Source organism: Haemorhous mexicanus, chromosome 24 (genome assembly GCF_027477595.1).
Source record: "Haemorhous mexicanus isolate bHaeMex1 chromosome 24, bHaeMex1.pri, whole genome shotgun sequence".
NCBI lineage: Eukaryota > Metazoa > Chordata > Aves > Passeriformes > Fringillidae > Haemorhous > Haemorhous mexicanus.
Window position 1 is genome coordinate 5442722 of NC_082364.1, and position 132462 is coordinate 5575183.

Genomic DNA, 132462 nt, shown 5'->3' on the forward strand with positions numbered 1-132462 from the left:
AGTTCTGCCACTTGAACATGGGAGCACGGGGAGGGGAGGAAGCACTGCCCCTTCCTCATCCTCACCTGTCCTGTGTCCCTGCCCCCGTGCCAGGCTGCCCAGTGACCCTGGGTGGCTCGGGAGGGACAGAGGCACAGTTTCTGTCCCCAGGGCAGGGAGTGCTGCCTGCACAGCTCTCTTGCTGGACCAGGGCCTGCAGGGATGCTTGGCTTGGGGTTGCCAAAGCCAGTGGATTTCACAGGATTTCACAGGAGGCTCTGCTAACACCTGGCTGCCCTTTTCCCCTCTCCCTGCTCTGCTGCCCTTTCTGCTGCTTCCCCCTGCACTCCCTGACCTCACCAGGGAGCTGAGCTTGGGCTTTAGGGACTTGGGTGTCACCCACATGTTCTGTGAAAAATCCTTTCCTTAGGATTTTCCCTCCTGAGAAGCTGAGAGGCCTCAGGAACAAACTGCAAACAATTCTTATCTGCTGCTGTGGGGTGCAACAGGGGGAATCTGTGACTGGTCTCATCTGGTTGTTTTTAATTAAGGGCCAATCCCAGATCACCTCTGCAGACTGTCTTGGTCAGAGACAAACTTTTGTTATTCATTCCTTTTCTATTCTTAGCTTAGCCTTCTGATGAAATCCCTTCTTCTGTTCTTTTAGTATAGTTTTAATATATTATCTATCATAAAATAATAAATCAAGCTTTCTGAAACATGGAGTCACCTTTCTCATCTCTTCCCTCATCCTGGGACCCTTGTGGACAATACTTGGGGAGCAGCAGAGGCACACAGGCAGCCAGGAAGGGAAGGCAGAGCCTTCACAGGATCACAGAATGACCAGGATGGGAGAGACCTTTGAGACCATCGAGTCCAGCCCAGTCCCAACAGCTCAACCCAACCCTGGTCCCCAGTGCCACCTCCAGGCTTTGTCAAACCCCCCCAGGGATGGGGACTCCACTGCTCAGAGCACCTGTGGTGGACCCAAAGGTTCCTTCACCTCTGGGAAAAGCCCCTGGTGGGATCTGAGTGCTGAGCAGGCTCAGGGGGGTGGGAGGCAGGGCTGAGCCATCCCAGCAGAGAAAATCCTGCTGCCCTGGCCCTGCCCTGCCCAGAAACCCCCAGCAGTGGCTTTGGCCCTGCTCTGGAGCCAGCTCAGCCCCTGGGGGGCTTTGGGTGGGCTTTGGGTGCCTGGGAATGAGGAGAAGGAGGGGAAAACGCTGAGGAGCAAGGCCAGCAGCAAAGGAGAGTGAGCTCAGGCCTGGAGTGTGGCTGTGCAGAGGAATTCTGGCTCTGCAGAGCCCCTGGGAAGGGAACTGGGAAAACGAGTTGGAACAAGGACACTTATTCACCCTGTGACTGAGCAGTGTCCCAGCTGAGCCCGGCTTTGGAGCTGGTTTTAGTGCTGAGCAGACCCTGAGGGGAGCTGGGGATGTTGGATGCTGGCAGAACTGTGGATTTTGGGCTCAGGGATGTTGGATGCTGGCAAGGTGTGGATTTTGGGCTCAGGGATGTTGGATGCTGGCAGAACTGTGGATTTTGGGCTCAGCTCTGGGCTTTTGGCCACTGCCTTCCTGCTCAGAGCACCTGTGGTGTCCCCAAAGGTTCCTTCACCTCTGGGAAAAGCCCCTGGTGGGATCTAAATGCTGAGCAGGCTCAGGGGGGTGGGGGCAGGGCTGAGCTGGATTTGGGGTTTCAGTGCTGAGCACACACCTGAGAGGAGCAGGCAGCTCCACCCAGCCTCCCCCTCTGCACCAGGCCCAGCTCCAGTGAGAACCAGGTGGGAAAGAAAACAAAAACTCAAAACCAGTGACACAGCAACCAAATTAATCATCAAAGTGTGGGGGGATCCTTCCTGGCCTCAGCAGGCAGCCAGCAGAAGCCTTGAAATGCAGCTTTAATTAATTAATTATAAACAAGGTGAGCGTGGTGCAACAAGCCCTGTGAGCAGTGGAAGGCATGCAGGATCCCTGCACAGTTATGCAACTAAAAAAAAAAAATATTGTAAAGTTGTTAAAAAAAAAATCTCTATTCTCAAAACCCTTCAGCGCCAAAAAATAAATTTAAAAAAACCTAGTGAAATTAAAAAAAAACTAGTGTCCCAAAAATAAAAAAGTATTTTTTAAAACTAAACAAAAATCCTTAAAGAAAACCCTAAAAGGAGCTCTAATCCATGCACAATAATAAAAACACTATACATAAAAAATAAATCACAATAACAAATGTTCTCCAAGCAGTGCCGTGTGAGACAGAAAACCACAAAAAGTTTCAACTATATTTCCTAAAAAAGCCTATAACACAAAAAACCCCAGCTCTTTCCTTAATAAACCAAAAATTAATTATCTAAAAAATAATAACTTAATTGAAAATCCAAAGTTTTATCTCACTATACTAAATTAAAAATATATAAAATCTAGATATAAAAGGTGGGAAGAAGAAGAATGTTTTAGAGGAAAATCTAGATTTTTAATGAGTAAAATCTGGATTTTGAATGAGTACTATCTAGATTTTGAATGAGTAAAATCTAGATTTTTTTATGAGCAAAATCTAGATTTTTAATGAGTACGATCTAGATTTTGAATGAATAAAATCTAGATTTTTAACGAGTAAAATCTGGATTTTGAATGAGTACGATCTAGATTTTTAATGAGTAAAATCTGGATTTTGAATGAGTAAAATCTAGATTTTTAACGAGTAAAATCTGGATTTTGAATGAGTACGATCTAGATTTTTAATGAGTAAAATCTAGATTTTTGAATGAGTAAAATCTGCATTTTGAATGCATAAAATCTAGATTTTAACGAGTAAAATCTGGTTTTTGAATGAGTACTATCTAGATTTTGAATGAGTAAAATCTAGATTTTTAACGAGTAAAATCTAGATTTTTAATGAGTAAAATCTAGATTTTTGAATGAGTAAAATCTGCATTTTGAATGCATAAAATCTAGATTTTAACGAGTAAAATCTAGATTTTTGAATGAGTAAAATCTGGATTTTGAATGAGTAAAATCTAGATTTTTAACGAGTAAAATCTGGATTTTGAATGAGTACGATCTAGATTTTTAATGAGTAAAATCTGGATTTTGAATGAGTAAAATCTAGATTTTTAACGAGTAAAATCTGGATTTTGAATGAGTACGATCTAGATTTTTAATGAGTAAAATCTAGATTTTTGAATGAGTAAAATCTGCATTTTGAATGCATAAAATCTAGATTTTAACGAGTAAAATCTGGTTTTTGAATGAGTACTATCTAGATTTTGAATGAGTAAAATCTAGATTTTTAACGAGTAAAATCTGTATTTTGAATGAGTAAAATCTAGATTTTTAATGAATAAAATCTAGATTTTTAACGAGTAAAATCTGGATTTTGAATGAGTAAAATCTAGATTTTTAACTAGTAAAATCTGGATTTTGAATGAGTACGATCTAGATTTTGAATGAGTAAAATCTGGATTTTGAATGAGTAAAATCTAGATCTTTAACGAGTAAAATCTGGATTTTGAATGAGTAAAATCTAGATTTTTAACGAGTAAAATCTGGATTTTGAATGAGTCCAATCTAGATTTTGAATGAGTAAATTCCCCATTTTTGGTCTGGCATTGCCCTTGAACTCAGCCCCCTCTGTCTGTCCCCTGATCCCGTGCTGAGCTGTGGTTTTGCCCTTTTCCAGGCTCAGCAGAGCCCTGGGAAGGGCTTGTCCCCCGGGCTGCACAAATGCTCTGTGCTGTCACAGCCGGGCACGGCTGCCCTGCCTCGCCCAGTATCGCTCTTGCACAACAGGGCACTCGTGTCCTGCTGCCACTTCTGCCAATAATTAACAACTAACACTCCCCATGGTCCTGCTCATAGCCTGCAGGCCTGGTTTCAACCCTGCCAGGGTGTTTGGCCTCTGTGGCACCCTGGAGGAGCTCCTTGGGTGCTCACAGCACCCTAAAAGTCCAAATCTTGGTGCTGGACACCAAATCCTGAGCAGGACTTGACCAGAACTGAACCAAATTCATGCCCCAAATTACTGAATCCTGTTGGTTCAGCTTTCCTTCCCTTCATCCCCCAATGCAAGACACAGAGCTGGTGGGCAAATCATCACAAACATCTGAGCTGCACTTTATGCCCTAGAAATTGAGTCTGTCTCCTCTAAATTGAGTCTGTCTCCTCTAAATTGAGTCCATCTAAGATAAGTTGAGTCCATCTCCTCTGAGTCCATCTCCTCTGAGTCCATCTCCTCTGAGTCCATCTCAGATAAGTTGAGTCCATCTCAGGTGAGTTGAGTCCAACTTGAGTAAGTTGAGTCCATCTCCTCTAAATTGAGTCCATCTCATCTAAGTTGAGTCCATCTTGTCTAAGTTGAGTCCATCTCAGGTAGGTTGAGTTCATCTTGACTAAGTTGAGTCCATCTTGACTCTAAATTGAGTCCATCTCATCTAAGTTAAGTCTATCCATCTAAGCAGAGTCCATCCTGACTAAGCTGAGTCCATCTTGACTAATTTGAGTCCATCTCCTCTAAGCTGAGTCCATCTCCCACAAACTCTGCTGGAAGGCTCCAGGGACACCTCCCAGTGGCTTTCCAGTGTTCAGGGGGTTTATAAAAAGTGCAGGGAGGGACTTTTCAGATGGGTAGATAACAACAGGACAGTGTTTTACACAAATAAAGGAGGGCAGGGCTGGAACAGATGTCTGGAAGAAATTCTCTGCTCAGAGGGAGGGGAGGCACTCAGCTGTGGCTGCCCCATCTCTGGAAGTGTCCAAGGCCAGGTTGGAGCAGCCTGGGATAGTGGAAGGTGTCCTGAACATGGCAGGGGTGGAATGAGCTGGGATTTAAGGTCCCTTCCACCCCAAGGCACGAAATCCCAGCCCAGAGTGTGTGCAGAGCTGCCCTCTGTGCCAGGAGAGCCCCAGTGACCCCGCTGGATGTGACCAGCAGGGAGCCCTGGGCTCGTTCTGCCAGCTCTGCTGTCACCCTGGGCGCTGCTGTCCTGCCCTGCCATTGCCCAGTGCTCCCCAGCTGGAGCTGGGCTGATCTCTGAGCTCCACAGCTGGAGCTGGGCTGATCTCTGAGCTGGGCTGATCTCTGAGCTGGGCTGATCTCGGAGCTCCACAGCTGGGAGCTGGGCTGATCTCTGAGCTCCACAGCTGGAGCTGGGCTGATCTCTGAGCTGGGCTGATCTCGGAGCTCCACAGCTGGGAGCTGGGCTGATCTCTGAGCTCCACAGGGGCAGCTGGGCTGATCTCTGAGCTGGGCTGATCTCTGAGCTCCACAGCTGGGAGCTGCACTGATCTCTGAGCTCCACAGCTGGAGCTGGGCTGATCTCTGAGCTGGGCTGATCTCGGAGCTGGGCTGATCTCTGAGCTGGGCTGATCTCGGAGCTGGGCTGATCTCTGAGCTGGGCTGCTCTCTGAGCTCCCCAGCTGCAGGAACACCCTGGCTGCTCTCTGAGCTCCCCAGCTGCAGGAACACCCTGGCTGCTCTCTGAGCTCCCCAGCTGCAGGAACACCCTGGCTGCTCTCTGAGCTCCCCAGCTGCAGGAACACCCTGGCTGCTCTCTGAGCTCCCCAGCTGCAGGAACACCCTGGCTGCTCCCCGGCGTCGCATTTTCTGGGCTGGGGATTTATTCCGTGTAAAGGTGGAAGAGATGAGAAAGGGCTGGAAATATGCAGGATGTGCAAGGCTCTGTGGATTAGTGGGCAGAGCACGGAGCAGGCAATTACCAGGCAGGTTCCCTGCTCCTGCCTGGCTCAGAGGTGTTGTGAGAAGCAGGGCCAGTGAATCATGGGCTGGTTGAGCTCATTCTGCCTGACTCCCCATGACTTCATCACTCGCTGCTGTTTGAAAACCTGCTCTGGAGCCTGTCTAAAGGAGTGCCCCGGGGTTGGCTTAACTGTTTCTGTTCTATTTAGTTTGAAGTGGACCCAGTTTCTTTCACTTTTTCATCCTGGGGAGATTGGTTTTCTGTCACTACAGGACACGAAACAGCACGATGTGAACTCGCTGCTGCTTTCTAGGTAAAAAAAGGGACTTTTAATTTCTGACTCCAGCATTTATAGATTTCCAAAAGTGTCAGTGGATTGGAGGGTGACAGTGCCACCTCTCCAATGACACTGGACAAACCAACAGACCGTCAGATTTCTCCTCCTCCAGAAAAGAATGCCAAACAATCAGTTATTTCCATAAAGTGTGGGAGACAGTTCATTACAACAAGGCTTAGAAAAACTTTAAAAATCAGGTTTTCCAACACCAACCATGTGCAGCGATGTTGCAGAGTGGAAATGTTTTAATAAAACACCCAAACTTTCTGGTAAAGTGACAACAAAATGAAATTCCAACCAACAGCATCATCAGGAGGTATTCATAAAAGAGAGCAAGGATTTAAAAAATAAGAGGATGTAAAAGAAAAAAAACAAGAGAAAGCCAAAAGGCTGCACAGCAATTTCAGGGATAAAAAAAACTTTCATTTTGCTGAAAAATTTGCCAGCTCCCCAGTGCATGCCTCAGTTTCCCTAATTGCTACGTGGGGTTCCCAGCCCAGACCTATTTTGCAAAGGTGTTGTCAGGTTTAATTTGCGAACCTTTGAAAAGCTCTGCCGAGTCCTGGAGATGAAAGGCCCTGCAGATGCCACCCGTGGGTGTGTGCTCTGAGTCACAGGCACAGCCAGGGCCCCGTGTGCTGGGACAGCACCCGCCAGGGGACACTTGTCCTGAGCAAAACTCCCGAGGGATGCTCCTGCAAAAATGAACTCATGCTGGAGGCAGCAGGAGCCACCTCTGGGAGGGGCAGAGATAAGGAGATGTCCAGGCTGGGCTGGGTTTTGGCTCCTAAATTGCCTGGAAAATGTGTGTGTGCACAAATTGGCACCTGGAATATGAGGGCCCCAACACAAGGAGGACGTGGAAGTGTCGGAGCAGGCCCAGAGCGAAGAATTTCTTCCAGACATCTGTTCCATCCCTGCCCTCCTTTATTTAGTGTAAAACACTGTCCTGTTGTGATCTACCCATCTGAAAAGTCCCTCTCTGCACTTTTTATAAACCCCCTCAACGCTGGAAAGGCACGGGGAGGTGTCCTTGGAGCCTTCCAGCAGAGTTTGTGTGAGATGTTGGTAAAGGACGCAGCCTGAGAGGTGGGAATGCTCAGGCTGGAGGAGAGAAGGTTGTGTGGAGACCTCAGAGCCCCTGGAATATGAGGTCCCCAACACAAGGAGGACGTGGAAGTGTTGGAGCAGGTCCAGAAGAGGCCATGAGGTTGATGAAAGGACTGAGAGGTGGGAATGCTCAGGCTGGAGAAGAGAAGGCTGTGTGGAGACCTCAGGATCTGCAGGGGAAGCAGGAGAGGGACTCTGGATCAGGAACTGGAAAAGGGGAAATGGATTCAAACTGCAAGAGGGGAAATTTGGGTTGGATGTCGGGCAGGAATTGTTCCCTGTGAGGGTGGGCAGGCCCTGGCACAGGATGCCCAGAGCAGCTGGGGCTGCCCCTGGATCCCTGGCAGTGCCCAAGGCCAGGCTGGAGCACCTGGGACAGTCGAGGTGTCCCTGCCCATGGCACTGGATGGCCTTCAAGGTCCCTTCCAACCCATCCCCTGATTCTGGGGTTTATCTGCATTTACATCAGTAAAACCAAGACCTAAAAACTCAATCCTTAACCTTTTATCTGCCTTACCCACCCCAAAATCTTATCAAAGCATCAGGAAAACAAACCAAGGGCACCTTTGCCCAAGCCAGACCTCTTCCTTGGGATGTTTTTTGCTCCTCAAGGATTAAACTTGGCTGGAACAGCTCTGCTGAGTCTCCTCAGTACACGTGAGAACAGGAGCCTCCACCCTGCAGTATTTTTAATTACTTGGAGACTTAGAGGACTGTTGATGTTCTAAAGAACAGCTCAGCCCAGCAAGCCAGGGGGAAAGAAATGCATTGATGTCAGTCAAATTCTTCCTTTATGAAATCGGGTCTGAAAAAACGGCATTGCCCTTTCCTGTGCTGGGGAATGGATTCTGACTCATGAGAGGCTGTGGGCCTATTAATAAAAAATTATTAATGAAAGAAATGGCCTTTCCCAACAACTACTGCCCAAAAAAATGCAGAATGCCGAGGCATTTTTCATAAAGAGAGAGTTGTGAAGACATGCAGGCAGTGAGAGGGGCTGGATCTATGAGCCAGGAGCCCAGAAAAAGAATTTCACTTCCTTTTTCTCTCATTTTGCACAGACAAGACCTTGAAAAATTACATTTGTAAGACAGGTTCTTTCCTTCTCCTATCAGATCCAGAATTTATGCTGTTCCTGCTTTGCTTCTGTTTCCTCCACACCTCAAATAAAGCTGGAAAATGCAGAGCTGGATTTCTACTCAATTCCCTTCCATCAGGGGGTTCCTGGTGGATGTTTGAGATTTTTTTTTTTTACAGGTAAAAATCACCTTCTCCAGCAGCGCCACTGGGGCGTTCTGAGAAAACTCAATTAAGCACAAACCTCTGGCGTGGTTAATTTGCACCCTGGGTATTCATCTCAGAGAAATCTCACTGAAATTCCGAGTATAATCTGAAGGGGTGTGAAAGGAAGATCAGCCTCATCCTTTAGAAGTCACTGGACTCCACCAGTGCTCATAAAGATCTTTTTTTTCTCCTGAAATCGTCCGTGATTCCAACAAGTGAACATTTCCCAGGAATTCAGCTGCTGGAGACAGATTGATTTTAAAACTTTTTCTTTTCTTTTCTCTGGCAAGAGAGATTTTGACCATCTAAGCTGCACAATGGTTCCTCTTCCAGGTGTGTTCCAGGTGTGCTCCAGTTCTGAGGGCATTTATGGGAAGAGCTATGTAGGATACACCTGAACCTTTACCTCAGAGCACAGAGAGGGGGATTTATTCCACCACTCATCTTCTGGAGATTGCCTGCCCTGTGGGAAAAGCAGGGCCAGCCAGTTTTCACCTGTTCTCATCCGTGGCTGGGTTATTTCCAGGTCTAGATGGACAGACCTTGCACAAACCCAAAATAAAATCAAAATAAAGATAATAGGGCCATTTAAACCCAGTATTAACCATGAATTTCTCCTCCCTCCTGAACGCAGCAAGCCCCGGGGGGAGCCTGCTTGAGGAATGCTTTATTCTAGGCGTTCATTTTAATTACAGCCCTAATTATTTTGGTGCAGGGCTATGACCCACTTAACAAACCCACCTTGGGCATCTCGTGGTCTCCCCGACCCTGCCCATCTCTGCAAGGAGGGAACCTCAGCTGCTGGCCAAATTATTTTTGAAACAAGCCGTGGAACTGGTTGCTACATCTTAATGAAAACTATTTTTTTTCTCTTCTTTTCTTTTTTTTTTTTTTTTTTTTTTTTTTAAGGAGACATTTCTATGTATATAAACAGCCCTTCCTCCCCAACCTGGTTAGACAAGAATGTTCCTGGGTGTGGACTGCCTTGTATAATTAACTGCACAGCTGGAGCTTCTGATCCCTCCACGTCTGCTCCTTCCTTTCCTCCTTTCTTCCCCCCTGCATCCACCTGGGCGCGATCCGGGCGCGCTGCTCCTCCTCGGGAGCTGGGGCTGTGTCACTGGGGCAGGAAGGTTCCCCGCGCTCGGCATTCCGGAGCCGTTCCCGGCTGAGAGCAGCACCAGGCAGAGCCTGCCTGCCTTGGAGGGGGCTGAGAGCAGAGAGCCAGCAGAGAAAGCCCTGACCCTGTGTAGGCCATGGAAACGGGGAGCGCGGCCAGGACGAACGGCACGGCCAGCAAGCCCGAGGACGTGAAGAGCCCAAGTGCCCCCAAAAAAGAAGAGGAAGCCAAGAAGGCCACGAGCCCTGGCGGAGGCGAGAAAGAAGCTATAAAAGGCACGGGCGGTGCTGCGTTGGAGACAGGGCAGATCAAGAGCTCCCTCTTCTCTGGGAGTGACTGGAAGAGGCCCATCATTCAGTTTGTGGAGTCATCCGACGAGAAGAGGTCAACCTACTTCAGCATGGACTCGGCTGACTCCAAGAAGATGCAGTTCGCCAGCGGCCAGATCGGAGACATGAGGAGACCGGCCCTGAACTTCCCGGAGAAGGGCGACCTCAGGAAGTCCCTCTTCTCCCTGGATTCCAAAAAGAGCTTCCTGCCCGCTGATGGGGAAGGGAGGAAGTCCCTGTTCTCTGCGGGGCAGATGGGGGACCTGAAGAAATCCTCCCTGCCTCTGGTGGAGACGGGGGACCTGAGAAGACCCTTCAACAAGGCCGACCGAGCCGCGGGCCCGCGGCCCCGCGTGAAGCTGGAGGACGTTCTCTGCGACTCCTGCATCGACAACAAGCAGAAGGCTGTGAAGTCCTGCCTGGTGTGCCAGGCCTCCTTCTGCGAGCTGCACCTGAAGCCCCACCTGGAGGGAGCAGCGTTCCGGGACCACCAGCTGCTGGACCCCATCAGGGACTTCGAAGCCAGAAAATGCCCCGTGCATGGCAAGACCATGGAGCTGTTCTGCCAGACAGACCAGATGTGCATCTGCTACCTCTGCATGTTCCAGGAGCACAAGAACCACAGCACGGTGACAGTGGAGATTGAGAAGGCTGGCAAAGAGGTAATTTTATTCTCCTTTCAGTCCTGATGTCCCCAGCAGCCTGCAGTGCCCAGCTCACAGCACAGCCTTTGCTCCCCTGCTCAGGTCATTTTTGGGGTGGAATCCTGGATGCAGTGGTGCTGGTGGGAAGTGCTTAGTGGAGAGCTGATATTTCCTGGCTGCTGTTTCCATGGGATTGGTGTCCTGATCCTGGCTGCAGCAGCAGAGTGCTGGAGTTGGGCTGCAGGCTGCATTTAGGGGTGGGGAACCTGGCTGCCAGCACACCTGACTTCCAGCAGAGGCTGAATCAAAGCCCTAAATGGCAAGTTTTTAAAAATATTCTGGAGTTTTGACAGTGTTTGTGTGGTGTTGCCCACAGAAAGGTGGGCACTGCTCAGGGTCAGCACCTCCAGAATACAAATTGTCAAATCAGTGGCTGCTAAAGTTTCTCATGGAAAATTGCTATCTCAGCTCCTGAGAGTGAGATTAGGTTTTGGTTTTTCTCTTTTCTGTTGAGCCACACCTATGGAAAAACTCTTTTGAAGTTTAGATGGAAAAAACCCCCAAACCCTGGTGCAAGCACAAAACCTGATCATTTCCCCTGAGGTGTTACTACAGCAGGGTCAGAGGATGGACACCCAGGGAGATTTCACTTTTGTTTGCTCAAAGCTTCTTGTTGTTTGCTTTCTGGGTGGATGAGGAGGATTTCACTTGTTCTAGCAAAAAATCAGGGTCTCACCACGTTTGTTGCTGCACATCCCTGTGGTAAAAGGAAGAAACTTTCTAAGCAGACAGGACATGAGAGATGCCAATAAAGAGAGCTGTAAAATAATAATTATATAAAACAAGGTGCCTGGAGTCACACAGTCAGACCTGGAAGGGCACTAAGATCTCCTAAACCCCAAACCAGTGCTGTGCTGTGGTGACCAGTAGTCACAGGTACCTTCTGTGAGAAATCCTTGAGTTCCCTTCATGGGAAGAACAATTTTACTCTTTCCAAGGAGCTGGGCAGATTTACCTCATCAGGCTGAAAGAGCATCTTGTGTAGAGCTTATCTCTGGCTTCTCTGGTCTTTTCTTGCCATGTCATCTCCAGCTGGCAGCCCTGCTGAAACCAGACAAAGCCTTTTCCATGTCTCAGACAGCCTTTCCCAAATTCCTGCAGGGCTTGCCAGCCTGCTGTTTGTTCCATAATTGCCTGTCCTGGTGGTTTTGATGTCAGCCCTGAGCGCTGCAGAGCTCTGACATAAAGCTGTGCCTGGTGTCCCAAGGTGTCCAATTCCTGCCTGGAACGAGGTGAGCAGCTGCTTCCTGAGGAAGCAAAGCTGCTCAGATCCTTCCTCCTGTGACTGGAGACACCTCCAGCACCTTGGTTTTAAAGGCACAGCCTTGGATGAGCAGAGAATGGGATTTAAATGCTGTTTGATTCCTGTCTCTGAGTCCTTGTGCCACCTTTGGCTCTGCTGCTGCTCAGCCTAAAGGATTTATTATTTATCAACATGAATCATGCCCATGTGTGAGTTTCTCCTGACAGAGTTTGTTCATGTTGTAACTCGAGCGAGCATTCACTCAGACAAAAACAATTAGCAGCAAAGCTGTTGCCTACAAATGTTTGTTCCCAGCCCTGATTTATTCACCAGAGGTGGAGCCTCAGCAGGAGCCACAAAGAGCAATGAATATTTCCAAGCCCCTGGTGTGTAAAACCTCTCCTTATCAAATCAGCCCAGCTGGAATTTGTGACCACAGATTGGGAGGGTGGCTGGTGCTGCTGCCCTTTTGGAAGGGATAAGTCACAACCTCACACCAGGTCACCCTCTCCCTGCCCTGTTCTCCCAGCCTGGCACCCCAGCAGCTCCAGAGGAGCTTTAAAACTTCCAGATCCATGCTGCCTCTGGAATAAAGCTGTGTCCTGACAGAGCCTTTCACACCTGGCTGGGTGTCCAGGATTTATCTCCAAGGGTTTCCTCATCCCTGGCTCCAGAACTGGAGAGGGTTCCAGAGCTGGGGTGTGTTCTGCTGCCCTGCCAGCCTGGGAGCTCAGTGACTTGGTGGCCCAGAAGTGTCACAGAATAAGATTGGTTTAGGTGCATCTGCCCTTCAGGTCTGGGGAATTAATGCAGATTTCAGCCTGGCTTTGCTGTGGGCCTGTAGGGAGGAGAGGGGCTGTCCTTTAGAGCTGGGAAAGGAATTAGGAAGCCCTGCTTGTCTCACGGAGCAGACAGAGAAGAGGAATGCAAACAAGCCAGAACAGACACCTATAGTTAGGGCAGTGCAAAGCCTGATATCTCTGTCCCAGACAGAGAGCACAGCAGCATCTTCCACTTCTCAGGAGCCTGGGGTGAGAGTCACTCAGCCCCTGTTCCTGCTGAGCAGACACAGTGAAAGGCACAGGGACTCAGACAGAGACATTTGTCCTGGCTTCCCACCCAGTGCTATTTGCCTATTTTACCCAGCAAACCTTTCATGCTCTCCCCAGATCCACTTTGCATTCATTTCCTGCTGCAGGTTTAAAGGAAAAGTAACAGTTTGCACCAGAACCAGCACAAAAACCAGCCAGGAAAAAGTCTGTGAGGCTGGGGAATAACAACTCACCCTTGAAAAGTGAGAATGTTCCACAGCTGCTTGTAGAGTGCAATAAAACCCTGATTTATCAGCAGAGCCCCCCTTGGAGCCAGCATCCTTCATTCTGACAGGGGATCCTTCATCCCAAACCTGTTTTACAGGGCTGCTCTCCAAAGGAGACAGCTTCACCTCTGGAAATAACCTGGCACTGCCTCCCAGCACCAGCCTTGGTGCTCAGCGTGCCAGGTCAGCTCTGCTGAAAACCACTTTGATCTGGTTGTTTTTTGCTGCAATTCTTTATCTTTTAAAGCAAAGTTCTCTGTGGGTACAGGAAGGGGAGCTGGGTGTTCCTCCTTCCCACAGAGCTGCTGTGAAAAGGGGGGGTTTTACAAAGGCTGAGCCAGGCTTTGAAGAAAACCATCCACAGAGATGGATCCAGAGGGGTTCCCATCCCTGCATCACTTTCACTGAGCACAGAGCAAACAAAATTAAACCTTGGAAGGGCTTGGGGGCCTTGCTCAGTGCTGCAGAGTGGCTCTGAGGTTTTACCTACAGCAGCTGTGGCTTCTCTGTGGCCACAGCTCAAAATAGATGTTCTGTCCCCAGAGTTTCCTGCAGGAAGGACAATCTTCCCAGCTGGAAATTGGAGTAGATTTGTCTGAGGACAGACCCAGGGGAAATCCATTTGTTTGCAAGCAAGGAATTCTCTCCAAGGACAAAGCTTCTCCAGTGGCATTTTAGGGGATGCTGGCAGAGTTTTCAGGGGTTTCAGCCCTCTCTGCTTAGCAGAAACTGGGATGGGAAAATGCAGCAGGAATCGTGTCCCAAACACCTCCCTGAGTTTCCAGCCATGGCCTCCTGGCCCTGCACTGGGACAACGAGCTGGAACAGCACTTCTGCAGCTTTGCCTCGGTTAATTAGCAGAGCTCTCCCAGGCTGGGGACACAGGGCTGTTCCCAGAGCACTCAGGGCATGATGCTGCTTGTGCTGCTGCTGCCTCCTTGCACAAAGCCCTTGCATCATCGTGCAGGGCTGGTAATCTCCCATCTGCAGCTCCTCCACGGCACCAGGGCTGGGTTCAGCTCTTTGGATGTACACTCTGAACTTTCACTGAAGCCTCTGAACTGCCCTAATTAGCTGAGGCTCTAATGGGGGATCCAGTCTTAGCTTGAAGGTTCTCAGTGACTTCATTTCTCAGCCTGCTGTGCTCAGAAAATTGTCTAAATCTGGATTTCCTGGCTTTCCCCCCACTGTTCCTCTGAGGGACCCCCACCATGGGGGTGTTGCTGTTTTGTCTCTCATTAGGATCTTCTGAACCCCAGATCCTCCAATGGATTTGTTCCAGAGGGTCCCTCGAGGATTTCTGACCCTGGAAAATCCCAGAAATGTGAAGACAGATAGGAGTTTTCTCTTGGGGAGTGAAGCTGAGGCCCTGCCTGTCCCTGACCCCTGTGGCCCCCATACTGTGCCTGTTTATCTCTCATACACAGGGGCAGCCAAAGCCACCTTCCAGACAAAAAAAAAAGGAGTTTAAACCATCAGGAAATCACCTCCTGACCCCTTGGTGTTGTACTCCACCTCCAGAGAACCCTTCCTGAACCCTTCTGCCCGTGCCACCAGTTTTTCCACAATTTCAGACTCTCCCTGCACCTCTCTAACATTTTTTCCTATGTTTAGGGTGGGTTTTTTTTGAAGTATTTATTTAATTTCATGCACTACCCCACAATGACAGCTCCCTTCACCCCCCCTGCCCCTGTGCTGGTGTTTCCCCTTTGCCAAATCCGAGTGTGGGATTTGCATCCTGGCCATTGGGACCATCTCTGTAATTGCCATTTGCAAGTCAGAAACCTGCTCCAAATTGTTGTGTGCCTCTGCTCCTAAGTGGCTGTTCCATCCCACACCACCTTTCTGGGGGGTGTTTGAGCTGCTGGAGTCAGGAGCACTTTTACAAATAATGGTTCTCAAAATTCCTTGGAGACCCATCCTAATTAAAAAGGAACCATAAAAGCAGAATATTGTTATCACCACCTTCCAGCCATCACCTGATTTTTTTTTCCTGTCATTTTCTCTGCAAATCCCTTGAGTTTGGGAGTGGCTACGTGGCTGTGAAGGTTCTGCTCTTCCCCAAAAATTCCTTCCAGTCCTTCTCTGTAGGATTTCACTCCCATTCCTAAAAGGATGTCCTGATTTTGGGGGATGAGGAGGGAAATAATTGCTCTGGAGATGAGCTTTTTACTTCCCAAGCAATCAATGCCACCTGGATGCAGCTCTGTGGCTCAACCAAACAACTGGAATTCGGGTGTAATTTCTCACATTGGTTAATGCAGTGGATAAATGGATCTAAACCATTTTCATCTCATTGCATTTCCCTGCTGTGCAGAGTCTCCAGGCACAGGACATCTCCCTCTGCACGTGGCAATGGAAACCAGCAGGGATTCCTCCCAGCCACTGCCTTGGAAATGTGACAATTATGGGATCAAACTCCTGTCTTTGTTCTTTTGATCAGCAGCAGGGCAGATTTCCTCATCTGGGAGCCAGTGTGGGTTCCCCGGTGAAGCTGTGCCACAAAATCCTTCCCTGTGTGCCCTGAACCCCTGCAGAGGGTGAGAATCAGCTCATGGCAGTTTCAGGCCACTGCTGAGGGTGTGTGGGTAATATTTAGAAAGCCAGTGCTCTGCTAATTCCTAAAACCAATGTGAGGATGCACTGAGACACCTCTGAGCACGCTTCCCTTTCTTCTGCCCGCTTTTCTGTGTCTTATAAGGCAACAAAACCACCATCCAGTCACTGTCCCTCCTTAAACAGAGCTTTTCTGAGTTGGAGCAGCTGGGGCTGTTGGCTCTCAGAGCAGCTGTGCTGGATTCCAGCTCCAGAGGCTGTTCAGACACTTGGCTGGCATGGGGACGAGAGCTCCTGTCTGGGCTGGTTCCCAGCTTCTTCCCTGCTCCTCATTTCCAGTGGAGAGCTGGAAACCCTCAAACTCTGATCAATAAAGACCCAGATTTTCATATTCCACTACGACAGCTGCAGTGTGAGAGTGGATTTATCCATCCATGCCTCTAATTGTTGGCCTGGATTTCAGTGGTTTGGGTTAATCCAACGATTCTGCAGAAGATCCCACACGACCAGCAGGTTCTCAGGACTCTCCTGACATGACAGAACACGGAATTTCTGCCAACTCTGAAATTCCTCAACAGCTCTGGGCTGGGTGTCCCACAACCAGATTGCCTCCAGCCGTGGCTGAGACCAACCTGCACAAACATGAAATGCAGAAATGTCCCAGCAAAGGCTGGGGCAGCGATGGAGAAGGGGAACGAGCCAGGGAGGGATTGCTGGAGTTAACGGGGCAAGGCTTTGCTAACATCAAGGTCCAGGGCTGATCCAGGGCAAAAATGACCCAGGGAAACAGTGCGTGGTCTGCACTGCCACAAATTCCTGTGCAGGTCTCAGCTCTGAGCCTCTCTGGGAAGGCAGAGCTGCACAACGAAATGCAAATGAATCCCAGCGAAGTTGCTGATCTCAGCCCAGCAGGTTGGCTACACCTCTTCCCTCCTCCTTTGGTGGCTTTTTTTTTTTTTTTTCCCTTTTAATTTTTTTTTTTTTTCCAAGCATTCCCCAGCTCCATCGCTACATGAAAGCTCTCAATTCAGAGCAAATTAATCCACAATCCTGTCTAAACAGAATTCCTGCCGGAGGCATCATCCTCTTGTTGCAACACTCGTCAAACGTCATTCCGTAATTACATGAAAACTGTTATTGCTGCACGGGCACACCCTGGGCTGGGCCCTGCTCTGCACACACAGCTGAATTTTGAAACAGCTCCCTTCCCCTGCAGCTCATGACTCCCATGTGATTAAAGGCAGCCTGGGAGGTGGGTGCTGCTGCTTTGCTGAGGGAGCTGAATCTGCTGGGCTGGTGCCCGCTGGCAGCACGTGATGCCCGCTGCAGCTGGACCTCCCCGCTGCCCTGCTCAGCACAGCAGTGTGCATGTGTCCTGGTTTAGGGCAAATCTGGGAGAAAACCTCCAAAAGGGTCCTCCTCTCCAGAAAGCAAACCCTCGCCAACCGGTTCGGGAAGGATTCCCCAGAGAGAAGTGGAAAGAACCTGTTTATTTAACAGGCACAGCACCCCCAGCACACAAAATGAACAATACTGGGTGACAGCACTCTGTCACTGCTCTGAGAAAGATGACAAATGCAGAAAGTCTCTCCTGGGGTGGTCGCTCTGTTATCAGTCCCTCCAGCACTGGGGCAGCTGCTGCAGCACAAGGTGCACACTCTCAGTGATTGCCAGGTCCCAGTCCAGAGCAGGTTTGAGTGGTTCTAAAAAAGGGAAAGAAATACAGTCCAGGGAAAAATTAGGACTGCTTAGCTAAACTAACTAATGAGCAGCAGCAAAAAGCAGGAGCAAAGCAGGAGCAAGAGCAAAAAGCAAAAGCTGCACTCTGCACTGCCCTCTGTGTGTCCCACCAGCCGTGGGGGAGCAGGATGATAACAAAACCAAACCAAACCATTCGCTCTTCAGAGTCAGTCTGGAAGGCAGAGAACATAACATCCAGCATGAACAGAGCACAGGAATGGGGATACAAGCATCATAACCCTAGGAGAGGATGCTGTGGGACAGAGAAACGGCGAGCGTTTCTCACAGCGGCTGTGAGACCTTCCAGGGAGCTGTAAGGATGTGAGAACTTGTTAAGGATGAACAATCTGCAGCTGGTGTTGTTCTAGTTCATCTTTCTGTTCTTCTCAAGGACAGTTTGTCAGGGAAGGTGTTTTTGTTAAGTGGCCAATCAAATAGAATCTATCACATCACTCTGTAAAAACCACCTGGTTCTCTCAAATAAAACCTTCTTTGCTCTTTCCACAGCCCTGCCTCTCCCCTGCTCCTGTGCCATTCTCGGTGCAAGAGTGACACAGCAGGGCAGGCTGGGGGCTGGTGGAAGGGGCCAGCCTCAGCCCCGGCTCACCAGGCTCCCTCCCCTCCCCTGTGCTCTGCTCTCCTCCCCACAGACCGAGCTGTCTCTGCAGAAGGAGCAGCTGCAGCTGAAGATCATCGAGGTGGAAGATGAGGTGGACAAGTGGCAGAAGGAGAGGGACCGCATCAAGGTGCGTTTGAGGGGTCCAGTTCCCCTCTCCCTCCTGTAAGCACTGATCCCTGCTCCCCTCCTCTCCCACATCCCTGTCCTTCCCTCCAGCTCTTCCTCACTCCATCCCTTCCCCAGCCTTTATCTCATCCCCTGCCCAAACTCCAAGCCAAATCTTGGAAACAACAACTCCCACTGAAGTCATCTTGCGACATTCCCTGCGGGGAGATGCAGCCCTGATACAAAACCAAGGCACCTCCCTGCTCTGGCTCCTTTTTTAGGTCCTTTGTGGCCCTTCCATCACCAGTAGCAAGGCAGATTTAGAAACAAAATCCACAAATAACCTGCAGGAGGGCTCTGGGTTGCCCAAACTGAGATAAGACAGCAGGAGCAGATGAATTTACCCACACAAACATCTTATTTGTGGTGGAACAGCTTATTTCCATGCTGAGAGAGAGCTCCTTTATAATTCTTGCACCGTGGTAAGGGTTGGAATTGAGTCATGGTATTATTTTTTTCATTTCTAGCCTAACTGAATAAAGCAGTGAAAGCACAAGTTGGAGACACCCCAGAAAATTTGCATAATATTAACAGGCAAAGCCATTCTTCTCCCTTTTATGTGGTGCAAGCACATTGGCTCACCAGCTCTGCTTTTCATCTGCTTTATTATTACTATTATTATTATTATTATTATTGGAAACCTGACCTAGAAATTCTGACTCTCAATATAGTTACATCCCCAGTCCTTCTGAGGAATATTTCAGAGGCACCTCGAGGTCAGGCTTGTCAAAAGAGTTTCAGCACCTTTCATCCTTTGAAATGGTGGGAATTTGGTCCTCAAATAATCCAGGAGCCAGAGCCCTGATTTAGAAGGTGACAGAGTGTTTTTAAATGTCACCTGTGAGTGCATGAATTGAAATTGGAGATGTGCTCTTAGCACTGGGAAGGCAATGGCCCTTTTGGATTGCATCCATGTGAATATTGCAGGAACAGGTATTGCTTCTCTTGGCACAACTTTCCTGCAGCTGAGACTTGCCTAGCTGGAGTTTCCGTGCTCTAAATGCTGAATCCTTGTTTTTATCCCCCTCTGTGTCTCTCTATTAGCAAAGAACTCAGTGAAATTTTAATATTTTCTTGCTCTTTCCTGCTGCCTCCTCTTTCTGCCCCTTCCCCACCCAGAATTACACCACCAACGAGAAAGCCACGGTGGACCAGCACTTCAAGGAGCTGATCCGTGACCTGGAGAGGCAGAGGGATGAGGTGAAGGCTGCCCTGGATCAGAGGGAAAAGATTGCCTCAGAGAACGTGAAGGAGATCGTGGATGAGCTGGAGGAGAGGGCGAAGCTGCTGCGGGAGGACAAGGAGAACAGGGAGCAGATCCACCAGATCAGCGACTCCGTGCTCTTCCTGCAGGTGACACAGACACCTCACTTCCCTTCCCTTTGTCCCCGTGAGGAGTTGGGGATTTGTCTGAGGTGTGAGGTGTGTGAAACTCTCGTGGTGAGATGGTGAGAGAGATGGGGGAACTGAATGGTGATCAGAATCCAGATTTACTGTGGCCTCCATGTGCTTATAGACTATTATATACCCTCATTTCCCTTCCCTTTGTCCCTGTGAGGACAGGATTTGTCCCAAATCCAGAGAGGTGTGAGATGTATGAACTATCAGCAATGGTGAGAGACTGAGTGATGATCAGAATCCAAATTTTTTGTGGACTACATATGCCTATATACCATTCTAAGCTAGTAATTTTTTACTGCAACAGTTGTGTTAATCATCACATAAACAAACATTTTGCAACATCTCTTGCTTGCAGAAGTTGATTCTTCTTTTGCTGTCAGCCAGTCTTGATTCAGCCTTCAGCTGGTCTTGATTCAGTCCTCAAAGGTCTCAAACTCTGTCCTTGCCAAGGCGTGCTAATTACCAGATCTGTTATGCTAATTAGGTCCAAGCACTCTGTGTCTTGTGTGCCCCAGTGTGAGCCTTCCCCAGTTCCCTGCACATCCAGGGCAGGGATTCCCAGGGACGTTTGGAGCTGTCTCTGCTCTGGGGGCTGAGGAGTGGACTTGGACATGCCTTTGGTTTTATGGAGGGCTGCAAACCATGGACAGAACATCTCCCTGCCCACCTTCCCTGCTTCCCTTCCCCCCTTTGGGTTCCAGCACCAGCCAGCTCCCTCTGATTCAGCCTCCACACCTTTATGCTCCTCATTAATGCAACCCCTTTCTCTGGCAGGAATTTGGGGCTCTGATGAGGAATTACGTGCCCCCTCCATCCCTCCCCACCTACAGCGTGCTGCTGGAAGGGGAGAGCATGAGCCCATCCATGGGGCTGCTCAGGGATGATCTCCTCAACGTCTGCATGAGGCACGTGGAGAAGATCTGCAAGGCAGACCTGGGCCGCAACTTCATCGAGAGGAACCACATGGAGAACGGTAAAACAGCCCAAATGTTCCCCTCCCTGCTCCCCTGGAGGGCAGGGGCAGGGCTGGTGAGGATGGTGAGGTCTCCTGGTGAGGGAGAAAGCAAGCAAAGACCTGGGGGGGGAAGTGGGAGTGGTGACTCCTGTAACTGGAATGAATTCTGGAAGGTGAGAGCTGTTAGAATGTGAATTCTGGAATATCAGAGTTATTCTGCCTCTCCTGTGTGGGGATGGAACCAGTTGAACTGCCAGGGATTTAGGGTACCCCACACAGGACACCAAACCAGCCCCACTTCCCTGATTTTTGGGTCATTTTAGGGTTTCATGTTGAGGATTTAATGTGTTCAGCCACCCCTGTGTGGAGTCAAGAGCAGCCACCCTTCCCTCCCGCCCTGTGCCAGGCTCCAGCAAACCCCTGGAAGTTTAACATGACATTTTCCAGGAGGGGAAAGCTCAGTGAGGGGTGAATTCACACAGGTGCAATGTGGGATGGCAGGTTTGAAAGCCCTTTTGTAGAGTTAGCACTGTAGGGTGCTGGTGTGACATCAGATGTTACAAGGGCAGGGTTTCAGCACTGAAATACCCTGCAAGCAGCTGTCACTGAGAAGGAAATATTTGAAAATCTAATTTTCCAAGTGAAAAATGGCTCCATTTGGGTGCTCAGTTATAGCTGAGCTGGAATGACTCTGATCACATTCCCTGCTCCACATGGGACAGCTTTCCTGCCTGCCCTGACCCAGGGTGCTCCCCACACTTCAGGGGTGTTTGAGGTGATCTTTGAGGTGAACAGAGAGGTCACAGCCACCACCACAGCAGCAAAATCAATCTTGTGAGTTCATAACCCACTTCCTCACAATTAGCTGGGAGTAAAGGACCTGTTCTGCATCAGGCTCACCCCAGAGATCAGGACAGGGCACCACAAGGTCTGCACTTCCCAGACCTTCGTAACCCTGGGCACGTAGCCTAATCCCAGGGGATGACCTCTGGCAGCAGGGATGGCAGGGAGTGGTTATCTCACCTGGTTAGCTCACCTGGATGGTTATCCAGGGACAGCAGGGGTGGCAGTGAGTGGTTATCTCACCTGGTTAGCTCACCTGGATTTTTATCCAGGGACAGCAGGGATGGCAGTGAGTGGTTATCTCACCTGGATGGTTACCCAGGGACAGCAGGATGGCAGTGAGTAGTTATCTCACCTGGTTATCTCACCTGGATTTTTATCCAGGAACAGCAGGATGGCAGTGAGTGGTTCTCATCTGGTTAGCTCACCTGGATGGTTACCCAGGGACAGCAAGGATGGCAGTGAGTGGTTATCTCACCTGGATGGTTACCCAGGGACAGCAGGATGGCAGTGAGTGGTTATCTCACCTGGTTGTCTCACCTGGATGGTTACCCAGGGACAGCAGGATGGCAGTGAGTGGTTATCTCACCTGGTTAGCTCACCTGGATGTAATCTCTCAGCCACTGAGGAAGCCCAATACCAGGGCAGCAGTGGGTGATGGGAGGATAAGTGGCACCCTGCTCTTCCAGGAGGATGTGGGAGGCCAAAAGGTGCAGGAATAACCTCAAGGACAGCTCATGGAGCTGAGGAACTCTGCTGCAGATGATAATCCACTCAAATTCACAGTATTTCCTGGAGACCCCTCCTGTATTAATAATTGCCCTGTCCAGACCATCACTCTCCATCAGCCATGAATTCAATGGACCAGATCCTTCTGGACCAACCTTGGGGAAGGTCAGGGATCCCAGAGAGCTCAGGATGCACAGCCAGATGCAGGTTTTAAAATTCTCCCTGCCTCTAAAGTAGCACCAGAAATTGAACATTACTCACCTTCCCTCACTGCAGCATTCCCATTTAAATTCCCAACCCTCCACATGCTCCAGAATTACAGAGGCATTTGACAATAACTCAATATCAGTAGATGACAAACAGATGCAGAAATCACTTCTGTGCATTTTTCTTTCTTTGTTCACCTGTAGCTGTGCAGGATTTCCATCTGCTGGGCTGGGTTTTGCCAGTCCTGGAGCATTTTCCTTGGGCATTTTTAAAACCCACCAAGGTTCTGCAGCTACTCAGCTCTGGTAGCTCAGGATAAAGCCTGATTACTCCTTTATTATTTTAATTGGGGTCTCCTCCATGCTATTGATGCCAGAATTTCATTTTTATTTGAAATCCGTGGAATCCAAGTGCCAAAACCATTTTTAACTCCTGCCAGAAACCTGGGTGCTTCCAGGAGCTTTACCAGGGACTCAGCTTGGATTCTGCCCTAATGAAAAGTTGGGAACAGGTGGGAAATGTTATTTATGGCGAGTCCCAGGAGCTTCAGAGCTCTTCCTTCTCCAAGCCATGGTTCCAGATGAAAGAGGGCAGCACTCTGCATCCAGTGCCTGCCAGGGAATTAAATCCATTAAGGAACTGTGGAGTTATTAACTCAGACTCCCCCTGAGTCACTGCAACAAATTCATTTGCAGCTGGCTTGATCTTCCACTGCAAAAAACTTCCCAGGAAGAAATATTCTATTAATGGAATGGAAGCTGCTTAATAGCAGACTCCAAAGGGAATCTTTGTCCTTTTAGTTGTCATAACAGGTGAGGAGACAAATAATCAGGGAGCTTAAATAGCACTGAAAGAAATGGGAGAAATAAAAGCAAAGTTTGTTCAGTGAGTTGAGAATCAAAGAATGGAGCTATTTAAACATGAAAACTGAATTTACTTCCTTGCAGAGAACAGTAGGTTTGTAGAGGCCTCCCAGGAATGTTTTGGTGAGCAAGTGTGGTGATAAAGGCTCATTTCCTGTGATCAGTGTCAGAAACCCAAACCCAGGCTGGGTAGGAGTGAGTCTGATCCATGAGACCTGAACCAGCCACCCTTGCCCAAGAGTTTGGAGCTGTTTGCAGCTCAGCTCCAGCATCTCTCTAAAAACTGGAGAAGCCAACCCATTTAACCCTCCCAGAAGTGATTTCTGGAGCTTTAAAGAGTGGCAATTCTCCATCAACCAGCTCGTGCTCAGACTGAACACACAAAAGGAGCCAAACTCAAACTTCTGGAGTAATTTTAAGCCCCACAACATCATTTTGGTAAGAAAATGCCTCAACCCTCAGGTGTCCCTATGGATTTTAGAAGATTCTGTGTCTGCTGTGGGGTTGAATGCTTCAGCTGGGCTCTGCCTCTGAAGGAACCTTTTCTTTTAGACTCTGGCCAGCTCCAGAACTGCTTTAGCTCCCAGGCAAAGATGCCCCAGGGGGATTAAAGACCCCAGAGTGCATCCCCGTGCTCCCTGTGTAGTATTGTCCACAAGGGTCCCAGGATGAGGGAAGAGATGAGAAAGGTGACTCCATGTATCAGCAAGCTAGGTTTATTATTTTATGATAGATAATATATTAAAACTATACTAAAAGAACAGAAGAAGGGATTTCATCAGAAGGCTAAGCTAAGAATAGAATAGGAATCAATAACAAAGGCTTGTCTCTGACCAAGACAGTCTGGACAGGTGATCTGTGATTGGCCCTTAATTAAAAACAAACAGGTGAGACCAATCACAGATTCCCCCTGGTGCATCCCACAGCAGCAGATAAGAATTGTTTGCAGTTTGTTCCTGAGGCCTCTCAGCTTCTCAGGAGGGAAAAATCCTAAGGAAAGGATTTTTCATAGAACATGTGGGTGACACTCCCTGGACCTGGGGGTGCTGGTCACAGCCAGCTGACCAGGAGCCAGCAGAGTGCCCTGGTGGCCAAGGAGGCCAATGGCTCCTGGCCTGGCTCAGGAATGGAGTGGCAGCAGGAGCAGGGAGCTCACTCTGCCCTGCCCTGGGCACTGGGGAGGGCACACCTGGAGTGCTGTGCCCAGCCCTGGGCCCTCAGGTTGGGAAGGATTTTGGAGATGCTTGAGTGCATCCAGAGAAGGCAGCAGGGCTGGAGAGGGGCTGGGAACACAAACCCTGAGAGGAACGTTTGAAGGAGCTGGGGGTGTTCAGCCTGGAGAAGAGGAGGCTCAGAGGTGCCCTTATTGCTGTCCACACCTTCCTGAAGGGAGGCTGGGGACAGGTGGGGTCAGTCTCTGACAGAACCAGGGGACACAGCCTCCAGCTACGGCAGGGAAGGGACAGGTTGGAGATGAGGAAGAAATTTTTCACTGAAAGAACAATAAAGCACTGGAATGCTCTTCCCAGGGAGGTGGTGGAATCACCATCTCTGGAGGTGTTTAAAAAAAGACTGGCCATGGCACTTGGTGCTACGGTCTGGTTGAGGTGTCAGGGCACAGGTTGGACTGGATGGTCTTGGAGGTCTCTTCCAGCCTCATCATTCTGGGATTCTGTGACTCTGATTCTGTGACTTTGTGACTCTGTGACTTTGTGATTCTGTGACTCTGATTCAGTGACTCTGTGACTGTGATTCTGTGATGATTCTGTGACTCTGTAATTCTGAGATTCTGTGACTGTGACTCTGTGACTCTCTGACTCTGTGACTCTGTGACTGTAATTCTGAGATTCTGTGACTGTGATTCTGTGACTCTGTGACTCTCTGACTATGATTCAGTGACTCTGTGACTTTGTGACTGTGATTCTGTGACTGTAATTCTGAGATTCTGAGTTTCTGTGACTCTGTGACTGTGACTGTGATTCAATGATTCAGTGACTCTCTGTGATTCAGTGATTCTCTGACTGTGACTCTGTGACTGTGACTGTGATTCAGTGACTCTCTGACTCTCTGACTCTGTGACTGATTCTGTGATTCTGTGACTCTCTGACTCTGTGACTCTGTGATTCAGTGACTGTGACTATGATTCAGTGATTCTGTGACTCTGTGGCTGTGATTCTGTGACTCTGTGACTCTGTGATTCAGTGATTCTCTGACTGTGACTCTGTGATTCACGCCCTGCTCTGCCTCCCCAGGGGACCACCGGTTCATGATGAACAACTACGAGTGGAACCAGCCTGACAACCTGAAGAGATTCTCCATGTTCCTGTCTCCCAAAGGTAAGGGTGGCATCCACAGCTGGGCAGGCTCCCTTCCAGCTCAGGGAAGGAGCTGCACTTGATCCAGCACAAAATTTGCTCTCCCTCCCATCTCAGATCCACCCCTCTGCACGTTTTCTCTCCAGTTACAGAGCTTTGACAAGGTTTTGCCTCAAAGCAGGCAGAAAAGGTTCTCAGTTTTATGGGGAAGAGCTGGAGTGACTGAACTCTATCCCAGAGTGACTGTGGGGGAGTTTTAGCATGGGTTTCCAGGATAAAAATCAGTGTTTTTCTCCACCCAAAGCTAATCTCTCTGTGCTATCAAGTGAAAGTTGCATTAAGATTTTTCTTTCACCACCAAACATAATTTTTCCTTATAGGGAAAGGACAGAAGAAGTGAGGAATGTGTCCTTAAAAAGAAACCAAAACCAGGAGTCTGGAGCTCCTGTGTGAGCTCTGACAAGAGCCCTGGTGATTTGTTTGTGTCCCACCTGTAGTGTGGCCAGTGCAGGGTGAATTTTTGGAGTGAGCCAATGTTCCCAACACACCCAGCTCTAAAATCACAGTTGGCATTCCTAAACTGGCAGCCAGGCAAGGAGCTGAGAGTGCTGAAAGCCCAGGCAGGGTGAGACACAAAAGAACAGGAGGGGTGGCTTGAAACAAGTGACCAAATTCCAGCCCTGCCGGGTTTGCCAGCTGTTTCCAGCTGTTTCCAGCTGCTGCTCTGCGGCAGAGGGTGGGCAGGGACAGGGACAGGGCAGAGGGACCCTCCCTGAGGGCACATTCCTGCCCTGTGCTGGTGTTTCCTGGGATAACCCAGAGCCCAACACTGAGCCCTTTGTCTGCATGGCCACTTTGCCCTTCTGTGCCCTCAGCCCACGCCTGGCAGCTCCTGAGGATGTTTGGAGCAGGGCTGGCACTCCCACTTCAGAGCCAGCAGGGCTCTTCCCAAGTTCAGGGGCACAGTGGCATATTTGAGAGTTGGGTTTGTTTTTCTGCTCTCTTGCCTCAGGGTTTGCAGGCCTTGTGCTGTCGGGGAAGCTCTGCTGAGACCACACTCAGCCCTGCACCCAAAACTTTCCAACCCTGAGGGAAGTTTGAAAATCGATTCTAACTCAGCACAGGCTGAGCTTATCTCTACCCAAAATGTGGAGCTTTCAGGTGGAAACAGCCCCGAAGGCATTAAAGGGGTGTGGCAGGGAGGAACACCAGGCAGTGACCTCCCCTGGGATGGGAACAGTGCCCAGCCTGCCAAAAAGGAAGGGGAAAATAAGGAAAAAGCCGTTTTGGCAGTGGCACAGCATGGTCAGTGAATGCCTGAGCTTCCCACCCCTGGGAGAAGAGGTTCCAGCTGGGATCCAGCATTCCAGCTGGCTGAAGGTCCAGCAGGGATCCCCAGGCCCTGCCAGGTCCGTGGTGATTTGTGTGCAGAGCAGGGTGAGGCTGCACAGCCATCCCCTGCTCCTGCTGACTGCCCAGAGCTGGGGGATGCTTTATCCCACCTCCACATCCGTGTTCTCCTGGGAACACACACAGTGCTGCCCTCCCAATCACTCACTCTGGGTTTTCTACCCACAAAGTGACTCTGGCCAAAACAAGGCAGGCCAGGATTGCACCCAGAGCCTGTGCTGGATGGGATTGGGCAGAGACAGGGCTCAGGGAGGGTCCAGCTGATCCAGGACTGCACCCAGAGCCTGTGCTGGATGGGACTGAGCAGAGACAGGGCTTAGGGAGGACCCAGTTGATCCAGGATTGCACCTAGAGCCTGTGCTGGATGGGACTGAGCAGAGAAAGGGCTCAGGGAGGGTCCAGCTGATCCAGGACTGCACCCAGAGCCTGTGCTGGATGGGACTGAGCAGAGACAGGGCTTAGGGAGGACCCAGTTGATCCAGGATTGCACCCAGAGCCCAGCAGGGCTCAGGGAGGGTCCAGCTGATCCATTGCACCCAGAGCCTGTGCTGGATGGGATTGGGCAGAGAAAGGGCTCAGGGAGGAACCGGGTGATCCATTGCACCCAGAGCCTGTGCTGGATGGGACTGAGCAGGGCCAGGGCTCAGGGAGGACCCAGTTGATCCAGGATTGCACCCAGAGCCCAGCAGGGCTCAGGGAGGATCCAGGTGATCCAGGATTGCACCCAGGGCCCAGCAGGGCTCAGGGAGGATCCAGCTGCTGGAACCATTCCAGAGGGGAATTTGGGGAGCAGGATGAGTCAGTAGGCAAAGCAGGAGACGTGACCCACTTGGCTTGCAGGCTGGCTAGCCAAGGATCACCCCATGAATAATGCACCATCCCCATCCTCATTTAACTCTCCTGAGCTCTCTGTGCCATCCAAGTCCAGCAGTGCAGCTGACTGCATCTTTGCTCAAGAATCCCCAGGACTGTTCAAGATCACCCCTGCACTGTGTCACAGCCCTGGAACCCTTCAGGATCTCAGGGCAGCTGTGCCACACACCCTGTTCTCAGGCTGGGCACTGCAGATTCTGCCCCAGGCCACAGTGGAAATTCTGTTTGCTGGGCTGAGGAATGCTCTGTGCTAATTACAGCAGCCCCACTGGGGAACTGCTTGGACTCCAGCTGAACCTTTTGGGTTTAAGCCCTGCTTAAATTCCAGCCTTCCACTGCTCCTGAATTTCATAACAAATGGCTGCAAACTGAAAGAGAGGAGGTTTAGATGGGATAGTAGGAAGAAATTCTTCCTGTGAGGGTGGTGAGGCCGTGGCACAGAGCAGCTGTGGCTGCCCCTGGACCCCTGGCAGTGTCCAAAGCCAGGCTAGACAGGGCTTGGAGCAACCAGGTATCCCTGCCCATGGCAGGGGCTGGAATGAGATGATTTTTAAGGTCTCTTCCAACCCAAACCATTCTATGATCCAATATTTGCTTGCAGGGATGACAGGGTGAGGCAGAGGGGCATAAAACACTTCAAAGACAGAGGAACAATCTGTGCCACTGCTCCACGCTCCTTTCTGTCCTCTCCCACTAAGCTTTCTTCTCCTGATGTGCCAAACAGTTTGGCCAAAGCCAGGGGGAGGTTGGAAAAATCATCTTTGAATGAAGAGCAGAAGGGACTCAGGCACATGGAGAGAGAATTGTGCACACAGAAACACATCTTAGACAGAGGAGCAGCCCACAGGATGGCAGCAGAGCAGCTCCAAGGATCCATCTTCTGTTTGCTTTACTGGGAGCTCAAAGGGATGTTCCTGTCCTGGGGAGCACTCACATGGCACAGGGCTGGGAGATGTTCCTGTCCTGGGGAGCACACCTGGCACGGGGCTGGGAGATGTTCCTGTCCTGGGGAGCACACCTGGCACAGGGCTGGGAGATGTTCCTGTCCTGGGGACTCACCTGGCACAGGGCTGGGAGATGTTCCTGTCCTGGGGAGCACACCTGGCACGGGGCTGGGAGATGTTCCTGTCCTGGGGAGCACACCTGGCACAGGGCTGGGAGATGTTCCTGTCCTGGGGAGCACACCTGGCACAGGGCTGGGAGATGTTCCTGTCCTGGGCACTCACCTGGCACAGGGCTGGGAGATGTTCCTGTCCTGGGGACTCACCTGGCACGGGGCTGGGAGATGTTCCTGTCCTGGGGACTCACCTGGCACAGGGCTGGGAGATGTTCCTGTCCTGGGGAGCACACCTGGCACAGGGCTGGGAGATGTTCCTGTCCTGGGGACTCACCTGGCACGGGGCTGGGAGATGTTCCTGTCCTGGGGAGCACACCTGGCACAGGGCTGGGAGATGTTCCTGTCCTGGGGACTCACCTGGCACAGGGCTGGGAGATGTCCCTGTCCTGGGGACTCACCTGGCACAGGGCTGGGAGATGTTCCTGTCCTGGGGACTCACCTGGCACGGGGCTGGGAGATGTCCCTGTCCTGGGGACTCACCTGGCACGGGGCTGGGAGATGTTCCTGTCCTGGGGAGCACACCTGGCACAGGGCTGGGAGATGTTCCTGTCCTGGGGAGCACACCTGGCACAGGGCTGGGAGATGTTCCTGTCCTGGGGACTCACATGGCACAGGGCTGGGAGATGTTCCTGTCCTGGGGACTCACCTGGCACAGGGCTGGGAGATGTTCCTGTCCTGGGGACTCACCTGGCACGGGGCTGGGAGATGTTCCTGTCCTGGGGACTCACCTGGCATGGGGCTGGGAGATGTTCCTGTCCTGGGGACTCACCTGGCACAGGGCTGGGAGATGTTCCTGTCCTGGGGAGCACACCTGGCACGGGGCTGGGAGATGTTCCTGTCCTGGGGACTCACTTGCACAGGGCTGGGAGATGTTCCTGTCCTGGGCACTCACCTGGCACAGGGCTGGGAGATGTTCCTGTCCTCCTGGGGACTCACCTGGCACAGGGCTGGGAGATGTTCCTGTCCAGGGGACTCACCTGGCACGGGGCTGGCAGATGTTCCTGTCCTCCTGGGGACTCACCTGGCACAGGGCTGGGAGATGTTCCTGTCCTGGGGAGCACACCTGGCACGGGGCTGGGAGATGTTCCTGTCCTGGGCACTCACCTGGCACAGGGCTGGGAGATGTTCCTGTCCTGGGGACTCACCTGGCACGGGGCTGGGAGATGTTCCTGTCCTGGGGACTCACCTGGCACAGGGCTGGGAGATGTTCCTGTCCTGGGCACTCACCTGGCACGGGGCTGGGAGATGTTCCTGTCCTGGGGACTCACCTGGCACGGGGCTGGGAGATGTTCCTGTCCTGGGCACTCACCTGGCATGGGGCTGGGAGATGTTCCTGTCCTGGGGACTCACCTGGCACAGGGCTGGGAGATGTTCCTGTCCTGGGGACTCACCTGGCACGGGGCTGGGAGATGTTCCTGTCCTGGGGACTCACCTGGCACAGGGCTGGGAGATGTTCCTGTCCTGGGGAGCACACCTGGCACAGGGCTGGGAGATGTTCCTGTCCTGGGGACTCACCTGGCACAGGGCTGGGAGATGTTCCTGTCCTGGGGAGCACACCTGGCACGGGGCTGGGAGATGTTCCTGTCCTGGGGACTCACCTGGCACGGGGCTGGGAGATGTTCCTGTCCTGGGGACTCACCTGGCACGGGGCTGGGAGATGTTCCTGTCCTGGGGACTCACCTGGCACAGGGCTGGGAGATGTTCCTGTCCTGGGGACTCACCTGGCACAGGGCTGGGAGATGTTCCTGTCCAGGGGACTCACCTGGCACAGGGCTGGGAGATGTTCCTGTCCTGGGGAGCACACCTGGCACGGGGCTGGGAGATGTTCCTGTCCTGGGGACTCACCTGGCACGGGGCTGGGAGATGTTCCTGTCCTGGGGACTCACCTGGCACAGGGCTGGGAGATGTTCCTGTCCAGGGGACTCACCTGGCACAGGGCTGGGAGATGTTCCTGTCCTGGGGACTCACCTGGCACGGGGCTGGGAGATGTTCCTGTCCTGGGGAGCACACCTGGCACGGGGCTGGGAGATGTTCCTGTCCTGGGGACTCACCTGGCACGGGGCTGGGAGATGTTCCTGTCCTGGGGACTCACCTGGCACGGGGCTGGGAGATGTTCCTGTCCTGCTGTCTGTGGAGCTCTGAACCCCAAGCTGTGCCTGCAGAGCTCTCACACTGAGTACCCAAACCTGAGCTGGCAATTTCCTGCAGCTCTGTGGCACTGGGAGCTCTGCTCCCTGCAGGAGAAGAGCAGTCCATGCCCTGTTCCCCACTCCCCAACACCCAGGGGTAAAACCCAGGCTCTCCTCTGCTGCCTGTGCCCAGATTCCTGCTCTGGGGCTGCTCCCAGCTCGGTGGGGACCTTTTCCTAGAGCAGTGCCAGGCACAGGCCTGGTCAGGAGCTGACTGCTGAACTGGATGCTCTTGTTTTGCAGCCAATTTCAACCCACGGTCATGGGAATTTTCCTCCTTCCAAGCGACCGAGGAAACACTTGGTACGGGTAATTCTGCCTGCAGCCTGAGAGGATCTAACCCCCGTGCCACAGCTTTCTGCCTGACTAACCCCCCTCTCCTGCTGCCCCTCTCGGCTGCCCTGGCACCTGAAAACCCCAGAGCCAGCCCCTGCTGGGCTACCACACACAGCCCAGCCCGGGCTCTCTGCTCAGGGCAGGGAAAGGCGCCCCTGCTCCTCACTGATCACAGGGAAAGGAGCTGCAAACCACAGGAGGCAGCTTGCAAAGATCCCCAGATGCTGAATGCTCAGGGCAGGTTGTGGCAGAAGCAGGAGGAGGCTCCAAGCACTCCCAGCCAGTCTCAGAAGCACAAGGTGCTTCTTTCTATCACACCTTTTATTGATGGCAGCTATTAATACCTCTTAGGTATCCTGATCCTCTTAGGAGGATATTCCCAACTGGACATTAAATCCCCCTTTTTTTCCTGAATTCCGTGGTTATTCCCTCAGTGATGGGGGGATATTCCCAACTGGACATTAAATCCCCCTTTTTTCCTGAATTCTGTGGTTATTCCTTCAGTGATGGGGGGATATTCCCAACTGGACATTAAATCCCCCTTTTTTTCCTGCATTCCATGGTTATTCCTTCAGTGGTGGGGGGATATTCCCAACTGGACATTAAATCCCCCTTTTTTTCCTGAATTCAGTGGTTATTCCTTCAGTGATGGGGGGATAGTCCCAACTGGACATTAAATCCCCCTTTTTTTCCTGCATTCCATGGTTATTCCTTCAGTGGTGGGGGGATATTCCCAACTGGAATATCCTGTGTTCTCAAGGACACAGCCTGACCCACGTTCATACCTTTTCTTCCCAGATCCCCATCTTCCTTTCCCAACCTTCTCCTCCTTTGCTTCGTTCCTACAAGATCCTACAAGGTCCAGCCTTTCCTGCTCCCTGGAAGCAGCCAAGGCCACCCTGCCTGGGGAGCTCTGGTGACTCAGAGCCACACCTCAGCCCCTCCTGCCTTCCACAGGCAGGGCTGGGTCCCTCTGCTCTCCCTGCTCTCAGATTCCTCCTGGCAGCCAGGGCCTGACCCCGAGGAGCCCAGGAGGGGAGGCTTTAATGGTCTGAAGGAAGCCTGCCGTGCTGGGAGGAAGGGCAGTGCTGGAGTCATCCCTCCTGCCTCGGGAGGTGCAGGGAGCTGCTCTCCAGCCACACCTGCACTCTGGGGCTCTCAGGAGAAAGGCTGGTCCCTGCCTGGAGGCTGGCATCACCTCACACCCACACACAGCTGCCTGCCCTCACCTGCCTGCCGTCCCTGAGAGAAAAAGGGGACGAGAGGCACGGGGGACTCGTGCCCCCCCCGAGCCAGGTGGAGGCAGTGTCACGGGGGTGCTTGGAACTGGCCCTGCAGCCCTGTGGAATAACACAACCTCTTTATCTTCCAGTAGGCAATGGCACTAAGCTGCCTTTTCAGTTCTCCTCGGTGGGACAGAATCCGCCCGGTGACTTCAGCAAACAGTCTGATGGGAGCCTCTTCACTAAGACCGGTACTAGGAACTGACTGTTCCCCCTCCTCCCGCCCCATTTGGGGTGCCAAACCCCCCTCATCTGCCTTCCTGCCCTTTATGGGGTCCCAAACCCCCCAGTCCTTCTCTGCCTTCCTGCCCCTTTGAGGTGCCAAACCCCCCTCGTCTGCCTTCCTGCCCCTTTGAGGTGCCAAACCCCCCTCATCTGCCTTCCTGCCCCATTTGGGGTGCCAAACCCCCCTCGTCTGCCTTCCTGCCCCTTTGAGGTGCCAAACCCCCCTCATCTGCCTTCCTGCCCTTTATGGGGTCCCAAACCCCCCTTATCTGCCTTCCTGCCCTTTATGGGGTCCCAAACCCCCCTTATCTGCCTTCCTGCCCCATTTGGGGTCCCAAACCCCCCTCGTCTGCCTTCCTGCCCCTTTGAGGTGCCAAACCCCCCTCGTCTGCCTTCCTGCCCCATTTGGGGTGCCAAACCCCCCTCATCTGCCTTCCTGCCCTTTATGGGGTGCCAAACCCCCCTCATCTGCCTTCCTGCCCCTTTGAGGTCCCAAACCCCCCTCATCTGCCTTCCTGCCCCTTTGAGGTCCCAAACCCCCCTCATCTGCCTTCCTGCCCCATTTGGGGTCCCAAACCCCCCAGTCCTGCTCTGCCTTCCTGCCCTTTATGGGGTCCCAAACCCCCCAGTCCTGCTCTGCCTTCCTGCCCCCTTTGGGGTCCCAAACCCCCCAGTCCTGCTCTGCCTTCCTGCCCTTTATGGGGTGCCAAACCCCCAGTCCTGCTCTGCCTTCCTGGAGCAGTCCCACCCCTTGGCCTCACTGCCAACCCCTGAGGCACCTGCACAGGAGTCACTCTGCTGAAGCAGGGCAGCAAGGAGGGTTAAAAACCATTAAAGTTTTATCCAGGGAACAGTTGGAGGGATTTTAAATTTTGTGTGTAATGGGTAGGGATAAATTTTAGGTGATTCTTGAGGAAGACACCATTTGCCCCTCTAGTTTCATCACTGAAAAATAACACAAACAGCACAACCTTAAAAAAAAAAACAATATGCAGGAGCTGCCTGTCCTCCTTCACCAGAACCAAACCCTCCTTCACCATCTCACCTCCCTGCTGAGGTGGGATCCAGGAGCCCCAGAAGCTGCCAGGCAGAGCCAGGTGGGATGAGCTGGAGATGCTGGGCAGGACCATGGTGACATTGGCTGTGACACTGCAGGGCTGCTGCAGCCCTGGGGCACAGCAGGCCTGGGGGGCTGCAGGGGGCTCAGGGCTTCTCGAGCTGCCAGAGGAGCTGCAGGGAGCCCAGGCTGAGCTCTCTGCACTAATTAAACAGCCTGCAGTGCTCTCTGCAAGAGCCACAATGCTGACTTTGGGACTCGGCCTGAATTTAATTGGTCTGATTGCATTCCACCTCTCTGCATTCCTCAGACATTTTAATTAGCCAGACCTTCTTTCCTGCCTTTTCCTGCCTGATTGGGTGGTGGCAGAGGCATCTGTCTGAGGCTGTCTGTGTGTCCCACCCCGGGGATGGCTGCATTTCCATGTTGAGCAATGCAATACTAATGAGGTGGCACTTCCAGTCCTGCTGCTGCTCCTGGGGACATGGGGACACCACCACCGGGGTGGCAGTGGCAGGGGCAGTGTGTGACTGGCTGTGTTTTGTGTTGTCACAGCCTACCCTTCCATAGTGAGGCACCAGTCTGCAAAGGTGACGCCACAGACGTGGAAATCCTCCTCCAAGCAGTCTGTCTTGGTAAGAAAAAGAATGATTTTTTTCCTTGGGGGAGCTTCAGTCTGTTCCAGGGGGGCTTCAGGAACAAGGATGGGTCCTTTGGGAGAGTGGAAATAAAAGTTTCAGCCCCACTGCTCCTGTTCAGGATGCAGATTAACCCCCCAGCTTTCACAGCTCTGATCAGTGCTGCAAAAACCATGTTTTGAAAAGGTTTGGTCTAAAATTTGATGCGGAAGACAGGGACAGTGCAAATCCTGTGAAATGACACTGAGAGCACTTTTCCTTGTCACCCCCTCAGTGTCACTCTGTGAACCCCACAGTGTGTCAGTGACACCAGAGACAACCACGGGGTCCTGTGCTGCAGTGGGCAGAGGCAGGATCCCAAATGAGGGCTCAGAAATGCCCACGGCAGCTCAGAGCCCCTGGTTTCACACTGAGCATGACAGGAGGCACAGGGCAGTGACCCTTTTAGGGCAGTGACCCTTTTAGGGCAGTGACCCTTTAGGGCAGTGACCCTTTAGGGCAGTGATCTTTTACAGCAGTGACCCTTTAGGGCAGTGACCCTTTAGGGCAGTGATCTTTTACAGCAGTGACCCTTTAGGGCAGTGACCCTTTAGGGCAGTGATCTTTTAGGGCAGTGACCCTTTTAGGGCAGTGATCTTTTAGAGCAGTGACCCTTTAGGGCAGTGACCTTTAGGGCAGTGACCCTTTAGGGCAGTGACCCTTTAGGGCAGTGACCTTTAGGGCAGTGATCTTTTAGGGCAGTGACCCTTTAGGGCAGTGACCTTTAGGGCAGTGACCTTTTAGGGCAGTGACCCTTTAGGGCAGTGACCCTTTAGGGCAGTGACCCTTTTAGGGCAGTGACCCTTTTAGGGCAGTGACCCTTTTAGGGCAGTGATCTTTTAGGGCAGTGATCTTTTAGGGCAGTGACCCTTTAGGGCAGTGATCTTTTAGGGCAGTGACCCTTTAGGGCAGTGACCCTTTTAGGGCAGTGACCTTTTAGGGCAGTGACCCTTTAGGGCAGTGACCCTTTAGGGCAGTGACCTTTTAGGGCAGTGACCTTTTAGGGCAGTGACCCTTTAGGGCAGTGACCTTTTAGGGCAGTGACCCTTTAGGGCAGTGACCCTTTAGGGCAGTGACCCTTTAGGGCAGTGACCCTTTAGGGCAGTGACCTTTTAGGGCAGTGACCTTTTAGGGCAGTGACCCTTTAGGGCAGTGACCCTTTAGGGCAGTGACCTTTTAGGGCAGTGACCCTTTAGGGCAGTGACCTTTTAGGGCAGTGACCCTTTAGGGCAGTGACCCTTTAGGGCAGTGACCTTTTAGGGCAGTGACCCTTTAGGGCAGTGACCCTTTAGGGCAGTGACCTTTAGGGCAGTGACCCTTTAGGGCAGTGACCCTTTAGGGCAGTGACCTTTAGGGCAGTGACCCTTTTAGAGCAGTGACCCTTTAGGGCAGTGACCTTTTAGGGCAGTGACCCTTTAGGGCAGTGACCCTTTAGGGCAGTGACCTTTTAGGGCAGTGACCCTTTAGGGCAGTGACCCTTTTAGGGCAGTGACCTTTAGGGCAGTGACCCTTTAGGGCAGTGACCCTTTAGGGCAGTGACCTTTTAGGGCAGTGACCCTTTTAGAGCAGTGACCCTTTAGGGCAGTGACCTTTTAGGGCAGTGACCCTTTTAGAGCAGTGACCCTTTAGGGCAGTGACCTTTTAGAGCAGTGACCCTTTAGGGCAGTGACCTTTCAGGGCAGTGATCTTTCAGGGCAGTGACCTTTTAGGGCAGTGACCTTTTAGGGCAGTGACCCTTTAGAGCAGTGACCTTTTAGGGCAGTGACCTTTTAGGGCAGTGACCCTTTAGGGCAGTGACCCTTTAGGGCAGTGACCCTTTAGGGCAGTGACCCTTTAGGGCAGTGACCTTTTAGGGCAGTGACCTTTTAGGGCAGTGACCCTTTAGGGCAGTGACCCTTTTAGGACAGTGACCTTTCAGGGCAGTGACCCTTTAGGGCAGTGACCCTTTAGGGCAGTGACCTTTCAGGGCAGTGACCCTTTAGGGCAGTGATCTTTTAGGGCAGTGACCTTTTAGGGCCTGGGGTCTCAAAGGCACAGCCTCAGGAGCACCAAGGCAATCTGGTTTTATTCACACCCTGCTCCATCCAGGCCCTGCATGACCTGGATTAAGATTGCTGAGCTTCTGCCACCCCAAATGAAAGGTTTTGTTCATTTATTTTTTGTCGTTTCTGATGGCACGGTTGTGAGAGAGGATTTAGTGTTTGCTGGAAGTGAGACCTGTGAGGGGCAGAGAGCATTCCCCCACTGAGGGGAACCCCACCAGGTGGGAATTGAGGACTGCAGCTGGATCTGCCCCATTTCCAAGGCTCCCTGGAGGTGAATTGTGACAGTGTTCTCAGGGGTCCCAGGATGAGGGAGGAGATGAGAAAGGTGACTCCATGCTCAGAAGGCTGATTTATTATTTTATGACATATATTACATTAAAACCATACTAAAAGAGCAGAAGAAAGGATTCCAGCAGAAGGCTGGCTGAGAATAGAGAAGGAATGAATGACAAAGGTTTGTCTGTGACCCAGACAGTCTGGACAGCTGGGCTGGGATTGGCCATTGATCAGAAACAACCACAGAGACCAATCCCAGCTCCACCTGCTGCACCCACAGCAGCAGATAAGAATTGTTTGCAGTTTGTTCCTGAGGCCTCTCAGCTTCTCAGGAGGGAAAATCCCAAGGAAAGGATTTTTCATAAAACATGTGGGTGACATGAATTCCTGTGGCAGGGATGTTCCTTGGCAGATTCCTCCAGGAAATCCAGCCTGGAGCCTTTGAAGGTGCTGCAGCAAAACTCTGCCATCCCTTCTGCCTAAAACATCATCACCCACATCCTTTGTGTTCCCAGGGATTTTTCTTTAATCCCCACTGAGACAATCTGGGTGACTTCTGCCCCATCCCTTCCCTGTGTCCCCTCCTCTCCTTTGCACACTTTTGTGATGCCCATTTCCTTTTCATGGCCAATATTCACCACACAGCCCTGAGCCCACCAACTGAGCTGATAAATATAAACATTTCAGAGCACCGAAAATAGAAATACACACTGCAGGCTGCAGAGTCTCTGCAGGAGCTTTTATGGTCTGTTGGGCCAATAATCTGGTTTTTAAACCAGCCTTAAATGTGTATTTAAGTAATAAACATTCTAAAAGGTCTGTAAATATGAATTTTCACAAAGGATTGGTTAAGGAGGAAGGTCTTTTCCACACCCAGGGAGCTGTTTTAAGTGAAGCCCCCCTTCTTCCATGTCTTAATTCTGTTGGAAATTAGAGCCATAAAATGGAAAGGATCTGGAGAAAAGGGAGCATTGAGCAGGGAGATGGGCTGGGCTTGGTTCCTGGTATTCCACAGGGCTGCACCAAAAGGGGCTGTGGGGTTCCCCCCCTTCTGCACCTGAGAGCAAACCCAAGGCAGACTGGGCTTTAAAAACCCATTTTTTCCTGAATTCCGTGGTTGTTCCTTCAGTGGTGGGAGGATATTCCCAACTGGACATTAAAATCCCTTTTTTTCCCCCTGAATTCCATGGTTATCCCTTCAGTGATGGGGGGACATTAAACCCCCATTTTTTTCCAGAATTCCATGGTGCTATTCCTTCAGAGATGGAGGGATATTCCCAACTGGACATTAAAACCCCATTTTTTTTCCCTTGAATTCCATGGTTATTCCTTCAGTTGTGGGAGGATATTCCCAACTGGACATTAAAATCCCTTTTTTTTTCCCTGAATTCCATGGTTATTCCTTCAATTATGGGGGGATTTAAACACCCTCATTTTTTTCCTGAATTCTGTGGTTATTCCTCCAGTGATTGGGGGATATTCCCAACTGGACATTAAAACCCCATTTTTTCCCTGAATTTTGTGGTTATTCCTTCAGTGGTGGAGGATGTTCCCAGCCAGGCTGGAGATTGTGCAGCCAGGGCTAATATTTATATTTATATATGTACTATTTATATATTATAACAGAACTAACTAAAAATTATTGTATATTATAAATATATAAAATTAATTATTTAAAATTAAGTTAAAATATAAACATTTTATTATATAGCGTTTTATTAATTAATATTTTAAAGTCTTAAAAGTGTAGAGGTAAATTAGTAGAATTAAATTAATTATATTTTATTAAATTAATTAATTATATTTCATTTAAATTCATTAAAAACCTTTAAAATTAAATGATAAAAATACAGATTAAACCATCTAAAAATAAAATAAATAAACCACATCATCAAGAACAATTCAAAAATCCAATTCCTCGTGGTGCTGAGCAGGAATTGGTGAGCTGGGGGTGGAAGGGAGGGGTGGGGGTCGGGAAAAGGAGGGCTCGGACTGACGTGCCCCAAATTCTCCTTTGCAGTCCCATTATCGCCCCTTCTACGTCAACAAAGGCAACGGAGCCACCTCCAACGAGGCGCCCTGAGCTGCTGCGGCTGAGAGGAGAGCTCAGCTGAGGATTGTCACCCATGTCCCCGCTCCTCCCGACCCTCCCGCTCCCCCAGGGCAGGGCAGGGGTGGCCCTGCCTCAGCACGCCAGGACTTCTCCCTCCTCGTCCCCTCCTCGTCCCCTTCTTGTCCCCTCCAGCTGCTCTGCCCCTCTGGGAATTGCGGATGCTTGGGTGGCACCCCCTGCTAGGCAGCTGTCCCCGTGTCCCCAGAGCTGGAATTGTGTCACCCCTGCTGGGCAGCTGTCCCCTTGTCCCCAGAGCTGGAATTGTCTCACCCCCTCTGCTGGGCAGCTGTCCCCTTGTCCCCAGAGCTGGGAATTGTGTCACCCCTGCGGGGCAGCTGTCCCCTTGTCCCCAGAGCTGAAATTGTCTCACCCCCTCTGCTGGGCAGCTGTCCCCGTGTCCCCAGAGCTGGAATTGTGTCACCCCTGCTGGGCAGCTGTCCCTGTGTCCCCAGAGCTGTCAAACCCTGCTGGACACCCCAAAGCTCTTCCCAGGCTCCAGATTTCCTCTCCACCCTGGTGTCACATCCCCTGGTGGCATCAGCGTCTTCCATCACCTCATTTCTGCTCCTCACCTCCCAAAAAACCCCAGCAGGATTTTCCCAGAGCTGGAATTGTGTCACCCCTGCTGGGCAGCTGTCCCCGTGTCCCCAGAGCTGGAATTGTGTCACCCCTGCTGGGCAGCTGTCCCCTTGTCCCCAGAGCTGGAATTGTGTCACCCCTGCTGGGCAGCTGTCCCCGTGTCCCCAGAGCTGTCAAACCCTGCTGAACACCCCAAAGCTGGATGCCCCAGCTCTTCCCACCCAGCTCCTGCTTGTGTCACATCCCCTGGTGGCACCACATGTCCCCAGGGTCCTCCACCAGTTCAGCTCTGAGCCCAAAACCTCACCTGCCCAAAAAACCTCAGCAGGATTTTCCCAGAGCTGGGAATTTTGTCACCCCTGCTGGGCAGCTGTCCCCGTGTCCCCAGAGCTGTCAAACCCTGCTGGACACCCCAAAGCTCTTCCCAGGCTCCAGATTTCCTCTCCACCCTCGTGTCACATACCCTGGTGGCATCAGGGTCTTCCATCAGCTCAGCTCTGCTCTTCACCTCCCAAAAACCTCAGCAGGATTTTCCCAGAGCTGGGAATTGTGTCACCCCTGCTGGGCAGCTGTCCCCTTGTCCCCAGACCTCTTAAACCCTGCTGGACACCCCAAAGCTCTTCCCAGGTTCCAAATTTTCCTCTCCACCCTGGTGTCACATCCCCTGGTGGCATCAGGGTCCTCCATCAGCTCAGCCCTGCCCCTCACCTCCCAAAAACCTCAGCAGGATTTTTCTAGAGCTGGAATTGTCTCACCCCCTCTGCTGGGCAGCTGTCCCCTTGTCCCCAGAGCTGGGAATTGTGTCACCCCTGCTGGGCAGCTGTCCCCGTGTCCCCAGAGCTGGAATTGTCTCACCCCTGCTGGGCAGCTGTCCCTGTGTCCCCAGAGCTGTCAAACCTCACTGGATGCCCCAGAGCTCTTCCCAGGCTCCAGATTCCCTCTCCACCCTGGGGACACCCAGCTCCTGCTTGTGTCACATCCCCTGGTGGCACCTCATGTCCCCAGGGTCCTCCAAGCCCAGCCCTGCTCCTCAGCTGCCCAAAATCCCCAGCAGGGTTTCCCGAGCTGCTGGAGGAGCACAGGGAGGTTCTCCAGCCCCTCCAGGTGCCCCTCCAGGCACCTCTGGGAATTAGGAAATAAAAAGCAAATCCATCCTAGTAATACAAGATTGATTAGATGCCATAGGTGCTGGGTGCTTTTCTAGTTTGTGGTGGTTTTTCTTAATTCCCTTAAACCAAAATTGATTTATATCCTGTAGTTCATGTATTTTATATATTTTTTTTTCCCTGCAGTGGGCAATGAGAATTACTGCCACAGCTTTTTTGGCTCAGGATAATATTTTTGTAAGTGTCCCCTGGACAGATGAATCACATCCAGGGCCATTCCAGGATCTCCCTGAGGTGATTTTCCCTCTCCATGGACAAGCTGAGGGGTTCAGTCCATGCTGTGCAGGGGAGAAATGGGAATGAGAGCCCTCGAATGCTGAAAACCAAAACCTGCCAGCTCCTTTTCATGGTTTGCTCTCTTCAGGCAGCTTTGGAATGGCTTCCCCCCACTTTTTCCTGCTTGCAGCCCCTTGCTGAGGGAGGTCCCAGCTGAAAATTCCTTCCTGGCTCATCCCTTTGCAAAGACATCCTGGCTTTTTAACCCAAAACTCCTGGGGCTGAATGTTGGTCGCTCCAGAGCACTTGAAATGTCACTTTATGATGATTTTTAAATCTTTTTTTTTCCCCCATAAAGACCAGAGGGGGAAGGGGCTGGCGTGGCAGGGCAGGATGTGACAGAAGGGATGTGGAAAAATAGATGGAATTGCTGGGAAAAGCACTGAGGGCTCTGAGGATGTGTGTGAGAGGACAGAATCAGCCCCCTCCAGGTCTCACTGTTTTTCCTTTTCCTCCTCCTCCTCCTCAGCTTGGATGTTAACCCCCCCAGCCCTGAGCAAGGCTGTGTGGGGCCAGCTGGACCCTGCCCGAGGCCACCACTGTCCCCTCGGTGCCCCCACAGCCTCTCTGCTCCCCCTGCCCTCCCCAGGGGCCTCCCAGCCCGAATTCCCCAAGGAATGGAGCTGCTCCCTGCTTGCCCCAGCCCTGGAGACACCAGGACCCCTCTGGGGTCCCCCTTTTCCCCCAGGATGGGGCTCAGGGAGTTCTGGAAACCCCCCCCTGTGCTTCCCTGGGGGTTTCCAGCCAGGCTCTGGGGTGGGCAGGAACTGTTTGGATGCAGTCTTGGTCAGCAAAGCCCCGGGGATGATGATGATGGTGGTGATGATGATGATGGTGGTGATGATGATGATGGTGATGATTCCTCCTCAGACAGGACAGGGCTCTGCTGGTGATGTAAACGAGGCCCCTCCCGTGTGCACCACGCTGCAGAAATAAAGGAGAAAGCTCCATGTCTGACCAAACCAACGGGCTCTGCTCTGTCTCTGGTGTTTCTGTGCTCTCACTGAGGTGAATCTCTCCAAATTATCCTTGATTATCCTTGATATCCTGGAATATCCACGTTCTCCTTGGGCAGCAGGCCTGGAGAAGCCATCTTGCCATCTCTGAGGCTGTTTCACTGCTTTTTTGGATATTTAAGGTCAGAGGAAACTCCCACACCCTTAAGAGTCAAAAGCTGATGGACATTTCTAGTTTTGCTGCTTTTTTGGATATTTAAGGTCAGAGGAAACTCCCACACCCTTAAGAGTCAAAAGCTGATGGACATTTCTAGTTTTGCTGCTTTTTTGGATATTTAAGGTCAGAGGAAACTCCCACATCCTTGAGGGTCAAAAGCTGATGGACATTTCTGGTACCACACCCCAAAACCACCCAGTCAGGTCAGCTCCCAAGCACTGGTGCCACAAAAGTCCTTCCCTGCAAGGGCATTTCTGAAAAACCCCTCAGCCTGTGCCAGAGTTGAACCTCCCCAGTTCCCTCTGGAGGGAAATGCCTGTTCCTGTATTTATTGGCTAAAATAAGATTATTTTGGCCCAGCCTGGACCTGGATCTCCCCAGGAGGTTGGTTCTGGAACCCTCCACCTTCTGGGGACCTCTGGTTGTGCTCAGCTCAAAGCTCTCGTGTCCATCCCAGCTCCTCCTTCCCCTCAAGGAAAGATAAAACTTTCTGAAGTGCTGAAGATGCAGAGTCAGGGCAAAAAGCAAGTAGGTGTAGCTCTGATTGCTGCTGAAAGGAGCAGTTGCACATCCCCCCAGATTTCCAGAGGATTCCTGGCACATTCCTGCTCCCAGGCATTAAACCCCAGCTATTTTTCCCCAGCCATCAGCACCACTCGTCCTGAAGAGCCAGGATCCCACCAATTCCCTGGAGGAGCTGGCAAATCCTTTTTGTTTACCCCACCAGGGAGCCAGCAGAGGAGAGGGCTCAGCTCTCTGCCATCAATTCCACTCGCTGCCTCCGTTACTCTTATTGCTGTGATTAAAAAGCAATCAAAGAGAAATCTTCTTCCTGTCCTGGAGCTGCTGCAGAACGTCTCAGTTCCACCACTGGAGCAGGAGAAGGGAGAATTTCCAGCACCCCCTGAGCTCCTGGGCTCGGTGACAGCTGGAAATGATGATGGAGCTCCTGGCCTGAGCAGGGAGCAGGGCTGGGATGGAGTGAGGAACATTTTGAATGCAGGGACTTGGATTAAATGAGGTTTTTTTGGGTCCCTTCTCACCCAGATTATTCCATGATCCCTGAGGAACAGGAGTGATGGGGGTCCTGGCCCAGCCAGCAGCTGGGGGGGTGCAGGGGACACTGGGACACCCAAGGGGTGTCAGAGCAGGGCTCAGTGACACCCACAGGGTGACCTGGGGTGACACCAGCAGCTGTGACAGCCCTGTGGGGGCCTGGATCACGGAATCACAGCATGGATTGGGCTGGGAGGGACCTTAAAGGTCACCCCAGGGCAAACCCTGGGGACAGAAGGTGGCTCTGAGGCTGCTCCTGGGGCAGGAGGTGGCTCCAGGGACAGTGCCAGGGTGGATCCTGGGGACAGGAGGTGGCTCCAGGATTAGTCCTGGGGCAGGAGGTGGCTCCGTGGACTGGGTGGATCCCAGGGGCAGGTGGCAGCTCTGGGGTCATTCCTGGTCCAGTCCAGAGGAGGAGGTGGCTCCATGGACAGTCCTAGGATGGACCTCGGGGACAGGAGGTGGCTCAGGGCCAGTCCCTGGGTCAGTCCTGAGGACAGGAGGGGGCTCAGAGGGGTCAGTCCTGGGGACAGGAGGTGGCTCACAGGGGTCAGTCCCGGGGACAGGAGGTGGCTCACAGGGGTCAGTCCTGGGGACAGGAGGTGGCTCAGGTCCGGGTCAGTCCGGGGGACAGGAGGTGGCTCAGAGGGGTCAGTCCTGGGGACAGGAGGTGGCTCACAGGGGTCAGTCCTGGGGACAGGAGGTGGCTCACAGGGGTCAGTCCTGGGGACAGGAGGTGGCTCACAGGGGTCAGTCCTGGGGACAGGAGGGGGCTCAGAGGGGTCAGTCCTGGGGACAGGAGGTGGCTCACAGGGGTCAGTCCTGGGGACAGGAGGTGGCTCAGGTCCGGGTCAGTCCGGGGGACAGGAGGTGGCTCAGAGGGGTCCATGGGTAAGTCTGGGGGACAGGGGGTGGCTCAGAGGGGTCAGTCCCGGGGACAGGAGGTGGCTCAGGTCCCTGGGTCAGTCCTGGGGACAGGAGGTGGCTCAGGTCCGGGTCAGTCCTGGGGACAGGAGGTGGCTCAGAGGGGTCAGTCCTGGGGACAGGAGGTGGCTCAGAGGGGTCAGTCTGGGGGACAGGAGGTGGCTCAGAGGGGTCAGTCTGGGGGACAGGAGGTGGCTCAGAGGGGTCAGTCCTGGGGACAGGAGGTGGCTCACAGGGGTCAGTCCCGGGGACAGGAGGTGGCTCACAGGGGTCAGTCCTGGGGACAGGAGGTGGCTCAGAGGGGTCAGTCTGGGGGACAGGAGGGGGCTCAGAGGGGTCAGTCTGGGGGACAGGAGGTGGCTCAGGTCCGGGTCAGTCCTGGGGACAGGAGGTGGCTCAGGTCCCGGGGTCAGTCCCGGGGACAGGAGGTGGCTCACAGGGGTCAGTCCTGGGGACAGGAGGTGGCTCAGGTCCGGGTCAGTCCCGGGGACAGGAGGTGGCTCACAGGGGTCAGTCCCGGGGACAGGAGGTGGCTCAGAGGGGTCAGTCCCGGGGACAGGAGGTGGCCCTGCCCCAGGTCGCTGCTGCCGGCAGGTGTCAGCGCTCCGCCGCGCTGCGTGCTCCATCCCCGCTGCTCCACCGCATCCTTCGCTTTTTACCCCAAAACCAACAACCCCCGGCTGTGACAGCCAGCCCTGCGAGCCTCTGCTCCATCCTGCTCCCTGCCCATCCCCGGGCTCCCTAAAGGGGACAATGCCAAGGAAACTGTCACCAGCAGGGCACAGCCCCTCTGCTCGGGGTGAACTCCCTGGAATATCCAGCGGAGGACCAAGGCAGCCACTTCCCAACCATTTTTCTCTCCTCCTCCATTCAGCTCACTCAACCACTTGACTTCAGTCACCAGAGCAACGCAGGCCACTGTTTTATCTTTGTACACATTAACGATAAAGTTTTAAAATGAACAATCCTTCAGAGGCACAAACAAGAATTACAGAATCTAATTGCCTGCAAACCTTTAAATTCTCACAATATTTTATAATGCCATAAATTTGCCACTCTCTTGCACAAAGATAACACGGAGATAAAGTGTTTGAATTTGCTAATTAGCAAACATAAAAGGCAGGGACGAGGTCTTAATGAAACTATTGGGATGTTCAATCAAAGGCTATGATAGCTCCTGAATTTTCATTGCCAGGACTCAGATCTTTGGGCTTTTAGCTCTTCAGGCTGCAGGGCTGGAGAGAGCTTCCTACAGGTTAATATTTCCCTTAACCTGGAAAAAACAGCCCAGCATTTAAGCCAGCTAAAGCACGCATGGATGGTGGTGGTAATTAATTTGCACATTTTAGTGCTTTTAAAGGAAAAATCTTACACTCTGCCTTCAGCCACCTACCTAGACCTGGAGCACTAAAGCTTCTTATATATGAGAGCAATGAAGGATGAATATTTTGTCCTTTCTGTTTGTTATTACCTGGTCTTCAGCGTTTTGTAAATAAGAGTTTAATGTTGTTGTGACTGGGAGTTTTCAATGCCTTCCCCCTGAGAAGCCAGGCAGCACCAGGACACAGCTGGACCCAGAGGAGCAGCTCCCCTGGCACTGCTGATGCTGAACCCCGTGCTCTGGGATGTGTTCTGGGGAGGATTTACAGCAAATCCTGTCAGAGTGTTTGTTTACCCTGACAGGACCCGAGCCCAGCCAGTCTTTCCGTGGCTGGCACCCCAAACCTGCTTCAGTCTGGCTTTGATGAGCTCCAGGAAGGACCTGACAAGTCCTGGATGCCCCCAAATCCTGCTGAAGCTGGGCCCGACGGGCCAGCACATGGCAAGGCTTGCTTGGGCTGGCTGTGCTGCCATCAGGAGCTGCTCATCTCCCCCTGCATCAGCTCAGGGTGGCTTTATTCAGTGTTTCAGGGCCAGAGTTGGTTGTAGGGTCTCTGCAACTCAGACACCTCAGCACAGCTGGGTGGCCTTGCAGGTATTGGATTTGTGGGGTGCCCCGATGAAGGAAGGAATGATGGATCTGACTCCATGTTCTCAGAAGGCTCATTCATTATTTTATGATTCCATATCAGATTAAAACCACATTATACTAAAGGATACAGAAAGGATACAGACTGAAGGATAAAAAGATAATAATGAAAACTCCTGACTCCTTCCAGAGTCCCGACACAGCTCAGCCCTGATTGGCCAAAGAGTGAAAAAACTCACCCCAGAGTCCAATGGAACAATCACCAGCTCATTCATTATTTTATGATACTGTATCATATTAAAGGATACTGAACTATGCTAAGGAATACAGAAAGGATACAGACAGGAGGCTAAAAAGATAATAATGCAAACTCCTGACTCCTTCCAGAGTCCTGACACAGCTCGGCTCTGATTGGCCAAAGAGTGAAAAAACTCACCCCAGAGTCCAATGGAACAATCACCAGCTCATTCATTATTTTATGATACTGTATCATATTAAAGGATAGCAAACTATGCTAAAGAATACAGAAAGGATACAGACAGGAGGCTAAAAAGATAATAATGCAAACTCCTGACTCCTTCCAGAGTCCTGACACAGTTTGGCCCTGATTGGCCAAAGAGCCAAAACAATTCCAATGAAACCAATGAAACAATCACCTGTGGGTAAACAATCTCCAACCACATTCCAAAGCAGCAAAACACAGAAGTAAATCAGATCATTATTGTTTTCTTTTCTTTTTTCTGAGGCATCTCAGCTTCCCAGGAGAAAAACCCTGGTGAAGGGATTTTCCCAGAAAACATGACTGCCCCACGCAGGGTCACTCCCAGAAGTTTCTGTGGGATCCTTGGCCCCAAACCCCAGCAGGAGCTCTGGCCCTCCGGACCCAGCCCTGCCTCTCCCTGCTCCAGCAGCCTGACAACCCCATCACCTTTTCCCTGCCTTTGGCCCCTGTCAGGAGCAGGAAATCTCCTGAACAGGGGCACCTCTAAAGGCCACAACCTGCCCAGGTGTGCTCTTTCTGTGGAGCTTCCTACAGAGGCAAGATCTCCTCCCCCTCTCCTGCTCGGGTCCTGCAGGGGACAGCAGCTCCACAGCCGTGCTCTCCCTCCTGCTTTGGCATTCTGGGAGTGCTTTGCCACTGCAAATCCTGCAGGATTTAATATCCACTCTGTAATCTACTGGCACCAACAGGCATTATCTAACTAAACCTTAAATTGAAAATGCTCCTCTGCTCGCTGTGCCCCAGCCGCGCTGAGCAGGACGGGCTCGCCGAGTGCCCGGGCACTGATCTCACTCTAATTAAAATCCTGCAGCTCTGCCCAGGGTGACACTCAGCTGGCTGCTGCCACCAGTGTCACAGGCGTGTCAGGAGCTGTGTGGAGCTGGGACAGCAGTGCCAGGCCTCCAGCCTGACCCTGCTGTACCACACCTGCCCCTGTCCCATCTCCCACGCAGCACGGCCTGAACTCTGCCCTTCATTTCCCTCTGCTCGGTCAATTTTGGCTCTGTCTGGGCCAGTTTGTCACTGAGGGTGTCCAGCTCCTTGTCCCAGTCATCACCAGACTTGAGTGATCAGAGCCATTCTGTCTGGGCCAGTTTGTCACTGAGGGTGTCCAGCTCCTTGTCCCAATCATCACCAGAATTTAGTGATCAGGGCCATTCTGTTTGGGCCAGTTTGTCACTGAAGGTGTCCAGCTCCTTGTCCCAATCATCACCAGAATTTAGTGATCAGGGCCATTCTGTCTGGGCCAGTTTGTCACTGAGGGTGTCCAGCTCCTTGTCCCAATCATCACCAGACTTGAGTGATCAGAGCCATTCTGTCTGGGCCAGTTTGTCACTGAGGGTGCCCAGCTCCTTGTCCCAGTCCTCACCAGACTTGAGTGATCAGAGCCATTCTGTCTGGGCCAGTTTGTCACTGAGGGTGTCCAGCTCCTTGTCCCAATCATCACCAGAATTTAGTGATCAGAGCCATTCTGTCTGGGCCAGTTTGTCACTGAGGGTGTCCAGCTCCTTGTCCCAAGCATCACCAGACTTGAGTGATCAGAGCCATTCTGTCTGGGCCAGTTTGTCACTGAGGGTGTCCAGCTCCTTGTCCCAAGCATCACCAGACTTGAGTGATCAGAGCCATTCTGTCTGGGCCAGTTTGTCACTGAGGGTGTCCAGCTCCTTGTCCCAAGCATCACCAGAATTTAGTGATCAGCAAGGATATTTTTCAGGGTCCTGTTTGGTTCCATAAGGAAAGGGAACTGAGCAGCATCCTCAGAACCTCCCTCCAGCCAGGCCTCAACCTGGCTGGGCTAGGAAATCTCCCAGCTGGGCTGGCAGGGGTGAGCAATATTTAGGATTTCTGGTTTTTTAGGGGGAAGGAAGGGTCTCAGTCCCAAGCCAAGATTTAGGATTTCTGGTTTTTTAGGGGGAAGGAAGGGTCTCAGTCCCAAGCCAGCCTGTTGTGTGTATCAGGTTCCCAGGTGGATTATCCCCACTGACACCCTGCAAATGGAAAAGGGGAAAATTCTGGGGGGTGGAAAAAACAAAAATCAATCAGGAGGTGCAAGAACAGAGCCAGGGGGGAGGCAGAGCAAGGCCAGCTGCTTGAGGAGCACATCTGGCAGGAGCAGCTGCTCCTGAACAGCCCAGATGTGGGGGGACTGCCTCTGGAGAGGGTCCCACCAGGGAACACTTGGCTTATGGTCCCAATTAATGCCACTTTTGGCACTTTTAAGTCCTCTTGACCACATAGCTGAGGTGGCTGCCCCTTGGCAGAATCAGGATCTCCATTGGATTGATTTTCCCAGCAAATGTGAGTCCCCATTTTACTGCCAGACACAGAAAAGATGGGAATTGGGAATTTTGTCCTGGTTGCCCCTGTTCCCCTGGCAGGTGGAAGGAGGATGACATCTCCTGGTTCAGCAGGGGGTGCAAAATCCCTCTGCCATCTTACACTGAGCCTTCCTCAGGTACTCTGCCACCTTCTGAAATTCTCTTTCCACCCTCAGCAGGGTGAAGAGCCACCCGTGGGGCTGGGATTTGTGCTGCTGGCACAGAGATCCCATCCTGGCCTTTTGCTGTTCCAGAATTAAACTTCAGCTTAGGATTTATCTGCTCTTGGTGAATGCCTCAGGAAAGCAGCCCAGGAGGAGCCCTGATGTGCTGTGGCCTGGCCCAAGGGGAGCTGGTGGCTACAGACAGCTGGAAGACAGAGAAATTCTGGCTTCTGTTGGTTTTGTGGAATTTGGGACCCAGATTATTTTGATTTTGGAGCTCAGGGATGCTCCAGGGATGTGCATTGCCTCAAGAAACCACAATTCCCACCTTGCAGTCACCACTGGCACGTGGAGTTTGGGCTGCACTGAGCCAGGGCTGGGATTTGGTGAAATCTGCCAAAAGAATTGCTCAGAAAGCTCTCAGCACTGGGGAGATTGTGCTGGGCAGAGAAATCCCCTCTGCTCCTGCTTCTCTGAGTGAGAATTTCCAGCTCCTCTCCCTCCCCGTGTCCCTGCTCCAGGAAGCTCCTGAGATGGGTCCCAGAGGAGCCCTGGGAGCAGCAGGGACAGTGTGGAAAAAGGCCTCAAACCCAGATTTGTCAGCAGGGGAATTGTTTGGGAACCCACTCAGATTTCTGGGGTTTTCCCACCTGGCTGGGTTTGGGCACTGCTGTTTGCTGGGGACAAACTGGGAGAAACTGGTCTGGAGAGGGATGGGTTGGGACTGAGCTGAATTTTGGGGCTCCAGAATAAAGGGGGAAAGCCCAAACAAAGAGATGCTGCTGCTGCTCCTGGCTGTGCCATCCCTGTCAGGACCCACAAATCCAAACCTCCCTCCTCCCCATGGACTGTTTAAAATCACATTTTACTGCTCTGATGCTGCTGGCAATGCAAATTCAGAACATTTAGAGGAGAAAAGTGCCCTGCCTTAATTTCCAGCACTCAACGTTTGAACCCTCCACTTCTCCTATTTTTAGGGGATTTGTGACCTGACAGAATCCAGCTTTTATTTTTTAAACCCAGCATTTTTTTGCTGATTGTGGCTCCCTATCCCAACCTGGGTTTAACTTTCCCCAAATCCTGCTCATTGGCATAATTTGGGTGGATTTCTTCTGCATCTCAGCACTACCTCTGATTATTTATGGAATCACAATCAACAACAAAAAATCCCCCTCCCTTTGCCAATAATTTGTGATGCAGGTGAGTTTGGGGGTGCAAATAAATGCAAGTGGGTCATAAAACATCCTGACTGTGGCATAAACTGAATTAAAATTCAGTTTATACTCGGGCCATCCTCTGCTTTTGTGCTCTTCCATCAGGTGTGACAAAATTCCAGGACTTGCAGAGACTTGCTGCAAGTCCTTTATCTTTAATCTGTTTTCTTTCTGCTGATTAGAGCTTTCCTAATATTGGGGGTGTTAATTGATGCAGATTTATGCACGCTGGCAGTATTTATGTGAGTGCACATCAGGAATAAAGGGGGAAATGGTGCCATTTTCAGAGAGAGGGGAGCTCTTGGAGGGGCTCTAAATTCCATCATTCTGGACATGAGGAGCCATCCTAACCTCAACAGGGAGAAAATCACAGAAGCCTTGAACTGGGAGAATTCCAAGAGGTTTTTGCTGCTCGAATTCCACAGCCAGGGCAGAGGCAGCTCCTCCTGGGAGCTCAGCAAAGCACACCCCAAAATCCCAAATCCCCACAGGAGCTGGGGGTAACAGGGCCTGCAGAGCCTTTCCTGATCCCAAACTTTGATTTCCCCATGGAAACTCACTCTGTGGCCTCAGCAGCTCCTGGATTTTTTTTTTCTCCTTTGGGAAAAATAAGGATTCACATCTTGTTTGTCACTGCTGTCTCGTTCCTGCTGCTGACCCGGGGATAAGGATCTGGCCCAGACCCTTTTATCAGCTGTAGGAAATGTTCTTTCTCTATTAATTCCATTTGGGATCAATAATTAATGCTGCTGTCTCCTCTGCAATCCCCCTGGGCGGGAGAGGAGGTCAGGATTTCACTGCTTTGTGCTCCTTGAAGCCCTCAAAATCCCAAAATACACAAGGATTCCTGTATTATCAAAAATTTTTCCTTGTTTAGGGGTCAGCAAGATCCCAATTTATGGGGACAAGGTGGATATTTGGGAAGAGAGTTCCCAGCACAGAGAAAAGGTAGCAAAGATTGAGCAAGGATCATCCCATCCCTCCCTGGGCAGGGGGAATAATAATTCAGAGAGGCTTTGGGGGCAGAAAGTGAACTTTAAATTGGTAGGAGAAGCAGGAGCAGAGGGGATTTCTCTGCCCAGCACAATCTCCCCAGTGCTGAGAGCTTTCTGAGCAATTCTTTTGGCAGATTTCACCAAATCCCAGCCCTGGCTCAGTGCAGCCCAAACTCCACGTGCCAGTGGTGGCTGCAAGGTGGGAATTGTGGTTTCTTGAGGCAATGCACATCCCTGGAGCATCCCTGAGTTCCAAAATCAAAATAATCTGGGTCCCAAATTCCACAAACCAAACAGGGCAGGGCTCAGGAGCCAGAATTTCTCTGGCTTTCAGCTGGAAGTTCTCAGTGTTCCACAGCACATCAAGGAAAATGTTCCCTTCCTCCAATCCTCCATGGGGATCCCGTGCCAGCTGCCAAATTTCTGAATCCCATTCCAGAAAATTCCAAACTGGCTTTGAGCTATTCCTGCTCCCAGCCCCTCAAATCTCCCCAAACCTGCCCATTCCACCCCTCCTTGCTTCACTTTTCTTCTGGAGCTGCTCCTCCCTCCCTTCTCCAGCACATGGAGAGCTCCACTGGAGGGCCCACGAGTTGTTTGAAGGAGTCCATCCTATATTTGCCACCCCCTGGAGTTAAAATATAATGAGCTCTATAAATAATGAATAAATCAGCAATTCTTTTTCATGTCTTTGGAAAGGCTATTCTCTAAGGCTACACAGCTTTTAGAATTTTTAATGGCACTGCAAGGCTGGGGGAGCCAGAGAGTTTTTCTTTTTTGATTTTAAAGATAAACACACGATTCATGGAGGTGAAACTTCAAGAAATGCCCAAAAAAAACCCAAAACAAATGAAGGAAATCTGATGAAATCATCTTTTTTCAGTTCAGTGGCAAGACAGTGGGGAAAAGTGGACTAAGTTGTGCTTGGAACCTCCTAGGAGAAAACATTTCCTCCCACCAGACAAACAGATCAAGCTTTTTTAATGCATCTCCACATGGTATTTTGAACAACTCCTCTACAGGAGCACTGTGCTTGAAAGGATGAGCTCAGTGTCTGACACATCCCCAAAAAGGGAGACACTAAAAGGGGAAGAGGAGATTGAGCTGTGCTTATTTATTTGGGATTTTTTGTTGGTGCTGTGACAACAGTTCAGATTGTCTTTAGGGTGTTAATAACAAAAACCTCCCAAATCTGGGGGATTTCAGTTATTAATACCCTAATATCCTATATTACCTTCTCCTTAATACCCTAAATATCAAATATTAGGAAAATTCAACCCAAACATCCTTGGTGAAAACTGAGTTTCACAACCAAAGCTGGGTTGAGGAAGAGCAAAAAAAATTTAAAATCCATTATCTCCCCACTAGGTCCTGTCTCAGCAAAGCCCTCCCTGCCTGTTTCCTTCCTAATGAGGCTGAGGAGAGAATTCCCTGAGGAATGGGAGCACCAGGATGAGGAGGTGCTGGGATTTACACCCAGCAGGGCTGCAGGAAAGGGCAAAGGGATGGAACTCACACAGACCTTGATATTTCCACTGCCTCTGCTTCCATCTCCCGCCCCAGAGAAAATCCCAAACCCAAAACCTGGGGGGTTGTGGTGGGAAACATCCCCAAACTCCTCAGCTACCCCTGGCCCAGCAGGGTTTTATTTTGCTTCTGTTTTCCCAAGAATCAGAGCAAACCCTCCAGAGCAATAGCAAAGTAATCAATGTGAATAAACAGCCACGGGAGGATGGCAGCAGGGCCAAAGGGAGCCAGGGAGGGAACAAAAGCAAGGCCAGGGGATTATTTTGGGATTTGGTTTGTTCTTCTGTCATTCCCCATCCATTTCCCCCCACGGAAAATAGAAGTGGAACAGAATTCTTGGGCATTGCCAAGGAAAAACAGATTTTAGCTGAGCCTAAAATACCCCGGGTAAAATCTCTTTTCTTGAGGCAGTGGGAAATACATCCCAAAGTTATGACCCCAGGAAAGGGAGCTCAAGTTTCCTGTCAGTCAGAGTCTGGCTGCTTAATTACCTGTCTAATTACCTGTCTAATTACTGGGACAGTGCCAGTGTAATTAGCTGTACCTGGCTGGGCTGGATGTGTGGGCAGCAATTCTGCTGTCCCAGGGAAACCTCTGCAGGTGGAAATCACCGAGCAGAGGCTTCACCTGCATCCCTCTGCACTTGAGGAGCCTCAAAACCAGCACAGGACAGGCAGAGCACCTGAGACCTCCAAAACACTTCCCACAAAACCCTAATTAAAGGAGTTTTTTTTTTTTTTTTTTAGTGCTTTCTCCTACCTGGATGAGAAGCTGAATATTTCCGAGCATGTGTTTGTGGGATGAGTCATTTCCTGCCACTTTGGGAAACCTGGGGCTCGCTTTGAAGGGGAGGAGGATTTGTTTCTGCAGAGCTGGGAGCTGGCAGAGGGGGGTTTGTCTCAAATCGAGCTGTGGCTGCACTTTGGGTTGCCAGGCAGGTTCTCCCAGAATGATCACAGCTCCGAGCTGAGCAAACTTGGGGGAAAATCCCCTTTTTTTGGGGTCAGCATCTCCTGCTCTGCACCAGCAGCCCCCTTGTCTCACTTTAAATCTCCCTTAATTATTCTAAAAGCTCTGAGATGGTCCCCAGAGGCCAGATGAGAAAACAGGAGCTGAAGGAAGGTTAAAATGCTGATCTAGAGCTGCTGATGGCCCTCAGGAGTTACACAAACATCCACTTGGAGCAGGGCCCATCTGGATAGCAGCAAGAACTGCTCAGGAGCAAACCCTGAAGGTTGGTGAGCACACCAGCCTCCTCCAGAGCCCGGATTTTCTTTACTTTCACCCATTCCCTGCCCTGGAGACACTTCAGATCTCTGGCAGTGGTCACAGGGCTTCAGGCAGGTCTTGAAATATTTCCCTCTTCTTGCCCCCTTCACAAGTGCCAATCCCAGGGAAACATTGAAATATTTCCCTTTTCTTGCCCCCTTCACAAGTGCCAATCCCAATGAAATATTGAAATATTTCCCTTTTCTTGCCTCCTTCACAAGTGCCAATCCCAATGAAATATTGAAATATTTCCCTTTTCTTGCCCCCTTCACCAGTGCCAATCCCAGGGAAATACTGAAATATCTCCCTTTTCTTGTCCCTTCACCAGTGCCAATCCCAATGAAATACTGAAATATTTCCCTTTTCTTGCCCCCTTCACCAGTGCCAATCCCAGGGAAATATTGAAATATTTCCCTTTTCTTTCCCCCTTCACAAGTGCCAATCCCAGGGAAATATTGAAATATTTCCCTTTTCTTGCCCCCTTCACCAGTGCCAATCTCAGGGAAATATTGAAATATTTCCCTTTTCTTGCCCCCTTCACCAGTGCCAATCCCAGGGAAATATTGAAATATTTCCCTTTTCTTTCCCCCTTCACAAGTGCCAATCCCAGGGAAATATCGAAATATTTCCCTTTCCTTGCCCCTTCACAAGTGCCAATCCCAATGAAATATTGAAATATTTCCCTTTTCTTGCCCCCTTCTCCACACTGAGAGCTCAGCTGGGTGCAAGGGGAGCTGATTAATGCAATCAGCTGCTGTGTAATTAGTGCCCCAAGCTGCTGCTGCTGGCCCTGGGATCCAATAACCACCCCTGGATCAAATCCAGGAGTTCCCCACCCTCTGTTTATGGTTAAGAGCCACCAATGACCCTCCAAGCTGAGTTTTGCTGCTCTCTGAGGCCTTTTGAGGGCACGCCAAGAGCTCCTTGCTCCTTGCCCTGTTTGGGTCACAAAGGCCACACAAAAATGGAGCAACTCTTCCTCAAACCCACCCTGCAATTCCCACTCTTTTCATTTATTCCCATTTTTTTCATTTATTCCCATTATTTTTTTCATTTATTCACTTGGCTTTATATTTTTTGTTCATGATGTGGACAAGAGTTTCATTTGCTGGTGCTATGGGAATCAATACACAATGATAAATTCTCTGTGGCTCAGCAGCTGATTCCCAATCTTTTATCTGAATTACTGCATTGATCCTTGGGGGAAAAAAAAAAAAAAAAGAATTGCAAATAAAAATACAAGACAATTAAATGCTGGGCAATTAGCACTAAGCCTCAAGGTAAAAATGACTTAAATATAAAGGGGAGAGCTCAGTAATCTGCTTTTATTCCTTTTTCTTTTTTTGGAGGATATCAGTCCTGATGTTAGGGAGAAGAAACAGACTCCTGCCTTGCAGAGAGAAGCTCAGGAAAGCTGCCCTCAAGACTCATTTTTATTCCAGAGGGAATTTTCCCTGTCCACAGCAGCTTTTTGATGCAAGGGAATGACCTGGAATAGTTTCAGAGTGGCACTGACAGCTCAAACTGCAGGCCTGGGTTGTGGCACCCATCAGAGGCAAGGTGGTGACAGAAACAGAGGGAAAAATGTCCTCAGCTGTGCTCTGGAATGAAAAGATCCAGCCTTACAGCTTAGAGGGAAAAAAATAAAATAAATAAAGAGCATTTAAAACTATTAAAGATCTTTTAAAGGATTTTTTCCTTCTTCAAGCTCGGGAGCAGCAAGAGGCAGGCTCAGGTGAGCCTTCCCAAACATCCCCTACAAAAATGGGCAATAATATTTAATAAAGAATGGTTTGAGCTGGGAGAAACCTTAAAGTTGCTCCAGCTCCAACCCTTCCACCACCCCAGGCTGCTCCAGCCTGGCCCTGGACACTCCCAGGGATGGAGCAGCCCCAGATTCTCTGGGCACCCTGTGCCAATCCCACCCCACTCCTCCACTTCTCTCCCCCATCCCACCCTGGGGGCCGAGCTGAGTTTCTGCCTGGGGTTAAACCACAAATTGTTTTTTGGAGCCACACAAAACCAGTGAAGGCTGGGAGGGTTTGGGGGTGGATGTGACATATGAAGGACAATTTCACTCAATATACTGAAATATTTCACTCAATACACTGAAATATTTCTTCCCAATGTCCCACCTAAATCTAATTTCTCCAGTGCTGTTTATTAGCAGAACAGGCTCCTTTTATGCTGGGAATGGTGTGTTCACATGGGGAGATAAATGCTGCTGAAAAGCCTCTGTGATCTCGACCAGAATTAAGCACGACTGGGATAAGTAACAAACAAATGCAGGCAATGAAAGAAAATGGATGAAAGCTCTCGAGATAAGAAGTGTCCAGAGGCTCTTCATGTTGGTTTGGGGCTTTTTGTAAAGAATCAAAGTAAATTGATTGCTCAAAAAAAGTGTCTTTGACACCGTTTTGAGCAGAAAAGCAAATCTGAGCTTGATAATCACAAAAGTTTCTACAGGAAATGATTTATGCTCATCCAATCAGAGATTTAAAACATGCCACAGACAAGAATCAAAGCTGCTCCAAATACTCTTCCCAGACACCCAGAAGTGACAAGCTTTAGGCCAAGATTTATCAGGAGAAACTCTTTTTTGGGATCTGTTGTTGCCAACACACGCACACACACGTCTGAGCAAGTTGCAATCACAGAGTATTCACAGAAAGCAAAGTGTGTGAAACTGCCACTAAAAAATTCATTTCCAATCAAATGAATGAGCAGCTGAGTGGGGCCTGCTTTCCATTTGAAAATGTCATTCATCCCCAAGCAAATTATGTTGTGAAATTGTGCTAATTTTGACCAGAGGGGGATAAAAGAATATTGACAATGATGAGGTGTTCTGCTTTGGCAGTTTTGGAATAATTTCTCTGCTGAGGCTTTGGGAGATGATTTAAATTGCAATTTATCATCTGAGAGGTTACAAACACCAACACTGAAGCAAACCTGTTCCCTTTTGAAAGCTGACCAAGTTTCACCTAAAAACAGTTGAGGTTTGTGGGGTTTTTTTAAATCTGCTCCTGTCAAATCAGTGCTTAGAAAAACCTCTTGGTGTCTGAGCTAAATGCATGCATGAACCCATCTGCTGGCTCCTTTTTTAGCTGCCAGGAGCTGACATGGGCTGGGACCTGCAAAAAGTCATCTGCAGGATGAGCAGCACCTCCCCAGAGCTGGCTGCAGGGGGAATCCACCCTGGGAGAGGCTCTCGAAGGGATTTTGCTTCAAAAATCCAAATATTTTGGGACACATCTCCCTTCCTCCGCTTTGAAAGGCTGAGATGAAATTTGAGGGACGCTTTGTGTGTTTGCTTTGCTTGTGCTGGGTTGTTCCTCCTTTTCACAGCCTTTAACCTACAAAATGTGATATTTACACTAAAAAACTGCTATTTTTCCTGACCTGAATAGCCAGTGTGGCCAAATGCTTCCATAAAATGGGAAGGGACTGACTTGGCTCAGTCTTTGGTATTAAATAATTGTGGTTTGGGAATCCCACTCTCCCGTTTTTCCTTTTTTCCCCCTTTATTTCTGAGCTTCTCCCTCCCCTCGTCCTGCCCCGAGGATCCACAGCCCCTTCAAAGGTACGGAGGGAGCTTTTGACAGAGGTCCCTGAAAAAGAAAAAAACCCTTGAAAAGTGCCAAAAATGCTGAGTGAAGTGGGACCTGAGAGGGGCAGAGCTGGGGCAGAGCAGCTCGGGAGAGATTCCCCGAGCAGAGCTTGGGGCTGGTCCCTCCCGGAGCTCTGAACCCACCCCCGGGGCAGGCAGGAGGAGATGTCCCCGCCTGGTGACATCTCCTGTCGCTGGTGCCAGCGGTGGCACCCGAACTCCTGTTGCCTCTCTGGAGATGTCACAGTGTGGCATTGGCAGGGTCCCCAGGAAAAAGGAGGAATTGAGAATCTGACTCCATGTCCTTAGAAGGCATTATATTATATATTATATTATATTATATTACATTATATTACATTATATTATATTATATTATATTATATTATATTATATTATATTATATTATATTATATTATATTATATTATATATTATATATTATATTATATTATATTATATTATATTATATTATATTATATTATATTATATTATATTATATATATTATATTATATATTATATAATATAATATCATATCATATCATATCATTTTGTATTATATTGCATTACATTATATTGTATTACATTACATTATATTGTATTGTATTACATTATATTGTATTATATTATATTATATTACATTACATTGTATTATATTATATTAATTATATTATATTATATTATATTATATTATATTATATTATATTATATTATATTATATTATATTATATTATATTATATTATATTACATTGTATTATATTATATTAATTATATTATATTATATTATATTGTATTATATTATTTTATATTAATTATATTATATTATATTATACTATATTAATTATATTATATTATATTATATTATATTATATTATATTATATTATATTATATTACATTGTATTACATTGTATTACATTACATTATATTATATTATATTATATTATATTATATTATATTATATTATATTATATTATATTATATTATATTATATTATATTATATTATATTATATTATATTATATTATATTATATTATATTATATTATATTATATTACATTGTATTACATTATATTATATTATATTACATTACATTACATTATATTATATTAATTACATTACACTATATTATATTATATTATATTGTATTATATTGTATTATATTACATTACATTACATTATATTACATTACATTATGCTACACTAAAACTATACTAAAGAATAGAGCAAGGGTTCAGACAGGAGGTTACAAAAATGACAATGAAGAACTCCTGACTGCTCCCAGAGTCCCAACACAGCCTGACCACGACTGGCCAAGGAGTCAAAACAATTCACATGAAACCACTCAGGCACCTCTTGGATAAACAATGTCCAAACCACATTCCAAAGCAGCAAAACAGGAGAAGCAAATGAGATAATTTTTGTTTTTCTTTTTCTCTGAGGCTTCTCAGCTTCCCAGGAGAAGAAATCCTGGCCAAGGGATTTTTTCAGAAAATGTGAGGGTGACATCACAGTGCCAGGAAATATTCCCAGGGGGTTTGCCAGGCCATGAACTCCCAAAGGAAAAGCTCTGCTGCCCTTGAGCATCCAAAGGAAAAGGTGGAGATGTGCAGAGATGTGTCCTGGATGTCCCTCCCTTTGTGACAACACCTTCAGCCCTGCAGAGATCAGGGAACGGGGTCATTTTTAGGGAAGAGAATAGAAAATCTCTGTTCTGCTGCACAGTGGGATTGGGAAAAGGATGAAACAAAAAAAATGGAGCTGGGTTGTGTAGAAGTGAGGCAAAACTTTGGCATTTATGGAGCAAATTGTGTGTTGAGTGTCTGTGAGGGATCCTGGAGGGGGATTGGGATGGTTGGGATGCTCCAAGCACAGCAGAGGGACAGCAGGAAGGAGCCCCACCAAGGTGTGAATTCAGCCCACACAGCCCTGCCAGTCCTGCTCATTCCCTCCCAAAATAGGCTCCAAACACTGTGAATCACCCAATTCCCAATTTAATTCACCGAGTTATTCAGGGGAGGGACAACAACAGAGGAACGTCTGTGCTGCTGAGACACACCAGGCCCCAGATATTGAACAGGGGTTTCGAGCAAATTAAACTTTTTTTCCCTTTCCTCACTGACAAGGATCTCCAAACAACAGAGTGGCAGGAAATAAAAGCATTTAGCAACACCTCAGTGGTTGTTTTTTCCCAGCCAGCTGCTCGAGCAGGGTTTTGATCTGCCCAGAGGTTACAGCTGACTGGTTGTGCTAATGTCATCTCCAAAATAAACCAAAAAACAAACAAAAAAAAACCATCAAAGCAGCTCTTCTGGAAAACACAAACATCCATTTATCCCCCTCCTGCTGTCAGGGAATGGCCTGGCTTGGAAAGGACTTCAGAGATTTCCTTGTTCCTGGTTGAAGGGACAGCTTCCACTGCCCCAGGCTGCTCCAAACCCCGTCCAGGGATGGGGAAAATCCATTCTGGAGCTTCCCAGGGAAGGATTCCTCCCCAAAATCCCACCTAAAAACCTCCACTTTGGACAGTGGGGAACTGAGGAGGGGTGAGGGGATTCTTCCTCCATCCATGAGGGAAGGCTGGTGCAGCTTTAGGATTCTCCTGGATCCCAATCCCACCCTGGCAGCTCCTCAGGACTGGGACAAGGCCCTGCCCAGGAGGATCTCTGTGCTAAAAAATAACTTTGTGGCAACCATGCCTTGACAAACTGCCTGCCAGGAGCCAGGGATTCACATCCAGCAGCTGGATTTGCACAGGATTTCCCAGGATTTGACTCAGACAAAGTGCTGGGGAGGCCACATGGACTCGCTGCTTCTCTGCATGGGCTCATTAATTAAGGGCTCATCTGAAAGCATCCCACGGCTCTCTCCCGTGGTGCCCGGGCTGTTCAGAGCTGCTGCTGCTCTTCCAGGGCTCTTCCTGAGCTCCCAGGGCCAGGAGCAGCTGCTCCAAAAGGAGCTGGGATGTGGGAGAGCAGCTCCAGCACGTCCCAGCCCGCGGTGCTGCGGCAAATTCTGCTTTCTTCACTGCCATCCCTCCCCTCTGATTGATCAAACAGCAGCAGCTCCCAGCACTGCAGGGTTTTTTTGGGAATGTTTGGTTCATTCAGAGGCTGAGTCACGCTGGGGAGAGGCAGCTCTGCTACTGGGGATGAAGGAGGTGGGGAGGAATAAGGGGGAGGCAGAAATATTCCCTTAAAAAGAGCATTTCAGGCCAAAAAAGGGTAATTTTCCGTGATTGTGCTCCATTTAGGATTATATACTGAGGTAAAAATAAGTCCCTAAATACCAGGCTGGGGCATTTACAGCCTGGGTTTGGAGCTATAGATCCCCAGAGCAAGGCAAATCTTCGTCTGCCACAATTCCAAGCACAAAACCTGCACGCTCCTGGATTTTCCTCTCAGTGCTGCTCTTTTTTTCCAAGGCCTCTCACAAAAATCAGACTCTTGGCTGCAGTTTTGGGGGAGTTAGGGATCTCTCCCTTCCCTCCTATGCAGGGATGCTTTTTTTTTTTTTTTTTTTTTTGCTGCTTTCCCTCCCTTTTCTGCAGTAAAATTGGCTGCAAACCCAAAAGCAGCCGTGATGTCACCTGGGTGGGACTTTCAGGCATCAGGGGCTTGGACATTCCTGCTCTTAACTTCCTTCCCTCCTGTCCTTAGCAAGAAATTTCCACTTATCCTGCATTTCCCACCTCTCTCCCCTCCAAACCTATCAGACAGATGCTGCTGGGAGTGAATTCCTAAATAAAAAAAAAAAACAAAAACCAACCCAGCTCCTTCATTTTTGGAAGTTTTGAGCTTAATTAGACTCGTTCTGCACCTGTCTTGATGACACGTGAAGGAAATTAATGGGACCAGCAGCCATCCCAGACTTCCCTGTGGCTTGTGGGAGCTTCCAATTGCTTCCAGGATTGGGCTGTGTCAGGGAGAAGAAGAAAGGACTTTAATTATTGACCCTGCTGTGCTGGGGGATGGCAGGGAAATGGAGATTTGGCTGCATGGCACGATCAGCACTTGGAGAGGGACACGGCAAAGGCTCTCAGGAGCTGAAAAATTCTGTGTGGAGCCTTCCAGAAAAAACCACAGCTGGAAAATCAGCCAAGCCAGAGCTGCAGAAGTTCAGGGGAGAGCTGGTGATGCAAAACCCAGCCCTAAAATAGAGCAGCCACAGCCACACCTGCCCAGGTAAAACTCCTGAATTCCCTGCCCTTGGCTTCCATCCCACACAATTCCACTGACTGCGGTGGATGCACGACCTTGAGGGTGAGAGGGAAGAGGGATGATGTGCAAGAAAGAGCACAGAAGTCGATATTTTTTCCATCAAAGATGCTTTCCTCCAGTAAAACCCTTTTTCATCAACACAAGAAAAGAATGGGATGAAAAATAAAAGCGAGAGGTTTGTTACTCTGGGTTTTTATGGGTGTCTGGGGAAGTTGGATGGGAAATGTTTGGCTGCTGATGCAGCAAGGCCAGAGAGCAGGGTATTAGTCAGAGCTGGGTGCAGGCAGGTCTGTGTTGCCAGCACAAGGTCCCTGGAGCTGCTCCCCTGCAGGGCAGGGCTCGGGAGGGGCCCCTGGCTCCCAGCCCTGCCTCTGTCGTGCCTCACATCCCCGGGGCTGTCACAGCTCCCAGCCAGGCTGCGTGGGCTGGGCCATATGGAGCATCCAGGGAGGCACAAACATCCACTCAGGGCTGCACTGAGCAGGGCTCAGCCTTTTCCTTCCCCCTCCTGCCCCAGCTCCTTCCCTGGGGCAGCTCGTGGTGTCATACTGGATTTGTGGGGTGCCCAGACGAAGGAGGGAAGGATGACTCTGACTCCATGTTCTCAGAAGGCTCATTCATTATTTTATGATACTATATTATATTAAAGAATGTTATATTAATCTACACTAAAGAATACAGAAAGGATACAGACTGAAGGCTAAAAAGATAATAAAGAAAACTCCTGACTCCTTCCAGAGTCCTGACACAGCTGGGCTCTGATTGGCCAAAGAGTGAAAACAACTCACCCCAGAGTCCAATGGAACAATCACCAGCTCATTCATTATTTTATGACACTATATCATATTAAAGAATAGCAAACTATGCTAAAGAATACAGAAAGGATACTTACTGAATGGTAAAGGATAATAAAGAAAACTCCTGACTCCTTCCAGAGCCCTGACACAGCTTGGCCCTGATTGGCCAAAGAGCCAAAACAATTCCCATGAAACCAATGGAACAATCACCTGTGGGTGAACAATCTCCAAACACATTCCACATGTGAGCACAACACAGGGGAAGCAAATGGAATAAGAATTTGTTTTCCTTTTTCTCTGAGGCTTCTCAGCTTCCCAGGAGGAAATCCTGGGCCAAGGGATTTTTCAGGAAATGTGACAGTGGCAGTGTCCCAGCCAGCTTTCCCCACTCTCTTGGAGCACAAGAGAGTTAAAACCAAGACCAAGACTAAAGTTCTGTGGTCATGAGCATCACCTGCACCAGGAAGGCAACTTCACCCTGCACACCCACAGCTCCACAGGTCCAAGCTTTGTACTTTAATTAATTATTGTTATTATCTCCGAATGTAGTCATCACCCTCTCTCAAAGCTCTGAAGGAAGGAGGAGATGAGACCAATTCCCATTTTCCCAAATCCCAGAATGGTCTGGCTTGGAGGGAACCTGGACGTTATCTCCTTCCAAACCCCCTGCCAAGGTCAGGGACACCTGAACCAGGACTCTCCACACCCTGCACAAGCACTTCCAGGGATGGGGCAGATTCCCCATTGCAATAACAGATCCCATTCTGCAAATCCCAGTTCCCAGGTTCTCCCTTCCCTCCTGGAAAAGACAGAAAATATGGAAAATTTTTGGGCTGGTTTTGGCTGGAATGGAGTTGGTTTTCTCTCAGCACATGGAGCTGGAGGGAGGAGAAGGAGGAGAATGAGAACGAAAAGGAGAAGGAAAAGGAGCAAAAGGAGGAAAAGGAGAAGAAGAAGGAGAAGGAAAAGGAGGAGAAGTAGAAGCAAGAGGAGAAGTAGAAGAAGGAAAAGGAGGAGAAGGAGAAGAAGAAGGAGAAGGAAAAGGAGGAGAAGTAGAAGCAAAAGGAGGAGAAGGAGAAGAAGAAGGAGAAGGAAAAGGAGGAGAAGTAGAAGCAAAAGGAGGAGAAGGAAAAGAAGCAAAAGGAGGAGAAGGAAAAGAAGAAGGAGAAGGAAAAGGAGGAGAAGTAGAAGCAAAAGGAGGAGATGGAGAAGAAGGAAAAGGAGGAGAAGGAGAAGAAGAAGGAGAAGGAAAAGGAGGAAAAAAAGGAAAAGCAAAAGGAGGAGAAGAAGGAGAAGGAAAAGCAAAAGGAGGAGAAGAAGAAGGAGAAGGAAAAGGAGAAGAAGACACAGGGGATGTTCAGAGCCCACCCTGGGGATGGCTGAACACCTGACAATGGAATGTGCAAAATTAATTCCTTGTTTTCCTCTGCTTTCCTGGCTTTTGCTGTACCTATTAAACCATCTCTAACTCATCCCACGAGTTTTCTCACCTCTCCTCCTCCACCTCATCCCACCCTGGGGGCCGAGCTGAGTTTCTGCCTGGGGTTAAACCACGAAGTGTTTTTTGGAGCCACACAAAAACAATGAAGGCTGGGAGGGTTTGTAGGTGGATGTGACATGTGAAGGACAATTTCACTCAATCCTCCAGCTGAATGATGGCTCTCTGGGTAATTAGCAGCAGATATTTTTAAACAGATTGGTCCCTCTGGCTGAGGGCAACTCTGAGGTTGAAATCATTCCTGTACAAGCATTATATTAATTTGAGAGATCTTTGTCTCTGTGGACAAAAGCCCCACTGTCTTCTTGTGAGTGTTGTGATGATGAGACCATTAATATTAGATAATTATGGCTTTGAAAGATTAAATGAAAAACGGTGGTGAGGAGGAAAAGGCATCATGTCCAATAAAACTGCTGCACATGTAGGCTGCTCATGCTCCTCTGCTGACAGATCCAGAGTGAAACAATCAAAGCAAGGAGAAGGGAGAGGTGGCTCCTGTGTCTGTCCAAAGAGACAGAGGTGCAGCTCTGAGGCAGGGAAAACAGAGTTAATCACACAGAAGAGGCATTTCACTGATCCCCAGCAGAAATTCAGCCCCTTTTCCCACTGCTGCTCATCCTCAGAGCCTGCTCTGAGCAGGGCATGCTCAGGGTTCTGATTTGCACCAGTCACAGAATCTTCCTCTGAAGGATCTCAGGGGGAACATCCCAGATATCCCCTGAGATGGGAGGGAGCCCCAGAGATCATCAATCCAAAATCCCCCCTGTGCCTGGGAGTGGTGTCCAAACCCTCCTGGAGCTCTGGAGCCTTGGGGTTGTGACCATTCCCTGGGGAGAGGAACTTTTCCTGCTGTCCAACCTAATCCTCCCCTGGCACGGCTCCATTCTCCCTCCAGCCCTGCCCTGGTCAAGCTGGGCAAGCCTTGGAACCAGAGCCCAGCACTGAAGTTGAGACAAAGCACCTGAAACTCCAAACAAGAGCCAGACCAGTGCCCAGAGCCGTGGGGATGAGGGGAGGATGAGGAGGGGAGGATGAGGAGGTGGCTCTGGATGAGGCTGAGGCAGGAAGGAGAATTTTCACAGCAAGGAGCAGGAGCACAGCCCTGCCCACAGCTCCTCTCCACACCCAGAGCTTGGCAAAGGGACAGCAGAGCTTAAAAAATTTGTAAAAAACCAACAACAAAAAAAATCAGGAATCAAATCCCAGATCATTCCAGGGCTGTCTCCCCTTGCTCTGAGTGTCCTGGCACTGCTGCCTTGGACAGCTCCAAACCCCCCAGTGAGGCCCCAGCACCCCAAACATCCCTGGCATGGCCACGGTCCTTCCCTGCAATTCCAGATTTGGCCAGGATTGTTGCCTGGCTCCCCCTGGATATGCCCAAACTCGGTAAAAACCTCACTTCAAAGAGGCCCAGGCCAACCTGTCCTCACCTGTGTCTTTTGCCAGCACAGGGCAGGACTTTAATTGCCAGCCCAGCCCCATTCCAGAGGCAGCTTTTCCTCTTCCCTCCCTCTTTTTTTTGGCTCTCTCTGACGGAATTTTATGAATATAAAAACCTTCCCAGTGTGTAATAAGCAGAATCCTCTTAGAGCAAATCTGACAGGCACTGGAGGTGTCTTAATGGATGTATTATTTCAAATTTCTGTCTCAGGGCTGGCAGGCAGAGGGAAGCAGAATTACAGGGTGCTGGGCACCTTGTGCAGCTGCCCTTCCTTCCTGCCTCTCCTGCCCAGATTATTTCCCCTCTGTGACCTTTATAATCTTGCTCTGATCTGGATCTGAGTGAAAATTTGTGACCCTTTGATGAGCAAGGTAAAAGAGTTTGGGTGTGCTAAATTCATTTTCTTCTCCTTTAAAAAAAAACTTCTTAAATAAGGCTCAACCAAATCCTTTAAGCCAGTTGCTTTTATCTATTTTTATATGGAATTTAAGGATTTGTGTCTTTTTTTTCCCCACCTCCCTGTCGGTTCCTTTTTGACTGAATTACATCAGGAGCTGGGAGTTGCAGCATTCACTGGAGCTGTAGTAAAACTCCAAAATCACAGAAGCTGTGACCATTTCAGCGGGTGAGGATGCAAAATCCTCCTTCACCCTCCTCATCATTGATATTTCAGTGCACATTTGGCTCCCAGGCTGCATTTTTTCCAGCCAGGAATGCCCAGCCTGCCCATGGTCAGTCATTCCTTCACCCCTGGATGGAGAAAATTCTGTTTGTAACAGATTTTGGAGCTTCATGACTTGGGCAAAGCTCCTCCCTTGAGGAACATTATGTCAACAGATTCTCATCGAGCCCCTAATTATAATAATTAGAGCAGGATGATTTGGAGTTAACAAGCATAGAGAAGCCACTTCCTTCTCCTCATCCTCCTCACCCTGCTCCCCATAGCAGCCCCCAGCAGAGAGGATCCCTCTCCTCTCCTCTCCTCTCCTCTCCTCTCCTCTCCTCTCCTCTCCTCTCCTCTCCTCTCCTCTCCTCTCCTCTCCTCTCCTCTCCTCTCCTCTCCTCTCCTCTCCTCTCCTCTCCTCTCCTCTCCTCTCCTCTCCTCTCCTCTCCTCTCCTCTCCTCTCCTCTCCTCTCCTCTCCTCTCCTCTCCTCTCCTCTCCTCTCCTCTCCTCTCCTCTCCTCTCCTCTCCTCTTCCTCTCCTCTTCCTCTCCTCTTCCTCTTCCTCTTCCTCTTCCTCTTCCTCTCCCTCTCCCTCTCCCTCTCCCCTCCCCTCCAAAAAAAAAGGAAAAATCTCAAAATAAAACTAAAGCACCTTTTCTCCATTAAGATTATTGATGGTCTCAGCAGACCAGAGCAAGATCAAAGAGAGAGAGGAAAGAGCTTCAGCCAATTAAAGAAATTACTAAAGATGAGACAAAAATCAGGGAAGAAGACAAAAGCCTGACAGAGATGGGGACAAAGCCAAGTCCAGCTCACAGAGAGCAAAGCCAGGAGGCTGCAGGGAGCAAACACTGGGCTGAGAACAAAATCTCAGCCTAAAGCCCGTCCTAGGGTTAAGCTAAGCCCAAATCCTAAATCCTGCACCAGAAAAGCTTGGACTAGCAGGGAATGTGACAATTCCAGATCCAAGGGCTGCTCCAGTGCTCAGCAGTGCTCACAGGTTCAGCCTCCCCTGCTTTACCCATCCCTGCTTTGGGGTCCCACATTTCCAGGGAGGTTTGGGATGTGCCAGGAGATCTCCACTGCCAGGGAATTGTGCTTTTAGGGCCATTTGTTCAAGGTTTGGTTCTTTCAGAGGTGCCAAACAGCTCCTGCCACCTCAGAGAAAAGCAGGACAAGGAACATTGTGTCCCTGTAGCACTCTGGGGCTGTCTGAGGATCACCAGAACAAGATGAGGACGAGGGCAAGGCTGCTGCAAGGTGTTTGTCACTCCTGGCTATTGGCAAACACTGGCACGTCCCTCTTGAAATAAATCCATCTCACACACAGCTGCTCTCACACATGGATAAACCTGCACAAATGCTCCGAGAAATTCAAATTAGGGGAAAGGCTTTATTGACATGACAGGCACTACAAGCACTGCCAAAACACGAGAGGAGAAACCTGTCAGGGGGAGATAGGATTCAGCAGCCAGGCTGAACGTGCAGCCCTTCACCTGCCTTGGGAATGGGGTGAAATGGCAGAAAAGGGGGAAAAATGGCAGAGAAAGGGGGGAAATGGCAGAAAAGGGGGGAAAATGGCAGAGAAAGGGGGGAAATGGCAGAAAAGGGGGAAAAATGGCAGAGAAACTGGGGGGAAATGGCAGAGAAAGGGGGGGAAATGGCAGAGAAACTGGGGGGAAATGGCAGAGAAAATGGAAAACTGGCAGAGAAAAGGGAAAACTGGCAGAGAAAGGGGGGAAATGGCAGAGAAAGGGGGGAAATGGCAGAGAAAGGGGGGAAATGGCAGAAAAACTGGGGGAAATGGCAGAAAAACTGGGGGAAATGGCAGAGAAAGGGGAGAAATGGCAGAGAAAGGGGGGGGAAATGGCAGAAAAGGGGGGAAATGGCAGAGAGAGTGGAGGAAATGGCAGAAAAACTGGGGGAAATTGCAGAAAAACTGGGGGAAATGGCAGAGAAAAGGGAAAACTGGCAGAGAAAGGGGGGAAATGGCAGAGAAAGGAGGGAAATGGCAGAGAAAGGAGGGAAATGGCAGAGAAAAGGGAAAACTGGCAGAGAAAGGGGGGAAATGGCAGAGAAAGGGGGGAAATGGCAAAGAAAGGGGAGAAATGGCAGAAAAGGGGGGGAAATGTCAGAGAAAGGGAGGAAATGGCAGAAAAGTGGGGAAATGGCAGAAGGAGTGGGAAAAGCAGCCCTGAGTAACCCTCTGTGCCAGGGTGAGCTGGGGCAGAGCCCTGCTCTCCTCATCCCTGGCACCCTCCGGGTGTCCCATGCCAAGAGCACCTTTCCTTATTCTGGAATGCTCTTTGATGCCTCCAGCACATCCCTCCCTCCCCTGAGGTGTGTTTGCTCCTCAGCTATCACACATTCCTGTCTGCTCCTGCTGCCTCTGCAGCCAGAGCCTCTCCAAACCTTGGCCAGAGCCTCTCCAAACCTTGGCCAGAGCCTCTCCAAACCTTGGCAGAGCTGCTGCCAAAGGGGCACCCACGGGTTCTGCTCTCTCTGCAGGGTCTGCACCCAGCTGAGAGCAACATTTTGGGAGGGTGGAGGTGCTCCAGGCTGTGGGAGGTGTGGGTGGGAAGAGCTGGGAAGAGCCCAGCAGCTCGGGAGTGAATCACCCAGGAATGGGATGGGATTTGCCCCCGGGCTCTGAGGGTGCAGCTGGAGGAATCCTCCCCAAGGGACCCTGGCAAGGGAAAGGAGGACAAAGCCAGGAATTCAGGGAATGTGCTGCTGCTCACCTCCATGGAAACATTCCCCCAGAACAGTCCTGAGTCCCTACAAACACCAGGCTGGAGGGGCCCTGTGCTGCCTCTTGGCTTCCTGAGCTCCAGGAGATTCATGGATGAGCAGGGGAACCCTGAGGGTGCCTTTGCTGACCCCTCCAGCTCCACAAAAACATGAAAATTCCTGGATTGGGTCAGGCTGTGAGCCCTTTGAGCCATTTTTTCATCCCAAAATGCCATCAGCTGTGTCAATCACTTCCCCCTCTCCCCGCCCTGACCCCTGCTGGATGCTGTCTGTCAATCCTGGCATTCCAGAGGGGCATCCATTCCAGAGTGATTGGCACCTGGGAAAGGACAGGATACCTGGGACAAACTGTGACATCACACTGCTACAATCAACTCAACGTGTGAGCAATTCTTCCATGGGTTGTGGAGAGCAGGGAGCAAAATGAAGCCAAGAGATTTCACCTTGAGTCGAGTGGAAGGTGTCCCTGCCATGGTCCCTTCCAACCCCAGCCAGTCTGGGACTCTGATTCTATCCCAATTCCAGCTCAGCACCACAGCATTTGAGAGCATTTGATGTTGCAAGGAACAACTTCCACTCCTGCCTGCTCTGTTGAGGTAGAAGTGAAATGAAATGCTGGATAAAAAGCCCAGGGTGCAGCCAGGCAGCCCACCTCCACTCCCATGGGAATGCAATTACACCGTGGGCACTGGCTGGATGGAAATAAAACAAAATTACAACAGAGTTCCAGCTTTATTTGAAATTTCAGGCCTTGGAGCAGTCTGGTGGAGTGGAAGGTGTCCCTGCCATGGTCCCTTCCAACCCCAGCCAGTCTGGGACTCTGATTCCATCCCAATTCCAGCTCAGCACCGCAGCATTTGGGAGCATTTGATGTTGCAAGGAACAACTTCCACTCCTGCCTGCTCTGTTGAGGTAGAAGTGAAATGAAATGCTGGATAAAAAGCCCAGGGTGCAGCCAGGCAGCCCACCTCCATTCCCACGGGAATGCAATTACACCATGGGCACTGGCTGGATGGAAATAAAACAAAATTACAACAGAGTTCCAGCTTTATTTGAAATTTCAGGCCTTGGAGCAGTCTGGTGGAGTGGAAGGGGTCCCTGCCATGGTCCCTTCCAACCCCAGCCAGTCTGGGACTCTGATTCCATCCCAATTCCAGCTCAGCACCACAGCATTTGAGAGCATTTGATGTTGCAAGGAACAACTTCCACTCCTGCCTGCTCTGTTGAGGTAGAAGTGAAATGAATTGCTGGATAAAAAGCCCAGGGTGCAGCCAGGCAGCCCACCTCCATTCCCATGGGAAGGGCTGGCTTGGAGGAGCTTGTGTTGCCTTGGCTGATTGCAATTACTCCGTGTGCACTGGCTGGATGGAAATAAAACGAAATTGCAACAGAGTTCCAGCTTTAATTGAAATTTCCTGGGATCTGTTATTACACGGCAGTGATTGTTCTGCAGCACTAATGAGCCTTTGCTCAGATGATTATCCAAGTGTCTCTCCAGTCGCTATTTCATTATTGGATTATTAATGATCAGATAGGATTGTCACAGCTGAGACCAAACCTGAACATCTGACAGCAGCCAGAGCACACAGACACTGCCCCCACACATCCCCCCAGCACAGCCTGAATCCCAATTTTTTTGGGGGGGTGGGAGAAGGGTTGGATGTTTTTTGGTGCTTGGCTGTGTTATTCTGCAGGAATTTTGCCAGCCCGATGATATTTTTGGATGGTTGGGAAGATTGGTGCTCTCCAGGTTTTGTCTTTCAAGACTTTGGGTGTTTCAGTTTGGTCATTGAAGGCTGGAGATTTTTATTTGGTATTGCTGCTCTCCAGGCTTTGTCTTTCAAGACTTTGGTTGTTTCTTGGCTTGGGTATTGAAGGCTGGAGATTTTTATTTGGTATTGCTGCTCTCCAGGTTTTGTCTTTCAAGACTTTGGTTGTTTCTTGGCTTGGTCATTGAAGGCTGGAGATTTTTATTTGGTATTGGTGCTCTCCAGGCTTTGTCTTTCAAGTCTTTGGGTGTTTCAGTTTGGTCATTGAAGGCTGGAGATTTTTATTTGGTATTGCTGCTCTCCAGGCTTTGTCTTTCAAGACTTTGGTTGTTTCTTGGCTTGGGCATTGAAGGCTGGAGATTTTTATTTGGTATTGCTGCTCTCCAGGCTTTGTCTTTCAAGACTTTGGGTGTTTCAGTTTGGTCATTGAAGGCTGGAGATTTTTATCTGGTCATTCAGTGGAACAAGGGCTGTCACCTTCTCTTCCCCTGCTGGAGGGTTTTTCTGGGGATGATGGCTTTTTGTTTTGTGGTGCTCTGGGATGGGGAGGCCCTGCAGAGCACAGGGGTCTCTTTGGGTCCATCAGAGATCCAGCAGTGGGAGAGAGGGAAGCTGGATGCAGCTCAAGGTGGTGACACAGCCCAGATGTCACTGTGTCCTTCCAGCAGCAGCTCTCCCTCCAAAATCCACTCCTGGAGGAAGGGAAAAGCTGCTTCCCAAAGCATCTGGGGCTGCACCGAGCCAGGTCCTTCCCTGCCCTGCCAAATCCTGGGAATCTCCCCAAAATGAGCAGCTCCAGCCCCATTCTGAGGCAGATCCTGCCTGATCCCACTCAGGGCAGCCGGGGGAAGGAGAGGGGGCTGAATTCCTGCCAAGCAGCAGAATGTGGGCTGGGAACAGCCCCGAAATATTAAAGTTCTTTCAGTGATTAATCCAGGAATCTCAGACAATCAGGGGGAGTCCTGGAGGCTCTGATATCCATAAAGAAATGGGAAGTTCTGCTTTTGCTGGCTTGGATTGTTTTGGAATTTTTTTCTCCCTAATTTCACAGGCTGCTTTTTGCTGGCCGAAATCTCTTCTCTATTCCAGTGACTTCAGATGTAAAAAGGAAGCAAAATTCAATGCTGGAGCTGGGTGACATTTCAGTTTCCTGGTGAAATGTATCCAGAACCAGAAAAGGAACCGTTTCAAACCAGCAGGAAGCAACTACAAAACTCAGGGTGAGTTGAGGGAAGGTTTGCAGTCAGCAGAAGAATCTGTGAAAAATTCAGAACTGCCTAACCTTTATTTATTTTTGTCACTGCAATCACTTTTAATTTTTTTTCTTAAATTATTATTATTATTTTTTTATCCTTCTACTCCTACTTCAGCCAAATGTGGTGTTAACCCATGAGTGAAAGATAACAGCTCCCTTGGGGCTGCCTGAGTGCTTCAGCCTCTCTTAATTTTTTACTGGGGCTTTGCTGCCCAAGATCCTGAGCGTGCATTGGTAATTGGACCAAAAACAAAAAAAAAAAAAAAAAGAAACCACGATTTCCATAATATTTGGATTTATTTGAAATAAATATTCCAATATTTGGATAACCTCCTCCACCCAGCATTGCAGGAAGTTTTGCTGTCTTGATGGAGGAAAATCCACTGGGTAAGTGCTTGCTGTTGTTCTTAGTGCTGGGGAAAGACAATCCAAATGTCCAGGAATCATTTCCATAAAACGCTTGCAGAAACTCCTGCTCTTCTTCCCCTCCTTGCTCACAATCACAGCACACCCCATTAGATCATTATGGTCTATCAATTTGTCAGATTTCAGCAATTTCCTCCTTTAAGGCTCCGGGATGAGAAGCCACTAAAAAAGCCTAAAACTGGAGAGAAATCCTTTCACAAAAACAATTGCTCCATTTGGATGTCAAAACACACAACATTCTCCTGCTTGGAAAGAACATTTTCTAAAAAATCTCATCCCCCTCAACAGCAATCATTCCCCTGTGACTCTGGCACTTGGTGCTCATGGATCTCTTTCCTGGGAGTGATAACACAGCTTTAATTTCTGGTGTTTGATTTTTTTATTTTTGAGAGGCTCCACCTTAACTCCTCCTGTCTCAGAACATTCCTGTAAATTTATTTAATGTGATTTGGAGAATTGTTTCCCCAGCACGTGAATTGGTTTTAATTAATGACCAATCCCAACCAGCTGTGTCAGGACTCTGCTCTGTCATGAGTTTTTATCATCATTCTTGTCGAGCCTTCTGATGTCTCCTTTCTCTTTTTTTGGTAGAGTTTTAGTACATCATTTTCATATGATATGATATGAAATGATATAATTAATATCATATAATGTAATACAATATACTATAATATGCTATAATATAATATCATTTAATATACTATAATATACTATAATATAATATAATACAATACAATATACTATACTATAATATACTATAATATAATATAATATAATATAATATAATGTAATGTAATGTAATGTAATGTAATGTAATGTAATGTAATGTAATATAATATGATATAATATGATATAATATGATATAATATAATATAATATGATATAATACGATATAATATAATATAATGTAATATAATGTAATATAATATAATATAATACAATACAATACAATACAATACAATACAATACAATACAATATAATATACTATAATATAATATAATATAATATAATATATGATATGATATGATATGATATGATATGATATGATATGATATGATATGATATAATACACTATAATATAATATAATAGAATACAATACAATATAATAAAATACAATATAATACACTATAATACAATATAATATACGACAATATAATACAATACAATAATAATAATGATAATGATAATGATAATAATAATAATAATAATAAATCAGCCTTCTGTGAACCTGGAGTCAGTTCTCCCCTCCCACCTTGTCCTGGGGACCCTCACACACCCCAAGGATCAAGTGGTGCCCACGCCAAGCCTGGGTCTGGGCTCCCTGGAGCTGCAGGGCAGGGCCCAGGGGCTCTGGGGCTCCTTCAGCACCAGGTGAAGGCGTGATGAGGAGACAGCCCTGAATTAAATCCTGGCTCGGGCTGACTCCCGGGGGAGCAGGGCAGGGCAGCCCTGATCCATGACCCAGCTAAATGTGCTTCCTGCAGCTCCCCAGGCCATTCCCTGCAGCTCTCCAGGCCATTCCCTGCAGCCCCAGGCCATTCCCTGCATTCCCAGGCCATTCCCTGTATCTCTCCAGGCCATTCCCTGCATTCCCAGGCCATTCCCTGCAGCCCCAGGCCATTCCCTGCATTCCCAGGCCATTCCCTGTATCTCTCCAGGCCATTCCCTGCATTCCCAGGCCATTCCCTGCAGCTCTCCAGGCCATTCCCTGCATTCCCAGGCCATTCCCTGCATTCCCAGGCCATTCCCTGCATTCCCAGGCCATTCCCTGCAGCTCTCCAGGCCATTCCCTGCATTCCCAGGCCATTCCCTGCATTCCCAGGCCATTCCCTGCAGCTCTCCAGGCCATTCCCTGCATTCCCAGGCCATTCCCTGCAGCTCCCCAGACCATTCCCTGCATTCCCAGGCCATTCCCTGCATTCCCAGGCCATTCCCTGCATTCCCAGACCATTCCCTGCATTCCCAAGCCATTCCCTGCATTCCCAGGCCATTCCCTGCATTCCCAGGCCATTCCCTGCAGCTCTCCAGGCCATTCCCTGCATTCCCAGGCCATTCCCTGCATCCCCAGGCCATTCCCTGCATTCCCAGGCCATTCCCTGCATTCCCAGGCCATTCCCTGCATTCCCAGGCCATTCCCTGCAGCTCTCCAGGCCATTCCCTGCATCCCCAGGCCATTCCCTGCATACCCAGGCCATTCCCTGCAGCCCCAGGCCATTCCCTGCATTCCCAGGCCATTCCCTGCATTCCCAGGCCATTCCCTGCATTCCCAGGCCATTCCCTGCATTCCCAGGCCATTCCCTGCAGCCCCAGGCCATTCCCTGCATTCCCAGGCCATTCCCTGCAGCCCCAGGCCATTCCCTGTATCTCTCCAGGCCATTCCCTGCAGCCCCAGGCCATTCCCTGCATTCCCAGGCCATTCCCTGCATTCCCAGGCCATTCCCTGCATTCCCAGGCCATTCCCTGCAGCTCTCCAGGCCATTCCCTGCATTCCCAGGCCATTCCCTGTATCTCTCCAGGCCATTCCCTGCAGCTCTCCAGGCCATTCCCTGCATTCCCAAGCCATTCCCTGCATTCCCAAGCCATTCCCTGCATTCCCAGGCCATTCCCTGCATTCCCAGGCCATTCCCTGCATCCCCAGGCCATTCCCTGCATTCCCAGGCCATTCCCTGCAGCTCCAGGCCATTCCCTGCAGCTCTCCAGGCCATTCCCTGCATTCCCAGGCCATTCCCTGCATTCCCAGGCCATTCCCTGCATTCTCAAGCCATTCCCTGCATTCCCAGGCCATTCCCTGCAGCTCTCCAAGCCATTCCCTGCATTCCCAGGCCATTCCCTACAGCTCCAGGCCATTCCCTGTATCTCTCCAGGCCATTCCCTGCATTCCCAGGCCATTCCCTGCATTCCCAGGCCATTCCCTGCATTCCCAGGCCATTAGCAAGCTCAGGGAAGACAAAAAGTTCCCTGTGGCTCCCATCTGCCCCGGCAGAGAGGATGAGCTGGTTATGTTCTACATTCAATCACCAGAAAGGATCAATCTGTAATTAAGAGACTCCTCTCCCACCCCTCTGTCAGGTTTTTGCCTCTTCTCCCCTTCCAGCCCCAGCAAACCTTCCAGCACCGAGTCAATTTAATGAGATTTCTCAGTAACAAATGACCAGTTTGTAATAATTATATTTTCTTCTGCAATTGCTGTGGAAATGATTTAAAGCAGAGAAGGCTCCAATTTATTAAGCATCAAATTTTCTGCAGTGAACTTTTAACTACGAGAAGAGCCTGGAGACTGAGGGAGCTCTCCTCCCCCACTCTGGGCCCTGAAATATTGATGGTTTGGAGATCAAGATTTGGCTCCTTGATGAAAATAAATGAACCCCGTGTCAGGCAGAGCCCAGCTGCATTTTCAGCCCTTTGTGGAGAGGGGAGTGGGGTAAGAAGTGAAAGGAACAACAAACCCACCCCTGAGCTGTTCCATCTTTTCCATATCTGGAGGTGAAGGTTCAATTTCTGCACCCCTCACAGGCTGTCAGGGAACATCCCAAGGAGCTCAGCTGGGAGGTCCTGGGCTGACAGGGATGCAGGGAACACAACATTCAACCTGAAAAGCACCAAATCGTGGCTCCTAAACCTTGGGAAACCAAAATTCTGCTCCAGCCCTGAAATATTGATGGTTTGGAGATTGAAATTTGACTCCTTGATGAAAATAAATGAACCCCGTGTCAGGCAGAGCCCAGCTGCATTTTCAGCCCTTTGTGGAGAGGGGAGTGGGGTAAGAAGTGAAAGGAACAACAAACCCAGCCGTGAGCTGTTCCATCTTTTTCATATCTGGAGGTGAAGGTTTCACTGCTGCCCTCCTCACAGGCTGTCAGGGAACATCCCGAGGAGCTCAGCTGGGAGGTCCTGGGCTGACAGGGATGCAGGGAACACAACATTCAACCTGAAAAGCACCAAATCGTGGCTCCTAAACCTTGGAAAACCAAAATCCTGCTCCAGCTGTGCTCCCAGCTCTTTGCAGCTCATCCTTTGACTGAATCTGGGGAGGAAGGGGAGGGTTTATTTCTGTCTGCAGGAACCTCCACACTGACAACATTCCCTGTCCGCTGGTGTTTCACAGTCTTGGCTCTCCTCCCTGCCATTCCAATTCAACTAAATTAAATTAATTAAATTACACATTCCAATTATGCGCCGAGGCAGGAAGGGAATCTCTGACAGGGTCCCAAAATCTCCCCAGTTTCTCTTTCTTTCTCACCAACCTGCCACCTGGACTCGAGGGAGAACATCTGGGGGAGGCTTAGAACATCTGGGGGAGGATTAGAACATCTGGGGAGGATTAGAACATCTGGGGGAGGCTTATAACATCAGGAGGAGGTTTAGAACATCTGGGGAAGGATTAGAACATCTGGGGGGGCGTTTAGAACACCTGGGGGAGGCTTAGAACATCTGGGGGTTTAGAACATCTGGGGAAGGATTAGAACATCAGGGGGAGGTTAACATCTGGGGAGGCTTAGAACATCTGGGGAGGATTAGAACATCGGGGAGGTCTAGAACATCTGGGGAGGATTAGAACATCTGGGGGGTTTATAACATCAGGGGTAGGTCTAGAACATCTGGGGGAGGCTTAGAACATCTGGGGGAGTTAGAAGATCTGGGGGAGGCTTAGAACATCAGTGGGAGGCTTAGAACATCTGGGGAGGCGTTTAGAACATCTGGGATTTAGAACATCTGGGGGAGGATTAGAACATCTGGGGGAGGTTTAGAACATCTGGGGGAGGATTAGAACATCTGGGGAAGGATTAGAACATCTGGGGGAGGATTAGAACATCTGGGGGAGGATTAGAACATCTGGGAGGATTAGAACAACACCCCAGCTTCAGTCCTCCCCTGGAAAGTCTCTTTCTTTTTTGATGACCCACAGCTCTCAAGCCCTGCGATCAGTTCTGCTCCAGGAAGCCACCCCAGCTGAAGGAGCTCTCTAGAGCTCCACAAGAGGTGAGAGCTGAAGCTTTTTTCAACTCTTGCTCCCTCCCAGCAGCTCCAAAATTCGTGGGAGTCTCATTTTGTACCTGGAGAGCAGCAACAACAGAGCAGGAAGTCGAGAAAGTTCAAAATTTTCTGGAAAGTTTAAAATTCTGTGGAAAGTTTTAAATTCTCTGGAAAGTTTAAAATTCTCTAGAAAGTTTAAAATTTTCTGGAAAGTTTAAAATTTTCTGGAAAGTTTAAAATTCTCTGGAAAGTTTAAAATTTTCTGGAAAGTTTAAAATTCTCTGGAAATTTTTAAATTCTCTGTGAGCAGGGTTCCCAAAGGCACAATTTGATTTTTTTTTTTCTCTCTGATTAATGCCACTGAAAGGCACAGCCAGGAGTTTGAACCTGCTCGTTGTTTACCCAGGGTTTCCCTTTCAAAGCTCACCGGTGACACCAACCCAGCAGCCTGAAAAGCCTGTTAATTTCATTAATTAGCCCTGCTAAATGGGCCCCTGAGGGCTCCCAGGGGTAAAATTCATCTTGGCAAGGAAACAACAGAGCTGACAGGAGCATCTGCCAGGCAGAGAATTGCGGTGCCCACCTGAGAAGCTCCGTGGAGCAGCAGCCAGGTGTCCCTGCTCCTTTCCCAAAAAAATACCCCAAATTCCAATTTTAGGCAGCTTTTTGTGTGGTCACATCCAGTGTTTGACAGCTCCGGGAACATTCACACGCTCAGAAATCAGAGTTTAAAATTAAAATTTTAAATTCAGCTGATTTTAAAGTTAAATTTTATTATTATTTTAAATGTATTTTTATTTTAATTTTAATGCACATATTTATTTTATGTTTATTTTTAAATAATAATTTTAATTAATGCTTTAAAATTTATTTTCTTCTTTATTTATTTATTTTTAAATTTTATTTATTTATTTTATACTTATTCATTATTTATTTATATTTATATTATTTATTTTAATATTTATTTTATTTCTTTTTATTAATTTTTATGTATTCATTAAATAATTTTTATTTATTTAATATTTTTACTTTTATTTATTCATTCATTATTTATTTATATTTATTTTATTTATTTCAATTAAACGTGAGAGTTTATTTGAATGAAATTTAGGGTTTATTTCAATTCAATGTGAGGGTTTATTTCAATTCAATGTGAGAGTTTATTTCAATTCAATGTGAGGGTTTATTTGAGTTAAACGTGAGAAATTGAATTCAATGAAATTTAGGGTTTATTTCAATTAAATGTGAGGGTTTCTTTCCATTAAACATGAGGGTTTCTTTCAATTCAATGTGAGGGTTTACTTGAATGAAATTTGGGGTTTATTTCAATTAAACATGAGAGTTTATTTGAATGAAATTTAGGGTTTATTTCAATTAAATGTGAGGGTTTATTTCAATTAAACATGAGGGTTTATTTGAGTTAAATGTGAGGGTTTATTTGAGTTAAACATGAGGGCTTATCTGAATGAAATTTAGGGTTTATTTCAGTTAAACGTGAGGGTTTATTTGAATGAAATTTAGGGTTTATTTGAGTTAAATGTAAGGGTTTATTTGAGTTAAACGTGAGGGTTTATTTAAATTAAACGTGAGGGTTTATTTGAGTTAAATGTGAGGGTTTATTTAAATGAAATTTAGGATTTATTTCAATTAAATGTGAGGGTTTCTTTCAATTCAATGTGAGGGTTTATTTGAATGAAATTTGGGGTTTATTTCAATTAAACGTGAGGGTTTATTTGAATGAAATTTAGGGTTTATTTCAATTAAACATGAGGGTTTATTTGAGTTAAATGTGAGGGTTTATTTGAGTTAAACATGAGGGTTTATCGGAATGAAATTTAGGGTTTATTTCAATTAAACGTGAGGGTTTATTTGAATGAAATTTAGGGTTTATTTGAGTTAACTGTAAGGGTTTATTTGAGTTAAACGTGAGGGTTTATTTCAATTAAACGTGAGGGTTTATTTGAATTGAACGTGAGGGTTTATTTGAATGAAATTTAGGATTTATTTCAATTAAATTTAGGGTTTATTTGAGTTAAATGTGAGGGTTTATTTGAATGAAATTTAGGGTTTATTTGAGTTAAATGTGAGGTTTTATTTGAGTTAAACGTGAGGGTTTGCACAAATCTCTGTCACTGCAAAGCCAACACGAAGCCAGTGCTGCTGCCACTCTCGTGCCGTGCATTTGTAACTCAGGATTTGTGAAATTGCTGCCCAAATCTGGCTCCTGGCACAGCCCAAGGGCTTGACATCATTTCCTTCTCTGTCCCAGAATTTTGGGGCTGTGGCCATTTGTTCTTGCAGGCAGTTTTTGGATTTTATCCCCGCAGCACTCATGGAAACAAAGGCATTGTCCAAAGAAAAGGAAAAAAATAATAAATCTGAGGCAGAGCTGCCTTCAGAAAATGTGAATGAGCTGCAGGTCAAAGAGAAATGGGAGGGATCTGCTGAGCAATCACCCCAGGATCCTTCTGTTTAATTATCAAACTCTTTAATGACCCTTCCAAGGAGCTGCAAGGGCGTGGGTGCATCCTTCAGAAAGTCGCCCTGGAGTGCACAGGAATCCTCTGCTCACAAAGCCCTGGGAGAGCCAGGACAGCCCCTCGGGAGCTGCAAAAACCAAATGCCCAAAGTGGTGCCTGGAATGAAACACCAGCTGCCATGTTTGAGTTTGATTTTTTTGTTACTGAGTTTGGTTAAGTAATGATTGATTTGTGTAGGGTTTTTTGAACTACTAGTGAATAGTGTGATTTTATTTAATGTTTTTAACTTCTTTTGGGGGGTTTAGCTGGAATTTTTAGGATTTCTGCAGGAAGCAGGGCCCAGCCTCAGACTCTGCTGGAATTTTGGAGTGACCTTGATGAGCCCCTGATTTTCCTTCCCCCCTCAGCACAATTCCTTGCCTTCACTTCTCCTGCCCGAATTTTCTGCAGGTCCTTTCTGGTGGACCTGGGGAGCCTCGAGCTGGTCCCAAACCACAATTAATGATAAATAGACTCAGATTTTGGTAGAGCAGAATGATGGGGCTTCAGCAGGGATAACAATATCCAAATTATCAGGTGAAAGCCTTCTGGAAAAGCAATTAGATAATAACAAACCTGTGCCAGAGTCATCAAAGACTTTTCACGCTGGGCTACAAAATCAGGACCCAAGAATGAATGGGATTGGATTGGATTAAATAAAAGAACTGTTCCAGCCTCCTCACCAGCTCCTGCGTGGAGCTGGAGCTTTGCAGAGCTTTGAAAAAGCAATCACAGCGTTTTGTTTCACAATTCCCTTCGTTCCTCCCAGAGTTTGGAATAAAAGCATGAAATGGAAGCCACCTCAGTCCACTTCTACCCCCCAGGACTTTCTGCTCTGCTGCATTTTCCAGGAATTTAGCTGAGGAAAAAGCAGAAAGGTGGGAGAGGCCACCAGAGGATTTTCCTATGAAAAGCACTGGAAAATTCTGAGAAAAAGCACGGAAAAGTGTCCCTCAGAAGTTGTGCAGGCTGGGGGTACAGCTGAGAGAGCAGGAGATAAATCCTACAAGGGCTGGAGGACAAATCCATCAGCACTCAGTGCCTGCCCAGAGGTCCCCAAAATATTGCAAATATTTAAAGGAAAACCAGAAAAAAAGAGACAAAACCATTCCCAACCCTTCCTGTGCCCCTGGAGATGTTCTGATTCCTGCTCTGCCTCCCTCCCCTCGCAGCAGCTGAGCAGCCTGATGTGGATTTGGGGTTAAAAATCAAGGTTTGGGGAAAGGGAGGAGCCTGAGGTGGATTTGGGGTTAAAAATTGGGGTTGGGGAAAGGGAGGAACTGAGGTGGATTTGGGGTTAAAAATTGAGGTTTGGGGAAAGGGAGGAACTGAGGATGGATTTGGGGTTAAAAATTGAGGTTTGGAGAAAGGGAAGAGCTGAGGATGGATTTGGGGTTAAAAATTGGGGTTGGGGAAAGGGAGGAACTGAGGTGGATTTGGGGTTAAAAATCAAAGTTTGGGGAAAGGGAGGAACTGAGGTGGATTTGGGGTTAAAAATTGAGGTTTGGGGAAAAGGAGGAGCCTGAGGATGGATTTGGGGTTAAAAATCGAGGTTTTGGGGGCTTTGGGGGAAGGGAGGAGCTGTGCAAAGAGCCCAGACTGGTGTGGAAGGGATCCCTGCTCAGACGGGAGCAGAGTTAATCCAGGAGGAGATTCCTGGGCAGAGGAGGCTCCTGGAGAGCAGTACCAACCAAAAGGGGCTCTTTTACAGCTTAATTGGTGCAAAACTTGGAATTTTCAACGGGGCAAACCCTGAGATTTTGATTCACCCAGAATGAACCAAATCCAGCGTGGCTTTCCCCATTTCCAGGGACGAGGAATTCTCTTAGTGCAGCCCAAAGAAAACCCAGACAAACACAGCCAGCCATGCCACCTCCCAGCACTGGGGAGCAGGTTAGGAATGAAATGAGGACCACGAGCAGGGCAGTGCTGGAGTTCAGACCCAACCACCCAAGCCAAGCCCAAAATCTGAGCCTGGCTTAATTTTCCATTTGGCTCCACCATCTCTCTCGTGATTTCCCCAGCAGCTGGGATGGTTCAAATCAGAATTATTGCACTGCTGACATTCAAACCAGGCAATTTCAGAGGCTGGAATAAACCTGGATGAAAAAGGAAGGTGCTGGGGTCAGCTCTGTGCCAGCCCAGGCTCTTTTGCTGTTTACACTCATCCAGAGCAGAGCTGAACGTGCAGAGAACACACAGGAAATATCAGCTCTGCTCACAGGCTTTGGATTAAAGATAAAAGCTGAATATTTATCTTCCCTTCCAGGCTCTGAACTCCACAGGTCCATCAGCTCAGGGCAGGGAATAAGGAATGCTGTGGATTCAGGATCCCAACCCTTCTGGGTGCATCTCCCTTCCTCAAACAAACATTCTCCAGATCTGAGAATCAAAAGGAAAAGAAGAATCAATGTTGTTTTTTTTCTTTTTTTTCTCCCAGCTTGAAAGGAAAACAAACCAAAAAAACCCCAAGTAATTCAGCAAATATTACTTAAAATGAGGGTTTCATAAAACGAGTTGTGCTCTGCCTTTCTTCTTTTAAATTGTTTCTTCTTCCCCTCCCTGACTGACAGCTCCCTGATAACAGATTCCCTCAGTTGCAGATATTTTTTATAATGTTTCATTCATGGCACTGCAAGCTCCAGGCTCCCTCTGCAGCTCCTGAACTTTCTCCCCCTTTTCCAATTGTTCCAGGAGGAAAAATTGTCCCAGTCCCCTGGGAATGCCTCAACCCCTCCAGTGACAGCAGAAACAGAGAGAAAACCACATCAGGGCAGAGGATGAAGAACTTTTTGCTCTGAGATGTGTTTCTTGCCCCCCAAAACCTTCCCCAAGCAGCAAGCAGGGATTTCTTTTTATCATTTTGGGGGTGGTGGAATATTCCAGAGGACAAAGCCAGAACTCCCCGGCCTTACAGGTGGAATCTAACAGGGAAAATCTGACTTCCAGCTGTTTCCACACCCAGGAAGATTGGAGGCTTGTTACAGTGGAAAAAACCCTTTAATTCCTGCACGAGGGAGAGGGGAAGTCGGGGAGGTAAAACCAGGATGAAAGGCTGGGCCTCACGTTTGGAGTGAACTCAGCATCTCTGCAAACAACAAAGTGCCTGCCTGGCCAGCTGTGGGGTTCAATCAATGCCTGATTCAGGACTGAAGAGAGAGGGAATAACATTCCAAGCTGGGCCAGCAGGGAACACATTCTGCAGGCTGGAAAGAGCAGCTTGCTCTGGCTAATTAATGGGTAATCAGGGCCAGAGCAGTGATTTTCAGAGTGGTGACCAATTTCCCCTGCACAGGTTTCCCCTGGGCATTCTCCTGCTCCCTCTGGATGCTCCCTGATTTGAGGTTTTTCACTTTAGCAAAGTAACAGCTTCAACTTGGAAAAAAAATGATCTGAAATAGCATCAAGGGCCCAGTGTGGGGCTGGTGGCTGCAGAGGAAAAGGAAAATAAAAGGAAGTCCATTCAGGCTCAAATCCAGCTTGGAATGAGCTTCAGAGGAATCATTGGAAGCTTAACTACCTAAAACCCACCCTGGTCCCCTTCCTGGCAGAGCCCAGGGTGCCAGCTGCAGCTCCTGAGCAGCCCTGAGAGGTGTGGCCTGGAATAATCCATAATTCAGGTGTAAAAAATCATTTTAGGTGATGCACATGGAATAAACCAGTGTGAAAGAGGTGGCTGGGAAAAAACAAAACAAAACAAAACAAAACAAAACAAAACAAAACAAAACAAAACAAAACAAAACAAAACAAAACAAACAAAAAAGAAAAAAGAAAAAGGAGAAGAATCTTGGGAGAATCTTGGGCGAGGGGATTTTCCCAGGAAATGTGACTGCCACACTGCTCTGAACTCTCCAGCACCAAAACTCCACACCATCCAACACTCAGCCTCGTCTCCAGCCCTCAAACCTGGTCCTGTAGAGCATGGGAGAGGCACAGCACGAGACACAGCCACGTTTTGTCTCTGCAGCAGCCCAGAGCTGCCCCTCATCACAGCAAAACTCCAGCACAAGTGGCTCAGCTCCAAGCTGGCACGGCTCGAGCCACCAGGATTTCTCAGACAAGCACGAGAGGGCTGGGGAATTTTAATATCTTCCTCCCCTTACAAGTAATTTCCAGTGTTTATGCTCTGTGGAGCTCCTTAGGAGTGTCAGAGCAGAACAAATGTCATTTTTAATGGACTTGCTAAATCATAAAAACCATTTGGAAAATTGCATCTGATTAAGAGATGCAAACGTTCCATTATCCACGGGGCAACTGCAGCAGCTCCCGACAGAGGCAGGGGTGGGCTGCAGAGGAATCTTGGCCCACAGGACTTTCCACCCCAGGAGCTAAAAGCAATCTTGTGATCTGCTCCTGCCAAGCTCAGAGGAGCTCTCCTGGAGAGAGGCAACAGAGCTCAGCATCTGTCACATCCTCATTTCTTGTAGGGAGCCAGGGAAAGGCACGACAATGGGAATTACAAGGCTCAGCTCCTGCCCTGTCACTGGAAATATTCAAATCCTGCCCAGATGGGGATCACAGCTCCCTCTGGGAAAAGGCCAGCCCAGAATCTCTCATTTCTAGGGTGGTTGTCACTAAGAATTTTCAATTATTTGTCTCAATTCACCCAAAAAAATGCCTCCTGCTGTATGGAAGGGGAGTAAAAATGGAAAGTTCCCTTCCATACTGCAAAGCAGATGTGGCAGCAGAGCACAAATTAGAGAGAGGGGCAGCTCTGGAGAGCAAACAGCACCAGAGCAGAAAGGATCCCCATCAAAATGCAGATTTCTCCCAGCCTTAGTTCTGCCCCTGCTCTCTAGATGGTGATGCAGAGTAATTAAGCTCTGGTTTACTGAGCATGTAACCTTTGGTAAGTGGATATTCAGGGAAGTGACAGAGGATGATTTAGCCAGACATGCCACAGCAAGGGAGCTGCCTGCACCCTGCATGTCCACCCAGCATCAATCAAACCTGCCCTGCTAAGCTGCCATTCCATTTTCAGGGGAAATGTTCCTCCCTAGAGGCTTTTTAAAAATTATTATTGTTATTATTTCTTGGCTTTAATTGGACTAAATCATGCAGCTTCAGGGGAAGATGTAAGTAGGGAAGCAATGTTCTTTTTGGAGAAGCAAAACCAGGCCATTGAAAGCATTGCACTTGAAAAGGATCCTGACTTTCCCTGGCTCCAGAGAGGAGCCTGAGTCCTGGTTTTCCAGTGGGATTTCCAGGGCAGAGCTGAGCACACGCCCTGAGCTGATGATTTCCCTGCTGGGGCTGTTCCACCCTGCCCTGGCCAGGCTGAGATCCAGGGCTGTGGCAGGAATTTCAGGATAACTCTGCACTGATGGATGCTCAGGGTAAGGCAGCAAGAGATGTTTCAGTGCCTCCAATTCCAGGCATCCAAGAGGAAACCAACCCTGATCCAGCAGCGTTTCCAGAGTGCAAATCCCTCCTAGGAGAAATTCACCTGGTGAAGATTTACCCAGGGCCAAGTGTTGTTGCATAGATAAATTCATTCAGGTAAAGGTGCTTTAACATCCTTGCATGGAGCTGTGCAGTGAAAATCAGGCTCTCAGAGCTGCTGCAGCACTTGCAAACAGCTTCAGAGAGATGCTGAAGTTGAGCTCAGAGCAGTTTCCTCGCCCTGTGCAGCACGGTTCTCATGCAGAGGTTAATAACTCCTGATCTGTTCTGTGAACTCAGCATTTCCCCGGAATTTCAGCTTGATGGAGTGCCCTTTTCACCAGGAGCACATTTCTCCCTGCCTGCCTTCCCTCCTGCTAATCGGTTTCATCAACACAGCCCCAGGTGAGGAATGGCCTTCAAGATGTGGGAGCTGGAAATTCCTGCTCCATGCAAATGATGCCAGTCGACAGAGCCTGTTAATGAGCTCCAAAACCCCAAAATCACAGCCGAGCAACCCAAAGAGCACTGTCAATTCACACCACAGCACAGCCTGGCCTTGCAAGTTTATGAACCTCAGAGCTCCTTAAAAAACAAAGCTTTAAATCATTTAGCCTGGGAGATGAGAATATCAATTATCCTGCTCTCCATCCTTCCCCCCAGGTGCTGATTTGTGCTTCCCCTATTTCATCCCGGGGTTTTTTTTGAGCATGGGGAGAAAATTTACGGAGGGAAATGGGGGAAGCTGTGGAGTGCTGGGGGAATCCAGATTGCAAATGCCACTCAGCCTCCTGAAACACCAACCCCTGGCAGCCTGAGAGCTCCCTCAGCCCTGCTGAAGGTGCTCATTTTCACAGCCAGGCTGCCTGACAATGGCTCAGCCAGTCTGGAAAGGGATCCCTGTGTGCCAGGGAAACAGCCAATCTTCTGGATTCCCTGCCAGGAACAGCTCCAAGGGGATGAAATGCTTTGTGCTGTCCTGCAGGTCTGCAGGCAGCACACTCCATCCTTTGCTCCTGCCCAAGCAACAGTTTGGTTTGAATTTAGAGTTGGTTTTGGGTAAAAAAAGGAAGAAAAAGGGGAAAAAAAAGGAATCCAAGCTCATTTTGAGACATTTCTCCTGCTGGATTGGGCCCAAATGGTCTCAAACTTGTTCACCAAAAGGTCCCTGAGGAGCTTTGGCTTTGTGGCAGACAAATGTTGTCTCGTAGGGATTAATGGGTCCAGTCCTAGCTCTGCACCTGACTCCAGGCATTCCAGTGTAGTATTGTCCACAAGGGTCCCAGGATGAAGGAAGAGACGAGAAAGTTGACTCCATGTATCAGCAAGCTAGGTTTATTATTTTATGATAGAAAATATATTAAAACTATACTAAAAGAACAGAGAGAAAAGATTTCATCAGAAGGCTAAGCTAAGAATAATAAAGGAATGAATAACAAAGGCTTGTCTCGGACCGAGACGGTCTGGACAGGTGAACTGTGGTTGGCCGTTAATTCCAAACAACCAGATGAGACCAATCACAGATTCCCCCTGTTGCATTCCACAGCAGCAGATAAGAATTGTTTACAGTTTGTTCCTGAGGCCTCTCAGCTTCTCAGGAGGGAAAAATCCTAAGGAAAGGATTTTTCCTAAAACATGTCGGTGACATCTCACCCTTTTTATTTTAAATAAATTAAAAGGAAAAGTGTTTGCAATTTCATCTGCTGGGCCATGCAGAGGAAAGAACAAGCACCTGAGAGGCTTAATGTTGCCAATCAAAACATCAATCAGTGCTGATGTGGAACCGTCAGGGAAATTCTTCACCTGCAAAGCATCAAATTACATCACACACCAAAACAATCTTAAGATATAAGAAAATGCAAAGACAATGAAAAGAAAGTTCATTGCTTCAAGTCCAAACAGCTGAGTTTCAGGGAAAGTCCAAACTGAAGATGTTCCTCTCTGACATCGCTGAAAGTCCCTTTTGGTCCTGAAACAAGCTTGCTTGGCTTTTCAACGCTTTTTGAGCTGCTAGCTCTTTCAACTCTTTTTATTTAATTTTTTTTTTTTTTTTTTTTTTTTTTTTTTTTTTTTTTTTTTTTTTTTTTTTTTTTTTTTTTGGACGAAAGAGCAGCAGCAGAGAGGAGCCACTGAGGCTCTGCGGGGGCCCTGGCCCTCGTGGAAGGATCAGGGATCCCAGACCTGGCCTACAGAACGGTGGCCCAGGTCCTGACGGGGGAAGCAAAGCCCCCGAAACAAACAGCCACTGGCCGGGCGGAGGCCCTGGCCCAGGGAACCGAGCCAAACGGCCCAGACCCGGCCCGCGGAGCGGGCTCTGTGGTCTCACAACCCGGCACTCTGCTGCCAATGCCTGGGCAGCACGAGTGACCGAACGCTTCATCCCCTCTGAACCGGTGCACACCAGCAGCTGGGGAAGAGAAGCTTTCCCAGGGATCATCACCCCAGATATGGGGGTGCTTTGTCCCCAGAGCAATTGAGCGACGCTCACTTTCCACTGTTTCTCCTGCCTCTGCAATGCAAATGCAAAAGGTGTTCCTCCTTTCTGCCCCTCGGTACCACCCCCACTCCCTGCGGGCTGGGGACCAGAAGCAGAAGGCTCAGGAGCCACCTCCCCGACGGTGCTGGGGTGCGCAGGGGGAGTCAGGCATTCCAACCCCCAACGGGAACCTCCGAACCAAACCCGAACCGGCCCGCGAAAAACGCTGAGTTTGAAAGCAGGCAGACGGGCTGAGCCCGCAATCAGCTGTCGAGCCACAACCCCCTCCGTGAGGGGCAGACCGGCATCCCCTTCCCCTGTCCCAGCTCCCCCCGCAGGGGCAGCCTCGGGACAGCCCGAAAAGCTCGGGGGGGAATCCAGGCTGATCGCAGGCGCCGCGGTGGCCGCCGCGGGGAGCGGCGGGGCCACGGGCGGCTCCAATGACGGTTCCGCTTGGTGGTTCTCAACCTCAGCCTCCTCCACTGGCATGGCAGGCAAAGGCGGAGCCGCCGCGTTCGGAGCCCTCACGGGCTCTGCTGGAGGGTCGAACGCGGATTCGACCGGCGCGGGCGGCGCGGCATCGACCCCCGCCGGGCTGGGGACAGCAGCCGCGTCTTCTCCGGGTACCGGAAGCTGCATCGCGGGCGCAGACAGCAAAGCCGGCGGAGCCGACACGGGAGGCGGCGGGACAGCCGCGGGGGGCGGCAGGGGCGCGGGGCCCGCGCCCACTGGTGCCGCCTGCACTGTTGTCTCACTTTGCTTCGGGAGCGGCAGCGCAGTCGCGAGCTCTTGGCGATTGCTGTCGAGTGTGTCGCCTAGCAACTCGGGCGAAGCCGCGGGAGGCGGTGCTTCTGCCACGGGAACGCCGACAAACTCCGCTGGGGGCGACGGGTCCGGTCCGGGCTGAGGCGGTGCCGCGGGAGGGGCCGCGGGGACTGGCACCTCCTGCGGGGCGGGTTGGGGTGGGGCCCGCGGCTCCGGCTCGGGCGGTGGAGCCAACTCACCTCCCCCCTGAGAGCAGCAAGGCGGGGGAGGCGGTTCCGTCGGAGCATGCTCCAAAGGCGCAGAAAAAAACTTATCTTCTGTCGCGGGCAAAACTTCGCCCCCCCGCCGCGATTCGGGGGGGCTGGGAACCTGCAGGCTGTGGATTTGCACTGGTTCCCCTCTTGCCAGCGCCAGCGAGAAGGGAGACATACCTCGGCAATCCGCAATCCACTGATATGTAGACGCTTTCCGTTTCAAAACTGGGAAGAGAGTTCTGAATGACGGATAAACCCGAGGAAATCCAAGTCCCCGGTAAAAAAGGTCTCGGATAATGAATTCCATGCATTCCCATATGTATGAATCAAGGGCATACAGCACATCAGTGAAAAAGCCATGGTGCTTTGCCCACCTGAAAAACTCATAGAAATGTATCTTCAGCATAGGAATTCTGTCCTCATGACCCCATTTTTGCCAGAGGCCAATAAGTTTCTCCTCTGAGGGAGAGAATGGAACCTCCGCCTCCGTAGGCACCCTTGTCCAGATCCGAATCTGCCTTGTAAGAAGGGAAGCATTTTCAGGAAGGGAAGTGTAAACAGTACCTTGTGACAGTGTCCTCTGGGCTTCGGCAGACTGCTCTGTGCTACAAAGACTTCTGGACATCTTGTCTCGGAGACTTTTCAAAAGGTTCTCTCTGCGGCCAGCCAAATGAAGAATTCTTCCTCACTCAGGGTCCAATTGTGGTGATTCCTTCACTCGAGGTACCATCTGTCAGTTCTGTCCTCGGTGTTCACCTTCTGTGGTGGTGCTCCTTTTTTCACTCGGGGTCACCATTTGTAGTATTGTCCACAAGGGTCCCAGGATGAAGGAAGAGACGAGAAAGTTGACTCCATGTATCAGCAAGCTAGGTTTATTATTTTATGATAGAAAATATATTAAAACTATACTAAAAGAACAGAGAGAAAAGATTTCATCAGAAGGCTAAGCTAAGAATAATAAAGGAATGAATAACAAAGGCTTGTCTCGGACCGAGACGGTCTGGACAGGTGAACTGTGGTTGGCCGTTAATTCCAAACAACCAGATGAGACCAATCACAGATTCCCCCTGTTGCATTCCACAGCAGCAGATAAGAATTGTTTACAGTTTGTTCCTGAGGCCTCTCAGCTTCTCAGGAGGGAAAAATCCTAAGGAAAGGATTTTTCCTAAAACATGTCGGTGACAATTCCAGCACTAATTTATTCGTATTTCCCTCTTCCAAGCAGTGTTTGGCTCCTGGATAAGCTGAGTTGAGAGTGCTGGGAACAGTTTCCTTCCCAGAGAACCCTGGGGAAAGGGAGGCCCTGCTCCTGGAAGGGTTTGCAGCAGAGCATCCCCGGCTGGGGCACTAAAATATTCAATATGAACGCTCCTCTCTCCCAGATAACATTCCTCAGGCTGGACCTGGAGTGATCAGCACCCTCAAATCTGGTGACTGGCTGAAGGTCAGGATCAGTCTGAGGAGAGGACCAGGGTTAGGGCAGCTGGAAATGGCTCTGAAAAATGCTCTGCTTCCTTCCTGCTGTTTATCCCCCTTCCCTGGAGCTGCAGTCGGAAGGGCAGCTTTGCTGTGCAATGGAATCAATGATAAAAGAGATAAAATCGATGATAAAAGTGCTATAATGCCTTGCTGGAGCTTTCTTTCTGCTTCAAGAAAGTAGGTGAGTGACAGGGACAGACCATTCTCCCAATCCGAGCATGCCAGGAACAACTTGAAGTGGGATAAGTTCCTCCCATGCAGTAAAATTACTCAAAAATGATCAATATAAAAATAATTGCATCCTATGAGCAAAAAGGAGCTCATTTTCATCAGCTTCTCCAGGTTTTAATTAAATAGGGGAGTGCTCAAGTGCTTCTTTAGAGCACCTTTACCAAGGGAGGATGGGCAGCCAGCAGTCCCTCTCCAAAATCCTGGGATGGTGGGAGGTGCCCCTGCCCATGGCAGAGGTTGGAATGGGATTTTTAAAGTCCCTTTCAACCCAAACCATTCTTGGGAACCAGATGAAAGGAATAAATCCCATTTTTTGTTTCCCAAAGCCCCAGCCCTTGTCATCTCAGCTCCTCAGTGGATAAATGCTCTCCCTGCCACTCTGAGCTGTCACAAGGATTTGTATCTGCCCCCATCACACCCCTCCCCATCACGGGGTAATTAAATCCAATGTTGCTATAAGTCTCACTGAGCAAAGGAAAATTCACCAGATTAATCAGAATATCTTTCAGAAAGGGTTCTAAAAATATTCTAAATAGACCAGAAAAGCAGATGAGTGGCACTCTCATTTATCACTGAGCCAGGCTCTGGATACAACAATCAATTGGGGTGATAGATAACTCAGCAGCTCCTGCCTCTCCTCTTTCATTCTGGAAGCTCTCATTCAGAGCCAGATCAAGACACAATTCTCTCTGTTCTTGTCTCTCTCACCCACTGCAGCTCATTCTGGGCTGTGTGCTCAGCATTCTCTCCAGGGGCCTGCTGTTGTCATGACTCTGAATTAGGTTTTTCCCTTCTCACTGTCCCCATCCTGCAGCAATGGTTTTTTTTGGAGCACACGTGTCCCTCAGACTCTGTTCAATCCCATCCTGCCAGCAGCCCGGGAGGATTCTGCTGCTGCTCCCAGGGCCATCATGATGTCACTGCAGACATGAAATAGGAAATTCCCAGATGGTTTCAAGGCCTGGTTTTGGTTTTTTTTTTTTTTTGTTGTTGTTGGTTTTTTTGTTTTGTTTTTCTTTTTTTCACAATCTGGGCTGGTTTTCCATGATTCATAATTTGATATTTGCAAAGCAGTTTTTAAACCTCCTCAGCTTTGCTGCTGGCCCTGATAGAGCTGATGGCCTTCCTCCATCAGCTCAAATTCATCCAGGCCATTTTTAAGGATAACTTCCCAAGGTTTTGGGTTTTTTTGGGGGGTTTTTTTGGCCAGCTGATGTTCTGAGTTTATTGTTTCCTGCCTGTCACAGTGGCACAAGTCTGACTGGGCAAAACTCACAGCTCATGCACGTCAGGGGCTGAAGCAGCCACTCATCATCTGCAGCTGGGCCAAGTGAGCTGTGACAGAGGGGATGGAAATATTCCCACTGGAGCAGCCAGATCCAGGGAAATGTCCCTGCTGAGATCGGTGTCACTTTAGCTGCTGCTGAGAACATTTATTATAAATATATCCTGCAATAAAATGAGGCTTTGCCTCTCTGGTGACCTTGCAAAGGCAGGAGGGGATGATGGAACTCTCCATGCCTGTGAATTCCTGCTCCAGGTCAAAAGCATCAGATCCTGAGGAAATCCAGGCTCTGTTTGTTGAGTTTAGGGCAGGTCTGCAGAGCTGGTGCCACCTCTGCACCCTCTCCAAAACTGCATTCCCCTCCCATGGAAAACCCTGATCAGCACCAAGAGCAGCCAGCTCACACCTGGAGAGGAATTCAGAGCTCCTGACTGCTCTGTGGCTGCAACACAACCTCTGGCAGGGCACAGCTACCCAAAATGAAGAAGTAAACTGGTGCAATGTCCGGGGAAGGCAGCGTGCAGCAGAGTGAGCAGGTGCACCTGAGAGCAGGGGGAGCGTGAGCTGGAAGGACCTGGGGAGAGAGGCAGGCAGCCCTGGGGGAAGGAAAGGATATTAAAACCTCAGCCTCATGTTTCAATGCCAGAATGATGAGGGGAGCAAAGGAAAAAGGCTGGAGAGCAGCAGAGTCCCTCTCAGGCCCTGGATGTGCTGCACGGGGCAGAGTGGAGGGGCCGAGGCTGAGGGAGCTCCATTGATCAGTTTTGATTTAGTGCTGCCCAGACAAGAGGAACTCGCATGATCCATGGGCTGAACATTCCTCTATTGATCCCCAGACTGGGCTGCCTAAACTGCACATCCATCACCCCCCAGCCCTGCTCAGGCTGCCCTGAGGCAGCTGAAGAGAAGCCACTGTCCTGTCCCCCGGGCAGAGGTCCAAGTGCTCGGTGACAGCAGGGACAGGGACAGGGACAGGGACAGGGACAGGGACACGGCCTGGCTGATGGACTGCCAGCATTTCCAGGCATTCCTGTCTCACTGCTCCTGCAAAGGGCAGAGCAGCCTGGGGGAGCTGTGCTCCCAGTCCCTCCCAAACTGATGGGGACGGAGGGAGGGAAGGAGAATTCACCCCCAGCTCGTGCTCAGCTCACCCCACACCTCATCCCACTCCCACTGAATTTAATTTTAAACACTCCCTCCTCCCAAAGCAGAGCTCTGAGCTTTTTTTCCAGCTTGGCCACAGCCTCAACAGCACGTTTTGAAGGATATTTCACTCCTATTTCCCCACTCTCTGTTCCTATCCCTGACTCCAGCCCTTTGCCAAGGAATGTCCAAGTGGGGAACATGAGGAATGAGAAGACAGCTGGTGAAACAAATGCAAATCCCTGTCTACACCTCCTTAATCTGTTTTTTCCTACATTATCCCTGCCAGCAAGGACTATTTCTGGCCAGGGCTGGTCTGGCTGGGGAGGGCTGAGGGGGCAGAGGGAGGCTCGTGGTGCAGGCAGCAATAAAACCTGGCAGTGTGGTTGAGCTGGTGCAGGTTTGGAGCTGAAGTCAGGGTTTGTGCCTGTAAAGGAATTTCTTACTCTCAGATGGAGGGATGAGACTCAGTGCACAGGACAGATTGATGGTCATCACCTTTTTACACCTTCACCTGAGCAACTGAAATTCTCTTTGCTGAAAAATTTGTGGCAGCTCCCACAACTCCCCTTCAGTGCCAGCTTCTCTCACAGCCTGGGGGAAGGGGAAGGGTTTTGGGGTCACAGAGAGGTTTGGGTTTGAGGGGTGCAGAGATCACCCCAGCTTCTCTCACAGCCTGTGGGAAGGGTTTTGGGGTCACAGAGGGGTTTGGGTTTGAGGGGTGCAGAGATCACCCCAGCTTCTCTCACAAACTGTGGGAAGGGTTTTGGGGTCACAGAGGGGTTTGGGTTTGAGGGGTGCAGAGATCACCCCCAGCTTCTCTCACAGCCTAGGGAAAGGGTTTTGGGGTCACAGAGGGGTTTGGGTTTGAGGGGTGCAGAGATCACCCCCAGCTTCTCTCACAGCCTGGGGGAAGGGGAAGGGTTTTGGGGTCACAGAGGGGTTTGGGTTTAAGGGGTGCAGAGATCACCCCAGCTTCTCTCACAGCCTGGGGGAAGGGGAAGGGTTTTGGGGTCACAGAGGGGTTTGGGTTTAAGGGGTGCAGGATCACCCCCTGCCATGGCAGGGGCACCTCCCACTGTCCCAGCCTGGCCTTGGACACCTCCAGGGGCCCAGGGGCAGCCCCAGCTGCTCTGCCCCACTTCACCAGTGCAGAGTGGGGTGACCCAAACGCCCTGCAGGAACCCCAAAGTTGTTTCTCTGTGGCTCCATCCTAAGAAAGAACACCCCAGACCAAACTCAAGGAAACCAGGGGCAGTTTTACCCCACAAAGGACTGAGAAGAGAAACATCAATGAATCATTTCAGGATCCATCTCCCACCTGTCCAGCCATCATTTTCTGCTGCTGGGATCTGCAAAACCTCTCCTGAAGGCACTGATGGGTCTGACAGCCCCAAATCCATCACCTGAATTCTTCCAGCAGCTCTGGAAGGATCTGTGCAGAAACCCTCACAGAGCCTCCCCCCTGCCCCTTTCCTGTGGGAGGTGCAGGTGTGAAGAACACAAAGATTTATTCATTTCCTCCCTTTCTGATGTTCCAGGTGTACAAAAAGAGAGCCAGGGATGAAGGGGACGAGTGGGTTAAGAGGAGAGAAAAAGGAGAAGTGGAATCAGACATTATCAGATATCTCCTGTTGCCCTCCCAGGGCAAGGAGGAGCCACATTGGGACTCAAGGAGTGCTGAAAAACCTCCAAAGGCTCCAAGGGAGAAGTGCTGGCAGGGGGAGGGAGAAATGGCACTGCCTCCCAGGTGCCATGCCAGGAAATGTCAAGATTTAGGAGAAAGCTGAAGGTGGGTTCTGACAAAAAAGGTGTTTAGACACCCCCAAACTGAGCGTGCTCTGCTCCTCTGTGGGAGGGTGAAATAACCTCCAGCAAAGGCTCCTGTGTGCAGCGAGCATCCCAAATGTTCCCTCTGGAGCTGAGGAGGGCAGAAAGGAGATGCTGCCACAGCCCAGGACACGTGGTGGGCTCAGCATAAAAGCACAGCCAGGGCACGGCCAGAAATAACCTCGTTCAGAGGAAAAGCCATGATATAAATTTTAAATTTAGAAGAAAAAAGAGTTGTTTACCTATTACCAACCGGCCCCACTATTAACCAATTACTGGGAGGCAGCTCAGAGCAGCAGCTTGGCCATTAGAGTTGAGCATTCCAGGGCCTGCTAATGGGAGATAAATTCATGGCTGGAAAATTGGATGCAATTAGAGCCATTTTAACAGGAGTTCACAGCAGAGCTGACCTTTGCTTTCACATGCAGGGGGCCAACAGAGAGATGAGGTCTGATATTATTTTATTGCTTGTGGGAGGAAAGCTTTTGTGTTGGCAGGGACCTGAACAACCCACCTCAGCTGAGAGAAACATTTGGGAACATTTGGGGGTTAGAGACTGGTCTGGGGGTTAAAATTCCTAAATTGGGGTCTCATCTTTGCCATCAGCTCAGTGTGACAGTGACTTTGCCTCTCTGTGACTGGTTTTGCCATCTTTAGGGCTTGGCTGACTCAGAAATCCCTCAGAGCTCCCACATTTCCCCTGATTTCTGTGGGACACTGCCCTTCTCTGCTGTTGGCACCTTCACAGGCAATGATCACTTTCCACTGCCAGCCCAGCTCAGGCAGTCTGGTGGGGAATCAGCTCATTCCAGTGAGGAAATCCTTTTTTTAGGATAAATATTAGGGATCTTTTTCCAAGCCAGAGCAGTCCTTAGCCTCTAAAAGGCTTCACCAGCACTACTGGGGTGACTTTAACCACCACAGCCATGAAGAAGAACCTGTCTGCAGCAGCCAGCACTGGGTGGACACCAGAACCATCTCTCCTTACATTTTCATGCCTAAATATTTTTTTTCCTGTGCTCCCCAGTCCTGTTGCTAACCCTGGGGTCTGCAGCTACCAGGCAAAACTCTTGCAAAGTCTGGCATCTCTTAATACCCAAAGTGCTTATTTTAAACACAGACTGATGGCTTTTCTCCTAGATAATGATGATTGATTCTGTTTTCCATCCTTTGTCAAGGCTCAGCACATGCCTGGAATTTTAACTACTCCTTCTTCAGATGCTTCCATGCATCCATCTGTTCCTCTGGATCTCTCTCAGCCTCCTGCTTTAAATAATGAACTTTGCTAGGCTCAGAACAATCTATTAATAAATAACAATCTCGGAGATTACACAAGCCAATTAATGGTGAGGCAGCATCAGGAGCTGGGCTGAGGGGTTGGAGCTGGCATTCCTTGGGCACAGAGGGTTTGTGGGACCCTCCTCGAGGGCAAAGCTGTGCAAATGGACACACTCAGCTGACCAAGGAGGGAGAGGGGCTCTGAAACCCCTGAGGGAGCTGGGGGTGCTCAGCCTGCAGAAAAGGAGACTCAGGAGACTCAGCCTCGCTGAGCTGCAGAGCCCAGCTGGGTGCTGGGTGCTGTTCACAGGGCTGGGATGGATGGATGGATGGATGGATGGATGGATGGATGGATGGATGGAGGGATGGAGGGATGATGGATGGATGGATGGTGGATGGATGGATGGATGGATGGATGGATGGTGGATGGATGGATGGATGATGGATGGATGGATGGATGGATGGATGGATGGATGGATGATGGATGGATGGATGATGGATGGATGAATGGATGGATGGATGATGGATGGATGGATGGATGGATGGATGGATGGGTGGATGGATGGATGATGGATGGATGATGGATGGATGGATGGATGGATGGATGGATGGATGGATGGATGGATGATGGATGGATGATGGATGGATGGATGGATGGATGATGGATGGATGATGGATGGATGGATGGATGGATGATGGATGGATGATGGATGGATGATGGATGGATGAATGGATGTACGGATGGATGGGTGATGGATGGGTGATGGATGGAGGATGGATGGATGGATGGATGGATGGATGGATGGATGGATGGATGGGTGATGGATGGAGGATGGATGGATGGAGGATGGATGGATGGATGAATGGATGGATGGATGGATGGATGGATGGATGGATGGATGGATGGATGATGGATGGATGGATGGATGGGTGATGGGCACCTGAGCTGCTCTCCACGTGTGAGGAGCAATATTTGTGTTTCCCTGGCCACACTGAGCTCAGCTGGAATACACTGGGCACAGGTGAGGGCACACCTGGAGTGCTGTGCCCAGCCCTGGGCCCTCAGCTGGGGAAGGACCTTGGGACACTGAGCACATCCAGAGGGGACAGCGAGGCTGGAGAGGGGCTGGGAACACAAACCCTGAGAGGAGCCCTGAGGGAGCTGGGGGTGCTCAGCCTGCAGAAAAGGAGACTCAGGGCTGCCCCCATCACTCTCACAGCTCCTGAGAGGTGCCTGTGCTCAGCTGGGGCTGGGCTCTGTCTGCAGCAGCACTGACACAACCAGAGCTCACAGCCTCCAGCTGTGCCAGGGAAATACAGGCTGGAGAGCAGGGAAAGGTTTTTTACAGAAAGGTGATAAAGTTCTGGAATGTTATAGAATAATTCTATAATATAATTATACTAATGTAATATAGTATATTTACTAATATAATTATAGGTAAAGAGTCTGTTTAATCAAAGTAACATCCAGTAAACATAGAATAAAGACCCTGCTATTAATATACCAACTATCAACATCTACCATCTAAAATAAAAAAATAAACCAAAACCCAGACTAAAAATAATAAAAACCACAACCAAAAACCACACCTACTCTAAAACACCAGACCCAAAAACCCCACACAGAATAATTCAGCTCAGGGCTGGGGGATGCAGCAGGTGAGGAAATGGAGCAGTGACACTCAGCCTGCTCTGGAACCCTCCGTGAATTCATTTTCCAGGCAGGAGCAGCTGCCAGCTCTGTGTGTCCAGCAGGGATGTGGAGTGTCCCCATGGACCTCAGGGTGCCTCTGCAGGGCTGTCCCACTCTCCAACCCTGTCCCCTGCCCTGCTGGCCATTTAGGAACAGCCTAAACCCTTGCCTAAGCCCCACTGAGCTCCACTGAGCACTCAGCACACGCTCAGCTGAACCCTCTGCCAACATCTCCATTTCCTGCCTTTGCCATCTCCTTAGCTCCTCTTGTTTTCACTCTTCCTTCTCCTGCCCTCTCCTCCTGTCCCTTCCATCTCTCAGTCCAGCTCCTGTGGGGTTTTTTCCCCTCGTTTCTCCTCCTCCCTGCCCTTCACAATGACTTCACCTGGCAGGCAGCGTGACAAGCTGGAGAATTGAACACGGAGTTCTCCTGCTCCAGATCCATTTGAAGATTTCTCCCAGCTCGCAAGCCCCAGATTCAATTTCCCTCTGACAGAGGAACAGAACGAGCCTCCTGTTGTCATAGGTAAATTACTCACAAGCCCGGTGTCAGGAGAGGGGGAAAAAAGAGGGAAAAGAGACAAGAGAGGGATTCAAAGGAAGGTGTGAGTGTGACAAGCAACAACAGAATAACAATAGAGACCAGCGGGTGACATCGATCACAGCTGGCAAACAGGGACAAAGCCAGCTCGGGATCAAACACAGGAATAATTTACCTCCTCTTCCCTCAGCCCTTGAGCCGTTCAACCTCATTCTGAGCATTTCTGTGTCTTGCAGAGGACACCTAAAGTCTAAATAACTCTGAGACTGAAAAATATCGTGTCTGATTGAGCTCAGGAGGGGGAATTTTGTCACAAGGATCCGTTCACAGCAATGCCCTGAGCTGGAGAGAGGCAGGGATGAGCACACAGAGCATGGCAAACTCTCAGGCTGGCTGTCAAATTGAAAGTATTCACATTAAAAAAGGGACAAGCAGCAAATCACCAAAACCTCCTCTGCCTTCACCCCCTGGCCTTTAATTCCTCTCAGTCAGGGGGGCTGGAGCTGCAGGACAGCAGTGCTGACTCCAAACCACTCCATATTTGTCACTGAGCACCATCTCCACCTGGTTTCTGGTTTTTATTCCCTGCCTGCCTGCCCTGGTGCTCCATCATCCATCAGGGCTGAGTGTCACACACTGCTGATTGTCATCTGGATGTCACAGGGGGTGGCAGGAGTGGGAATTCTCCTGGGCAGGAGCCATCTGAGCCTTCACATCTCATCTCCCTCCTCACCCTCCAAGCTGCTCCAGGCAAGGAAGCAGCCTGGGCTCAACACAGACAGGGGTTTTGGGTTTTCTGATGTCCTCTGCCAGGTGGCTCCTGCCCCTCTCTCCTGCTCTTCCAGCAAATTGGAGTTTTGGAATGAGTTCCAGGAGGTGGAAGGTGGGAGATGACAGCAAAGGGCACCTGAGTGAGCATCCAGGGCTGTAGGATGCACCAGATCAGAAAACAGAGCTGTGACACTCCAGCCTGCTCTGAAACCCTCCCTGAAATTCCTTTTTTAGGGATGAGCAGCTGCCAGGACACTCCCAAGCCCCAGGAACCCAAACATTTCTCATGGGGGCTTCTAAGGGACAGAATTCAGAGAAAAATTATATCTGGGTAAATATGGGCTGCAGAATGACACCCCTAAACCCCCAAGCCCCAAAGCAGGACAGAGAGAGCCCTGGAATTTACAAATACCAGCAGGGAGGGAGGTCCAGACCTGAGTCACCTGCAGAGCAGCAAGTCCCAGCCTTAGAGAGGCTGAACTTCACACCAAAGCCAGGCTTTATTTGCCTATTGACAGAACAAAGGGCTTTGTTGGTCTTTCTAACCCACCCTGAGCCAGTAAAGGTCTCTCTAATCTGCCAAAGGCAGAACAAAAACTGGGGGCTTAAAGCTGAAGCAAGCCAGGCTGGAAGGAGGATAGGATTTATTTTATTTTATTTTATTTTATTTTATTTTATTTTATTTTATTTTATTTATTTTATTTTATTTTTATTTTATTTATTTTATTTATTTTATTTTATTATATTTTTATTTATTTTAATTTAATTTAATTTATTTTATTTTATTTTAATTTATTTTATTTTATTTTATTTTATTTTATTTTTATTTTATTTTATTTTATTTTATTTTATTTTTATTTTATTTTATTTTATTTTATTTTATTTTATTTTATTTTATTTTATTTTATTTTATTTTTATTTAATTTATTTTATTTTTATTTTATTTTATTTTATTTTATTTTATTTTATTTTATTTTTATTTTATTTTATTTTATTTTAATTTTTTTTTTCCCAGAAAGAATACAGACTGTGTCCCTCAGTGCCTTTATTTAAAACCAGGCAATTTTTAAAAAATTAGTTAAATTCTTTCTGCTGAGTTTTGTCTGGAGCTCCAGGGTTACACAGCCTGACTCAGTCCAGCTCAGGATGAGTTTTGGGGCAGCATGAAGAAGCCCTAAATAACAGCAGGGAAGCTCTGCAGTTGTCCAGAGCACTCCACCACTCAGCCCGGAGACCCCTACAAACCCAAACACATCAGAACCTGTTGGAAATTCAGATTTTCTGCGAGGCAGGGGCCGGGCTGACTTTGAAATCACCTTTTCCCAAGCCCTGCCTGAACAGCCCGCTCCTCTTCTTCCTCCCAGGAGGTGCCAAAGCCCCCTCGGCAGAACCGAGAGGGATTTCCACAGGAAGATCTCTCCTCCCTCCTCCTTTTCCCCCTTCCACGAATAACATCAGCCACTGACCTTTTCAGGCAGGGGACTTGGTGTAAAATACGAGTTCCAGGGCTCAGCAGTGCCCGTGCAGGGAGGAAGGGGCTGGGGAGAAGCCTTGGCAGGGAAAGGGCTCTGAGCTTCTCCCAGCCCTCCAGGAGGGTTTATGACTCTGACTCTGGCATTTTAAATCCATGCCTTTATTAAGAGAGAGGTTGTTTTACAGCATAATGGCTTTTTAACAAGGTGAACGCCACCAGCTCCTGCTCAGAGGAGAAAAAGGGGGGGAAAAAAGGAGTTTGGAGGGGAAATTGTGGCTCTTGAAGGGATCAGCAGCGACAGAGGAGCTGTAAGGACCAGCTGGACCCTCCAGGGAAGAGTGGGGTTAATTTCTGAGTTATTCACCCTCTGGTTGTGCCCTGCAGGGCAGAGGGACAGGGCAGGGTTAGTCCCTAAGGTGTCCCCAGCACAGGGAGGGACAGCAGCAGGAGAGCTCAGCTCTGCCTCCAGCTGGGCTCTGTGCCCCTCTCCCTGCCCTTCCTGCCTCGGCTGTCCCAAAAATGTACCCTAAAAATGGCACTTGGCTATCCCAAAAATGGCACTTGGCTGTCCTATAAAGATACCCAAAAAATGGCACTTGGCTATCCCAAAAATGTACCCAAAAATGGCACTTGGCTATCCCAAAAATGTACCCAAAAATGGCACTTGGCTATCCCAAAAATGTACCCAAAAATGGCACTTGGCTGTCCTATAAAGGTACCCAAAAAATGACACTTGGCTATCCCAAAAATGTACCCAAAAATGGCACTTGGCTATCCTATAAAGGTACCCAAAAAATGGCACTTGGCTATTCCAAAAATGTACCCAAAAATGGCACTTGGCTATCCTATAAAGGTACCCAAAAAATGACACTTGGCTATCCCAAAAATGTACCCAAAAATGGCACTTGGCTATCCCAAAAATGTACCCAAAAATGGCACTTGGCTGTCCTATAAAGGTACCCAAAAAATGGCACTTGGCTATCCCAAAAATGTACCCAAGAAATGGCACTTGGCTATCCCAAAAATGTACTCAAAAAATGGCACTTGCTATCCCAAAAATGTACCCCAAAAATGGCACTTGGCTATCCTATAAAGGTACCCAAAAATGGCACTTGGCTATCCCAAAAATGTACCCAAAAAATATAAAGGTACCCAAAAAATGGCACTTGGCTGTTCTATAAAGGTACCCAAAAAATGGCACTTGGCTATCCCAAAAATGTATCCAAAAAATGGAAATTAATTGGATACCCTAAAAATGTACCCAAAAAATGGCACTTGGCTATCCTATAAAGGTACCCAAAAATGGAAGTTCTTTGGATACCCTAAAAATGTACCCAAAAGTGGCACTTCCTTGGATACCCTAAAAATGAACCCAAAAAAATGACATTTGCACTTCCTTGGCTACCCAAAAATGTACCCAAAAAATGGCACTTGGCTATTCTATAAAGGTACCCAAAAAATGAAAATTCATTGGATGCCCTAAAAATGTACCCAAAAATGGCACTGCCTTGGCTATCCTAAAAATGTACCCAAAAAAATGACATTTGCACTTCCTTGGCTACCCAAAAATGTACCCAAAAAATGGCACTTGGCAATTCTATAAAGGTACCCAAAAATGGAAGTTTGTTGGTTACCCTAAAAATGTACCCAAAAAATGGCACTTGCACTTCCTTGGCTACCCAAAAATGTCCCCAAAACTTGGCATTTCCTTGTCTGAGCAGCTCCTGCCTCCTGCTCTGGAACCCTGGAGCTGCAGCCCGGAGAGGAGGAGCCTGCACTCATCTCACCCACTGCTCTTTAGTGCTGCATTTTTGATGATTTTAAATTTTTTTTAAATGTTTTTATTTATTTTTATTTCCCAGAGGATGGCAGAGGAGCTGCTGATAGCAGTGCAAGGACAGCAGAAATGATTCCTCTGATCTCCTGCCCGCCTTGCCTCTCCCTCCCTGGCCAAAGCCTGGCCTTGATCTTTGGGAACAAGGTTTCCTTTGGGAGCCAGGATCTTTGGGAACAAGGTTTCCTTTGCAGCCTCCTTTCACACAAAGTGCCCTTCCCAAGGCAGGGACATGGGGATATTGATGCCTCAGGTTTTGGATTTTCTGTTTTTCCCATTCTGTGCTGCTTTAGTGTGAGGGTCTGGGCTCACACCAGGGCATGGTGAGCTCTGTGCACAGAGCAGGGAGACAAAACAATTCCTGCTCCAGCTGGGCACCAAGGACAAATGACCCAAATCTCAGCCCAGGAGCACAAACCCCGTGGGCTGGAGAGAGAAAAACAAGGGTGGGACTGGCTGGGCTAAAGCTGGGATGGGACAATGAACTGCAAGGGGCAAATGGAGCAGAGCTGATCCCAGGGAGAGACCCCGGGAGCGCTCGTGCATTTTGGGGCCATTTTGGGTCATCCTGGGTTCATTTTGGGGCCATTTTGGGTCATCTTGGGTTCATTTTGGGACCATTGTGGTCCATCTTGGGGTAATTTTGGGACCATTTTGGTTCATCCTGGGGTCATTTTGGGACCATTTTGGTCCATCTTGGGTGCAGCCCTGGCTGGGCTCTGGTGCTGCCCAAGGTGGATCCATGGAGGAGATCCTTTCAATAAATCCCTGCTTTGTTCTTTAGCTCTGCCCAGCCTCTGCTCCAGCTCAGCCTTCCCAAGGCATCAACAGAGCAGGAAATGGAATGGAATGGAATCCCAGCATGGTTTGGAATGGAGGGGACCTCAAAGCTCAAACATTTCCACTCCCTGCCATGGGCAGGGACCCCTCCCTCCATCAGCACAGCTGCACATCAGGTATTGCCTTCACAGGACAGGAAATTCTTCCTTTTGGGAGATTTTGCACACAAACCCTGTGCAAACCCATCAGCATTGAGACAACACACAGCTGCTGGCACAAACTTCCTTTCAGTCAAGAACCAAACAATTTTTCTTCTTTTATGGCCCAGAAAATTTGTGGAAGAAGACAAAGCCAACAACTTAGCTGTGTATGAGGGGAGGAAGGTGCCTTTGTTCCAGATTTCTCAAGGCTGTGTTGCTGTTGCCCCTTCCCAAAAAGCAGCACTCAGACAAACCTGAACAACCTGGAGAGGTTTTATTTCCTCAGCAAGGAAACTTTTCTCTCTGGTGAGTGTGACCAGGGGGTTAAATTCAGCATAATCAGACAGAAGTGGGGCTCTTCACCTGCCTGAAGTTAAACCTGCAGGTGTCAGTGCTTCAGGAGACATCAGCAATTCCTGATTTTCTCCATCCTGCCCTGTCTCTGCTGAGCACTGAGGTGTGAGGAGCTGCCCAAAAAAACAAACCAAACCTGAGCACAGCACCTCTGTGCTCCACAGGCAGCAGCCACTCCAGGATTCACCAGGAGAAGGAATAAATAAGCTCTGAGTGACAGAGTTTTTAACAACAAAATCATTCCATGGACAGAGTGTGTAATGAGTTCCAGTCAGAGCAAGTTATGGAGGAATAATTTTCTAGTACCTGGAGCTAGCAACCACTTCATGGGTGCTTTTTATTCCTGGGTTGTAAATTGATTTTATACATCATTTATCAATGGAGGCCTGGCTTTATAATGGGGATATTTTAATATTTATGCCTCTGCACCCGCATGCTCAGCAAACAAACGGGAACAATAGGACATGGCTGGTGTTACAAGCCCCTGCTCCCAGGTAAGGGTGATGGAGGTCTGCAAGTGCCAGATAAACCCAGGGAAATTTGATTATGGGATGCATAAAGAATGCATAAAGTTGCTGGAGAGGATTAAAGAAGTGCTGAGGGTTTAAGTTTTGTGTTGCATTTCCATATGTTGGCTTTACAAGGCAAAGGGATCCTCAGGGGGACACACAGGAGATCCGTGGCACACCCAGGGAGGGTGGGGGGATCCTGGTCCCTGGGGCACTGGGGGGATGTGATCCAGCACCTCGGGCTGTTGGATTGTGAGAATTCCCCCAGATCATGCCAAAAACACCAAAGAGCATGAACCCCTCCTCATCCCCTAACTCAGCAAAGGCTGTGCCCCCTGTCCCGGGGCAGGATTTGGCTGTTCTGCAGCTGGGGGCAGGATGGGCAGCAAATCATCCTCAAAACTGCCCTGTCCTCGCTCACCCCTCTCTAACTTTCATTTTCATTGTTTTACCTGCCGGGGAGCAGCGATCCTGAGTGTTTACCAAAAAAAACCCAACAACCCAAACCATTTATGGCTCTGTTTATTTTCACCAGCTCTGTAAATAAAACCCCTGACAAGTCCCTTCCCTCTGCTGCAGAGCACTCAGCCAGGGCTCCTGCAGAAGGATCCCCTGCTAAACCAGCCAGCTCCAGGGATGGGACATTATTATTCAGCAGAGAGGCTGGAAAACACATTTACTCCCCACTCACAGCTGAAGCAGTTCTCCGGGCAGCTCCTTAATCTGTGGTCACCGTGCTATTTACTCCCAGAAAGGAGAGGAATGCTCGCAGCTCTCAAGCTGGTTCAGTTGCAAAAAAAAAATGGACTTAATTTCGGTTTAATTCATGTGGGTGGAAGTGAGAACCTCCTGCAGAGGATGGGAACAAACCCCGCGTGCTTTGGGGTGAGGATGCACCTCTGCAGGGCCATAAATAGAGTTACACTCCTGCTGCACTAATTATCTCCCCGTTAATTAGGCTGATGAGGCAGATTCTCTGCCTTGGTAAATGTCCCATTGTTTGTCAGGGCAGGTCCAACAGCAGCAGGGCAGGAGCAGCTAAAACTCGACAGCTTTTTTTGCCTTCCCCCATGCTCCAGGCACCTCAGATAATATTAATTACAGGTAATACTAATTACAGGTAATGCTAATTACAGGCAATGCTCATCTCAGGTCATAAAAATCACAGGTAACATTCATCTCAGGTAATACTGATCATCTGTAATATTCGTCTCAGGTAATATTTGTCTCAGGTAATATTAAAAAAAATAAAATTTACATACATTTAAATAATATTTTGCTTCCTGCCTCACTTCCCTCTGCAGCTTTCCAGCTCCTCAACTCGGCCTTGGGAAGACCAAAGCAGGAGAGGAGTGAGGTGCAAGAGGCAGAGATAAACCCCCCAATAATTTTGCTTTGTCCTTTGGCAGGAAGACTCCAGGATCCCCGGGCTCTGTTTAGGAGAGCACTAAAAGCACTTCTCACTCTTTTTTCTTCATTCTCCCTTCCTTGCTGCACGAGGGAAAACTAGAATTTCACAGAGCTTATGGCTCTGAGGGTTGGATTCTTTTTGGGAAGGGTGTGGAATAACCTGGTCCTCCCCAGGGTTCCTGCAGCAGGATGCATCCACAGGGACAGGAAAATCCCAGCTGAGATCCTGCCTGCTCCTTCCCCCTTCTGCCCTCTCCTGGGATCCTGCTTTGCCAAGGGAAGGGATGGAAAAGCCGGGGTGGGATTCAGCCCATCGAGGCAGGAGTTAAACCCCAACCCTCCCTGCAAGGAGGATTCACAGAGCACAGGGGAAGGCGAGGTCAAGATAATCTCCAACATCCCCATCCCTCCTTGTGCATTCAAACCACCCAGGAGCCCCTTGGAGGGGGAAAAAAAAGAGCTTTTCAGTGTAAAAAAATTGCTTTGTCGAGCAGGAAGGGCTCCCTGCCCCTCTTGCCTTCCCAAGGGAAAGGATGGAAAAGCCAGGGTGGGATTCAGCCCATCGAGGCAGGAGTTAAACCCCAACCCTCCCTGCAAGGAGGATTCACAGAGCACAGGGGAAGGCGATGTCAAGATAATCTCCAACATCCCCATCCCTCCTTGTGCATTCAAACCACCCAGGAACCCCTTGGAGGGGAGAATAAAGAGCTTTTCAGTGTAAAAAAATTGCTTTGTCGAGCAGGAAGGGCTCCCTGCCCCTCTTGCCTTCCCAAGGGAAAGGATGGAAAAGCCAGGGTGGGATTCAGCCCATCGAGGCAGGAGTTAAACCCCAACCCTCCCTGCCAGGAGGATTCACAGAGCACAGGGGAAGGCAATGTCAAGATAATCTCCAACATCCCCATCCCTGCACTGCCGAGGAGCCCCTTGGAGGGGAAAAAAGAGCTTTTCAGTCGGGAAAAAAATTGCTTTGTCAAGCAGGAAGGGTCCCTGCCCCCTGCCCTCCCCACGGCGCCTTCCAAGGTCACTCTCAGAGCTCCTGATGAGCCTTGGCACATCGCTCTGTCCCAGCCGTGTCTTGGAGGAGCTGCAGCCCCTGGAGGTGGCCCAGGAGGGCAGTGCTGGGGTCCCAGCCGTGCCCTGAGCTGGACAAATGTCACCGTGCTGCAGCTGAGCCCCGCGGGGCCACCAAGGGGATGCTGCCACAGCCGCTCCCTCCCGGCAGGGCTGGCTCACGCTGCCTCCGCTCCTCTCAGCCCATTTAAATAACAGCTCCGCTGCCAGCCGGACCTGAAACCCGACCCTGTCCCTGCCCAGCCCCTGCAGCAGCTGGGCTGATGTGGGAATCGAGGTCAAGTTGGTTTTTTCTCCCCAGACACGGGCACAGAGCTGGCATGGGCTGGGCTCAGTGTTGGATTTGTGGGGTGCCCTGACAGGGGAAGGAGTGATGACTCTGACTCCGTGTTCTCAGGAGGCTCATTTATTATTTTATGTTACTATATTGTGTTAAAGAATACTATATTAAAGAGACATATTTAAGAATACTATACTAAACTATATCATATATAGATCTACTAAGATATACTGAGATTTATGCTGAGAAAGAGATCTATTAAGAATGCTATACTAAACTGTACTAAAGAATACAGAAAGGATACAGACAGGAGGCTAAAAAGGTAATAATGAAAACTCCTGACTCCTTCCAGAGCCTTGACCCTGACTGGCCAAAGAGTGAAAACAATTCCCATGAAACCAATAAACAATCACCTGTGGGTAAACAATCTCCAACCACATCCCAAAGCAGCCAAACACAGGAGAAGCAATCAGATAATTTTTGTTTTCCTTTTTCCCTGAGGCTTCTCAGCTTCCCAGGAGAAGAATCCTGGGCCAGGGGATTTTTCAGAGACTGTGACAGTGACAGCTCAGGGCTGGGCTGTGGGACAGGAGGCTCCAGGACTGAGGTCTCACCAGGTGTTTGATGCTTCCACAGAGAACAGTGAGATGTAAATCAGCAGGAGGAGAGCAGGAGCTCTGTTTAGCTCCCAGCTCAGGCACTCAATCCTCCTTGGCCCGGGAGAAGAAAAAGCAGCATTGCCCTCCAGAGCCCCCTCTCCATCCTCTCCCTTCCTCACCATCCCCAGGCTCCACAGCTCAGTCCTGGGACCAAATCCCTGCTCAGCAGCCCTGGTCAGGCTCTCAGCCCGCTGTCAGTGCCCTCACTCTGCTGCCAGGGTGGCCCTGGAGTGACATCTGACCTGCAGCCCCCTCTGTCCTGAGACAATCCCTCCGTTCCCACTGAGCCCCTCTCACCCTGAGCCCCAGCAGGCTCCGTGGGCAGCACCCAAATCCCTTCTCCTGTGAATGGGAGAACGCCAGTTTGGCAAAAGCTCAGCTCCAGAGCCAACCAGCAGCAGTTTTCCTTGGAAGAAAATGGGAGGTAGCCCAGATTTCATGGAGAGTTCCCTGATGCTGGACCTTAGGGCAGCAGGGTTTCGGGAGAGAGGTCAGCCAAGAGGGGCAAAGGGAAGAGAGAAATGAATTTTAGAAGATTTAGCCTCATTTGGAGGTGAAACGATTTGATTAGCAAAGAAATGACAAAGAAACAGTCCAATAAATAAATCTGCACTCATTCCTGAGCACCCTGCAGAAGGGAGCACAGACAGGTGCCTGATCCCTGCACCTTTTCTTGTCTCTCCATTTTTATTTTTATTTTTTGCCACCTTGCCCTTCTGAGGCTGATGTTTGGAAGGATGCACAGAGCTAAATAAATCCTGATCACTCCCTGCTGGCAGGGCAGGGGGTCCTTCCCCTCCTGGCTGTGCCTGTCACTTGTGATCCACTTGGACACGGAAACAATTTTGCTCCTGGATGGAAAACAGACCCTGTGCCTGGAAAGATCAGCCCAGCTTCCTGCTGACACGTTTGTGAGCTGTCATTCCATCCTGGCAGCGTGTCACTCACTGCTGGAAGTGCCTCCTGCTGCTGGGAGGGGGGAGGAGAGGGGATCCCAGCACCTCTGTGGCCATATCAGAGCCAGGGTGGGCTTTGGAGGGAGAGCAGCCCTGCAGAAGGAGCAGGCTTTGCTCCCCAGCAGGGCTGCATTTTGACAGAATTATTATTACTATTATTATTATTATTATTATTATTATTATTATTATTATTATTATTATTGCTACTATATTTTTTTTAAATCTCACCCTTCCTGTCGCTAATTTGCAATTCTGAACCCCTTTGCTGAGTCCACAGGACCTGAGGAAAGGCCCCAGCTGTTCACCTGACCAGCACTGCAGCCCTGTGCTGTTCTGCACAATCCCTTGGGCACCAAAAGCCACCCCCTGCTCCAGCCTGCAGGAATTCCATCCACCACCCAAAACCAAAGCACCTCCCCAGGGACTTCAGGGACCATTTCCTTGTGAGAGCAACAGCAGCTCCCAGAATTACCCCAAATAAAGAAGTTATTGGTATTAAAGTCACTCCCTTGACATTTGGTGACCTTTGGCTGTCCCAGCAGCTCAGGGGTGGGAGGGCACAGCAGCTAAATCAGGAATTAGTGCTTCTGGAGCAGGAATTGCCCTGTGGCAGGCATCTCATTTAAAAATCTTATTTTAAAATCTCATTTTTAAATACTACACGTGAAGCAGGGCTCCTGATTGGGAGAGTAAAGGGGTTAAGGAATTCCTCTGGTGGCACAGCCACCTCTGAACCTGCTCCTGGTGGGATTTTGGGACAGCACTCTGGGCCTCCTGAAGTGGTTATTTACACATTTTCCTCTCTCTGTATTGCAGGGAGATCTCACAGGTGTTTTTCCCCCTCACATCCCATTTTTGATGGATAGCACAGATTAATTGAAGTCATTCTCCAAAAAAACCTGCTTTTCTATGGGATGAAAGCTTGGAATCACTCTGGGGTGGGCTCCTGATGGGATTTCAGGACAGCACTCTGGGGCTCCTGAAGGGGTCATTCCCCCCCACATCCCATTTCTGATGGATAGCACGGATCAATTGAAGCCATTCTCCAAAAAAAACTGCTTTTCTATGGAATCACTCTGGGATGGAAGAGTGGAATTAGCATGTCTGACTTCCCTGAGCACCCAGAGCTGGGGATGGAAGGAGATGCCTCCTCCTGCTCCCTCCCATCCCCGATTCCTGCTCCTCTCTGGAGAGCAGAGATAAAATGCATTCATTACCTCCCCTTCAGCAGGGGAAAATGAGGGGAAAGTGGTTGTTTATTAGATGTCGAGAAATACCAAAACCCTTTTAACTTGTACTCTAAGAGAAAGGAAAAAGGTAAAAAGGTAATTTTCCAGGAAGCTCCTGTCACTGTTGGAAAAGAGAGAGTAAAGAAGACTGCTTTTATTATCTGCTTTATTTATGGTTACTTAATAATGACACAGACAAGTACATTACTCGCTCACCACTTCCCTGCTGCTGCCTCTGGAAAGACAAAAGAGCAATCAAGTGTGGGCCTGTTTGCTAAAAGCTGAGCCTCAGAGTCCAGCAACAGCAGTTTTCCTTGGGGGAAAAAATGAGATGGAGCAGAGATTTCATGGAGAGCTCCCTGATCCTGGACCTCAGGGCAGCAGGGTTTTGGGAGGGAGGTCAGCCAAAAAGGGGGAAATGAATTTTCGAGGATTTCCTGCTTCTCTGTGGGATATTGAGCATTTTTAAGTTGTCAAATATGGGATTCACAGGTGCTGTCACTTCTCTGGCTCGTGACAATTGTGGCATTCAGCAGCTGAGCCCCTGTGACAGATGAGAGGATGTGCAGGGACCCAGCTGAGGAATGATGTCAGGACAGGAGAGATCTGAGAGCAGGAGGCAGGCAGGGAGTGTTTGGAAGTGTCTAAAATGGAAAAATGAACATTTATGGGGACAGAAACAGCCTCTGCACACATCTGGCTAAGAGCACAGAAGGAATTTCAGGGCAGGGGGAAGAAAGATGAGACTCAAGCAAGCTGCCTCGATCAGAAAAAAACCTGATAAAGGGCTTAGGGAGAGTGTGAAAGGGAAAAAAAGCCCCCCAAAGCACCTCAGCCCCATCTGTCTCTGCCACAAACAGCCACAGTGGGCACTGAGGAGTTTGCTGGGAGCTGTTTTCCCTCTGCTGATGGATGGCATTTTCCAGGCTGTTATTAACTGGACTTCACCACTTTGGGCTGATCTATGGAGCAGCAGCAGCCTGAAAGCGTTTGGCACTGCAGCCCTGGATCAGGGGAAGGAGGAAAAAACTGCAGCAGCTCCTCAGAGCATCCCCATCTGCCAAGGTGGGCACAGGGGCTGCAGGGGATGGGCAGGGAGGGCAGGGGAGGGCAGGGGCAGCACCTCCCTGCAAAATCGGCTCTCTCCAGGTGGTTTCCAGGGGCTCCAGCTGCTCCCAGGAGGGAGAAGTCGGGTGAGCACTCTCAGAAGGAGAAGGGGAGGAAGGGAGTGGGGATGGAAGGAGAGGCTGAGGTTTTCAGGAGGAACCTGCTCAACACAGGAGGGTGAGGGTGGCTGAGTGTCACTGTCACATTTTAGGGAAAATCCTTCCCTTCGGATTTTTTCTCCTGAGCAGCTGAGAAGCCTCAGAGGAAAAGGAAAACAATGATTATCAGCTGCTGTGGAATGCAACAGGTGAATCCTTGATTGGCCCATGTTGGTTGTTTCTGATTAATGGCCAATCCCAGTCAGCTGGCTCAGACTCTCTGAGAGTCAGGAGCTTTTCTTATCATTCTTCTATTCTTTGTGAGGCTTCTGATGAAACCCTTTCTTCTGTTCTCTATTCTTCTATTCTCATCTATTCTAGTATAGTTCTAATATAGTATATATCATGAAATATTAAATCAGCCTTCTGAAACGTGGAGTGAGATCCTTGTCCCTCCCCTCATCCTGGGACCCCTGTGAGCACCACCACAGCTGAGGGCTTGGCTCGAGGGCACCAATGGCCAATCCTCTCTTTTTGGAAGTGGCTGTGGAGCCTGAACCACCCCCTCCAGCATTCCAAAGGCAGGGAAGGCACAGGGGGGCTTCCACCCCCGGTAATTAGGCATTAATTAGCAGGGAGCAGAGCACAAAGCCTGGGTGGAGAAAGCAGGGAACGAGGTTGAAATATTTCCCTGACCCAGCACTCCTGTTCTGAAAACACCCAGAGCTGTGACCTGCAATCACAACAGCAGTTCTGAACAGCAATTAATCTCACTTTCAGCAGTTCTCGCTGCTGGGTTGTGATCTACAATTCAAGATTTTCTTCTGCTGCACCCTAAATTTCCTCTGGCACCCAGGAGCAAAGCTGCAGCCCCAGCCCAGCCTGCTGGGCCCTGCTGATCCTGAATCCCCACACAAAATCCCCTCCAGTCTCTCCTCCAGCTCGAGCATCTGCCCAACTTTAGCACCAATTTATGAATTGTTTCAGTCAACTTGAAAGTGGCCTCTGTAATATTTATTTGTCCAATATCCATCCACTCAGCACTGTCTTGCCACAGTTTCAGGGGTCTAATTAAATCACAGCCTGAATTGGAAAAAGCCATTCTTGCAGCAAGCCTGAGCTGACCTCCTCAACTCATTTATCCACTGATAACCCTCGTGTGGAAGCACTCAGCCCCCCTGAGGGAAAATCTACTCCACATGCCATTGATCCCCAGCTTTTCCCTGACTCCTCAGGCAGCTCTTGCTTTTATTCACTGATCAGAAATTACTTGACCAGCCACCAAAAACAACAAAAAACCACCAAACCAACCCTTCATCCACATCTCCCAGGGAGCCAAAGCTGTGAGAACTCAGGAGAGGAGACACAGAGGCAGGGCAGCCCAGGGGGGTTATGAAAGGTGACAGCTCTTGCTGCTGGACTGCGTTTGAAAATGTGAGTAATCATCAAGGTGTCGTTTGTGTCCTCCCTGTGATCAAAGCACTGGGCAGAAAAACATCGAGTTTTGCAGGGGAGCAGAGGTGCTGGAGCAGCCCCAGCTGTCAGGAGGAATTTAACTGTTTGTGGCCTCCTGTTCTGTGAGTATTAAACCAAACAAACAACAGCTGCTTCTCCTCCTCTGCAGCACCAGCAGGGCCTGGGCTGGTCATTCTTCATTCTGCTTGGCATTCCCATGCCAGGGGTACAAAATCCTGCTGCCAGACCTTGTGCTAGGTGCTCAATGCTCCCAGAGCAAACAGGGGCTGCTGGAGCCAGGCTCACCCTGCCTGTGGAGGGAGGCAGCTCATCTGGAAAGCTTCACTCACCCAGAAGGAAGCCAGGCAGAAGGAAATTCATCATCCCCAGCCAGGTGGGCAAAGTGAGACAGAGAAACACTTCCCACTCCCACAGATCCATCTCCCTGCAGAGGGCACAGAGCTCCTTCCGTGCTGGTCTCACCCAATCCTGCACCCTCCTGGTGGGACAGCAAATCCCAAAAACCCCTGTGGTGGCTGAGGCTACCAAGGAGGTGTAGAAGAGCCCCAAACCCACATTTTCAGCAGCTGTGGTTATCTAGGGGAGAGGCACAGAAAGCCTCAGCAGCTCATCCAAGTGTTGTCCCTGAGCCAAGGTCCAGCTCCCTGTGGGATGCAGGCCCTGATTCCCACAGAGTGCTTTGGAAATGTCATCCTCAGCCACTGGGAAATGAAAAGGCCAAAGGAGAATTTCCTGGAGCCTGAGGCTCACGGACAGCAGAGGGACTTGCTGCTGCCAGGGGAGCTGCCCTGAGAGGAGCAGCACAATCTGTGCCAGCAGCAGTGAGCCTCTCCCGGGCTCTCCTGTGCACTCACCCATCCCTTCCTCCTCCTCCTGCAGCCAGGACATTTTCTGAAAAATCCTTTTGCCAGGATTTTTCTCCTGAGAAGCTGAGAGGCCTCAGGAATGAAATGCAAACAATGATTATCTGCTGCTGTGGAATGCAGCAGGTGAATCTTTGATTGGTCTCTGTGGTTGTTTTTAATTAATGGCCAATCCCAGTCTGGCTGTCTTGGACTCTCTGGTCACTCACAAGATTTTATTCTCATTCCATTCTTTCCTTGCCAGCCTTCTGATCAAATCCTTTCTTCTATTCTTTTAGTATGGTTTTAGTATATCATTTTCTTTTAATGTAATCTAGATCATAAAAGAATAAATCAGCCTGCTGGAACATGGAGTCAGGATTCTCATCCCTTCCCTCGTCCTGGGACCCCTGTGAGCACCACCACACTCCTCCTCCAGAGGAAGAGGGGAGGATTTCTGTGCCCTGCCCAAAGACATCTGCCCTGCTCCACTCTGCTCAGTCAGCAAATATTTCATCACTGCCTGGGGCTGCTCCTCCTGTGCCTGCTGGGGAAGAGAATGGATGGATCCAGTGGCAAAGGGGGGAAATAAAAATCCTGGGAGTTGCTGACTTGAAGGAAAATGTGCCCCTTGCACACAAGAGCTCGTTAGTCTGGGGGTCCCAGAGCTTCTCCCCATCCTCATCATGCTCCAGCTTTGTCCCTTGTCACTCCCATATTATCCAGAAAAATCCCCTTGCCCAGATTCTGGCAATATATATAATAATATAACAATAACAATCATAATAATAATTTATTCCAAGGGTTTACAGCTGGGTCTAGGAACAGGTGAGAAGTTTGGGACAAGCCACTCCTCTGTGCCAAAGGGAATTTCTGTGATGCAGAGCTCAGCAGAAGGTCACAGGACAGGCACAGGAGAATGGAAGCACAGCAAGGACTGAAATTTTGGTTGGATACCGGACAAAAATGCAAGAGAAAACAAAAATGCAGCAATTCCCCAACAGTGGGAGCACGGCCCCTCACGTTTCAGAGGGCAGAACAAAAAGAAAATGTGGGAAAAGCTGTTCAAAGAAGAAATTTTTCTCTCCCCCTTCCCCTAAGCCTTTACAGAGTTATGCAAGTTGACTTTATCTGCTGCAAATCCCCTGTCTGTTGTCAGTCCTTGGCAAGTCAAAGTCCTTAATTCTCCTGCACACACTGAATGGTCGGGTGGGTAAAATCTGCTTCAGCCTGCCTGAAAGGAATCCCAGCTCCACCCCCCAGGCCACTGATCCCAGCCTAAACCCAGCCTAAAGCTCAGCCCCAGCCCTCCTATCAGCCCGGGCCCTTTTATCTCTGATTTCCTCCTGGGTGCCTCCCAGCTCCATGGTGAGAACATTTGGGGCTTTGCCTTCAGCTCCTTCAACCTCTCCTGGCAGGATTCTGTCGCTCTAGGACAGGAAATAAAACAACGTGGACATGCAGCTCTCCAAGGTAAAAAAGAGAGAAGTTTAATTTCTGACTCCAACATTTATAGATTTCCAAAAGTGGCAGTGGGTTGGAGGGTGACAGTGCCACCTCTCCAGTGACCCTGGACAAACCAACAGTCCAATTTCTCCTCCTCCAGAAAAGAATGTAAAATAAGAAAATATTTACATGACACAGACACAGAGCTCTCTCAAGGTAAAAAGAGAGTTTTTAATTTCTAACTCCAAGATTTATAGATTTATAGATAACATTTATAGATTTATAGATAACATTTACAGATTTCCAGAAGTGACAGTGGATTGGAGGGTGACAGTGGACTGGAGGGTGACAGTGCCACCTCTCCAGTGACACTGGACAAACCAACAGCCCATCCAATTTCTCCTCCTCCAGAAAAGAATGCAAAACAATCAGTTATTTACAGAAAGTCATGGAAAAGTTTGTTGCAAAAATGTAAACATCAGAAGGCTTAAAAGAACTTTAAAAACCAAGGTGACAGGATTCCTCTGCAGGAATCTGATGGTGACAGACAAATACTGGGATGGAAAAGGTGAAATTCTGCTTTTTCTGCTGTTTGTGGATGGCTTTGCTCTCAGACCCACCAGAGCCAGGCACAGCTCGGTGCTGCCAGGGATGGAAAAGGTGAAATTCTGCTTTTCATGGGTTTGATCTCAGAGCCACCACAGCTCGGTGGCAGCCTGAGATCCCAAATTCCTGCTGAGGCTCAGCTGTGCCCAGCTCCAAGGACATTTTTTGCTGCCTGGGCATTGCAGAGCAGAGCTGAAGGGCACTGGCACCACCAGGGCTGTGTGTGGAGGCTGAGGCTTTGTGAAGCTCAGCTTTTCCTGCTGCTGGAGCTGGGCTTTGCCCAGAGGGATGAGTTGCAAGGGGAGAGCTTGTTCTGTGCCAGGGGAATGCAGCAATCCCAGCTGATTGCAGCAGCCTCTGCCTGCAGGAGCAGCTCCTTCCCCAGGTCCAACCTTTGCTGGGCTGCCCCAGGAAATGCAAAACCCTGTCAGGAATCTTTGGGGTGAAGGAAAGGACACCCCAACCCCACCCAGAGCCCCAAGGTGATGGCACAGCTCTGCAGGTGCTCACAAACACCCAGAGGTGTGCCAGGGACGGGCACTGAGGGGAAATTGCACATTTCTGCTGCCAGAATGAGCTTTGGTAAAACTGCCCTGAGGAAAAGGAGCCAGCATTACCCCAGCATCAGGACAAGGAGAGCAGCCCCCATCACCCACGGGGCTGGGGGGTCCCAGAGGATGAAAACAACCCCGGGGAGCAGCTCTGGCTCAGTGACTGACATTGAATTCAGCCCCGCAGAGCTCAGGCAGCTCTGAGCTCTCTGCATTATGTGTGGCCCCATCCCCTGAATATCCTTTGTGCCCTCTCCCTTCCAGCCACATTCTGAGATTAAACCTCTGTTCAGCCTAAACAATAGAATCCATCATCTTCTCCAGATTCTGAAAATCCCCTCCAAGGATCTTTTATCGAGTCTCCCTTCCCAGCACCCCAAAGTGCAGCTGCTTTGCAGTGGGTTTTACCTCTCAGAGCTTTGGCTGCAGCAGAGCTGAGCCCAGTCATGTGCTGGTGGCCTCTGCTGGGATGCAGAACTGAGGCTGGCATTAAATCACAGCCACTGCCCTTGGGAGCAGTCACCCTGCAGCTGGAGGAGGGGACAGACCCCACCCGGGGCCAGCAGGGTGCCAGGGTCCCTTTGCAGGTGCCTGGCACCTGCCCCAGAGTGGCATTTCCCCAGCAGGTGACTGCAGCTGGGGCTGCTGCTCTTGCAATCCCTGTTTTCTGCAGCTTCTCCTGCATCCAGCCCGGTGTCCCAGTGGATTTATGTCCCCTCCTGATGTCCCCTCCAGGTGTCCCCTCCAAGTGTCCCCTCCAGGTGTCCGGGTGGATTTCTGTCCCCTCCAGATGTCCCAGCGGATGTCCCACTGGATTTCTGTCCCCTCCTGGTGTCCCCTTCTGGTGCCCCCTCCAGGTGTCCCACTGGATTTGTGTCCCCTCCAGTGTCCTGGTGGATTTGTGTCCCCTCCAGGTGTCCCAGTGGATTTGTGTCCCCTCCAGGTGTCCCACTGGATTTGTGTCCCCTCCTGGTGTCCCCTCCAGGTGTCCCCTGCAGGTGTCCCAGTGGATTTGTGTCCCCTCCAGGTGTCCCAGTGGATTTGTGTCCCCTCCAGGTGTCCCAGTGGATGTCCCACTGGATTTGTGTCCCCTCCTGGTGTCCCCTCCAGGTGTCCCCTGCAGGTGTCCCAGTGGATTTGTGTCCCCTCCAGGTGTCCCAATGGATTTCTGTCCCCTCCAGGTGTCCCAGTGGATGTCCCACTGGATTTGTGTCCCCTCCTGGTGTCCCCTCCAGGTGTCCCCTGCAGGTGTCCCAGTGGATTTGTGTCCCCTCCAGGTGTCCCAATGGATTTCTGTCCCCTGCAGGTGTCCCAGTGGATCTGTGTCCCCTCCAGGTGCCCCCTCCAGGTGTCCCAGTGGATTTGTGTCCCCTCCAGGTGTCCCAGTGGATTTGTGTCCGTTCCAGCCCCTCCTGACCCAGCGCACAAAATTCAAAATCCCCTCTACATCACCCTGAGCTATTCCACACTTCAAGTCTCCAGCAGAAATCACTTCCAGCTCCCCCAGCTCCAGGTTTCTGGGATTATTTCCCTGCAGGTCCCAGCAGAGCCCCCTCACCCCCCAGCACTGAGGGCTGCCTGAGGACAGCGCGGGTGGAGTGGCCAAGCCCTTCTCTCTGCTCACCTCAGAGCTGTTTCAAGGTGTGGTATTTCAGGTTTGAACATCCTCCTCTAATAATAAACTCAGCCCTGCTCTCTGTGCTGAGCTCCTGCCTCGTCCTCCAAGGGCTGAGTGGGGACTTTGGCCAGGTGGGGACGTGGTGACAGCTGCTGCTGACTCATGGTGGGGCTGCTGCTGCAGGGACACTTTGTTCCCACTCCCAAAATCAGCCAATTTGCACAAAAATCCAAGAACTGATGAGGCAAAGGAGTGCTTGTGCAGCCACTGCTGGAGTCGCTTTCCAGCACTCCTCCCCTCCCTTTTTATTTTATTTTAAATTGCAGTGTAAAGCTGAGAAGGTCAGCTCGTTTTTACAGGCATAAATTAGACTCATTATTTGCTAAAAAGTCGGACTTGGAAAGAAAAAGTGAATTTGCTGAGGAAAAATAAAAACATTAATGAGATCTAAGAATTATTAACTGGTCTGGGAAGGAGAGAAAAGGGAATTTAGGAGTGTTAATTAAAGATAACGGGCTCCAGTGCAGGAATGGGGACACTGCAAGGATACTCAGAGGGGACCAATTCTCATGGCTTGGGTTTTTTTCCTGAGCTTGTCCAGCTGGGGGAGGAGTTGATCAATTATTTATGTGGGGGGCACAGGAGAGGATTTGGAAGGGAATATTTGGGGCCTGAAGAGGAAGGAACAGAAGGCACAACTACTCCATGTTATTCTGTACTGACTTTTATCAGCTCTGCTTTGCTTCTCTGAATATTTTCTATGCCTGGAGCAGCAAACTTCTATCCCCGAAAAACAGATAATTCCCTTCCCAAATGTGAAAAGTTTGGGAAGGGAATTATCCAGAGAATGTTCCAGTGTTCTCCTGGCCCAAATTAATGCAGGCATCCCCCTGAAATCTCCCTGCCCCTTTCACTGAGTTCTGTCTCTTTTTTTCCTCTTTTTTATTTCTCTTTTGCCCTCTCCCTCCCACCTCCAGTAAATCTGAGTGAAGCATCAAACAAAACTCCTCTAAAAAGCCCTCCCAGGATGAAAGGACAGCAGTGTAATTCCCCAGCTGTTTAAAGTGGACCCACAAAGGTGAAGTTTAATATCAGGGAGATGAGGTTTCACCTGCCTGCAGCTGGCACTCAGAGGAGCTCTCACAAGGAATGCTCCGTGCTCCTCTCCTTCCCAGGGCACATTCCAGAGCCTGGCTCCCACCTGGGCAGGGACTGGGCTGGATTTCCCATCCCAAAGCCAGGAAGGAGCAGCCTGGGGTGGTGGAGGTGTCCCTGCCCATGGAGCTGGATGAGCTCGAAGGTCCCTTCCAACCCAAACCATTTTAGGATTCTATGAACTGGAAAAGGACCCCATTAAAAGGGTTTTTCACAAGGGCTGAAGCCAGAGGTGCCTCATTTGGGGTTTTTGGCTGGCACTGCCTTTGCTCACTGCTGGGTTTAAAAGTTCCTGGTTTATATAGTGCTGTCCCCTTGTCCATCCTCCTCACCCCCATCTCCCACCCACCCAAAGCTCTCCAGCACCTCTGCCCACCTGAGCCAGACCATTCCCTCCTGGAATCCCTCAGCCATCTGTGGGGTTTGGGAGGGTCTTCAGGACCCGGGGAGAGATCAGCAATTTGGCTCCGTGGTCTCAGAAGGCTGATGTATTATTTTATAATAAAATATTGTAAAATAGTACATCAGCCTTCTGAGAACTAAATTATTCTAGTATATATTTAGTATAGCATGATGTTATATTATGTTATATTACATTATATTACATTATATTATATTATATTATATTATATTATATTATATTATATTATATTATATTATATTATATTATATTATATTATATTATATTATATTATATTATATTATATTATATTATATGCTAAACTAAAACTATATTAAAGAAAGAGAAGGATACAGACAGAAGGCTTAGTAAGAATGAATAATAAGAATTCATGACTGACTGCTCAGAGTCTGACACAGGTGATGGTGATTGGTCATTAATTAAAAACAATTCCCATGAAACCAATCAAACCATGACCAGTTGGTGAACAATTCCCAAACCACATCCCAAAGCAGCAAACACAGGAGCAGCAATCAGATAATTCCTGTTTTCATTTTTCTCTGAGGCTTCTCAGCTTCCCAGGAGAAGAAATCCTGGCAAAGGGATGTTTCAGAAAATATCACAGTGACAGCCACAAAACCTGGGCACTCCAAGCCTGCCTGGAGCTCCAGATCCCTGCAGCTCCTCTCCTGCTGCAGCACCAACGCAGTGGGAATCTGCCCAAGCCAACAAATCCCAAATCCCAGCAGGAGACGTTGCTGGATCCAGAAGTGTGTGCCAGGGAGGATGAGAGAACAAACAGAACAAGCAAAGCTTGACCCCCAAAGGCAGCACTCAGAACCAGCTGGGGGAAGGTGCTGACTCTGCTGCAATCCAGAAGGGAAAGGAGGGAAATCTGCATTGGGATGGGATGGACTCCAGCTCCCTCCTAAAAACAGAATTCTGCAAGATCTGTCCCTGTGCTAAAGCAGGACTTGGGGCAGCTGCTGCTCGAGGAGGAAAGCAAGTTTTAATTCCATAAAATTCCTTCTCAAGCTTCTCCCAGCCTCGGCCTCCAAATAAGCTGCTTCTTGGAAAGTGTTTGAAGGATAAATTCGGGATTAATTCCAAAGAATCCTCGGAACACCCTCAGCACTGGGGGGGTGTGGGGCATGAGAGCAGCTCTTTGAAAACTTGAGCTCCTTAGTTTTGGAAAGAGAGGAAAACTTTACCCTTTTTTTTAGGATTAGAGAGATGGACTGAGGGAAGTCATCAGGTGCTGAGCAGTAAAATTTTCTGTACTGGCAGAAACAACCAGGGGGTTAAAAAATGATCTGTGCTCATGTCATAGCCACAGAGGGAGTTTGGTAGAGACAAGTCATCCCACTGGTAAAAAACCACAATTACCCTTTTCCCCCTCACTTTTGCCCACCTCAGTGAGATTCCCCAGCACAGAAAATGCCCATTCTGCAGATGGCACTGAAAATTCAGAGTTTGTTGCTCTCAGAGGGAGCAGGACCTCCAGACTCTGGGGAGTAGTAGCTCAGCTGAGGGTTTTGAGCTGCTCTGAGTGCCCCAGAGAGGAGAGAAATGTTTTTAGACCTCAAGAGATGGGTAAATTGAACGTGGCGAGCACCAGCAGATAAGCTCAACCCTTTTTTCTAAAGGATAAAAAATTTGCTGTTCTCTGTCTCAGCCTCCCCTGGTGACCATCCCCAACCTGTAAAACAAAACCAGACCCATGGCTGAGTTTTCCCCCTCATTCCTGCCTGCACCTGGAGAATATTGGGAATATTCTGCTGGGAATTCCACGCTCAGGCTGCAGCTCACCAGCAGGATGAAATTCCCCAAACCCTTCCACAGAAACCCCTCCAAAGCTCACTGGAAACTCATTCCCCCACCAGCCAATATTTCCCAGCATCTGTAGTTAGCTGAAATGTAAAAAACAAAATTAAAAAAAGCAGGGAAAGCCACAAAAATCCAGGAGATGTTGGGAAGAGCTCAAGCCCTGACATTTTGAGGCTGGTTTAGACACAAACCTCATTTGCCATCATCCTCTCTCTGTGCCCAGCAGCTCTGCTAGAAGGCTCAGAAAGCCTTGCAAGCAGGTGGAGGGAAAAGAACTCTTCCTCAGGGAAATTTTCTTCCTGACCCTGATTAATTGGAAGCTGCCTGGTGCCCTGGAGCATGGAGAGGAGGAAACCAAAGGCAGACAGAAAAGGTGCCCAGGGGAAGCAGCAGGTACCTGCCAGCTGACAAACTGGGCCTTGAAGTGTAAACCAGCCTGCAAGGGGATCTAAAAGCAGTTTAAAGTCTAGTTCCCTGCCACAAAAACAAGACTCTTTCCTCCCTGGGAATCAAAGAGCCTTTCCTGGGCTGAATTTCATTTCCTCTGTAATGAAAATTAATCGTGGTGGTAAAGACAAGGAGGAGCTGCAGGTCCCTGCCAGCCCACGGCTCCATGCCTGCCACTCCAGGGCTGCTCTGCACCCAGGCACAGGAAAAGGTGTCAAATCACAGAAAATTGGGGGAGTTAGAAAGAAAGCTAGGCTTAGTCAGCCCTGGGAAAATGTTAAAGGTGGGACCTGGGAAATGTCAGGCCTTGTGTTTGCTAGATCAGGTGAAACTGCACCTGTGTAGTCAGTGTGTGATAAATGATGTAACTGTGAGATGTCATTAGATATAATTATTGTTTGAAGAATCATGAGCAACTGTGTCAGGGGTTGGAGGGGGATCACGAGAAATCCATGCTTGGATGGAATCAAAGTATACAACAGAACAATGTCCGTTTAATAATTAACTTATATAACTTTATACGTTGTTGTTGTTGTTATTATTATTATTATTATTATTATTATTATTATTATTATTATTATTATTTTAAATATTATTATTATAATTACTTATTATAGGTTAATAACTTATTATAAGTTATAACTTATTAGAAGTTAATAACTTATTAGAAGGTATAAACTTATTAGAAGTTATTGACTTATTAGAAGTTATATAAGAATTAATATTAAGTTATATAATGATAGAATATAAAACGTGTTCAGCCCAAAACCATGTTGGGGTCAGATTTGGGTCTGCTCCCCTGACACCCAGAGCTCTTTAACAGAAGCACCTGCATGTGATCATGCTGTGATTACGTGTTCCTGAACACCCAGGAATAAAATCCCACCCTGAACTCCACTGTGATTAGGGCAGCATCACGTTTGCAGCCCATTTCCCCCTGGGATTGCCCCCAGTCACCATTTCAGCACGAGGTCAATCTGCTTGCTGTGCCACAGCTCCAGCATCACTTATTTCCCTGTTCTCTTCAATATAAAGAACTTCTTATTGGGTTTGTGGGGTGCCCTGTGGCAGGGAGGAGTGATGAATCTGGCTCCATGTTCTCAGAAGGCTTTTATATTATATTATATTATATTATATTATATTATATTATATTATATTATATTATATTGTATTGTATTGTATTGTATTGTATTATAATATTGTATTATAATATTGTATTATAATATTGTATTGCATTGTATTATATTATATTGCATTGTATTATATTATATTGCATTGTATTATATTATATTGCATTGTATTATATTATATTGCATTGTATTACATTGTATTGTATTGTATTACATTGTATTGTATTGTATTATATTATATTATAATTATTTTATATTTATTTTTATATTTATATTATCTTATACTATACTAAAGAATACAGAGGGTATATTGACTAAATGCTAAAAAGGTAATAATGAAAACTCGTGACTCTCTCCAGAGTCCCAACACAGCTTGGCCCCAAATGGCCAAAGAGTCAAAACAATTCCCATGAAACCAACGAAACAATCACCTGTGGGTACACGATCTCCAACCACATTCCAAAGCAGCAAACACAGGAGAAGCAAAAGAGATAAAACTGTTTTCCTTTTTCTCTGAGGCTTCTCAGCTTCCCAGGAGAAGAATCCTGGGCGAGGGGATTTTTCAGGAAACAGGAATGTGTCACCCCTGCTCCTCTGCACCAGGACCAGGTTTTTCCCAGCCAATCCCCCACTCTCCATCCCTGGGGCTGCCCTCAGGGCCCAGCAGCAGAAGAGTTAAGCTGATCAATAGCGGAGGAGCAGCTCCAGGGGCCTGCTTCGCAGCCATCCATCAGCACCATTTACATGAGAACTGTCAGGCTGCAAATAGAAAGCCAGGCGATGTGAAACAATCCTGTCTGAAGGTTTTTAGCACTCCTTACAAATTGCCGCCGTGAATAACTTGTTGCCTGTATTTATCCCTTTTCAAATTGTCTCTTAGCTACACTCATCCATCTTCATTCCTCCCCGCCCGCTCCAGACACTCTCGGCTGCTGCCTCATTATTTTACATTTGTGCGCTGCCGCTTGGCTCAGGCTGGCAGAGCAGCCCCAGGAGCGCAGATCCACCCCCGGGGCGATGCCACCGGGCTTTTGGTGGCCGTTCACACATTCCCCCTCCTCCCTGTGAGGGATCTAAGCCTTGGCACCAGCACGCCTCCACCCCAGCCAGGACAACATCCCTAAAAAACAGAACTCCTGCTCCCCAACCCAGAGATTCTCACTCTCCTCACTCAAAGCTCTCTGCAGGGATGGGCTGGGAGATGCCTGAGATCTCAGCAAGGCTCAGTTTGTCCTTCCAGTGACAGCAGTGACAACTCCTCTGCTGAAGCCCACAACTCCCTCCTTTTCCCGTGCCAGTGGCACCAGACATGACAGATATTCCAGCATAGATATCCCAGCCTGGAGGGGCACCCACAGCCCCTTTGAACAGGAAATTGCAAATCAGAGCTGCCACAGGGAGCAGACACCACACTTGGAGGAGCTTCAGCTCCAGCTCTGCTCCATCACCACGCAGGCAGCTGCTGAGAGTGTGCCTCCACCAGATTTCTATTCCAGTTTTCTATTCCAGATTTCTATTCCGGTTTTCTATTCCAGTTTCCTATTCCAGTGTTCTTTTCCTGTTTTCTATTCCTGTTTTTTCACTGCTCCCTCTCTCAGGAATGCTGAATGCTGTCATCCATCCATCCATCCATCCATCCATCCATCCCCAAACCCTTCCACCAAGCACACACCTTCACGCCCAGTTTCTCTCCCACCACTGCACATTTTAATCCCCTCCAAATTAAATCTCTTGCTTCTCCCATGCTCCAGCTTTTCCCTCTCTCCTTCTTTTGCCAGCCTCAGATGCATTCCCCACTCCACTCCTCCAAAGCACTGCTCTCCCTAATTTGTACTCTGCCTGCCTCGCTTTTATTTGCCTCTGAAAAGCCTTCAAGTGGCAGCGTTTGTGTGAGAGATGCTGTCCAAAATAAACAGATATTGTGCCATAAATCCCAGCCCAAGCCCAGCTGAGATAGGTGCAGAATTACAGCCCACGAAGAGGTGTTTGAGAGCTCCTGCTTTTCTGGAGGAGGGAAAGAACCATTCCCTGCTCCAGAAGGGTGAAGGTGTGTGCTTGGTGGAAAGGTTTGGGGATGGATGGATGAATGGATGGATGGATGGATGGATGGATGGATGGATGGATGGATGGATGGATGGATGGATGACAGCATCCCTGAGAGAGGGAGCAGTGAGAAAACAGGAATAGAAAGCTGGAATAGAAATCTGGAATAGGAAACTGGAATAGGAAACTGGAATAGAAAATTGGAATAGAAATCTGGTGGAGGCACACTCTCAGCTGCTGCCTGCGTGGTGATGGAGCAGAGCTGGAGCTGAAGCTCTCCAAGTGTGGTGTCTGCTCCCTGTGGCAGCTCTGATTTGCAATTTCCTATTCCAAGGGGCTGTGGGTGCCCCTCCAGGCTGCAAGCAGAGCTGCTGGGATATCTGCTGCCTCGCTTTTATTTGCCTCTGAAAAGCCTTCAAGTGGCAGCGTTTGTGTGAGAGATGCTGTCCAAAATAAACTGATATTGTGCCATAAATCCCAGCTGAGATAGGTGCAGAATTACAGCCCACGAGGAGGTGCTTGGAGAGCTCCTGCTTTTCTGGAGGAGGGAAAGAACCATTCCCTGCTCAAAAATGTGGCTGGGATTATTTGAGTGGTCAGGCTCTCAGGGCTTGGCTCTTCAAACCCATAACTCCTAAGGTCAGGTTTTGTTAAAACCACGCACAAAGCAAACCCCCAAAGCCCTGGAGAATCTCTGGAGCTGTTGCAGGAGAGGTCCCAGACAAAACAGCAGAGAAATGCTTTGGAAAGCAACCCCAAAATTCCTAAATAACCTCTGTAATCCTGGGATGCAGCAGGATGGGGAAGTTTTCTGACAGAAATACAAAATATCCCTAGAAAATAAATTATTTCAGAATAACCAGCAGCGTTTAATCCAAGGAAATAAATGACTGAATTTTAATTTCATAAATAAGAGAGATATTTTGAACTGCATGCAAGAAAATAAAGTGCACTGCTGCTGACACAGGGAGAAATAAGTTCTTTTCTTGTTCCCCAGCAGCTTAAAAGCTGTCAATTAGCAAATCCCTATGCAAATGTGCTCCAACTTGACAGGCAGAGCTCCAAAACAGTGATAACACCACGGGAAAAAATGCACCAAACCCCACAATATTTACAGGAAGCAGCGACACCAGGTAAATATTTTCATATGCTGTAAACTGCATAGGTTTAAAGTGTTCTCAGCATTGCTTTTAATGTGATTAAAGGGCGGGGGGAAAAAGGCAATGTGCAAATAAATTGCTAAAAAAAAAGTGAAAAATAGGAGGTTCAGACAACTGAGTGTCAGAGAGGAGCGTGCTGAATCAATAAATTGTGATCTCAGAGGCAGAATTCGCTTGCCCTTTAGCCAAAGTTGGGACCTATTCACTGCCTGATATGGTGGTCACTTCCCAGAGCACTAAATCAAGGCTGGGATTTGTTAATCCTGGCATTTTGCTGAGCTCAGGCCCAGCCAAAAGGCACCAGATGGACACAGGGGGGGATCCTGAGCACAGCAAAGCCAGAGGGAACAGTTTGGGGCTCACTTGCAGAGTTGGTGTTTTGCTTTATTGGCTTTAAATTGTTGTTCTGAGCAGGAAGAAGAGAAGAAAAGGAGAAAATCTCCCTGGCATGCGGAGTTGGGTGGTAACTCAGCCCCCCAAAAAAGCCCAGAAAAATAAAAAGATGCAGCAGCAAACAATATTTATGGCCAACAAAATCAGGGGCTCCAAAAAGCCACGCTGGGCATGGGCTCTTCCCTCTTCTCCATCCCAGCCCTGCTTTGGGGGGTTTGTCAGCCAAGGGATGAAGAGAGCAGAGCTGGGATCATGTCAGGCTGGTCTGAAACCTCAGGCAGGGTCTACAGCAGCTTCAGGTTCAGCTAAAACCCCACTTCAGGCCAGTCTAAAACCCCACTTCAGGCCAGTCTAAAACCCCATTTCAGGCCAGTCTAAAACCCCATTTCAGGCCAGCTTAAAACTCCCACTGCAAGCAGGCCTAAACCCCACTTCAGGCCAGTCTAAAACTCCGTTTCAGGCCAGTCTAAAACCCCATTTCAGGCCAGTCTAAAACTCCATTTCAGGCCAGTGTAAAATCCCACTTCAAGCCAGTCTAAGAAAAGTTTAGGTTAGTGTAAACTCTTCTTCAGGCCAGCCTCAAACCCCTGCTGCAGGCCGGCCTAAACGCCCCACTTCAATCCGGCCTAACAACGCATCAGGCTGGCCTCAACACCCCACTGCAGGCCGGCCTAAAACCCAGCTTTGGGCCAGCCTAACAACACAGCAAATGTTGTTCTAAAACCCCATTTCAGGCCGGCCTAAAACCCCACTGCAGGCTGGCCTAAAACCCAGCTTTGGGCCAGCCTAACAACACAGCAAATGTTGTTCTAAAACCCCACTTCAGGCTGGCCTAAAACCCCACTTCAGGCCGGCCTAAAAACCCACTTCAGGCTGGCCTAAAAACCCACTTCAGGCTGGCCTAAACCCCCACTGCAGGCTGGCCTAAACCCCCACTGCAGGCTGGCCTAAACCCCCACTTCAGGCTGGCCTAAAAACCCACTTCAGGCCGGCCTAAAACCCCACTTCAGGCTGGCCTAAAACCCCACTTCAGGCTGGCCTAAACCCCCACTTCAGGCCGGCCTAAAAACCCACTTCAGGCTGGCCTAAACTCCCACTTCAGGCTGGCCTAAACCCCCACTTCAGGCTGGCCTAAAACCCCACTTCAGGCTGGCCTAAACCCCCACTTCAGGCTGGCCTAAAACCCCACTTCAGGCTGGCCTAAACTCCCACTTCAGGCCGGCCTAAAACCCCACTTCAGGCTGGCCTAAACTCCCACTTCAGGCTGGCCTAAACCCCCACTGCAGGCTGGCCTAAAACCCTCACTGCAGGCTGGCCTAACAACACCTCACATTGTTCCACTTCGGGCCAGCCTAAAGCCCTCACTTCACCAACACAGGCCTTCCCCAGAAAAAGAATTTTGACTTTTTAGGGCAGGACAGGCCGTGCCCTCTCATCCCCTGGGCTGCCCAGGGGGTTCAGTTGATTTTTGCCTCATCTGACCCTGAGCTCTTCCTAAAATTCACCCCTAGGGAGGGCTCAAAGCAGAGCAGGCAGTGAAACATCCCAGCAAGGCTTCCCTTGGTAACAATTCCAGCAAAACTGCATTTCCTGGGCAGCTGGATCACTGAATCCACCCTCGGGACACAACAGGCTCATCTCCTGAAAACACCCCTTTCCTTTAGGTATTTCTTGTTGTATCATTTTGCAAGAGCAGGAAGAAATTTGATGGAATGCAAGCCTTGATACTAAAATATTTTTATTCTCCCTTTATTTGCTGTTGAGGCAGAAGATGCTTTAGTTCAGCTTTTTTATTCTTTTTTTTCCAGACACAATTTGGCGTTACGTTTCCTATAGGAAATGTGTCACCAAAGTTTTGCTGGCAGCTTCTCCACGAGCACACAGAGGGCCCTAAAAACAGGAGAGCAAAGCAATTCCCTGCAAGTCAGACTCCATCTCTGCCCACCTTTTGCCTCATTAGAAGAGAGGAGGTTCTGAGCCTGGCCCAGGGTTTTACAGCAGCTCTCAATTACCCCGTGTACATTTTAAACACTCCCCAATTACTTGGGCCACCTCTCCACATCCATGTGGGGCTGGGAAGTCCTTCCCCACACTCCAAAAAGCAATCCAGGGGATAACAGCAGCCTGCTGCAATTCTAGGGACAGAGATGGGGATTTTTACTCCCTAATAAAACATCACTGCCTTCCCCAGCCCAGCTTTCTCTGGATGTGGCTCTCGCTCACTCACTAATGATTATTATCCCTCCTAGCAGCCACTGGGAAGACTCCAGTTTGGTTCTGCAGGGATATTTATTACCCAGGCTGCCCTTTGATCCTGTTTAGTCTAATTGAGCCTGGCACACGGCTCAGCCATGCTGACGGATCTGCCCCATAAAGGATCTTTGCAGACAGATGGAAGTTCCATGATTGCCTCCTTTTCCCTGCTATTAGAGGAGCTGGGCTCCTTCCCCTGACTCACAATTTAATTACCAGGCATATGGAAACGTCAGGAGCACTGAAGCCAAGGCCCTTGCACAGATTTCAGTGCTCATTCCTGTGTCTTTGAGCCACCCTTGTGTCCTTTTTAAAGGCTCAACTCCTAAAACAGCCCCTTCAACCCCACCCAGAAACAGAGATCCCTCGGTGAGACGCTGCTCTGGGTGGGTTCAGTGGAAGCAGCCAGCAAAATTCCCACTCCCACAGGGTGAGGACAGAGGCTGATCCCCTTTTCCTGAGCCCAGTTCCCTTCTCCCCAGCCTGATCCCCTTCTCCTGAGCCCAATTCCCTTCTCCTGAGCCCAATTCCCTTCTCCTGAGCCCTATTCTCTTTTCCCCAGCCTCATCCCCTTCTCCTGAACAGAATTCCCTTTTCTCCAGCCCAGTTCCTTTCTCCCCAACCCAATTCATTTTTCCTAAGCCTGATCCCCTTTTCCTGAGCCCAATTCCCTTTTTCTGAGCCTGATTCCCTTTTCCCCAGCCCCATCCCCTTCTCCTGAACATAATTCCCTTCTCCCCAGCCCCATCCCCTTCTCCCCAGCCCAGCACCTCTCCCAGAGTGCCCCAGCCATCATTAGCTCTGTGATCTCCTCCTTGCTGGAGGTGCTCACCCTCACCAGCTCCTCCTGCAGCATTTATCCCCTCCCAGCTCTCCCAAATGTCAGGCACCCGTGAAAAACCCACAAGTTTCAGCTCCTGCCTGGATTTTAAATATCAAGATGCCATTAAGGCTCTCTCAGTGCCCTCCAGGAAGCAAAATGAGAGGACAATGGCAATTCCTGGGCTCTTTATGGCTTCCTCCTCTCCAGATTCCCGTGGGGATAACGATGCTGCTCCCCAGGCCCCCCACTCTGTACAGCAGGCTCTGGATTTGAGGCACAGGGGAGCAGCAAGGGCTGGATAAAAGGAGTTTTCCAGCCATTATTCATCCCAAAATAATCATCCCTGCAATATTCATCGGGGATGACCCAGACCCAAACAGCTCCTGGCTGGTTTAGGTGCTCCTGGTGTGCTGGGAAGGTGACACTCAAAGGCCTCCTCCACTCCTAAGGACAGAATTTCCCAATAATTTTACAAGAAATACCCAAAAAGAGAAGGAAATGTCCCCAGTCCGATGGGAACCTGCCAGGCAGCACCAGCCCCTCCTAAAGGGAATCCATTAAAATTCACCTCACCCTTTCCTGCTCCCTCATTATCCAACATTTCCTTGTTTCACTTCCCTGTTTCCAAACTGAATCCTCACAAACAAATCTCAAAAACCAACCCAAAGGGAATGGAGGAAGGGGAGGATGGAGAGGTGACATTCATTTCCTCCCTGCCCCCCAAAAGAGACACCTGACAATTCCTGCTGCTGAGTGTGTGACAGTCCTATTCAGGGGGATAATTGACTCCCTGTCAATTAGACAGGGAAATCAGATCAAAGTTATAATAGGATTTCTATAAAAAAATAATAAAAATTGAATATGAACAGAGAATGGAAGGAAATAAAACTTACAGAGTGGTCTAATGGGGGAAAGGATGGAGAGGGACCCTTTGGAGAAGGAATGGGAGCACAGCTGAGTTTCCTCTGGCTTGGAATCCCTTCAGTGCTCCCACAGACCTGGAGAAATTATATTGAACATTAAAAGCTTCATCTCTAGGTGCAGAAAAGTGCCTGAACACCTGGAGACATCCTAAGCCACACCTGGAGGGAAAGGCTGCTCTCCCCTCACTGCTCAGGGCATGGAAAACTGTCACCATGTCACCACCCCTCCTTTCAAAGGCTGGAAATCAGCTGGTGAATAGGGAAATTCCCCTTTGAGGCTGAAATTCTGCAGGAAAATTCCCATTTTCTTCGCCAGGCCCTGGGATTGTGTGTTCCAAAGAGCATCCTCACACCCCTGCACTCTGATCCCAGCACTGCACTCCCAACAGCCAAGTCACCACTGGTATTTCCCCTGTTTGATATTTTTGTCACTTTTTCTTGCTTTTTTCCCCATTTTTTCTCTCCTTTAGGAAAAAAAAAAAATCCTCTCTCCCTTTGCTTTCCTTTCCCTCCAATAGAAGCCTGCACTTCTCTGCTCCCTTTCTCAATTTCCACTTTCTGTTTGGCCGAGTCCAATTCAATTTAAACCAAATTACTTTATTGGTGCCACTGAAACACAGGGCTTGCAGGAGCCATTAGGAACATGTTCAACTCCACATTATGGAAAAAATATTTAAGGGAACGAACTCTCCAGCAAATGGAATCAATACATTCCAGGTGAAGAATTGCCAGGCATGGGAGGAAAGGAGCTGGAGTCAAACTCGACAAAATTCCGAGCTGATAATGTGTCAGGATGTCAGCAGCAGCATTCCAAGTGCTCTTGATGCCTCAGGTTTGGCTTTTCTATTTTTCACGTTCTGTGCTGCTTTAGTGGGTGGGTCTGGGTTCATATTATGGGATGGTGAGCTCTGTGCACAGAGCAGGGAGACAAAACAATTCCTGCTCCAGCTGGGCACCAAGGACAACCTATGCAGCCTCCAGCCAGGTAATAATTAGCATGGATTGCATGCTCCACAGAAAACTGATCAATAACCTCAATAAGAAACCCAGGTGGACCTAACTGGTCCTCCAACCCAAACCATCACCACTGGCTAATTAAGAAGCCATCCTTTGGTAAATAAGCAAAAAAATTCCCCATAACACATTCCACATGTGCACAACACCAGGTGCAGCAAGTGAAGATAAGAATTGTTTCTCATTTTTGTCTCTGTTCTCACAGACATTCCCAGAATGATGCCTGGGAGAGCTGTGTTTCTCTCTGTGACCAGAGAGCTGCTGCCACAACAACCAACCCAAATCTCAGCCCAGGAACACAAACCCCGTGGGCTGGAGAGAGAAAAACAAGGGTGGGACTGGCTGGGCTAAAGCTGGGATGGGACAATGAACTGCAAGGGGCAAATGGAGCAGAGCTGATCCCAGGGAGAGACCCCGGGAGCGCTCGTGCATTTTGGGGCCATTTTGGGTCATCTTGGGTTCATTTTGGGACCATTTTGGTTCATCTTGGGGTCATTTAGGGACCATTTTGGTTCCTCTTGGGTTCATTTTGGGACCATTTTGGTTCATCCTGGGTTCATTTTGGGGCCATTTTGGTTCATCCTGGGTTCATTTTGGGACCATTTTGGTTCATCTTGGGTTCATTTTGGGACCATTTTGGTTCATCTTGGGTTCAATTTGGTACATCCTGGGTTAATTTTGGGTTCATTTTGGGGCCATTTTGGTTCATCCTGGGTTCATTTTGGGACCGTTTTAGTTCACCTTGGGTTCATTTTGGGACCATTTTGGTTCATCCTGGGTTGATTTTGTGACCATTTTGATTCATCCTGGGCTCATTTTGGTTCACCTTGGGTTCATTTTGGGACCATTTTGGTCCATCTTGGGTGCAGCCCTGGCTGGGTTCCTGTGCTGCCCAAGGTGCATCCATGCAGGAGATCCTTTCAATAAATCCCTGCTTTATTCTTTAACTCCTCCAGCCTCTGTTCCAGGCCAGCCTTCCCAAATCATCCCCCTGATTCCTGAGCAGCCTTTCCCAAACAGATGCTCCCTGGTTTTTTCAGGAATTCTGGCTGGGAGCTGGAGCTGTTCCCTTTGGATCCCTTCCTGGCTGTGCTGCTGCCAATGAAT

General features: G+C 49.2%; 2 protein-coding genes across 10 annotated transcripts; both read left to right on the forward strand.

Moving 5' to 3' along the window:
* The first annotated feature begins 9368 nt into the window (after window positions 1-9368).
* Window positions 9369-42093, forward strand: TRIM29 (tripartite motif containing 29). Of its 7 annotated transcripts, none has more exons than XM_059867058.1 (9): window positions 9369-10513; window positions 18063-18158; window positions 19316-19549; window positions 20372-20570; window positions 25447-25530; window positions 31342-31407; window positions 32807-32908; window positions 34555-34634; window positions 39018-42093. In XM_059867058.1, the coding sequence occupies exons 1-9, from the start codon at window positions 9659-9661 to the stop codon at window positions 39078-39080; spliced, it is 1779 nt and encodes a 592-aa protein (XP_059723041.1). In that variant the 5' UTR covers window positions 9369-9658; the 3' UTR covers window positions 39081-42093. The 7 variants fall into 7 exon arrangements, with proteins under 7 accessions (XP_059723041.1, XP_059723042.1, XP_059723044.1 ...); XM_059867059.1 differs by having other exon boundaries at window positions 32810-32908; XM_059867061.1 differs by having other exon boundaries at window positions 31342-31401; window positions 32810-32908.
* On the forward strand, window positions 39124-42093 carry LOC132337978 (proline-rich protein 36-like). 3 transcript variants are annotated; one of them, XM_059867067.1, is made up of 4 exons: window positions 39124-39306; window positions 39355-39383; window positions 40047-40440; window positions 40493-42093. In XM_059867067.1, the coding sequence occupies exons 1-4, from the start codon at window positions 39124-39126 to the stop codon at window positions 40820-40822; spliced, it is 936 nt and encodes a 311-aa protein (XP_059723050.1). In that variant the 3' UTR covers window positions 40823-42093. The 3 variants fall into 3 exon arrangements, with proteins under 3 accessions (XP_059723050.1, XP_059723048.1, XP_059723049.1); XM_059867065.1 differs by having other exon boundaries at window positions 40047-42093; XM_059867066.1 differs by having other exon boundaries at window positions 39245-39306; window positions 39532-42093.
* Window positions 42094-132462: the final 90369 nt, after the last annotated feature.

Coding starts and splice junctions, on each gene's coding strand:
- LOC132337978 (XM_059867065.1), top strand. CDS start 39,124: ATGTCCCCGCTCCTCCCGACCCTCCCGCTCCCCCAGGGCAGGGCAGGG. Junction 39,307..39,354: donor CTGCTAGGCAGCTGTCCCCG/TGTCCCCAGAGC, acceptor CAGCTGTCCCCT/TGTCCCCAGAGCTGGAATTG. Junction 39,384..40,046: donor AGCTGGAATTGTCTCACCCC/CTCTGCTGGGCA, acceptor GAATTTTGTCAC/CCCTGCTGGGCAGCTGTCCC.
- TRIM29 (XM_059867058.1), top strand. CDS start 9,659: ATGGAAACGGGGAGCGCGGCCAGGACGAACGGCACGGCCAGCAAGCCC. Junction 18,159..19,315: donor AGGAGAGGGACCGCATCAAG/GTGCGTTTGAGG, acceptor TTCCCCACCCAG/AATTACACCACCAACGAGAA. Junction 25,531..31,341: donor CATGTTCCTGTCTCCCAAAG/GTAAGGGTGGCA, acceptor CTTGTTTTGCAG/CCAATTTCAACCCACGGTCA.